Below are 144,179 nucleotides of genomic sequence, written 5' to 3'. Positions count from 1 at the left end.
GACATAAACGCAAAAAAATAAATACCGACATGTGACCCCATTTTGAAAACTACATCCCTCACAGAACATAACAAGGGGTATAGTGAGCCTGAACACCCCACAGGTGTTTGACGAATTTTCGTTAAAGTTGGATGGGAAAATGAAAAAAATCTTTTTTTTTGCTAAAATGCTGGTGTTACCCTAAATTTTTCATTTTCACAAGGGAAAATAGGAAAAAAAAAAAAAATTTGTAACCCAATTTATTCTGAGTAAGAACATACCCCATATGTAGATGTAAAGTACTCTGCGGGCGAACTACAATGCTCAGAAAAGAAGGAGCGCCATTGGGATTTTGAAGAGAAAATTTGTCCGGAATTGAAGGCCACGTGTGTTTACAAAGCCCCCCATAGTGCCAGAACAATGGACCCCCCACGTGTGACCACATTTTGGAAACTACACCCCTCACGGAATGTAATAAGGGGTGCAGTGAGCATTTACGCCCCACAGGTGTCTGACAGATTTTTGGAACAGTGATCCGTGAAAATGCACAGCCCACTGTTCCAAAGATCTGTCAAACACCAGTGGGGTGTAAATGCACACTGAGCATTGTAGTTTGCCAGCAGAGCACTTGACGTCCACACGTGCGGCATTTACATACTCATAAGAGATGGTGTTGCAAATTTTGGGGACATTTTCTCCTTTAAAATGTAAAATCTGGGGGGAAAAAACAGCATTTTAGTGAAAAAAAAATCATTTACACATCCAACTTTAAGGAAAAGTCGTCTTTTCGTACCCCTTGTTACGTTCCCTGAGGGGTGTAGTTTCCAAAATAGTTTGCCATGTGGGGGTTTTCTTGCTGTTCTGGCACCATAGGGGCTTCTTAAATGTGACATGCCCCCCAAAAACCATTTACAAAAAACTCACTCTCAAAAATCCCATTGTCACCCCTTCCCTTCACAGCCCTCTAGTGCACCCACAGAACACTTCACATCCACATATGAGGTATTTCCTTACTCGAGAGAAATTGGGTTACACATTTTAGAAAGATTTTTCTCCTTTTACCCCTTGTAAAAATTCAAAAACTGGGTCTACAAGAACATGCAAGTGTAAAAAATGAAGATTTTGAATTTTCTCCTTCACTTTGCTGCTATTCCTGTGAAACACCAAAAGGGTTAACACACTTATTGAATGTCATTTTGAATACTTTGAGTTTTTATAATGGGGTCATTTGTGGGGTATTTCTAATATGATGGCCCCTCAAATCCACTTCAAAACTGAACTGGTCCCTGAAAAATTCTGATTTTGAAAATGTTGTGAAACATTGGAAAATTGCTGCTATACTTTGAAGCCCTCTGATGTCTTCCAAAAGAAAAAACATGTCAACTTTATGATGCAAACATAAAGTAGACATATTGTATATGTGAATAAATATATAATTTATTTAGAATATCCATTTTCCTTATAAGCAGAGAGTTTCACAGTTAAAAAAAAATGCTACATTTTCAAATTTTTCATCAAATTTGGGAATTTCTCACCAAGAAATTATGCCACCATCATAAAGTAGAATATGTCATGAAAAACAATCTTTGAATCAGAAAAGTTAAAGTATCCCAGAGTTATTAATGTTACAGTTTTCAGATTTGCAAAAAAAGGGCAGCGTCCTTAACCCCTTAAGGACCAAGGACGTACCGGTACGTCCTTGGTCCTGCTCTCCTGATATAACGCGGGGTTACACAGTAACTCCGCGTCATATCACGGTGGGCCCGGCGTCATAGTGAAGCCGGGACCCGCCTCTAATAGCGTGCTATTAACCCTTTAGCCGCGCGCTCAGAGCTGAGCCGCGCGGCTAAAAGCGAAAGCGAAAGTTGCCGGCTAGCTCAGTCGGGCTGTTCGGGATAGCTGCGGCGAAATCGCGGCATCCCGAACAGCTTACAGGACAGCGGGAGGGCCCCTACCTGCCTCCTTGCTGTCCGATCGCCGAATGACTGCTCAGTGCCTGAGATCCAGGCATGAGCAGTCATGCGGCAGAATCGTCGATCACTGGTTTCCTATGAGAAACCAGTGATCAATGATGAGGATCAGTGTATGCAGTGTTATAGGTTCCTATGGGACCTATAACACTGCAAAAAAAAGTGAATAAAGATCATTTAACTCCTCCCCTATTAGAAGTTTGAATCACCCCCCTTTTCCAATAAAAAAAAAAAACACTGTGTAAATAAAAATAAACATATATGGTATCCCCGAGTGCGGAAATGTCCGAATTATAAAAATATATAATTAATTAAACCGCTCGGTCAATGGCGTGCGCGCAAAAAAATCCCAAAGTCCAAAATAGTGGATTTTTGGTCACTTTTTATATCATTTAAAAATGAATAAAAAGCTATCAATAAGTCCTATCAATGCAAAAATGGTACCGTTAAAAACTTCAGATCACTGCGCAAAAAATGAGCCCTCATACCGCCCCATATACGGAAAAATAAAAAGTTATAGGGGTCAGAAGATGACAATTTTAAACGTATAAATTTTCCTGCATGTAGTTATGATTTTTTCCAGAAGTCCAACAAAATCAAACCTATATAAGTAGGGTAGAATTTTAATCGTATGGACCTACAGAATAAAGATAAGGTGTCATTTTTACCGAAAAATGTACTACGTAGAAACGGAAGCCCCCAAAAGTTACAAAGCGGCGTTTTTTTTTTCAATTTTGTCGCACAATGATTTTTTTTTCCGCTTCACCGTAGATTTTTGGGCAAAATGACTGATGTCATTACAAAGTAGAATTGGTGGCGCAAACAATAAGCCATCATATGGATTTTTAGGTGCAAAGTTGAAAGAGTTATGATTTTTTAAAGGCAAGGAGCAAAAAACGAAAATGCAAAAACAGAAAAAACCCCGGTCCTTAACCCCTTAAGGACTCAGCCCATTTTGGCCTTAAGGACTCAGACAATTTAATTTTTACGTTTTTATTTTTTCCTCCTCGCCTTCTAAAAATCATAACTCTTTTATATTTTCATCCACAGACTAGTATGAGGGCTTGTTTTTTGTGCGACCAGTTGTCCTTTGTAATTACATCACTCATTATATCATAAAATGTATGGCGCAACCAAAAAACACTATTTTTGTGGGGAAATTAAAACGAAAAACGCAATTTTGCTAATTTTGGAAGGTTTTGTTTTCACGCCGTACAATTTCTGGTAAAAATGACATGTGTTCTTTATTCTGAGGGTCAATACGATTAAAATGATACCCATTATTATATATTTTATATTATTGTTGCGCTTAAAAAAAATCACAAACTTTTTAACCAAATTAGTACGTTTATAATCCCTTTATTTTGATGACCTATAACTTTTTTATTTTTCCGTATAAGCGGCGGTATGGGGGCTCATTTTTTGCGACATGATCTGTACTTTTTTTTGATACCACATTTGCATATAAAAAACTTTTAATACATTTTTTATAATTTTTTTTTAATAAAATGTATTAAAAAAGTAGGAATTTTGGACTTTTTAAATTTTTTTTCGTTCACGCCGTTCACCGTACGGGATCATTAACATTTTATTTTAATAGTTCGGACATTTACGCACGCGGCGATACCAAATATGTCTATAAAAAATGTTTTTTACGCTTTTTGGGGGTAAAATAGGAAAAAACGGACGTTTTACTTTTTTATTGGGGGAGGGGATTTTTCACTTTTTTTTTACTTTTAAATTTTTTTACATTTTTTTTTACACTTGAATAGTCCCCATAGGGGACTATTCATAGCAATACCATGATTGCTAATACTAATCTGTTCTATGTATAGGACATAGAACAGATCAGTATTATCGGTCATCTCCTGCTCTGGTCTGCTCGATCACAGACCAGAGCAGGAGACGCCGGGAGCCGCACGGAGGAAGGAGAGGGGACCTCCGTGCGGCGTTATGAATGATCGGATCCCCGCAGCAGCGCTGCGGGCGATCCGATCGTTCATTTAAATCGCGAACTGCCGCAGATGCCGGGATCTGTATTGATCCCGGCACCTGAGGGGTTAATGGCGGACGCCCGCGAGATCGCGGGCGTCGGCCATTGCCGGCGGGTCCCTGGCTGCGATCAGCAGCCGGGATCAGCCGCGCATGACACGGGCATCGCTCCGATGCCCGCGGTTATGCTTAGGACGTAAATGTACGTCCTGGTGCGTTAAGTACCACCTCACCAGGACGTACATTTACGTCCTGCGTCCTTAAGAGGTTAAGGGGTTAAAGGGGTACTCCGGTGAAAACCTTTTTTCTTTTAAATCAACTGGTGGCAGAAAGTTAAACATATTTGTATATTACTTCTATTAAAAAATCTTCATCCTTCCTGTACTTATTAGCTGCTGAATACTACAGAGGAAATTATTTTCTTTTTAGAATGCTCTCTGATAACATCACGACCACAGTTCTCTCTGCTGACATTATTATAATAATAATAACACTTTATTTATTGTTGTCCTTAGTGGGATTTGAACCAAAGTCCCCAGCACTTTGAACATTTTAAAATTAAGTTTGTATGTTTTGAAAAAAAAAAATCGTAAAATTCTGGGTTCATGGAGATGCTGAAAAGCTTGAAATTTAAGACACTGTATACGGTCATGATGAAGTCAATGTATTTAATTTTGAAAAATTGAAACTATCTAAAAAAAACTCCCTTTCTGGGAGTAGCAACAGTTTTCTAGTATGCCAAGTGAAGAAGGTCAAGGATTTTGTCAAGGGTTGAGGGTAAAGGTTCTAGTGTTTGGTGAGCCGCGCTAATTTGTGTTGAATCCAGGTTTGCCGGGCTTGGCTTATTCAACACTTATGCCTAACTTTGCTGACTAGAGTGCTCTACACAGAACCTGAGCATCACTACTTAACCCCCTGGGGCTAAAAAGTACATGTACATAGATCGTTGGTTACTGTATTCAGTGTGGAGCGATCTCTTATAGCTCCTGTCTGTTTTTTCCTCCGTACTGGAAGCTGCAATGTAGCTGAAAATACAGACTGGTATGTAATGTGTAAACACTGCCCGGCATTATTTTGTGGGTGCTCTCCCCTGCTAGGAGAACTATTTCGTATCCCAGCCATTGTAGCAGAATACTGGGTCCATATAACCAGGGCCGGCCTTAGGTGTTCAGGTGCCCTGTGCAAGCTAACCTTGTGGCACCCCCCCCCCCCCCATTACCCCATAAACATACACAAAGAGGAAAAAAATCTTTGTAACAAATATTTTTTTTTATATTTAATCATTCCCCTGCCCCCTTCACCAGTCCCCTGCCCCCCTTAATCAGATGCAGTATAGTTCTCCCACATTAGGTGCAGTAAAGCTCCCCACATTAGGTGAAGTGTAGTTCCACCACATTAGGTGCCATATAGTTCCCCACATTAGGTGCAGTATAGCTCCCCACATTAGGTGCAGTATAGCTCCCCACATTAGGTGCCATATAGTTCCCCACATTAGGTGCAATATAGTTTCCCACATTAGGTGCCATATAGTTCTCCACATTAGGTGCAGTATAGTTCTGCACATTAGGTGCAGTATAGTTCTCCCACATTAGGTGCAGTATAGTTCCCTACATTAGGTGCCAGGGCCGGCCTTAGGAGTGTGCGAGCTGTGCGGCCGCACAGGGCGCCATAGCAACAGGGGCGCCGGGCGGCTGACACAGCTCTCACCAAGTATATATAATTTTTATTGCTCAACGCCCGGGATTTAGCCCTGCTTCGAGCAAGCAGCGCTAAATGCCGGTGTAATGAAGAAAACTGTGCCCTGTAGCGTAATGTGACCCTCCGCACAGGGACACTTCACTTACCCCTCCCTCCTCCGCGTCTCCGGTTGGCTGGCGGCCAGAGTCTGAAGAGGGACGTCGCGCACGTGACGCCCCTCCGCTGACCCGCACAGGATGTCAGTGACGTCACTCGTGATGCCGGAGAGAAGCGCAGCACAGGTCAGGTAAAGTTGTCTATGTGTATGTGTGGGTGTCTGTCTGTGTGTGTGTGTGAGTCGGGGGGGGGGGGGAGGGACCTGCTACGACTTAATGTGGGGAACCTTCTACTACCTAATGTGGGGAACCTGCTTCTTCCGAATGTGGGGAGCTATACTGCACCTAATGTGGGGAACTATACTGCATCTAATGTGGGGGAACTATACTGCATCTAATGTGGGGGAACTATACTGCACCTAATGTGTGGGAACTATGCTGCACCTAATGTGGGGGAACTATGCTGCACCTAATGTGGGGGAACTATGCTGCACCTAATGTGGGGGAACTATGCTGCACCTAATGTGGGGGAACTATACTGCACCTAATGTGGGGGAACTATACTGCACCCAATGTGGAGAACTATATGGCACCTAATGTGGGGGAACTATACTGCCCCTATTGACTCTACTGCATCTAATGTGGGGAGCTATACTGCACCTAATGTGGGGGAACTATACTGCATCTGATTAAGGGGGGCAGGGGACTGGTGAAGGGGGCAGGGGTATGATTAAATATAAAAAAATATTTGTTACAAAGATTTTTTTCCTCTTTGTGTATGTTTATGGGGTAATAGGGGGGGGGGGCACCACAAGGTTAGCTCGCACAGGGTGCCTGAACACCTAAGGCCGGCCCTGATAGGTGCAGTATAGTTCCACACATTAGGTGCAGTATAGTTCCCCACATTAGGTGCAGTATAGTTCCCCACATTAGGTGCCATATAGTTCTCCACATTAGGTGCAGTATAGCTCTCCACATTAGGTGCAGTATAGCTCTCCACATTAGGTTGGCAGTATAGTTCCCCATATTAGGTGCAGCATAGTTCCCCACATTAGGTGCAGCATAGTTCCCCACATTAGGTGCAGTACAGTTTCCCACATTAGGTGAAGTACAGTTTCCCACATTAGGTGCAGTATAGCTCCCCACATTAGGTGCAGTATAGTTCCCCACATTAGGTGCAGTATAGCTCCCCACATTAGGTGCAGTATAGTTCCCCCACATTGGGTGTAGTATAGTTCCCCCACATTAGGTGCAGTATAGTTCCCCCACATTAGGTGCAGTATAGTTCCCCACATTAGGTGCAGTATAGTTCCCCCACATTAGGTGCAGTATAGTTCCCCCACATTAGGTGCAGTATAGTTCCCCCACATTAGGTGCAGTATAGTTCCCCCACATTAGGTGCAGTATAGTTCCGCACATTAGGTACAGTATAGCGCCCCCACATTAGGTGCATTATAGCTCCCCACATTAGGAAGAAGCAGGTTCCCCACATTAGGGGGTAGCAGGTTCCCCACATTAGGTAGTAGCAGGTCCCCCCCCCCCCGACTCACACACACAGACAGACACCCACCCACACATACACATAGACAACCTTACCTGACCTGCGCTGCGCTGCGCTTCTCTTCTCTCCGGCCTCACGGGTGACGTCACTGACGTCCTGTGCAGGTCTGCAGAGGGGCGTCACATGCGCGACGTCCCTCTTCAGACTCCGTCCGCCAACCAACCGGAGACGCGGAGGAGGGAGGGGTAAGTGAAGTGTCCCTGTGCGGAGGGTCACATTCCGCTACAGGGCGCAGTTTTCTTCATTACACCGGCATTTAGCGCTGCTTGCCCGAAGCAGGGCTAAATCCCGCATGTCGGGCAATACAAATTATATATACTCGGTGCGAGCTGTATCGGCCGCCCGGTGTCCTTGTTGCTATGGCGCCCTGTGCGGCCGCACAGCTCGCACACCCCTAAGGCCGGCCCTGCATATAACCACAAGATTCCACTGCATGTAACATGGACTTTACTCTGTAAATGTACAGCAGCTAACATTAATATGGTACAGGGTGTTAAAAGGTGAAAGGTATACTAATAAATAAATGTTAGAATTTTTATGATGAAAAAATATACAGTTTTTGAGTGCACTATTTATATAATTTTGTTATATTTAATATCAGTTCCTATTGTTTATCAATAGGGAAAAAAAATTCCACTTACGCATCGGTACAGTTATCCAAGTCGAATTGGAAAATTATGTAACTCTTCATTATACAAAGACTAACGTTCAACTGTGGGATAGGTAGGGTGTGTAACTAATGTATTTGCCCATATAGCATATTAAAAAAAAAACATTTTTCAATGTTTAATTTTCAAGAAGACGTTTCTAATACTACTATAAAGTGTTCTAATAAACTTTGGCGCAGCTAATAGCTTTTAGTCAATTTCTTGTAATTTATCATTTTTGTATTGCATACATATGTGACATACATTGATACATAGGTGGTATTAAAGTTAGTGATGCTTTGCCAAATCATTGAAGTGCTTAAGGAGGAGATGTAGACTATCATTGCTGTGAAAGACATGCTCGGCGGCACTATTCCTGTGCAGGGTTGTGATTGAGTGGAGAATAATGCTGCAGACAGGAATCACCTTTTAATTTAATAAAAAGCCAGATTGGGCAAAGCTACTTTGTAACTGCTCTAGTAGTTTTAAAATGACCAATTAAAATTAATTCTTACTAAGCTGAAAATATGGTTATGGTCATATAGGCAAATACTTAAAAAAAAAAATTATGTAGAAGTAGACAAGTTCAGCAGCTCTGTGAATATATCATAATGACATTACAATTGACAATATAAAACTATTCTAAGAATTACAATCTTTATCTATGTATATATTACATGTTTGAGAAATGCGGCGGAAAATCTTTGTTTCCCCTGTGCCCGGGCGGCAAAAACAACAACAAAAAAACTTTTACTCGCCTTCCTACGTTCCCCTGTTGCAGCCATCACCCCCCCTCCCATAGACTTGCATTGAGAGGGCGGGGCGTGATGTCACACGGGGGTGGAGTCGTGATGTCACTATACTCCTGCCCCGTGGTCGTCATGCTCGGAGCCTCACACTCTGCACACTCGGAGCCTCAAGCACTCCGGAGAGCTTGCAAAGGTGGGTGCAGAATGACAGACATCTTATCCCCTATCCTTTGGATAGGGGAAAAGATCTTTTAGGACTGGAGTACCCAGGGGTCAAGTCCTGGAAAAAAAAAGTGTGGGAACTCACCCAGGATTTCTAATACACCCCCCTAAAACAAATGAAAATGTCCAAGCTAAAACTTGACATCCTGCACAGTTCCAGGATTCTTATAGGCCACAGGCATACAGCTGCCTACGGAGTATAAGAGTGACACACTGTAACAAACCTCCTCCTCATGTCATCTCCTTACTACTGGGGTGACACACTGTAACAAACCTCTTCCTCATGTAATCTCCTTACTACTGGGGTGACACACTGTAACAAACCTCCTCCTCATGTCATCTCCTTACTACTGGGGTGACACACAGTAACAAACCTCCTCCTCATGTAATCTCATTACAATTGGGGTGACACACTGTAACAAACCCCCTTCTCATGTAATCTCTTTACTACTGTGGTGACACACTGTAACAAACCCCCTCCTCATGTTATCTCTTTACTACTGTGGTGACACACTGTAACAAATCTCCTTCCATGTAATTACCTTATTGAGGTGACATGTGACATGTCTCCTCCAGCTCAGCCCCACCTCCTCCAAGCATCACACAGGTCCTTCAACCATGATCTTTCCTCTCCTCCCCAGTAAGCTCCGCCCCCAACATGTGATGGTGACATCATCTCAGGTCCTACATCTCCAGCATCTGCCAGTCCGGGCCGGGGGAGGAAACGGAGGGAGGGTAAGAATAATTCAGAGGTCGGTCCTGCAGGACTAGTGTAACAGGGACTCTGGAAAAATCAAAGGAATGCTGTTCCTGTGCGTTCCTGCAGGACTCGAGTCCTGGGAGTACCCCTTTAAAGGGGCACTTTACAGGGTATTTCATGAGTATCTCCTAGATGAGGATCCCACTTCTAGGACCCATACCAATTGACTCTAATGGGAGTTTGCGTAAACAGTACCGCACCACAAGCTACGCTCTTTATATACTGTAAAGCCAGGGGGTATACAAATTAAAATCCTTATAATTCAACATTATATCTTTATATCCTACTGGTCACATGTTTTTCATCCACCTTCACCATCTACTCTCATTGATTTTTGTTTCTGATAATCATTTATATCAATCACTTATAGTAACATGGATTTCCTTAAAAATAATAGATAATTGAAATATGAAAAAATGAAATATTTTTTCTGTATGAGGTTCAGTTTTGTTACCAGTACTCCTACACATCAAACTATAAATGATCAGAAAAAATGTTTAGCTCATAAATTTTTTAAGGGCAAAGTCTTCAATTGGGGTTTTAAGAGGGGAGAAAATACTTATACTTTGTCCTAATCAATTTTCCTTGTTTATCTTATGGCTTTATTTTACAATTCATATATGTAAAGTTTATGCACATAAAGTTGAATAACTGATGAAACCTGTGGAAGCAGATCTACCATGGCAAGCACATAGGGGGTTATTTATGAATAATGGTCTTGGCTAGATCATTTTTGCGGTTTGTCTAGATGCGTTTTTTTGGGGCGGTGCTGCTCAAATATTATCATATTGTCGCAGTGACCATGATAAATTTCGCGCAGATCTGCACCAAGATCATTTTCTACCCGGCTTTCAGATCATGTCTTTCCTGCTTCTAAGGCTAGGATTCACCTTGGTTTTTCCCTGCGTTTTTTTCACAGAAAAAAACTACAGAAAAGACACCAAAAAAAATGCAATGCAATGTCCTGCGCCTGACGTTTTTGCATTTGAGTGGAAATTGCATTTCTGGCCCCTTGGCCTTTTTTTCAAAATGTTTTGAGTACCAAAATATATATATAAGGATGCAGTAGGGATGGGAGAAATGTATTTCACACTTTTTTTTTTCATAACAAAATTTTAATTAATTGTTAATAAAGTGTGTTTTTCACTTTTTTTTTCTTTTTTCTTTTACGTAGTACTACTTCTCCCAGCATGGAACAGACTGTTCCATGATGGGAGTAGTAGTACCTGTACTAATAGACATATAGCCCCGTGTGTGACACTCCTGACACCCGATGCGATCGTCCTATCTATTGCAGAGATGCAGAGCGGCTCTATACAGCACTCGCATCTCTGCTCTGTACTCCGGCCAATGATGTGAATAGAACATCACTCATTCATATTTTCCGCCAAGAGTGGGGATTGACCGGATGGTTGCAGTTAATCACAGCTCTCAGCAGGAAATATGAATGAGTGATGTTCTATTCATATCACTGCCGGAGTATAGTGCAGAAATGCGAGCGCTGTATAGAGCCGCTCCATCTTTGCAATAGATAGGACGATTGCATTGGGTGTCAGGAGTGACACCCACTGTGATCTGTCATTAACTGCAGGTACTACAGCTCCCAACAATGAGCACACTCTGCTCCATGCTGGGAGTTGTAGTACCTGCATTAATAGACAAATTGCAGCGAGTGTAACTTCTGACACATGTTGCGAACTTGCGATCTGTCTATTAATGCAGGTACTATAGCTCCCAGCATTGAGCAGAGTGTAGTACCTGCAGTTAAGGAAAGATCACAGCGGGTGTCACTCCTGACACCCGCTGTGATCCTCCTGTATAATATATAGATGTGGCCAGCTGCTCTTCTATTGTCCCCTGCACTGTGGTATATATACACCTATTCGTATTTCCCACAGAGTTGTGATTGGCTGGAACCATCTGGCCAATCACAGCTCTCTGCAGGAAATATGAATAGGTGTATATATACGTCAGTGCAGGGGACCATAGAAGAGCGGCCAGCTGCATATAAACATTATACAGGAGGGTCGCAACGGACCCCAGCGATCTGTCAATTAGTACAGGTACTACTACTCCCATCACGGAACAGTGTGTTCCATGCTGGGAGTAGTAGTACTACCTAAAAAATTAAAAAATAAAGAAAACATTTGAAAAACACACACACACTACATTTTTTTATTGATGGCTACATTTTTTTGTGCCCTGCCCGCCCATATAAATTGATCCCTGTTTAAAAATGAATAAGAATTTTGTTATAAAAAAAGATACATTTCGTTAAATACAATTTTTTCCATCATCACTGTATGTTTTTTTTTCTCCCTTTTTTATGGTACCCTACAAAATTTTATTAAAAAAAAGTATCTCCATTACTTTTTTGGATCGCTTAAGTTCAAAAAAGAATTAAAACCGCCTGCAAAACCGCCAAAGGAGTAGTAATTTTTTTTTATACCTGGTCAGGAGGTGGTCTTGATTTGTTTTTTTTTTTTTTTGCACCATTTGCGGAAAAATTTAAAACATGCAGATAATAAATTTGTGACCACTGCATCCACCATTTAAAAAAATGGTCTAGCAACACCAAAAGGTCAAAATGACGGAATTTAGAACTTGTAAAAAAAATGCAAAAAATAAAATAAAATGCAATTAGCGTGAAATTAAATAAAATTTTGACCAAAAAAAAGGAATAGAACACAATGATAAATCCCCCCCATAGGTCTTAATAAGGTCTCTGGCTGTCATGATAAGTCATTAGCACCAGGCGCTTGCATTGTAGCTCCAGAGCTCGCATTATTGCCACCTAGTCTGCGTCCACTATACATGTACAACGGAAGGGCACAAGAGGTTAATACATGTTTATATGGGATAATCCTTTTCATCTGTCACATAAAATCGGAAGTGTATTAGTTATGTGCAGATAAAGGCCTCTCCACCTATATGTGCATATTTAGCATTGTAAGCAAACTTGAAAAAGCACCTTGAATAAATATGGTACTACTAACAACTTAATTATTTTAGGCATATAGACATGGTCAAAACAACTTTCTAAGGTTCAAACTGAGCATCAGAATGGGGAAGATTTTTCAAGTGACTTTGAATGTGGCAAGGTTTTTGGTGCCAGACAAGCTGGTCTTAGTATTTCAGAAACTGCTAATTTACTGGATTTTTTATGTACGACCATCTCCAGGGATTACAAAGAATTTTCTGAAAAGCAGAAAATATCCAGTAAGTGGCAGTTGTGTAAAAGGAAAATGCCTTGTTGATGTCAGAGAAGAATGGGCAAACTGATTCCAGGTGAAAGTGCAACAGTAACTCAAATAATAGCCACAGTATGCAAAATACCATTACTGAATGTACAAGTTATGTATTATTGCACCCATTTTCCATTTCTCACCCTTTTTTGTTTTTGTTTGCATGGTATCTGACTGGGCGGGTGTCATCCTGGTACAATTTATTTAGGGCAATTGTTTTTCTCTATACTTTCTAATCTTACACATGGCCAGGATGTAGATGGAAACTTAAAGGGGTACTCCGTTTGAAATATCTATCCTTTGGATAGGGGATAAGATGTTAGATCGCAGGGTCCTGACACTTGCAGCTTCCGCGTTCATGAAGTCACGCTATGCCCCTCAATTCATTTCTATGGTAGGCGGTGTGACGGCTAGTACATAGCTGTCACGCCTCCTCCCATAGATGTGAATAGTGGGGGTGTGGCGGCTTGCATCGCCAGTCATCGGGCACGGAGCAAAGTTCGCTCTGTGCACTGAATGACAGGCGTGCAGCAGCATAGATCGCGGGGGTCCTGCCGCTGGTAATAAGACTTTTTTAGTGGAGTACCCCTTTAATGCCTATAAGTCTTCCAGGTGGGACAGTTTGACCATTTATAACTATTAACTTTATGAAGCATTGTTTAACATTTGTGTTTTCTGCATATTTTCCATTAAAGGGGTACTCCGGTGGGAAAATGTTTTCAAATCAACTGGTGGCAGAAATTTAACCCCTTAAGGACCAGGCCATTTTACACCTCAGGACCAGAGCGTTTTTTGCACATCTGACCACTGTCACTTTAAACATTAATAACTCTGGAATGCTTTTACTTATCATTCTGATTCCGAGATTGTTTTTTCGTGACATATTCTACTTTAACATAGTGGTAAAATTTTATGGTAACTTGCATCCTTTCTTGGTGAAAAATCCCAAAATTTGATGAAAAATTTGAAAAATTTGAATTTTTCTAACTTTGAAGCTCTCTGCTAAAAAAAATTTTTTATTCACATATACAATATGTCTACTTGATGTTTGCATCATAAAATTTATGAGTTTTTACTTTTGGAAGACACCAAAGGGCTTCAAAGTTCAGCAGCAATTTTCCAATTTTTCACAAAATTTTCAAACTCATTATTTTTCAGGGACCAGTTCAGGTTTGAAGTGGATTTGAAGGGTCTTCATATTAGAAATACCCCACAAATGACCCCATTATAAAAACTGCACCCCCCAAAGTATTCAAAATGACATTCAGTCACCGTTTTAACCCTTTAGGTGTTTCACAGGAATATCAGCAAAGTGAAGGAGAAAATTCACAATCTTCATTTTTTACACTCGCATGTTCTTGCAGACCCAATTTTTTTATTTTTACAAGGGGTAAAAGGAGAAAATGTATACTTATATTTGTAGCCCAATTTCTCTCGAGTAAGGACATACCTTATATGTCTATGTAAATTGTTCGGCGGGCGCAGTAGAGGGCTCAGAAGCGAAGGAGCGACAAGGGGATTTTGGAGAGTACGTTTTTCTGAAATGGTTTTTGGGGGGCATGTTGCATTTAGGAAGCCCCTATGGTGCCAGAACAGCAAAAAAAAAAAAACACATGGTGTAGTAGATGGGGGTCTTGTGATATGAAATATACCTTAAAACATTAATCATATATGTCTATAATAATGTAATGTCTATGTCTCTTTAATTCACACTGCTATATTCAATCTTGCATCTCTGCTTCTAGAAAATATCAGCTTAAAAGTAACAGATGGCAAAAACCTTCCTTCCAACGTGGCCGTATCAGGGTATTAAGATTGAACTTTGTTCGATTACTAATATTCCTGTTGAAAGGAGATAATGATGGCCATATCAGGATGTGTGTCCTGGACACACACTGATATGGGGATATTGCCTGCTTGTTAATACCCGATCGATAGAATGTCAGGGTGACCACCTGGAAGAAAAGTCAAACTCAGCGCTTAGGCAGCATAAAATAGGACTATAAACTTATCGCCTGACAGATTGCACACACATACACACACGTCATGGAAAATATGATCAGTAATATGGGTGTTGATTTTATGATGATCTTGAGTCCTTATAAACCCATGTAAGACGTTTGAATAAACAGAAGAGATTTGGTTATCTGAACCGTGTGTCAGTTGTCTCATTTCTCTCCTCCGATGCATGCATCTTCTCATACCTTCCAGTCTGCCCGACAATAGATAAACCAGTAGCCTGACCAAAGGCTTTCTATTACAAGTGGCGCCCGAACAGGGACTCGAGTTTGGTCTGATGCCAATTGCGACCAGAGCCATTGGGTTAACCAATCGTTGGATGGAAACAGACGAGAGTTGATCGCCTCCTGTACGGTAGGACAGAATTTTTCTTGTAACCTAACCAGTACACTGTCTCCCCCGCTTGGTTGCCTTATGGTTTAGTCAATTGTCTTACAGGCCACAAAAAGACAGGTATAGTTTTTGCTCGAGTTCTATTTACTGGACCTGTCAAAAAGTGTGTTTATCTATTGTTCGGATCTATGTGTTGATACGAATGTGTGTGCTTGCTCATTACTTGTTCCCGGGAATGTATGGTGTATAGGTCTCTGGGGAATTGAATAGACCGAGGGCACTAATAACTGTTGCTGCAGAGACTTTTTGTTCTGTCAGTTATCAGGGTATAAGTGGATTAAATTGGGTGTTGGACACCTGGAAATTCAAGGAGTCTCTTGGGAGGCGGAATCTTGAACATACGTGTTGTGCTGCAAAGTATAATACGTGAGTCCCTCGGGTTATAAGATATTCCAGTAAGCCTTCTTTTACACAGAGTGTGTGTGTGGACAGATTCACAGTTTCACCGAGGAGTTGTATTACAGGGAATGCTAATAACCCTTCTTCCAGGAATCTGTGAGAGAAGGTATTAGTGATTATTGACGTCTGGCCAACAGCCAGGAGATAAGTGCGTGAGCACGGGAGGAAATTCCCTGGTAATAAGACACCTCTGATCTGCCCAGAGCAGTGTGTTAGTGTATTGTACTTTGTCTGTATATGTCATGTAATGTCCTGATTGTGTTTGTGGGTTAGGCAGCATAAAATAGGGCTATAAACTTATCGCCTGACAGATTGCACACACATACACACACGTCATGGAAAATATGATCAGTAATATGGGTGTTGATTTTATGATGATCTTGAGTCCTTATAAACCCATGTAAGACTTTGAATAAACAGAAGAGATTTGGTTATCTGAACCGTGTGTCAGTTGTCTCATTTCTCTCCTCCGATGCATGCATCTTCTCATACCTTCCAGTCTGCCCGACAATAGATAAACCAGTAGCCTGACCAAAGGCTTTCTATTACAATGGCATACCATTTTGGAAACTAGACCCCTTGAGGAACGTAACAAGGAATAAAGTGAGCCTTAATACCCCACAGGGGTTTCACGACTTTTGCATATGTAAAAAAAAAAAAAAAAATATTTTCACAAAAATGTGTGTTTCCCCCCAAATTTCACACTTTTGCAAGGGTTAATAGCAAAAAAGACCCCCCAAAATTTGTAACCCCATCTCTTCTGAGTATGGAAATACCCCATGTGTGGACGTCAAGTGCTCTGCTGGCGCACTACAATGCTCAGAAGAGAAGGAGCGCCATTGAGCTTTTGGGAAAAAAATTGTTTGGAATGGAAGTCAGGGACCATGTGCGTTTACAAAGCCCCCAGTGGTGCCAGAACAGTGGAACCCCCCACATGTGACCCTATTTTGGAAACTACACCCCTCACAGAATTTAATAAGGGGTGCAGTGAGTATTTACACCCCACTGGCGTTTGACAGATCTTTGGAACAGTGGGCTGTGCAAATGAAAAATAAAATTTTTCATTTTCACGGACCACTGTTCCAAAAATCTGTCAGACACCTGTGGGGCGTAAATGCTCACTGTACCCCTTATTACATTCCGTGAGGGGTGTTGTTTCCAAAATGGGGTCACATGTGGGTATTTATTTTTTTGGGTTTATGTCAGAACCGCTGTAAAATCTGCCACCCCTGTGCAAATCACCAATTTAGACCTCAAATGTACATGGTGCGCTCTCACTCCTGAGCCTTGTTGTGCGCCCACAGAGCATTTTATGCCCACATCTGGGGTATTTCTGTACTCAGGAGAAATTGCGTTACAAATTTTGGGGGTCTTTTTTTCCTTTTAACGCTTGTGAAAATAAAAAGTAAAGGGCAACACCGGCATATTAGTGTAATTTTTTTTATTTTTTTACACTAACAAGCTGGTGTAGCCCCAACTTTTCCTTTTCATAAGGGGTAAAAGGAGAAAAAGCCCCGCAAAATTTGTAGTGCAATTTCTCCCGAGTATGGAGATACCCCATATGTGGCCCTAAACTGTTTCCTTGAAATACGACAGGGCTCCGAAGTGAGAGAGCACCATGCTCATTTGAGGATTAAATTAGGAATTGCACAGGGGTGGACATAGGGGTATTCTATGCCAGTGATTCCCAAACAGGGTGCCTCCAGCTGTTGCTAAATTCCCAGCATGCCTGGACAGTCAATGGCTGTCCGGAAATACTGGGAGTTGTTGTTTTGCAACAGCTGGAGGCTCAGTTTTGGAAACACTGCCATACAATACGTTTTTCCTTTTTATTGGGGGGACAGTGTAAGGGGGTGTATATGTAGTGTTTTACCCTTTATTATGTGTTAGTGTAATGTAGTGTTTTTAGGGTGCATTCGCACTGGCGGGTTACGGTGAGTTTCTTGCTAGAAGTTTGAGCTGCGCGAAAAATTTGCCGCAGCCCAAACTTGAAGCAGGAAACTTACTGTAAGCCTGCCCGTGTGAATGTACCCTGTACGTTCACATGGGGGGGGGGCAAACCTCCAGCTGTTTCAAAACTACAACTCCCAGCATGTACTGACAGACCGTGCATGCTGGGAGTTGTACTTTTGCAACAGCTGGAGGCACACTGGTTGGAAAACCTTCAGTTAGGTTCTGTTACCTAACAGTATTTTCCAACCAGTCGGCCAAACTACAACTCCCAGCATATACTGATCGCCGAAGGGCATGCTGGGAGATGTAGTTATGCAATAGCTGGAGGTACGCAACTACAATTCCCAGCATGCCCAGACAGCTGATTGCTGTTTGGACATGCTGGGATTTGCAGTTTTGCATCTGGAGGGCTACAGTTTTAGAGAACACTGCAAAGTAATCTCCAAACTGTGGACCTCCAGCTGTTGCAAAACTACAATTCCCAGCATGCCCTGACAGCAAACAGTTGTTTGAGCATGCTAGGAGTTGTAGTTTTGCAAGATCTGGAGGGCTACAGTTTAGTGACCACTATATAGTGGTCTCAAACTGTAGCCCTCCAGCTGTTGCAAAACTACATATTCCAGCATGCCCAAACAGCTGTCTGGGCATGCTGGGAGTTGTAGTTTTGCAACATCTGGAGGGCTACAGTTAGAGACCACTGTATAATGGTCTCAAACTGTACCCTCCAGATGTTGCTAGGCAACTCACCGGCTTCCGTCGGATCCAGCCGCACGTCATAGCCGCCCGCCGATCTCCGTCGCCTGCAGCCTCCGACGCCCGCCCGGATCGGTAAGTGGATCTTCGGCGCCGGTCCCCGTCATTTCCCCGTCCTGCCCCGCCTATTGTGGGAGGGCAGGACGGGGAAAATGAAACTAAACCCCCCGCCCCCGATCTGCTATTGGTGGTCGTGTCTAGACCACCAATAGCAGGGATAGAAGGGGGTGGCAACCCTGCCACCTCACTCCTATCGCTTCAGGGGGATCCTGGGTGTCTTAGACACCCGCGATCCCCCTTACATTCCGGGTCACCGGGTCACTATAGACCCGTAATGACCCGGAATCGCGCAAATCGCAAGTGTGAATTCACTTGCGATTTGCCGCGATCGCCGACATGGGGGGGGTCTGATGACCCCCCTGGGCATTTGCACGGGATGCCTGCTGAATGATTTCAGCAGGCATCCCGCTCCGATCCACGCCCGGCACACGGCAGGGACTAAAACTGCCCATGACGTAAATGTACGTCCCTGGTCCTTAAGACCCAGGGTGTCGGGACGTACCGTTACGTCATGGGTCCTGTAGGGGTTAAACAGATTTGTAAATTACTTATATTTAAAAATCCTAATCCTTCCAGTAATTATCAGCTGCTGTCTACTACAGAAAAGGTTGTGTAGTTCTTTCCAGACTGACCACAGTGCTCTCTGCTGAAACCTGTCTGTGTCAGGAACTGTCTAGAGCAGGATTGGTTTGCCATGGGGATTTGCTCTTTTTACTGGGGATTTGCTCTTTTTCCGGACAGTTCATGACACAGACAGAGGTGTCAGCAGAGAGCACTGTGGTCAGACTGGAAAGAACCACACAACTTTCTCTGTAGCATACAACAGCTGATAAGTACTGGAAGGATTCATATTTTTATGTAGAAGTAATTTACAGATCTGTTTAACTTCCTGGCACCAGTGAATTTGAAAAACATTTGTTTTCAATCAGAGTGCCCCATTAAGCTGAAAATAAAATTTTTAAAGAAACTAATCACTTAATGAACCCAGTTAAACAAATGTGAACAACAAAAATATGTAAATACATTGTTTTAGGCAGCACAATGTTCTACCTAATGAGCAATTTTAGTCATCACCAGACTAGAGTTCAAAGTGACTTAAAGGGGTACTCCGCCTCTGGCATCTTATCCCCTATCCAAAGCATAAGATGTCAGATCGCCACGGTCCCGCTGCTGGGGACCCCAGGGATCCCCGCTGCGGCACTGCGCTATCATTACAGCACAGAGCGAGTTCACTCTGTGCGTAATGACGGGTGATACAGGGGCCGGAGCAGCGTGACGTCAAATCTCCGCCCCTCATGACATCACGGCCCATCCCCTTAATGCAAGTCTATGGCAGGGAGCGTGGTGACCGCCACGCCCCCTCCCATAGACTTGTATTGAAAGGGGCGGACCGTGACATCACGAGGGGCGGAGCCGTAACGTAACGATGCTCTGGCCCCTGTATTGCCCGTCATTACGTGCAGAGCGATCTCGCTCTGCGCAGTAATGATGGCGGGGTGCTGCAGCAGCAATCCCCGAGGTCCCCAGCAGCGGGACCCCGGCGATCTGACATCTTATCCCCTATCATTTGGATAGGGGATAAGATGTCTAGGGGCGGAGTACCCCTTTAAGCGCAAAGAGAATTTGAGAATGTAATGAGTTGTATCTCTCTTAATCTAATACCAGAGTAAAATAAAAAAAAATGAAATGAAGTAAAACAGGATTTAAGGATTATGGTCTGGTCAGCTTTTTCAATTTTACACCTAAAGCAAGTGAAGGAAAGTAATAAATGGAAGGGGAATAACATGTTTTAACTTGTCAGATAACAGAATGACTGAAGGTTGCAGATAAACAGTGAAAAACATATTTGTAAAAACCTTATTTTCACCTAAAAGGAACTAATGGATTTAGGATGACTTACACTAGTCTTTTTCATGCTGAGACTTCAGTTTAACATGATTGTTGAAATAAGGATCGCTGGATGTAATACAAGTTTGGAGAGATGCCGGACATGGGCCAATATATTGTTGATTGTCGGATAAAATTAACTAAGTGGCTGATATATGTTTTCTCGAGATTATCCTTATCTAAAAAATACAGGCACTTAACTTATAAAAGCAGGGAAGGAAATAGATGCCTTGAAGCCTACACAGGCCAAAAATGACAGTATAATTGGTTTGTTGTAGTATGTGGGGCATTGTATGTGGGGCTCTATTTATTCTGCTTGTCCTGTGACTATATTTGTTTCCTCTGCAGGTTAATTGTCAGAATTAGCACAGACTATTTTGCTGCAACATGGCCAGTATCCTTCTCTAATTTAAATATCGGAGAGAAGAACAAATACATGCCAGTCTTCAGTGTTATTAATTCTAGAGCAAAATACTGTCCAAAACACTCCTATGTAGCATATCAGACACCGAAACATATCATTTATTGTTTCTGGCTGTGCAGGAGAACTGTGTGTTAAAGGATTATTTTCTCTTACGTGAATTCATATCAGAGCAGAAACTTAAAGGGGTGTTCAACTGGCTCCAGAAAGTTAAACAGATTTGTAAACGACTTCTATTAAAAAATCTTAATCCTTCCAATAATTATCAGCTGCTGAAGTTGAGTTGCTCTTTTCTGTCTGGCAACAGTGCTCTCTGCTAACACCTCTGCTTGTCTCAGGAACTGCACAGAGTAGAAGTGGTTTGCTATGGGGATTTGCTTCGAGACAGTTCCTGAGACAGGTGTCATCAGACACTTAGACAGAAAAGAATAACTCAACTTCAGCAGCTCATAAGTTCTGAAAGGATTAAGATTTTTTTAATAGAAGTAATTTAAAAATCTGTTTAACTTTCTAGAGCCGGTATATATATATATATATATATATATATATATATATATATATATTCATATATATGCATATATAAACGTTTTTTCCTGGATAACCCCTTTAAACCATCTCACCTGGTGCAAGGACTTTGAATTGTACAATTATTCTACAACTATACAATCAAAAAAGTAGCATATATTAGCAAAAATCCATAGGTATGTTTTTAAATTCCATAATTCTGGCATTATGACACCATATTCAGATATGGAAGAAATGCATGATTGAGCACTATTTGCGTTCTTCCATCCCTTACAGATTAATAATTTCTTCTGCAGTAAGACATTTCTCCTCAAAAGAGACTGTGGCTATTCCTTAGAGGATGTTTACAAGACACCTATTTCTGATGAGTTTCCAAAGTTTCCCCTGTTTATAAATGTCATATTATACTGAATTTATGGTAACTAGAACCATTCCCCCTACCTTTGCTGAAAAAGGATTTAAAGGGGCACATTTTGTTCCGAACGCTTGGAGTGGGCGGAGGGGTTGTGACATCATAGCCACGCCCCCTTGTGCAATCACACCACGCTCCCTCAATGCAATTCTATGGGAGGGGGCGCTGCATAGACTTGCATTGAGGGGGAATGGCGTGACGTAACGAGGGGCACGGCCGTGACGTCATGACCGTGCCGCACGCACCTAGCGTTCTAAACAAATGCTGGGTGCTGCACCAACATCGCAGGGGTCCTAGCAGGGGGAACGCCGTGATCATACATCTTAACCCCTATGCTTTGGATAGAGGATAAGATGTCTAGGGGAAGAGTACACCTTTAACACTCCCTACCTCTTACTGACCCATTGCTTTTATGAACCAGGATTACAAACTACTTGCTAGAGTCTTGTCCAACCACCTTAAGTCCTAAAAATGCTAAAAGGGCTTTCTGTCTAACAAGCACTAGACTAAACATGTCCTTACTGCCATATGTATAAGGCCCTAGAGTAGAGCATTAAAGCTGTGTTCACATGGCAGAATTTCCTAACAGCATCTGCTGGATAAATTCACCTAGCAAATTCTGCAAAATTTACTGAACATTGGGCCTCATTTACTAAGAGTGTCGGGTTGTTACTAGTGGGAAAAGTTGTGTCAGACTTGCAGGATTCCTCTCTATTTACTATTGGGAAAAGTCGGGAACATTTTCTGACCAGCTTTTTCTAGGTGGATAATTCCAGCCATTTACCCACAGGATTTCCTGTGAATTCCATAGTAGATCGGTCGGGTAGTGAAACCACGCCCCTTTTTGGGCCAACCACGCCCCCTTTGGGACAGATCAAGCCCCTTTTTCGGCTTTGCACAGTGCAATGTCGGATTTTCCAGGCGCACACTGTCGCACACTGGCGCAGACATGTCTCAGACACTCTGCGCCAAAATAACCAGATAAAAACTGGTTGGCTTCAGCTTAGTGAATGAGGCCCATTGTGTTGAATGTCCAATTCACACGGCGGAATTTCCGCTACAGAAATTATGCAGAGGAAATTCTGCTTTCCGGATTCTGCAAAACGATTGGACATGTCTTTACATTTTGCAAAATTTTGTGGGGAATCCCATTGAAGTCACTGGGGCTTTGAATTTTGGCAGAATTCTGTGTTTTGAGCACACAAAAATTCTGCTCAAATTCTGCTCCCAATCCCAGAATTTCCGCCGTGTTAAAATAGTCTTAGGCCCTTTACACATTTCTTATCCATCTCACAAAGCCAGGGACATAACTTCAGATTTCTGACATGGATTTTAACCCTGTATGCCATTGGATTTGCCATGGTTTTGGACACAAATCCACACCAGGTAACCTACTATGCAACTCCTAAATAAAGATAATGGGACATTGTTTCATTTCAGCATGCAATGCATATAAATTATGCGCTGAAAATCACCAAGAATTCCTTTGTGTGAAAATTCCCTATGGATGTCAGTTAGCCATTTCTTCACGTACAGCTACAGAGGTAAACTTTCTTTTCAGAACATTTCCAATATACAGCATTGTTTTCTGCCCATGCAAAATAGTTACAGTACATAAAAAAAGAAAGTGCATTTATTTAAAGCCAACTTTAAATTCCCTTTCTTAATTTTATCACTTGTCCACTAAGCCCCAGGCTGCACGGAATAGGAGCCGGTATGCTCATCACTTTCTATCTCTTGGGTCACAAAGGTGTCACTGGCAATTTAGGAGTAAACAGCCATTAATGCAACCAGACTGAATTGTTTTGTTGGATTTCTCTGGAAGCAGCAATGAGGATTAGTGTGCGGTGGAAGCTGTAAGGTGATACGATGCATGGGGACAGCTCGATGTTATTTTCTCTCCATTTGGATTAGAACAAAAAAAAATTATGGAGAAATTCTAAACAAAATCAATTAATTTTAAACAAATGAATTTGCTCGTCTCTTAACTGACCTAAAAAAGGGAAAGTATACTACGATTAAAGGGGTTATCCAGCAGGAGAGGGTGAATTTACAATAAGGCCCATTCTACAGTATTTAAACCAGTGGTTCTTAACCTTGTTGGAGGTACTGAACCCCACCAGTTTCATATGCGCATTCACCGAACCCCTCTTAATTGGAAAAATAAAATATGATTTTTTCAAATTCAAAACATAGGAGGTATAGATTTAAGTATATATTTATACATAGGTGCACAAAATGAACAAAACCATTAAGAACAAAGAACAAAACCAGGAAAACAGGATTTTCACACAAAAACAAAACATAATGATTATTTACTGCAAATCAGTGTGACTTCTGCTGTTGTCTTTCCCCCACATTAGGCAGGCAGTGTTCCCCCACATTAGGCAGGCAGTGTTCCCCCACATTAGGCAGGCAGTGTTCCCTCACACTAGGCAGGCAGTGTTCCCTCACACTAGGCAGGCAGTGTTCCCTCACATTAGGCAGGCAGTGTTCCCTCACATTAGGTAGGCCGTGTTCCCCCACATTAGGCAGGCAGTGTTCCCCCACATTAGGCAGGCAGTGTTCCCCCACATTAGGCAGGCAGTGTTCCCCCACATTAGGCAGGCAGTGTTCCCCCACATTAGGCAGGCAGTGTTCCCCCACATTAGGCAGGCAGTGTTCCCCCACATCCGGCAGGCAGTGTTCCCCCACATTAGGCAGGCAGCGTTCCCCCACATTATGTAGGCCAGTGGTCTTCAACCCGCGGACCTCCAGATGTTGCAAAACTACAACTCCCAGCATGCCCGGACAGCCGTTGGCTGTCCGGGCATGCTGGGAGTTGTAGTTTTGCAACACCTGGGAGGTCCACAGGTTGAAGACCACTGATGTAGGCAGTGTTCCCCCACAGACATACAGCCTCCAGCCGCCATATACAGTGTATATACATTTCAGTGCTCCGACCACCGCTCCGGCTATAGCAGTAGGTCTCTGGACCGGTGGTCGGAGCACCGAAGATGACGTGCCACTGGTCACTTACCAAGCTGGCCAGCCTGTGTCTTCCTCCTTCTCTATCCTCCGGTCCTCGGCGCCTTCATTTCTATGGGCGCACACACGGGATGTCAGTGACATCCCAGCATGCGCTATGTCCTGGCGGCCCCTGCGTTTTTAAACTTGCCGCAGGGAGTTAATAGTGATGGGGGGAATTGCCCCGTCGCTACAGGACGGGCAAACACCGACTCTGCTCGGGGCCCTGGGCCAGCTCGGGGCCCCAAGCAATTGCTTGGCTTGCTTGTCCTGTTGCAACCTCCCCCGCCCAACCCCCGAGACTGACTCACCGAACCCCTGGGGTTTGATCAAACCCAGGTTAAGAACCACTGATTTAAAAGAAATGAGTGGCAATATGACACACTGGGCCCCGATGTCCCTACAGGCCCAAGCGTTATGCTGCAGCTCATGAAGGGAATCACAGCCAGGGACCAGAGCAGGGCACTGGATGAACCACGGAAGAGTTGGAAGTAAGTACAGGTTAATTTTTTTTTAAACTGTAGAATGGAAAAAATAAAAAATAAACTTCCACCAGATAACCCCTTTAAATGTCAGGAATGGTGAGTTTTAATGAATTTAGTTAATGTGTATGCAAACGTCTGACCTCATTTGTGTCTGCAGATGTATATTTCAGCTTGCAATTGCTGGAAGCAGTTAACTGCCTATTCATTTTCAGCCGCAAGATATTCAACTCATAAATTTCAGATTTATCATTTTAAAGCCAATAGAACTTTACATTACTCTTTGTACAACATGTTGAAAGCATTAAATTTGGGAAAGTAATATTTACTACATTAATTAAAGTCTAGAACACAGCGTTAGTCAGCATTAAATAAGATTAATTCTAGCAAATGTGGATATTCTGAACATATGTCTTACAGTCAAGATCATTGTGCAACTAAGAAATAAAATCGCATTTAATACTTTAAAGGAAGCTAGATGTATGCTACCGTGTCTGAGACTCTGACTTGGTTGGCTAATTTTTCCAAAATCGACTTCTATGAGCTGGGACTAGAACACCAGTGTGCACTCTAGAGTCCTCAGTAGTCAGGATGCGGTGCGATTTCCCTCATCTATCCGTGACTGATAGATAGCTGTCAATCAGTGTCCGGTAAAGTGGAAGAATATGAATAAATGGGGACTACAGATTTTACCCTCTGTAGTCCCAGCTAATAAACGCTGATGGGTATGTAGGACAGTCCCTGCAAACGCTATTTAAAATTATTCTTGCACTAAAAATCAGCTAAAATAATTGCCTAGTAAGGTTAAGATTAGGACAAACTTCTGCTCTTAGTATGACTTGATTTATGCTAGGAGCGGTCACAAACTACACTGCTCAATATAAATAAGGGAACACTTAAATGTCAGATCGAAAAATTCTCTATATGTTGTTACTGATGAAAATGAAAGATTTTAAATATTTCATAAAGAAAACGGCTCCTGAAAATCCCACCACTGGGGGTTTGCATACCTACTGGGACACTATCCAGTCATGCAGCAGAATAAGCTTGTCCATGAGTCATGGACAAGAGAGGTGACTCATGAACGGGGGGGGGGGGGGGGGGGGGGGATGGACAAGAATACATTTTTGTACCTCTCCTCTTAATAGGCCTCCCAAGGTGGCTTTTTAGTGTTTTCTTTGTGTTGTCCTTAGGGGTCCTTAAGCCCTAAATGCACAATAGAAGGCTAGGGACTCGATGAGCTTTGCTCCATTACACCATAGGATAAATGTGACATACTGTACCTCTTGGGTGATGCACATTGATTTTTCTTTTTTTTTTTTTTTTTTGTTTTTTTCCTGTGTGCTCTGCCTAGCACTGTGTTGTTTTTGTTATTTCTTGTGATACATTTTGTGAAAATCTTATAAACCTTTCTTCAAGTTTAACATCTTAAGGACTGCATAACATTGCTAGGGTCACCTTGGAATTCATCCAAGTAGTTTTAAAGTCATTCAAAGGCACTTCCGGTTCCGGCGCGGCCTGATGTAGACGGCGCGCGCTTGTGCTCCTCCACCCCCGACTCCTACCAGCTAAGTACCGCTGCACTAACGGGCTTCAGAAGTCCCCGAACACCACCCGGACACCTCTGCCAGACCGAGGGGATGGACAGGTACCTCCAACGTGGCGGCTCCTCCGGTCCATCGCTGCCCGCGCCTCCCCAGCACACGCCACAAAGCGCACCTGTCATGGCGGCGGCAACGGGACAGAAGCTGCGACCCGCTTCGGGAGTCCCCACACTGCCACCAATGAATGATACCCGCGTGGGGACGCCGGGGACTGAAGGGGAGACACCGCATGGCGGCTCCCAACAACCGGCACCACCTGCAGTCCCAGAAATGGCGCAGCCCGACTCTGCAGTAATGGCGGCGGCCGCATCGGGGGAGACATCACGGCCACCACAAACGGAGGGGCAATTAAACTCTGAGGTAACCGCAATGGAAGTCAGCCTGCCAGCTGACCCACACTTGGGACCACACACTGCCACCGTGGGCCCCTCACTCCCCGGGATTACTATTGCAACCCCTCAACTTTCCTCAGGGCCGGCCTTTTCCATAGACTACCAGCACCTGGCGAATGAAATGGCGTTGCGTATTACCCCAACTGTACGAACTATAGTGGAGGAGGTCCTAAAAGCAACTCTCCAAAACCTAAAACTAGAAGTACAGGAACATACTGGCCGCCTGTCAGAATTGGAGCACAGAACCTCCCAATTGGAGGATACCGACACGGCTGCAGCTAAACGCCTACATGACATGGAATTAGAGATGACCCGCATTGGCGAGAAAATGGAAGACCTAGAAAATCGCTCTAGGCGCAATAATTTACGTATAGTGGGGGTTAAGGAGACAGTAGCACCTCTTGACCTGCAACGCTTTTGTGAGCGAGATCTTCCTAAGTCGCTTGGCCTGTCTCATCCCTGCAGGGTGGAACGAGCCCACAGAATTGGCCCATCTTCACACCCCCAGCCTAACCGACCATCTTCCACTCCGGAGGCCCGCCCCCGTCAAGTCATTCTGCGACTACTAGACTACAACGACAAAGTTGATATTCTGAGGGCGTACCGCCGTCTGACACAACCCCTGGAAATTCATGGAATGCGCCTGTTGATTTTTGAGGACTTCTCGGTAGAAGTGGCGAAACGAAGGAGGGCCTTCAGCACTGTTTGCACTAAGCTATTTCAGGCGAAATATAGATTCCAACTGCAGTATCCAGCCACCCTGAGGGTGTTCCATCCTGACGGCTCTACTACCACTTTCAAGACTCCAGAGGAAGCATCTTCATCAATAGACCAGCTGCTGTCCTCTTCCTCCACGTCATCTTCCCGTCCACCGGCTCGGACACCCACTCGTCGCTCAAGGTCACCAAGGAGGAATCATCGTTCCCGCTCAGCACCTAGAGAATCGCAATTCTCCGCAAGCCAAAGACATCGACGTAGACGTCATCGCTCTCCAGGTCGTGGCTATGACAGCGGCAGGCGATCTTCACCTGACTGACCACAGCTGTTCCTTGTTCCTAGTTCCTGATGACTTCACCTTCTTGCCTTTGAGCCTTCTGCTGGGACTACGGGACTGATGAACCGGACGTCCAGGTTTTCTCTTTATTTTTATCTTCCTCGCCTGTATGGCGCTGTTATACAGAAGGTTTCCAGTGTTGCCATATTCCAACCCGGCTTTGGTGCTGTAATGTTACACGGCCGCACAGCAGGGTTGGCCTATCACCTGCCTGACTGAGGGACTTGACCATCTTAGAGGAGGTCGGGGGGAGGGGGGGAGCATGGGCGTCCTGAAATGTGTGATATTACTTTGATGCCTATGTCGGCCGAAAAAAGGAAGTCCATCATCCAAAAGGAAAGTGTCGCTAAATTAGCAACACTTTCTAGGATATTCTACAGGATGGTTAACTGTTATTTGCTTGTATAATGTTTTTGTTTTGTTTGTTCTTTCCCACAGCTCGGAACCTCTAGTGAAAACTACTGCCCAGTTTATTATCGGGCACCTATCCTGCCTTACAGATACTTTACACGGTATTACTTATTCAGGGTCATGTTTGGTATGCCCCCATCGCTGCTGTGCCCTTTCATATCTACTTACACATATAATATCTGCACAGCCCTCCATGAGGGATTGTCTAGATTGTCTTGATTTACCATGCCTAACATAATATCGTGGAATGTCAAGGGTCTTCGCTCCCCCCAAAAACGAAGACTTTTTATACGATACTTGAAACGATTCCACCCGGACATTGTCCTCCTCCAAGAAACCCACCTAGCTGGCTCAGATTTCTTTAGGTTACAGCAGCAATGGGTGGGGCAGGTGTTTGGTTCTCAGGCCCAGGATGGGAAAGCAGGAGTGGTCACCTTGATCCACAAATCTTTTGCATTTGGTCTTATATCACACGACACTGATGATGAAGGCAGGGTCTCACATTTACGACTTGACCACAATGGAGAGATCTTTAGCATTTATAACATATACGGTCCCAATGGGGAAAATAAGTCCTTTTTTCACGCTCTAGCGGACAGAATTCACGACGATAACACGATCAACAAAATAGTGGGGGGGCGACTTTAACACAGTCCTCGACCCCCTAGTGGACAGAAAGGGCCCGACATCTCAAGCAATCCCCATACGTAGCAGGGACTGTGTATTGCCCCCTTTCTTAGACCAATTGGGACTGCTAGATGTGTGGAGAGTGTCCCACCCAGACGATAGGGAATTCACCCATTTCTCCAATGCCCACTCTTCCTGGTCTCGTATAGACTATCTACTGACATCTCCGGAACTTTACCATAAAGTTAGCTCAGTAGACATTGGAGAACTGGCGTTGTCAGACCATGCCCCTCTCTGTCTACGGCTCTTGCCCTCCTACCCCAAAGGGACAGATATTCTTTGGCGTTACCCCTCACTGCTGGCCAAGGATGATACCTTCCTCGAATTACTTAGGGGTTGGTGGTTAGAATATACCGTATATAATGGGGAACACCGCTCAGACCCAACTCTGTTCTGGGAATCGGGGAAGGCTGTATTAAGGGGAAAATTGATGGCACACGTGGCCCACCTAAAACGCACCTCTCTGAAAAATCTGAATGAAGCTAGTGCTCGACTAAGGGATGTCTATGCCACCTTCGTAGCCCACCCTACTATTCAGAACCGGGAGGACTGGAAATCGGCTAGAGCCAATTTTGAATTATGGTGGGATAGAAGGGAACGCCTAGGGAGGTCCCACTTTGAGGTAGATCTCTTTAGACACGGCAACAAATCGGGACGTCTACTGGCCCGTATAGCTAGGGGAAAGATACCCACCCCTCACATAACAGCACTTAAAGACTCCTCGGGAGTCACGCACAAAAACCCTCACTCCATTAACAAATTGCTGTCCTCCTATTATAGCTCGCTTTATGAAAACTCTCCCTCTGACCTTTCGGCGGGTGAGGCCTTCTTGAAACGGGTCCAACTTCCCACACTGACGGAAGAACAGAGGGAGATTCTTAATGCACCGTTGTCGATGGAGGAAATACAGGGAGTTATCGGTCATCTCCATAACGGGAAGGCCCTGGGCCCTGACGGGTATTCAGGCGAATTTTATAAAGCCCTATCAGAGCAGATTGCCCCAGTCTTAAGGGATATGTTTCAGGTATTCATGTCTACGGGATCGTTACCCACAGAAGCCTCTCTTGCACAGATAAAGGTTTTTCCTAAACCGGGTAAGGACCTAACTGACCCAGGCTCCTATCGTCCGATATCTCTAATTAACCAAGACATCAAGATTCTATCAAAAATTTTAGCTGACCGTCTTTCTCGATTCATGCCAACTTTAATCGGTTCCCATCAAGTGGGCTTTATTAGGAACAGATCAGCTACCATGAATTTGAGAACGGTCATGGCGGTTCTAGATCGCCTACAGCATCAGCCCCAGAGGGGTGAAGCTCCTGCCTTGCTCACTTTGGATGCTGAAAAAGCATTCGATAATGTAAAATGGGATTGGCTGGGACTGGTGCTGGATGCGATTGGTATTCAAGGGTCATTTAGGAATTACATTTCTGGGATTTATGCAACCCCCATGGCTAGAATACACACACCTGGTATCCTATCCACACCCTTCCCTCTCTTTAAGGGCACCAGACAGGGTTGCCCACTCTCTCCCCTACTCTTTAATTTAGCGTTAGAACCCCTGGCGCTCTCCCTACTGTCTGAAAATATTTATCCTGGCATTAAGGTGGGGAAGAATGAAGTTAAATTGACAATGTTCGCAGATGATATTTTATTGTTCCTTGATGGCCCGACTGCTTCCCTAGGACGCATTCTTGAACATCTGAGAACATTTGGGGCGTTCTCGGGTTACAAAATAAATGTGTCTAAATCGGATCTTTTACCCCTAGGTCCTTTCCGTCACCAGTGGCTTCCAGAAATATCAGGTATGGGAGTCCGCATTGCTGACTCCTCCATCACCTACCTAGGTATCAAAATAGGGAGAACGCCCGACACCATATATAGTTTAAACTATACTCCCCTCTTCTCCAAGATTAAAGCTGAATTACGTAAATGGGAAAAACTCCCCCTGAACTTTATGGGGAGATGTGCACTCATTAAAATGGTTAGCTTTGCGCGTCTCCTATACCCCCTGCAAACCCTACCACTTCTGTTAAAACATACTGACGTGAAAGGCTTAAACTCAGCATTCACCAAATTTATCTGGGCAGGGAAGAGGCCCAGAATCGCACTAAACAAACTGATGCTCAATAGGTCTGATGGGGGACTGAATTTTCCCAATGTAAGAGGATACAATCTATCATGTCTTTTTCGATTTGTTAATGACTGGATACACGGATCCTCTTACCATGCTCTTTACGATCTAGAGAGTGAATTGGCGGCCCCATGGAACCTAGCAGTCCTCTTACATACTACATACTCTAAACTCCCCTCCATAGTGAAGCGCTCTGTACTGCTGAGGGATACGGTGGCATCTTGGAAGGAGGTCAGGGAGTTATATGGACTGCCTTACCTCTTATCCAAACATCTACCACTGGCGAAACATCCAGAGTTTCCCCCAAGACTTCCTCCTGGGGTGCTTGACCTTTGGTCGGACAAAGGCCTCACGAGGGCCAAGCACTTTATGGACGTTACTCAGAAACGATGGCTCCGACCAACCACACTGCTCTCCCTACACAACCTTCCCCCGTCTCATGCATTAGCTATACAACAGATATGCTCCTTCTTCTTTAGTCGATTGCGTAACCTGTCCAAAGAGGCCACAAAGAGCGAACTAGACTATCTTATTGGTTCAGAACCCCATAAATTGTCCATCTCCATGATATACACATCCCTTAGGAAAGTACTACTGAAATTTACACCCTCTTCTATTTTTTCAGCGTGGACCTCATGGGTACCAGGAGATGATATTTCGGAATGTATCTTGAATGGGTGGAATATCATCCGTTAATGTATTATCAATGAGAGATGGCGTGAAACCTACTACAAAATGGCCCACAAAGCCTTATATGGGTTTAACATACTGCCTTCCCCGGATTTCCCCGATCGTATCACGGCCTGCCCTAAATGTGCTACCCCTTTGACGAATATGTGGCATGGAGTTTGGACGTGCCCCCATACGGAAAGATATTGGCAAATGATTATATCATATATCAGAGAGAAATGGGAAATGTCACTACCACATACACCAAGAGCCCTATTGTTTCATCAGTTTAGACCACCTGACTTGACCGACCAAGGCCCCACCAAAACACCCCAACTAGTTCACATTGTCCTCTTAGTGGCACTTAGGTGTATCTTCGCAGCCTGGCTCTCCCCTTCTGTTCCCACCATCTCCATGGTCATATCGCAACTTAAACTGTTATGTGGGATAGATAGGCTTGATACTGAACGACACATGAACACAAACACAGCAAAATATTTCGCCAAATGGCAAGATTTTATTGTTGCACACTACACATCAGCTGAAATCGAGGACATAGTTAAGCCCTTTAGCTCGACAGACTGGTACTGTCTTGGGGTTTTGAGTGATTCACTGGGGCCATTACGACTTACCTCTTGACCTTGACTTCTAGCATACTACGAGCATGGCACGCCTAATTTGAGCGAGGCGAATGAATATTGTGATACTGCCGCGCATTTCCACTTGGGTCCTCCATTAGCTGTGTGGAGTTTACAGTTTCTGGTTTGTAATTTATTGAATGTTCTTATGGCTCTTATTCGACGATATTCCGCACTTAACCATCAATGTGTGATGTCTGTTTATAACAATGAAAATTCAATAAAATTTGTTTAAAAAAAAAAAAAGTCATTCAAAGGCTACGTTAATATCAGCGTAACGGCGATGTGTGGTAACACATAACTAACAGCTTGTTTAAAAACACTCTACGCTTGTGTTCTTTTAAGCTTTTTAACACTAAAATAAAGGTATATAAAGTTTCGCTGTTTGTTGGTAGATGCCTGTTGGTATTAACCCCTTAAGAACTGAGCGTTTTTCTGTTTTTGCACTTTCATTTTTTTCCCTCCTTACCTTTTAAAAATCATAACCCTTTCAATTTTGCCACCAAATACTACCTTGTAATGACATCAGTCATTTTACCCAAAAATCTATGGCGAAACAGAAACAAAAATCATAGTGTGACAAATGAAAAGAAAAATGAAATTTTGAAAATTTTTGGGGCTTCCATTTTTACGCAGTGCATTTTTTGGTAAAAATGACACCTTATCTTTATTCTGTAGGTCCATACGGTAAAAATGATACTCAACATATATAGGTTTGATTTTGTCGTACTTCTGGAAAAAATCATAACTACATGCAGGAAAATTTATATGTTTAAAATTGTCATCTTCTGACCCCTATAACTTTTTTATTTTTCTGCGAACAGGGCGGTTTGAGGGCTCATTTTAAGTTTTTAGCGGTATAATTTTTGTATTGATCAGACTTTTTGATCGCTTTTTATTCCTTTTTTCATGATATAAAATGTGACCAAAAATATGCTATTTTGGACTTTAGAATTTTTCTGCGCGTACGGCATTGACCACGCGGTTTTAATTAACAAAATATTTTTTTTATTTTGGATATTTCCTCATGCGGCGATACCACATATGTTTATTTTTACTTACACAGTTTTTTTTTTTAAATGGGAAAAGGGGAGGGGGGTGATTCAAACTTTTATTAGGTAAGGGGTTAAATGATCTTTTTTAAACTTTTTTTTTTTTTTTTTGCAATGTTACAGCCCCCATAGGGGGCTATAACACTGTACACACTGATCTTTTACATTGATCTTTTTTATCCTATAGGATAATATAGATCAATGATTCTGCCGCTTGACTGCTCATGCCTGGATTTCAGGCACTGAGCAGTCATTTGGCGATCGGACACCAGGAGGCAGGTAAGGGGACCCTCCTCCTGTCCTACAGCTGTTCGGGACACCGCAATTTTGCTGCAGCGATCCCGAACAGCCCCCTGAGCTAACCGACAGCAGTTTAGTTTAACTTTAGATGCGGCGATCAACTTTGAACTCTAAAGGGTTAATAGCGTGCGGCACCACGATCAGTGCACATGCTATTAGCTATGGGTCCCTGTCAAGCCCTGGAGTACATTCCTTTGGTGACAATTCATGTCAGTGGGAAATATGGGATGTAAAAACTTCATCATCAAGTACTCCAACACTAAGGAACTGCTGCTGTTCCTGATAGTGCTGGTTGATAGAATGGATAATTATTTTAGCGGGGAGCAGTAGGTGTTTGTTGCTGGAAAGCCATGGTAAGTAGCTTCTCCCTATAAAAATCAAATTTATCCTTTTTCTCAGAAGGTGAAAAATATTCCTTTGTTCTGGCTTCATACTGAGGGACTAAGAGTCATACAGTACCTGTCAGTGCACAAGCAGGAAAACATACAGCTCCCCATCCTGACAAGCTTTTCTGAGGGCCCGGCTTGTTCCACCTCAGTCCCAAAGGTGGTAATAATGGTCCGCCTTGTAATAATTATAATCACTTTCACCTTGTGTAGGCTTCTCATCCTCAATCCCTTTGACAGAGTCCATCTTCAAATCCTCCTCCTCAGGTCCTACTTCCTCCTCCTCTTCATCCAACTCCTCCTCAAGAAGAACATCTATACTGCTGCCAGACAAATTTGAACCTTTCTCTATTTCTTCTTGCTCAATCATCATCAAGCATTTGCTCTAGAAGGAACATAAGCCGCATAACATCACTATTTCCACTGCTGTCCTTGCTGACAAATGTTGTTGATCCTTTGAAAGGTCTGGCCACAAGACAGGTGTCTCGGATTAGCGGCCAATGCCTCAGCTGAAAGTCACAATGGCTTGAAAAGTTGTCTGCTGCATTAGGAAGTCTGTCATCTCTTTATGCTGCTAATACAGGTGGTCCAACATGTGTAATGATGAGTTCCATTGTATTGGAATGTCGCAAATGAGATGGTGTTGAGAATGCCCATTTTGGCGCTCTAGGTTAAGGAGGGCATGTGTAAAAGAATAGAAACAGCTAAACCAAAAGCAAACTTTCCTGCACATAGAAAGCATATCTCTAAAATCACCACATTTTTTCAAGAAAAGCTTGACGACAAGATTTAGCACATGTGCCATACAGAGAAAGTGGGTCATTCCATCTAGACGAAGAGCAGCCATGATGTTTATTTTTTAATTTTTTTTTATCACGTTTACCAATCTCAGATTATGACCGGAGAGCTGGTGTGAAACCTCCTGCTGCAAACAGGATAGCAAGTCTTCCACTGTGTGGATTTTCTTGCACAAGTGCATGATTTTGCATCGATAAAAAGACAGAGAAGGAAATGGGTAAGCTATGTTCTTCCCTGTAGGAGGATTCAAGATGTCCGTTAAGAAGGACCTGGATTAGGAGGATAGTTAGTATGATTAAAAAAAGATACATGTCCTTAAAGTGACTGGGTGAATTCTGTTCTCTATAAACTCCTCCTGATTGTACCTTCTACTCCTTTCAGCATAAACATCTGATTTCTGATAATGGGCTCCTTGCTCCCCCACAACATATCCACCGAACCAAGCCTGGAAAAAGTTTGAAAACTCAAAGAGCTGTTGATACCCTATTCTTCTGAGTAAGGTCAGGTTTGCCGGGCTCAGCTTGAGCTTGCTTACCTCTAAATAAAATATACTCTGACCATTGAAATAAATTATATTGTTCACTGTAGCCACAGTGCCCCAGAAATCCATTATTTTAAGAACTGTACCCCTGACAATACTTACCTCTTCAATTCATCTAGCTATGCAGGTCCAGCCTCTCTTGAGCCAGCCTGGCTACCTCATAACATTCCTGCATCAAATAGAAAGCTACAAATACCGGTGCAAGACGCTAATAAGTCATTTGTATCCACATACTAAGAAGATTTACATGTCCATGGATACAATTTTTTTTTTATATCTCTAGTGAAAGTACAGTGCAAGAAGCAGATTAAAGGGGTTATCCAGGAAAAAACTTTTTTTTTTTTTAATATATCAACTGGCTGCAGAAAGTTACACAGATTAGTAAATTACTTCTATTAAAAAAAATCTTAATCCTTTCAGTACTTATGAGCTGCTGAAGTTGATTTTTTCTTTTCTGTCTAAGTGCTGTCTGATGACACCTGTCTTGAGGACTGTCCAGAGTAGAAGCAAATCCCCATAGCATACCTCTTCTACTCTGTGCAGTTCCTGAGACAGTCAGAGGTGTCAGCAGAGAGCACTGTTGCAAGACAGAAAAGAACAACTCAACTTCAGCAGCTCATAATTATTGGAAGGATTAAGTTTTTTTAATAGAAGTAATTTACAAAGGTTTGGCGAAACGCCGCGTTGGGGTGGTGTTGCTCTGATGTCCTTCAACAATATTGGTATGATGAAGTATTGTGCTTATATATATTTATTATTAGTTATCATCCATTGGTGTTCATACCTCCTCACATTATAACAGTTTTTGGGATATGTATGTAAGTCATTTTTTGGCAGTATTTATATAACATGAGCAGGGAATGGGAAACCAGAGAAACACCCTTTTTGTTTTATCCCCCCTTGGGTGGAATCCCTCCATTTTTTATGTGATACATACTAATAAATATTTATATATTTTGTAATAATCATGGTTTAAATGACTCCAGTTTTTTTTCTGTTGTGAGTTTATTTGTATTCAGGAGGTCATATAGCAATAATTATTTGAGGGGGGGTTAAACTTTTGCACATTATGCATAGATAATTGAGGAGTACCCATCTAGATACCTCATATCTGAAATATAATTTTTCGGTATGATTTAGAAAAAAAAACAGGAATCTGACTTGAATCAAATACCAATGTCAACCTTGTATGGGTCTGCAAGGGTCCGTGCTCATGAGGTTTTAGAATCAGTGCCTACTTTCAGTTATTACTTCTATTACTTTAATTGTTCCGAATTCCCAACGTATTTCAAAATATGTTGAGATTATACTGGGCTGCAATGTATGAACACACTTGATAATGTGGGAACATAAAACAAAGAAATGCGCTCTATAACATTGCAGACTGAGCCTATCATCCCTTTTAATATCCTTTTTGAGAAATCTTTTTCAGAATAAGTTGTGATTAATTACAGTACTTTTATCTATGGCATTCCCTGACAGATAAATGAGCGTTTAAAGGCTTTCTAAATTGGGTTCCATCTTCTTATTGTAGTGCTCTCTATTCTTTTCTATGCCTGTGTTATTTGAAATAAATAATTATGGCTGCAAGTGTTTAAAGTCACTTATCTTTTGTAGAATCCAAATTCTTTATGAACAGCTAGCACTGATTTAGGAAAACAAATGTCAATATAAAATATGGAACTAGCTTGATATCACAGTCCCCAGGGAACATAATAAATTAGTGTTCTCATTCATCCCTCTAATATCAAGCCTTTAAGGCTCTAATTTATCTGTTCTACCTCATATGCATCTTCTGAATATCTAATGGTATATGGCCTTAAAATACATAATGTCTCTTTTTTTTCATTAGGTGCAATTTTTAACAAGTAACAACTCCGCCGGATCGCATTACTATGAACTTCTAAGTGTACACAGGTGTGGTGCAAGGACAGTTCAGGGACACAATTGGCTTGGACATACTTGAAGGACCAGCACTACATAACTTTTTTAAAACCATATCTCAATGAAATATATCTTAGGACAGAGAAGCTTACATGTTTAGAACTTTGAAGCTTTTAGTCATAGAAGGTACAGCATATCTTTTCAGACGTTATGAACTATGGAGAAGCAAAGCCGCTAATTCCCACCACCTTTTCAGACAGCTTTCTTTAACTGTCAGGCCGTGTTCACACAATGGAATTTTTGCGGAATGTCTGCTCGGAAAACACATGCAGACATTCCACACATTTGCCCAATCCAGCGGGCGCTTGGACCACTTAGAAATGTGACATCTCATAGACGGTAACCCATTTCCTTGTGGTACCCGTAGAAAGAATAGACATGCCTATTCTTTCTGTGGATGCAGGAATCTGAATTTCTGCAGCAGAACATCTGGTGTGGAAATTCTGCCATGCAAACAGTGCAGCAGAATACCATTGAAATCAATGGGACTCTGCTGCAGTGGAATTCCACACAATTTCTGTTGTGTGAACATACCCTCAGTGTTTCAGTTCAATTGCAGAGTTTTAGAAACTGACAGAAGAAATGTATGCCAAGCCAGAAATCCTTCCTGTATGAGAGCATACCCATCTTCACACAGCTGTGTTGTGGCGATTGCCTTTCACCAGTACAGGGTAGGGGGTGCTGGCTTGGCTGGTGAGAGACTTGTTGATGTGGGTCAAAGTAAGATTTCAGGGAGTACAGGTATGCCACGATGCACTGGAACTTGAGGACCCAGGGCGTACCTGTATGCCCGTGGGAATTTTGGTCCCCGCCATGCGCTGGGCGGGGACCGGACTGGGATAACTGCTGATATCTATCAGCAGGCACCCCGAGCAAACCCCTGGGGGCGTCCTGAGACCAGACCGGCGGTCAATTCAGACTGGTGATCCGCGAAGTATCCGGGTCATACTGTTCGACGGGGACCCAGAAAATAAGGGGGATCAGGGTTGTCCAAGACCTTCTATCCCTACTATTGGTTGGTCAGAAGCAGATTGGTGGGCGGTTGGGTTAAAATCTGGTTCCCCCGTTCTGCCCACCCATGGTAATCTGGGCAGAACGGGGGACTGTCCTGTGAGCGGCGGCGGTAGGGGAGGTCACTTACTGGCAGCGGGTGGCGATCCTCTCCCTGGTGCAGCGATCCTGCTACTACGGAAGCCGGTGAGTTGCCTAGCAACATCTGGAGGGCCATCCATATGTTTTCAATACTACAACTCCCAGCATGTTTGCTGTTTGGACATGCTGGGATTTGTAGTTTTGAAGCAGCTGGAGGGCTACAGTTTGGAGATCAAGAAAAAGCCCCTTAAAATTTGTAACCCCATTTCTTCTAAGTAAGAACATATCCCATATGTGGATCTAAATTGTTCTAAGGGTGCACTACAGTGCTCAATAGAGAAGGAGCACCATTGGACTTTTGGAGAGAAAATTTGTCCGGAATTGAAGGCTACGTGTGTTTACAAAGCCCCCATGGTGCCAGAACAGTGGCCCCACATGTGACCCCATTTTGGAAATTACACCCCTCACATAATGTAATAAGGGGTACAGTGACCATTTATGCCCCACAGGTGACAGATTTTTGGAACAGTGGTCCGTGAAAATGAAAAATTTTATTTTCAATTTGCTCAGCCCACTGTTCCAAAGATCTGTCAAATGCCGGTGGGGCGTAAATGCTCACTGCACCCCTTATTAAATTCTGTGAATGGTGTAGTTTCCAAAATGGAGTCATATGTGTGGGGGTCCACTGTTCTGGCACCACGGGGGGGCTTTGTAAACACACAAGGCCCCCGACTTCTATTCCAACCAAATTCTCTCTCCAAAAGCTCAATGGTGCTCCTTCTCTTCTGAGCATTGTAATGCTCCAGCAGAGTACTTGATATCCAAACATTACAAATTTTGAGGGGCATTTTTTCTTATTACCCCTTGTAAAAATGTAAAATTTGCATTTTAGTGAAAAAAAAATACAATCATTAATTTACACATCCAACTTTAACTGTGGGGTGTTAAGGCTCACTGGACCCCTTGTTACGTTCCTTGAGGGGTGTAGTTTCCTAAATGGTATGCCATGTGGGTTTTTTTCTTCTTCTTTTTTATTTATTTATTTATTTATTTTTTTGCTGTTCTGGCACCATAGGGGCTTCCTAAATGTGACATGCCCTCCAAAAACCATTTCAGAAAAACTCACTCTACAAAATCCCATTGTTGCTCCTTCCCTTCTGAGACCTCTAGTGCACCCACAGAGCACTTGACACACACACACACACATATTAGATATTTCCTTACTCAAGAGAAATTGGGTTACACATTTCTTGCGAGTGTAAAAAAGGAAGATTTTGAATTTTCTCCTTCACTTTGCTGCTATTTCTGTAAAACACCTAAAGGGTTAACACACTTACTGAATGTCATTTTGAATACTTTGAGGGATGCAGTTTTTATAATGGGGTCATTTATGGGGTATTTCTAATATGAAAGCCCCTCAAATCCACTTCAGAACTGAACTGGTCCCTGGAATAATTCTGATTTTGAAAATTCTGTGAAAAATTGGAAAATTGCTGCTGAACTTTGAAGCCCTCTGATGTCTTCCAAAAGTAAAAACATGTCAACTTTATGATACAATCATAAAGTAAATATATTGTATATGTGAATCCATTTTTCATCAAATTTTGGAATTTTTCACCAAGAAATGATGCAAGTATCGACAAAATATTACCACTAACTTAAAGTAGAATATGTCATGAAAAAACTATCTTGGAATCAGAATGAAAAGTAAAAGTATTCCAGAGTTATTAATGCTTAAAGTGACAGTGGTCAGATGTGCAAAAAATGGCTGCGTCCTTAAGGTAGAAAATGGGCTGGTCCTTAAGGGGTTAAAGAGAGCACTAGAACAATGTTTAAAAAGTCATAGGTCAATAGTAGTGGTGAGCGAACATTTGATAAGTTCTGCTCGAGGTCTCACTAAACTTTTCAAAATAGTTTGGTTCGCAGCAAACAGATTCTTCAGAAACTGGCAATGAAATAAGCCTCAAAACACATGAATAACACTGCCTAAGAGCTCCAAATCCCTTTATAAAACTTCTATGGTTACCTGGGAATGCATTTAAATAGTTTTAAAGAGGCTTTAAGGCTATGTTAATATCAACGTTACGGCAACATGTGGTAACCCATGGTAACTAACAGCTTGTTAAAAAACGCACATAGAGGTATTGGTAAAATGCACATGAAGGTATTGGAAGACGCAATAGTGTTTTCCAAGCGTCCCGAAAAGTATCTTGTTTTGAAAATTGCAACAGGATTGGTAAGGTTGTCTAAAAATAGTAAAGAACCTGTCGACAGTGAAGAAATTGCTTTTATGAGGTTGATTTGTCACTTACCTACTAGTCAACTTTCACTCTCAAAACTTTCAGTGCATATTTCTCTTAAACACAGGTAAATATGCTATAGGTTTAATTAAACCCAGAAAATATTATTAACTTGGCCCTAGAAGGCTATTCCGTGTTCACTCTCAATAGACTTGTGCACTAGAAAATTTTTCGTTTAATTTCGTTTCGTTTTTTCGTTTTGGAAAAATTTTTCGGTTCGGCAATATTTTCGGTTTAGATTTTTCGGATACATTCGGTATTCGGGTATTCGTGTTGGTTTTTTTCGGATACATTCGGTATTCGGGTACATTCGGTAAATCTTTTTAGTCTTTTTTTGGACTTTAGCGATCCTAATAAATAGTGGAGATACCTTTTTTTATTAAAATTTCGCAGGGTATCATAAAAAAATCATAATAAAAAAGATACAGTGGTGATGGAAAAAATTGTATCTAACGAAATGTATCTTTTTTATTATGAAATGTTTATTCATTTTTAAACAGGGATCAATTTATGTGAGCGGGTAAAGCACAAAAAATGTAGCCGAAAATAATGAAAATGTAGTGTGTGCGTGTTTTTCACTTTTTTTAAAAACATTTTTTAGGTAGTATTACTACTCCCAGCATGGAACACACTCTTCCATGATGGGAGTAGTAGTTACCTGTACTAATTGACAGATCGCAGGGGTCCCTTGCGATCCTCTTGTATAATGTATAGATGCGGCAGCTGCTCTTCTATGGTCCCCTGCACTCACGTATATACACATATTCATATTTCCCGCAGAGCTGTGATTGGCCAGATGGTTCCAGCCAATCACAGCTCTCTGTGAGAAATAGGAATATGTGTATATATACGGCCGTGCAGGGGTCCATAGGAGAGCGGCCGCCGCATTCATACATTATACTGGAGGATCGCAGCGGGCGTCAGGAGTGATACCCGCAGTGATCTTTCCTTTACTACAAGTACTACCACTCCCAACATGGAGTACACTCTGCTCCATGCTGGGAGCTGTAGTACCTGCATTAATAGACAGATCGCAGCGGGTGTCAGAAGTTACACTCGCTGCGATCTGTCTCTATTAATGCAGGTACTACAGCTCCCAGCATGGAGCAGAGTGTGCTCCATGTTGGGAGTATTAGTTCCTGCAGTAAGGGACAGATCCCAGGGATGTCACTTCTCCTGACACCCGCTGCGATCCTCCTGATGTGAATGTCGGGATCAGCTGTTCTCAGGGCTACAGAGCCGGGAGAACAGCTGACGCTGAGCCGTAGGTATACATCGTATATCTACTGCCCAGCAAGAACTTACAGTGAGCCTGCAATGTGTATATACAGTATACACATTGCTGGCTCACTTAACCCCTTGCTGAGCTGTGCGCTATGCGCAAGCCCAGCAAGGGAAGAGTTAACTTACACTGCTGGACAGTGTAGGATAACCCTTTGGGCGGTATACACTTTATACAGCTATCTATAGATAGCTGTATACAGTGTATACAGAAGACTAAGTCCAGCTTACTTCCCTCGAGTCCCGGGCTGGGTTCGTGTGGCTCCGCCCCTAGTGATGACGTCATCAGGGGGCGGAGCTACAGAAGGGAACAAGGCTAGTTAATCTGAAGCTCTGTTCACATTGTACGTTTTGTATAATGTGAACAGATCCTTCTGGCAGTGTCTACCCAGACAGGGAGACTCCAGCTGTTGTTAAACTACAACTCCCAGCATGCCCAGACAGCCAAAGGCTGTCTGGGCATGCTGGGAGTTGTAGTTTTGCACCAATTGGTTGCTCCCTGTTTGGGTAGACATTGCATCATGGGTGCTCTCCCCAGCGGACAGCGCCAAAAATGTCATAACCAATTTTTTGTGTTTTTTTTCTTCTCTTTTCAGATCCGTGTATGCAGAGGATTACTGCGGATTCGATGGATTACGGCGGATTATTTATTTTTTCCTTTAATAAAATGGTTAACGAGGGCTGTGGGGGAGTGTTTTTTTAAATAAAATAATTTTTCCAATGTGTTGTGTTTTTTTTTTTATTTTTATAGAATTTTCAGGGTTAGTAGCGGAAGCTGTCTTATTGACGGAATCCATTACTAGGCCAGGGCTTAGTGCTAGCCCCAAAAACAGCTAGCGCTAACCCTCAATTATTACCCCGGTACCCACCGCCACAGGGGTGCCGGGAAGAGCCGGTACCAACAGGCCCGGAGCGTCAAAAATGGCGCTCCTGGACCTAGGCGGTAACAGGCTGGCGTTATTTAGGCTGGGGAGGGCCAGTAACAATGGTCCTCGCCCACCCTGGTAACGTCAGGCTGTTGCTGTTTGGTTGGTATTGTGCTGAGAATGAAAATACGGGGAACCCTATGCGTTTTTTTTTTTTATTTAAATAAAAAAATAAAAAATAAAACGCATAGGGTTCCCCGTATTTTCATTCTCAGCACAATACCAACCAAACAGCAACAGCCTGACGTTACCAGGGTGGGCGGGGACCATTGTTACTGGCCCTCCCCAGCCTAAATAACGCCAGCCTGTTACCGCCTAGGCCCAGGAGAGCCATTTTGACGCTCCGGGCCTGTTGGTACCGGCTCTTCCCGGCACCCCTGTGGCGGTGGGTACCGGGGTAATAATTGGGGGTTAGCGCTAGCTGTTTTGGGGGCTAGCACTAAGCCCTGGCCTAGTAATGGATTCCGTCAATAAGACAGCTTCCACTACTAACCCTGAAAATTCAATAAAAAAAAAAAAAACACAACACATTGGAAAAATTATTTTATTTAAAAAAACACTCCCCCACAGCCCTCGTTAACCATTTTATTAAAGGAAAAAATAAATAATCCGCCGTAATCCATCGAATCTGCAGTAATCCTCTGCATACACGGATCTGAAACGAGAAGAAAAAAACACAAAAAATTGGTTATGACATTTTTGGCGCAGTCCACTGGGGAGAGCACCCATGATGCAATGTCTACCCAAACAGGGAGCCACCAATTGGTGCAAAACTACAACTCCCAGCATGCCCAGACAGCCTTTGGCTGTCTGGGCATGCTGGGAGTTGTAGTTTAGCAACAGCTGGAGTCTCCCTGTCTGGGTAGACACTGCCAGAAGGGTCTGTTCACATTATACAAAACGTACAATGTGAACAGAGCTTCAGATTAACTAGCCTTGTTCCCTTCTGTAGCTTCGCCCCCTAATGACGTCATCACTAGGGGGGCGGAGCTACACGAACCCGGCCCGGGACTCAGGGAAGTAAGCTGGACTTCATCTTCTGTATACACTGTATACAGCTATCTATAGATAGCTGTATATTGTGTATACTGCCCAAAGGGTTAACTTACACTGTCCAGCAGTGTAAGTTAACTCTTCCCTTGCTGGGCTTGCGCATAGCGCACAGCTCAGCAAGGGGTTAAGTGAGCCAGCAATGTGTATACTGTATATACACATTGCAGGCTCACTGTAAGTTCTTGCTGGGCAGTAGATATACGATGTATACCTACGGCTCAGCGTCAGCTGTTCTCCCGGCTCTGTAGCCCTGAGAACAGCTGATCCCGACATTCATATCAGGAGGATCGCAGGGGGTGTCAGGAGGAGTGACATCCCTGGGATCTGTCCCTTACTGCAGGAACTAATACTCCCAACATGGAGCACACTCTGCTCCATGCTGGGAGCTGTAGTACCTGCATTAAAAGACATATGGCAGCGAGTGTAACTTCTGACACCCGCTGTGATCTGTCTATTAATACAGGTACTACAGTTCCCAGCATGGAGCAGAGTGTACTCCATGTTGGGAGTGGTAGTACTTGTAGTAAAGGGAAGATCACTGCGGGTATCACTCCTGACGCCCGCTGCGATCCTCCAGTATAATGTATGAATGCGGCGGCCGCTCTTCTATGGTCCCCTGCACGGCTATATATATACACATATTCCTATTTCTCAAAGAGAGCTGTGATTGGCTGGAACCATCTGGCCAATCACAGCTCTGCGGGAAATATGAATATGTGTATATATACGTGAGTGCAGGGGACCATAGAAGAACAGCCGCCGCATCTGTACATTATACAAGAGGATCGCAAGGGACCCCTGCGATCTGTCAATTAGTACAGGTAACTACTACTCCCATCATGGAAGAGTGTGTTCCATGCTGGGAGTAGTAGTACTACCTAAAAAATGTTTTAAAAAAAAAGTGAAAAACACGCACACACTACATTTTTACTATTGTCGGCTACATTTTTAGTGTTTTACCCGCTTACATAAATTGATCCCTGTTTAAAAATGAATAAACATTTCATAATAAAAATCATACATTTCATTAGATACAATTTTTTCCATCACCACTGTATCTTTTTTATTATGATTTTTTTATGATACCCTACGAAATTTTAATAAAAAAGGTATCTCCATAACTTTTTAGGATCGTCCAAAAAAAGAATAAAAAGATTTACCAAATGTACCCGAATACCGAATGTATCCGAAAAATCAAACTATCTGTATCCTTTTTATTAACTTTGTTATCAGAATTAATTCTTCACGTCGTTTACGGATAACGAATGCATTCGTTATTTACAGGTCGGGAAATAACGAATGTATTCGTTACTTTGCTATTTGTATTATCGTGGCTATTCGGGAATGTTCAAAATATGTTTTCGTGCATTCGGATGGGTCCGAATGCACGAAAACGGTAAAATTCGTTAATTTAGACATTCGTGCCGAACCGAATTGCACATGTCTAACTCTCAATGCCTTTAAGGGTAGGGTCACACGTAGCGTATACACTGCATATTCCACACTGGAGGAAATAAGATTGGCAGCGGGAAACATGCAGCATATTTTACTACTGACAGCTGTAGCCGACAATAGTAAAAATGTAGTGTGTGTGTGTGTTTTTTTCCCTTTTTACATTTATTTTTTATTTTTGAGGAAGTACTACTACTCCCAGCATGGAACACACTGTTCCATGATGGGAGTAGTATAGCAGGCAAGGAGAAGAAAATGGAACTATTCAAAGTGCCAGACCCCGTCAGGTAGTCAGTCTGACAATGGTAGGCAAAATAGATACAAATAGCGTTTTTTCGGAGCACATATCAACATTTTTCCGGTCCGGAACGGACCCTTTGTCAGGACAAGGTGCTGATACAGAGGTAGTGGGTCCCACTACCTCTGTATCAGCACCTTGTCCTGACGAAGGGTTTGTTCCGGACTAGAAACGCGTTTATATGTGCTCCGAATTAACGCTATTTTTATCTATTTTGCCTACGATTGTTGGACTGACTTTCTGACGGGGTCTGGCACTTTGAATAGTTCCATTTTCTTCTCCTTGCCTGCTACTACTGGACCAGAAGATTCCTGGGATCGGGGGATCCAAGCTGCAGGACCCCACTGCATTTTATATACGCTTCCAGATGTTGTGCTCTGAGCACAACACTACAGGGTGAGTGTTTCTATACCGTAATACCATACCTGTGTCTGACATACTTCACCAGGGGTGCTTTTTATGTCTCTTTTTTTCTCTTCTTTCTCTATGATGGGAGTATTAGCAACTGTACTTCTGACACCCGTTGCGATCCCCCTGTTTAAGGACCATGTATAGCTTGGAAGAAAGAAGAGACAGAGGGGATATGATAGAGATTTTAAATACATAAAGCGAATCAACACGGTAAAGGAGGAGAGCATATTTAAAAGAAGAAAAACTTCCACAAGAGGACATAGTTTTAAATTAGAGGGGCAAAGGTTTAAAAGTAATATCAGGAAGTATTACTTTACTGAGAGAGTAGTGGATGCATGAAATAGCCTTCCTGCAGAAGTGGTCGCTGCAAATACAGTGAAGGAGTTTAAACATGCATGGGATAAGCATAAGGCTATCCTTCATATAAGATAGGGCCAGGGACTATTCATAGTATTCAGATTATTGGGCAGACTAGATGGGCCAAATGGTTCTTATCTGCCGATACATTCTATGTTTCTATGTTAATGTATAGATGTGGCCGTCCGCTCTCCTATGGTCCCTTGCACTGCCTTATATATCCACCTGTTCATATTTCCCGCAGAGAGTTCTGTGATTGGCCGGATGGTTCCAGCCAATCACAACTCTCTGTGGGAAATATTAATAGGTGTATATATACATCAGTGCAGGGGACCATAGAAGAGTGGCCGGCCGCATCCATAAATTATACAGGAGGATCTCAACGGGTGTCAGGAGTGACATCCGCTGTGATCTGTCCTTAATTGCAGGTACTACTGCTCCCAACATGGAGCACACTCTGCTCCATGTTGGGAGCAGTAGTACCTGCAGTTAAGGACAGATCACAGTGGCTGTCACTCCTGACACCCGCTGCAATCGTCCTTCATCTGCTCGCATCTCTGCTCTGTACTCCGACCGGCCACTAACTCATTCATATTTCCTGCTGACAGCAGTGATTGACTGCCACCGTTAGACCAATCCCCACTCTGGGCGGAAAATATGAATGAGTGAGGTGAATTTCTATTCACATCACTGGCCAGCCAGAGTATAGTGCAGAGATGCGAGCGCTGTAGAGAGCCGCTCCGCATCTCTGCTATATTATGGACGATCGCATCGGGTATCAGGAGTGACACCTGGGATAATCTGTCTATTAGTACAGGAACTACTACTCCCATCATGGAACAGTGTGCACTACCTTTAAAAATATAAAAAAATTAGAAAAAAAGTGAAAAACACACACACACTACATTTTTATTATTGACAGCTACATTTTAGTGCCCTGCCCACCCACATAAATTGATCCCTGTTTAAAAATGAATAAAAATGTTGTTATAAAAAAAAAATGAATTTCTCTAAATAATTTTTGTCCCATCGCCACTACATCCTTTTTTTTTTTTTTTTTTTTTTTTGGTACCCAACAAATTTTGAAGAAGTATCAAAGGGGCCAAAAATGCAATTTCCACACAAATGAAAAAACGCCAGAAAAAATGCCAGACAAGGGAAATTGAACTGGCATTTTTTCAGGCCTTTTTTTCTTGCGGACAAAAAAAAAGTTGAAACTTAGCCTTAGCATTAATAACTCTGAGATGCTTTTACTTTTCATTCTGATTCCAAAATAGTTTTTTCGTGACATATTCTACTTTATGATAGTGGTAAATTTTCGGCAATACTTGCATTATTTCTTGGTAAAAAATTCCAAAATATGATCAAAATTTAGAAATATTTGCATTTCTTTAACTTTTAAACTCTCTGCTTACAAGGAAATTGGACATCCCAAATAAATTATACTTTGATTCACATAAAAATATGTCTACTTTATGTTGCATCATAAAATTGACATGTTTTTACTTTTTGAAGACATTAGAGGGCTTCAAAGGATTGCAGTAATTTTCCAATTTTTCACAAACATTTCAAAAACTGAATTTTTCAAGGACCAGTTCAGTTTGTGGATTTGAGGGGCCTTCATGTTAGAAATACCCAATAAATGACCTCATTATAAAAACTTCACCCCTAAAGGTATTCAAAATGACATTCAGAAAGTTTGTTAACCCTTTAGCTGTTTCACAGGAATAGCAGCAAATTGAAGGCGAAAATACAAGATCTTCATTTTTTACATTCACATGTTCTTGGAGAGCCATTTTTTAAATTTTAACAAAGGGTAAATGGAGAGAAATCCCCCTGAAATTTATAACCTAATTTCTCTGAAAATACCTCATAAGTGGTTAAAAAGTGTTCTGCGGGCACAGTAGAGGGCTCATAAGGGAAGGAGCGAAAATGCTGAAATGGTTTATGGGGGCATGTCACATTTAGGAAGCCCCTATGGTGCCGTAACATACAAAATAGCCACATGGCATACTGTTTTGGAACCTACACCCCTGAATGATTGTAACAAGGGGTACAGTGAGCCTTAACACCCCACGGGTGTTTGACAACTTTTCCTTAAAGTCGGATGTGTAAATGACATTTTTTTTTCACTAAAATGCTGTTTTTCTCCAAATTTTACATTTTTACAAGGGGTAATTGGAGAAAATGCCCCCCCCCCCCAAAAAAAAAACAAAAAAAAAATAATAATTGTAACCTCAGTTCTTCTGAGTATGGACATACCCCATGTGTAGACGTCAACTGCTCTGCTGGCGCATTACAAAGAGGAGTCACATTTGGCTTTTGGAAAGCACATTTTGTTGAAATGGTTTTTGGGGGGCATGTCACATTTAGGAAGCCCCCCATGGTGCCAGAACAGCGCAAAAAAAAAAAAAACACATGGCATACTATTTTGGAAAATATGCCCCTCAAGAAACGTAACAAGGGGTACAGTGAGCCTTAAAACCCCACAGGTGTTTGACGAATTTTCACTAAAGTTTGACGAGAAAATGAAAAATTAGATTTTTTTCACTACCAAATATTTCATTTTCACAAGGGGTAATAGAAGAAATTGTGTTACACATTTTGGGGGGCTTTTTCTCCTGAGTATGAAAATACCCCATATGTGGATGTAAAGTGCTCTGCGGGCGAACTACAATGCTCAGAAGAGAAGGAGAGCCATTGAGCTTTTGGAGAGAGAATTTGTTTGGAATGGAAGTCAGGGGCCATGTGCGTTTACAAAGCCCCCAAAGTGCCAGAACAGAGGACCCCCCACATGTGACCCCATTTTGGAAACTACACCCCTCACAGAATTTAATAAGGGGTGCAGTGAGCATTTACACCCCACTGGCATTTGACAGATCTTTGAAACAGTGGGCTGAGCAAATGAAAATTGCAAAAATTAGGGATGCAGAAAATAGAAAAAAGTAGTCCAGCACTACAGTTGTGATCCCAAAACAGCTGTATTCTGGTTGTAGGCAGCATGATCAAGCAGTTGTTACTGTGAAACAGCCTGTTGCACTCAATCGGCTCCTCTGGAGCTGATGTCTGTCTTCCTCTCTTCTCTTCTGCACTAATGTAATGTGCAATTCTTCAATAAAGACAGATTAACCCATTTGCAACTAACGTGGTGAGTGCAATGTATATTTTTTCCTCCTTTAGACTTATTTTTTTGCGTTTGTTAGAACTGCTGTAAAATCAGCCACCCCTGTGCAAATCACCAATTTAGGCCTCAAATGTAGATAGTATAGTGCGCTCTCACTCCTGTGCAATGTTAGTGTAGTGTTTTTAGGGTACAGTCACACGGGCAGGGGTATGCAGTGAGTTTCCCTTTAGGAGTTTGAGCTGTGGTGGAAAATTTGCCACAGCTCAAACTTGAAGCAGGAAACTCACTGTGAACATCCGCCTATGTGAATGTACCCTGTACATTTACATTGGGGGGCAAACCTCCAGCTGACTGTGCATGCTGGGAGTTGTACTCTTGCAACAGCTGTAGGCACACTTTTTGGAAAACCTTGAGACCGGTTCTGTTACCTAACTCAATATTTTCCAACTAGTGTGCCACCAGCTGTGGCAAAACTACTACTCCCAGCATGTACTGATCGCCGAAGGGCATGTTATGCTGGGAGAAGTAGTTATGCAACAGATGGAGGCATGCAACTACAACTCCCAGCATGCTGAGACAGCTGTTTGATGTTTGTGCATTCTGGGAGTTGTAGTTATGCAAGATTTGGAGGGGTACAATAAAGAGACCACCGCACAGGGATCACCAAACTGTGGCCATCCAGATGTTGCCTAACTACAAATCCCAGCATGCCCAGACAGCAAACTTCTGTTTGGGCTTGCTGGGAGCAGTAGTTTTGCAAGATCTAGATGGCCACAGTTTAGAGACCACTGCACAGGGATCTCCAAACTGTACCCCTCCAAATCTTGTAAAACTACAAATCCCAGCATGCCCAAACAGCAAACAGCTGTCTGGGCATGCTGGTAGTTGTAGTTTTGCAACATCTGGAGAGCTGCAGTTTAGACACCACTTCCATCGTCAGCAGGATCGCTGCCTCCGCACCAGGGAGAGGATTGTCACCCGCCACCTGTATGGGACCTCCACCGCCACTGAAAGGACAGTTCCCCCACTCTGCCCGGACTACCATGGGTGGGCAGAGCAGAGGAACTGAACTTAACCCCCCCCCCCACCCGCTCCCGATCTGCTATTGGTCCGTCTCCTCTGACTGATCAATAGCAGGGATAGGAGGGGTGGCACCCCACCACCTCACTCCTATCCCTTCATGGAGATGGAGGTTGTCTTGGACAACCCTGATCCCCCTATTTTCCGGTTCACCAGAGACCCTTATGACCTGGAATTGTCTGTATTGATCGGCGATTTGCAGTGCTCGCCGACATGAGAGAGTGCAAGTCATTGGCATGGGATTCCTGCTGAACGATTTCAGCAGGCATCCCATTACGTTCAACGCCCGGTTACCGGCAGTGTACGGAAACGCCTAGGGCATACGGGCATGCCCTTGGTCCTTAAGTCCCAGGTGCAAGGGTGTACCTGTACGCCCTTGGTCCTGGTGGGGTTAAACTCAGAAGAAGTTATGTGTCAGACATAGCCTAGTAGATAGGATTTTTTGATGTGCTGACAGGCACATACAACTCCCACTGTTTCCTTGTCCATCATTGAGACACGCACATATGTTTTTGCCCAGACCATTGTGGAATGAAATTAGGTGTCACTTTACAGATTACTTGTCCTGCAATTGACAGCCAGCTACTCTTGCATATGTTTGCAGTGGTGTTGTGTACAAGAAGCATGGACTGCTTTCTTTAGCAGTAGGTGAGTCATGATGAGCACTTAAATTCTGTCTTTGCTGTGGAGCAAAATACTGCCCCAACTGTGATTTTCTGCTTTTGGGATTGTCTGGGGTGCCATCGCATACGACAGTCAGTGAACCCTAGAAGTGATAAGGGGACACTAACAATTCAGCGATATATACAGGAAATCCAGTTGACACATGTGTTGCCTCTTATGACAGAGCTTACGATTAGCATTTGTCAGATTGCAACAATTATTTGGCCTACCTGTTCACCCGACTGTTCACCAACTGGAACTAGATGTGACGCCAGCTTAGGAAACCTTTGAGCGTGCAGGATCTACAAGCCCAGCTGCAACATCTGTTGACAAATGTGGGGACCTATATGTCTCTGTCCCTGACTATCTCATCTTGTATCCAGGCTTGAGGTGGTCCAACTTGGTACTAGAGTCTTCTTTTAACACACTTTTACCACAATAGAAATATCCCTTCACTCTTATATTGTAATCACTAACCTATATCATTCCATTCACACGTGTTATTTGATATCAACAATGTCTTCTTGGAGCATTATTTATATATATATATATATATATATATATATATATATATATATATATATATTTTTTTTTTTTTTTTTTTTTTTGCATTAGTTAAACCATGGCTCCATACGACAGCAAACTGGTGAAAGCATAGAAATAAAAAAATTTACACGTAGATAGGTTTGAAATCTGTAACTGATGGGAGTCTATACTGTACTGAATGTTAGAACAAAGCACTTGAGGGACTTATGACTGACTTGACATCTCACAAGTGAAGCTTACAGTAGACAACAGAACTATTCTTAGCAATGTACTGCTTTACCTCGAGTGGTGCTCTCAGGCTAACTTTTGGGCCCATTGAAGTGATTTTCTCGCAATCCTTCATGACATAATAGGTAAGTAGATGTGAAGACAAGTATGCATATACTTTAATTCATAATACACTAAAAAGAAATGTTATATATCCGAAAGCCAAAATTATATAATGGACATACAGTATATCGTTCATGTAGTCAGTAATAACTTAACCTGTTCAGGACGCAGGGCATATGGATATGCCCTTGCATCCTGGTACTTAAGGATGCAGGGCATGCCTGTATGCCCTGGTCCTGTTACTGGAGTTTGAAGCGTACTCACGGGCTGAGCACGCTTCAAACCCGGTGGGTCCTGACTGCCATTAGCAGGGTTAATGCCGGGCACCACCGTTCAGGCCAATGCCCAGCAATAAACCTTTAGACGGCGCCATCAAAGTTGATTGCAATATCTAAATCGAAAGTAAAATTATCCTGGCAGCTCAGCAGAGGTAAATGGGACCATTGCGGTAAGACCACAATGTCCCGATCAACTGAGAGGATGGCGGGAGGGCCCTCACCTGCCTCCTAGCCATCTGATTAGTCCTCTGATGCTCCAGCCAGGCTCTGCAGGCTGGAACAGCAGAACACTAATAACACTGATCAATGCTATGCTATGGCATAGCATTGAACAGTATATGCAATTAAAAGATTGCATGGTATAGCCCCCATGAGGACAAAAAATAAATAGTTTTAAAAAAGTTAATAAAAGTAAATTAACCGCTTCCTAATAAAAGTTTGAATCCACCCCTATTTTCCCATTTTTTTTAAATAAAATAATGTAATAAAAAATAAAAATAATCATATGTGGTATTGTCACATATGTAAATGTCCAACCTATAAAAATGTAAGGTTAGCTAAACTGTATGTGTTACGCTGAGCGCTCCGGGTCCCTGCTCCTCCCCGGAGCGCTCCCCTTTAAATCTCAGAGAGCTGGCGCGCGCGCCCTAGAGAGCGGAGCCGCGCGCACCAGAACGTGACAGCCGGGGACCGGGACAGGTAAGTGGATTGGGATGCGATCTGCGAGCGGGCGCGTCCCGCTATGCGAATAGCATCCCCGTCGGCAGTGTCAGTGCAGCGCTCCCGGTCAGCAGGTCTGACCGGGGCGCTGCAGAGAGGAGAACTCTCTGCAGCGCCCCGGTCAGACCCACTGACCGGGAGCGCTGCACTGACACTGATGACGGGGATGCGATTCGCATAGCGGGACGCGCCCGCTCACAGATCGCATCCCAATCCACTTACCTGTCCCGGTCCCAGGCTGTCACGTTCTGGTGCGCGCGGCTCCGCTCTCTAGGGCGCGCGCGCGTGCCAGCTCTCTAAGATTTGAAGGGCCAGTGCACCACTAATTGGTGCCTGGCCCACTAAGTGTAATTAGCTTCCACCTGCTCCACGCCTTTATAACCTCACTTCCCCTTCCCTGCATTGCCGGATCTTGTTGCCATTGTGCCAGTGAAAGCGTTCCTTGTATGTCCCAAGCCAGTGTTCCAGACCTCCTGCCGTTGCCCCTGAAAACGATCCTTGCTGCCTGCCCTGACCTTCTGCTACGTCAAACCTTGCTCTTGCCTAATCCCTTGTACCGCGCCTATCTCAGCCGTCAGTCGGGGTTGAGTCACTATCGGGTGGAACGACCTGGGGGTTACCTGCCGCAGCAAGTCCATCCCGCTTTGCGGCGGGCTCTGGTGAATACCAGTAACCCCTTAGACTCTGTTCCCCTGGTACGGCCCACGTCATCACCCCACTGACACAGAGGATCCACCACCAGTATCCTCACAGTACCCGAATCCTAACAGTATGGTCGATGGCGTACCCATAACAAAATGCCAAAGTCCAAAATTGTGCATTTTTGGTCACTTCATATACAAGAAAAAAAAAATTATAAAAAGTGATCAAAAAATCCCATCAAAACAAAAATGGTACCAATAGACTACGGCACAAAAAAAAATGAGCCCACCCATATAGCCCCATATGCAGAAAAATAAAAAAGTTGGAGGGGGCAGAAGATGACAACTTTAAACATACTAATTTTGGCGCCTGTAGTTATAATAAAATAAAACCTACATAAATGTAGTATCCTTGTAGCTGTATAGACCTACAGAATAAAGATAATGGGGTTTATTTACTAACTTGATCCCGACTCTTTTTTGTCAGGTTTTGCACCCAAATTGTGTCGCACGTCCCTTGCGACACAATTTGCGACCCAAAAAACCAAAACCCTCCATTTTACAAGAAAAACTGAAAAGGGGCGTGACCACTGGATAAAGTGGGTGTGTTTCCGACAAAAGGGGCGTGGTCACTACAGTTTTTAAAAATCCCAACATATTTTCTATGGTTTCCACAGAAAATGTGGTGGATTTGAGCTAAGGAAAACCCGACAGATTAGAACAGTTGTAAAAAAAACTAAATGTAGGGAAACCTCAGTAAATACCTTGGGAAAATACCAGTTGGAAATCAAAACCCAAAAAGAAACCTACACTCCACTCTTAGTAAATAAACCCCAATGTGTCATTTTTACCGAGTAGAAACAAAAGCACCCAAAATATACAGAAAGGCATTTTTTTTTATTTCTATTTTTTTATTTCACCCCACAAATATTTTTTTAGTTGTTATTCTTTAATGGTCTATTCTTTTTTTTTTTTATTACTGTAGGAGATTTGTTTTTGCTATATCTATATTGCTGTGTTGACTACGAAGACATTTTCTTACAGTATATATATTCTTATGTTGGAACCATTGTTTGTGGTTGTATTGCACCTTCCCCTCCCCATTTCTCCCTTCTTTTTGGTTTTCCCTACTTATAGTTTTTTGAAAACTTTAATAAAAGTTTGAATGAAAAAAATAGATAATGTAAAATGACAAATACTCTGTCAGCCTGTAAAACACACTAGTATAATAATAATAATAATAATAATTAGAGATGGGCGAATCAAAGCTGACAAAGTCGAATTCGTTCTGAATTTCATGAAAAATTTGATTCTGAATTAATCTGAATTTCCTTGTGCCTTGTTGTAATGAATCGCTTCATTCATACATCTTGTGTGGCCCGGGGAACTAAAATGGCAGCTACATGTTTGAGGACATGGGGCAAGGAAGTCTGGGAAGACGGGAAAGCGAGTAGACGGGATCACCCTGAATCACATGGCGGCATGTAGCCTATTCAGCAGCCAGCCTGCCATATGATGTCACAGCCCTATATATTTGGCAGCCATTGCCGAAGACGGGCATTTCCGAGAGCAGAGACTGTATGTGCACACTAATCACCATTACTGACAATACAGATCTTTACAGGGGTGAATCCATTCACTCCAAGCCCGCATTCGTTCTGGCTAGAGAGAGCAGACACTGTGTGGTCACTAATCAGCGTTACTGACAATACAGAGCAGCACAGGGGAAATCCATTGACCTCAAGCCCTCATCACTGCAGACAGGCAGGCAGGCAGGGAGAGTTTAGAAGTCATTTCCCATCATTGTCTGCCACCTCCAGGCTCTGTCATTGTGCAGCTCTGTGACAGTGATTATAATAGTTAAGCCTGTAATCTGCATGTCATACTGAATAACAGTATTATTTTACTACCCCAGCACACTCCCTATGCGTGTTAAGGCAAGGCAAAGTGCTCTACACCCCTATTGAGGCTCTCTGTAGCCCAGAAATAGCCATTTTAATAGCGATTCAACACGAATATATTCAGATCGAAACACATTTTTTTTGAAAAAATAAATTAAATTGGCCGAATCGGTCGAATCGAATTTTTGAAAAATTCACCCATCTCTAATAATAATGTATAATTAGTGATTTGAAGTGTACTTTGAAGTTGCTGCATTTTCATTTGTGAATTGTATAGTTAAGAGTGCATTATTTCATGGACTTGCCTACATATCTATTAAATGCTAGATTTTACATTTGAATTTTCAGCTGAGAAACAGAGTTCGAGGTAAAGAGTTAGAAGCCTTTGATGTTAAGCCAAAAGCTGTGTCTTCTATGCTAAATCAATCCTATTTTAAATCCATCAGATGTCTCCAGGAAAGCATTTTCTCACTACATTTCGATTCACTTAAAAAGAACAGAACCATAATGAAGGTTTATTTTTTATTTTTAAATCTGATTTTTTAATTAATTTTCTTATTCCTTGTATATTGCATTAAACCTATATATTGCAGATAGATTTTATTATTTCTTCCCATTTGTAACATCTACAATAAAGTTACAACTATTTTTGTCACAGTCTTTTTGTAAAACTTTTTTATAAAAAATAGCAAACAACCACAAAATAGTATAATAATACAAACTATGAAGCCTACGTGAAGCCTCGACTGGACGTTTGTTTGATGTAAACTGTAATTTTCTTTTCAATGACAAAACTAAAATGTAAGGCTACAAAAGTGATTTGTGAACTTAACCTTTCTACCTGCTAAAACTATCAATTCGGTAAAAGATGTATAAATATCTAAGTTACTGTTTTTGCACAAGGAAACAATTCTAATGATGAAATTGAATCTATTGAATGTGAATTTCTAACAATGCAAATTATTTCACATAGCAGAATTTCTGTAGAAATGTTTTGCCCATTCACTTCAATATAATTCCTGCAGCGGAAATTCAGCAGCAGAAGTCCAGCTGTGTGAATGGGACAACGCAATCCAATTGAAGTGTATTGGCTATAAATTCATGCAGAATTCTCATGCAGAACTAAGGCCATGTTCACACGGCAGAAATTGCGCACTGAACAGAGAGTTTTTGTATTTTTGCACTTCCGTTTTTTCCTCCTTACCTTATAAAAATCATAGCCCTTTCAATTTTGCACCTAAAAATCCATATGATGGCTTATTTTTTGCACCACCAATTCTACTTTGTGATGACATCAGTCATTTAACCTAATTGATTTTGTTGTACTTCTGGAAAAAATCATAACTACATGCAGGAAAATGTATATGTTTAAAATTGTTTCTTCTGACCCCTACAACTTTTTTTTATTTTTCCGCATATGGGGCAGTATGAGGGCTATTTTTTTGCACCATGATCTGAATGTCAGGAACCGGACTGGTATGCGGGGAGAACACTGGCAGTGGATCCTCTGTACCAGAGAGGTGATGGCGTGGGCTGTACCAGGGGAACGGAATCTAAGGGGTTACTGGTTTTCACCAGAGCCCGCCGCAAAGCAGGATGGCCTTGCTGCGGCAGGTAACCCCCAGGTCGTTCCACCCGGTAGCAACTCAAACCCTCTGGCGGCTGAGACTGGCGCGGGACACAAGGACAAGGCAAAGGCATGGTCAGACGTAGCAGAAGGTCAGGGCAGGTGGCAACGGTTCGTAGTCAGGGGCCACAGCAAGGATCTGGATACACAGTCAAAGGGCTCACAAAAACGCTTTCACTGGCACAAAGGCAACAAGATCCGGCAAGGACAGGAAGGGGAAGAAGGTTTTTATAGGAATGGGAGTGATTACACTAGATTGGGCCAGGCACCAATTAGTGGTGCACTGGCCCTTTAATCTTCAGAGAGCCGGCTTGCGTGCGCCCTAGAGAGCGGGGCCACGCGCACCGGGATGGAACAGGAGGAGGACGGGGCAGGTGAGAGGATCGGGATGCGACCCGCGGGCGGGCGTATCCCGCCACGCGGATCGCATCCCCGCCGGGGATACTAGAGCAGCGCTCCCGGTCAGCGGGAGGAAGAGGAACCTGGAGCGCTCGGCGTAACAGTACCCCCCCCTTTGGTCTCCCCCTCCTTTTGGAGCCCAGGAATCTGCGGACGAGCTCTTTGTCAAGAATGTTGACCTCAGGTTCCCAGGACCTCTCTTCTGGACCACAATTCTCCCAATCAATTAAAAAAAATCTTTTCCCTTGGATGAGCTTGGAGGCGAGGATCTCTTTGACAGAGAAGACATCAGAGGAGCCAGAAACAGGAGCAGGAACAGTGACCTTGGGAGAATAACGGTTAAGTATGAGAGGTTTAAGAAGAGAAACATGGAAAGAGTTGGGAATACAAAGAGAAGGGGGAAGATGAAGTTGGTAGAAGACAGGATTGATTTGTTTTTTGATTTTAAAAGGTCCAAGAAAACGAGGACCTAGCATGTAGCTAGGCACACGGAAACGAATGTACCTAGCTGAAAGCCACACTTTGTCACCAGGGGCAAAAACAGGAGGAGGTCTTCTCTTTTTTCGGCATGTTTCTTCATGCGAGATGAGGCCAGCAAAAGAGAATTACGAGTCTCACTCCAGATGGAGGAAAAATCTTGAGTCAATTCATCCACAGCAGGAACTCCGTGGGAAGAGGGAATAGGGAGGGGGGGAATCGGGTGACGGCCATACACCACAAAAAATGGGGACTTGGAAGAAGACTCAGAATCTTTAAAATTGTATGAAAATTCTGCCCAGGGCAAAAGGTCCACCCAGTCATCTTGACGGGAGGAGACAAAATGACGCAAGTAGTCACCGAGTATTTGATTCACTCTTTCCACTTGACTGTTGGATTGAGGGTGGTAAGCAGAAGAGAAATGTATTTGATTTTTAATTGACTACATAGTGCTCTCCAAAATTTGGAAACAAATTGCACGCCTCTGTCAGAGACGATATGCGTGGGAAGCCCATGGAGGCGAAAAATATGAAGAACATTTTTTTTGCCAATTGAGGCGCAGTAGGCAGTCCAGGCAGAGGGACAAAATGAGCCATTTTAGAAAAACTATCAACGACCACCCAAATGACTGTATTGCCGTGAGACGATGGAAGGTCAGTAAGGAAGTCCATGGCTACCGTATATACTCGAGTATAAGCCGAGTTTTTCAGCACGATTTTTCGTGCTGAAAACACCCCCCTCGGCTTATACTCGAGTGAACTCTCCACCCGCAGTGGTCTTCAACCTGCGGACCTCCAGAGGTTTCAAAACTACAACTCCCAGCAAGCCCGGGCAACCATCGGCTGTCCGGGCTTGCTGGGAGTTGTAGTTTTGAAACCTCCGGAGGTCCGCAGGTTGAAGACCACTGCGGCCTTCGACATTATCCAGCCCCCTCTCACCCGCTTTAGTTCTGTACAGTACTCGCCTCCGCTCGGCGCTGGTCCGGTGCTGCAGGACTGTCCGGTGAGGAGGTCGTCCGGTGGGATAGTGGTTCCGGGCTGCTATCTTCACCGGGGAGGCCTCTTCTAAGCACTTTGGGCCCGGCCCCAGAATAGTCACGTTGCCTTGACAACGACGCAGAGGTACGTTCATTGCCAACGTACTTCTGCGTCATCGTCCAGGCAACGCCTCTATTCTGGGCCCGCAGCGCAGAGAAGAGGCGCCCCCAGTGAAGATAGCAGCCCGGAACCACTATCCCACCGGAAGATCTCCTCACCGGACAGCCCTGCAGCACCGGACCAGCGCAGAGCGGAGGTTAGTACTGTATAGAACTAAAGTGGGGCGAGAGGGGGCTGGATGATGTCGAAGGCCGCAGTGGTCTTCAACCTGCGGACCTCCGGAGGTTTCAAAACTACAACTCCCAGCAAGCCCGAACAGCCGATGGCTGCCCGGGCTTGCTGGGAGTTGTAGTTTTGAAACCTCTGGAGGTCCACAGGTTGAAGACCACTGCGGGCGGATGATGACAAGAGGATGATGAAGGGGGGGGGGGGTGTGGGATGATGAAGGGGGGGGGGTGTGGGATGATGAAGGGGGGGTGTGGGATGATGAAGGGGGGTGTGTGGGATGATGACAAGGGGATGATGAAGGGGGGGTGTGGGATGATTACAAGGGGATGATGAAGGGGGTGGGGATGATGACAAGGGGATGATGGAGGGTGGGGATGATGAAGGGGGGTGTGTGGGATGATGATGAAGGGGGGTGGGGATGATGACAAGGGGATGATGAAGGGGGGTGGGGATGATGACAAGGGGATGATGAAGGGGGGGTGTGGGATGATGACAAGGGGATAATGACAGGTGATGATGATGAGGGTCTGGATGATGACAGGCGGTGATGATGATGAGGATGTTAATGACGGGGGTCTGGATGATGACAGGGGGGGATGATGTATTTCCCACCCTAGGCTTATACTCGAGTCAATAACTTTTCCTGGGATTTTGGGTTGAAATTAGGGGTCTCGGCTTATACTCGAATCGGCTTATACTCGAGTATATACGGTATATGGGACCATGGCTGTTCAGGCACAGGCAGAGGAAGAAGAAGACCTGCAGGTTTCTGGCATGGGGTTTTGTCATGGGCACAAACAGTACAAGCCCAAACGAAATCAGTCTTCTCCAGGGAAGACCACCAGTAGTGTCTGGAAATTAACTGCACAGACCGGCCAGATGAGATGAGTGACCCCATTTAAGGATTTTGAGCCAAAGGCGTGGAGGTACGAAGGTCTTTCCAGCAGAAATTTGCACAAGGGTGGTAGGAGCAGAAGAGATAAGGCACTCAGGAGGAATAATGTGCTGAGGAAGAGTTTCAGATTCGGAGACATCGGTGGAACGTGATAGAGCATCAGCCCTGACATTTTTGTCAGCAGGACGTAAATGTATTACAAAATTGAAGCGGGCAAAAAACAACGACCATCTAGCTTGGCATGGATTCAATCGCTGTGCAGATTGAAGATAGGACAAGTTTTTATGGTCCGTATAGATGATTATGGGGTGAACGGATCCTTCCAAGAGATGTCTCCACTCCTCAAGTGCCAACTTGATGGCCAAGAGTTATTGGTCGAGTAATTTTTCTCTGCAGGAGAAAAGGTTTTGGAGAAAAAAACCTCAGGTGAGGGTCTTTCCCGATGTTTTTTTTTTTTTTTAATTAAGATTGCACCAGCTCCGACAGATGAGACATCAACTTCAAAGATAAAGGGCTTCAAAGGATCAGGCCTGAACAGTACAGGAGCAGAGGCAAAGGCAGCTTTGAGGTGGTTAAAGGCTTCCTCCGCCTGCGGAGGCCAGGATTTCGGATTAGCATTTTTCCTGGTTAATGCTACAACAGGAGCAACGATGGTGGAGAAGTGGGGAATAAATTGACGGTAATAATTTGCAAATCCGAGAAAACGTTGGATAGCTCGTAGACCAGTGGGGCGTGGCCAATCTAAAACCGCAGATAGCTTGTTAGGGTCCATTTGAAGGCCCTGACCGGACACTATTTATCCCAGGAAGGGTAGACTGCTGCGCTCAAAGAGACATTTTTCAATTTAGGCAAAAAGATGGTTTTTGCGTAGACGCTGGAGCACTTGATGGACATGGAGTCGGTGTTCCTCTAGGTTAGAGGAAAAAATGAGGATATCATCAAGATAGACTGCCACAAAGGATTACAGCATGTCCCGAAAAATCTCATGGACAAAGTCCTGAAAGACTGCAGGGGCGTTGCAAAGTCCAAAGGGCATGACAAATACTCAGTGTCCATCTCTAGTATTGAACGCGGTTTTCCATTTGTCACCTTCTCTAATACGGATGAGATTATAGGCACCCCTAAGATCGAGTTTGGTAAAGATTTTTGCTCCCCGCAGGCGATCAAATAGTTCTGAGATGAGAGGCAAAGGATAACGGTTCTTTACAGTAATTTTGTTAAGACTGCGGTAATCAATGCAAAGCCGTAGGGATCCATCTTTTTTAGCAACGAAAAAGAAGCCTGCTCCTGCAGGAGATGAAGATTTTCTGATAAAACCCTTTTTAAGGTTTTCTTTTATATATTCAGACATGGCCTGCTTTTCTGGAGCGGATAGAGGGAAAGTCCTGCCACGGGGTGGAGTAGTGCCAGGAAGCAAGTCAATAGGACAGTCAAAGGGTCTGTGTGGTGATAGGACACCTGCTTGCTTTTTACAGAACACATCACAAAAGTCCTGGTAGGCCTTAGGTAAGCCTGGCAGAGGTGTAGTGATGGAAACTTGACAAATGGGTAGAGACTTCAGGCATTGCTTGTGATAGGAAGGACCCCAACTTTTAATGTCCCCAGAGGACCAATCTAGGGTAGGTGTGTGGCGCCAAGTAAGACTTCCGAGGTACAGTTAGGAAGTACAAAAAATGTCCTCGTGATGGAGGGTTGAGTGTGATAGTGCACGGTACAGTCGATATTTTGACCATTCACGGAGGAAATGTAGAATGGTGAGACGGGTCATAGGGATGTTGAATTTATTGATCAATGAAGCTTCAATGAAATTTCCCGTTGAACCAGAGTCCAGAAAGGCCTCAGCAGAGAAGGAAGACTTAGTGGGCAAGGAAATCCGTACTGACTGGGAGAGGAAGAATTCAAACCTAGTAACGCCTCTCCCACGTTCACTAGGTGCGTGCGTTTCCCTGACACTGAGGACTAAGAGGACAGTCCTTTAAGAAATGTTCAGAGCTCGCACAGTACAGGCACATGTTCTCGTTCCTACGGCGAGTCCTCTCTTGTTGGGTCAGGCGAGACCGGTCCACTTGCATGGCCTCCTCAGCGGAAGGCATAGAAACAGGTTGCAATGGATGCTGAAAGAGAGGAGCCAGGTGCGGATTACGCCTGGTGCGAACAAGATCCTTTTCCTGGCAAAGCTCCTGGCGTCTTTCATTGTAGCGCATATCAATGCGGGTAGCCAAGTGGATGAGTTCAGTCAGGGAGGAGGGTATCTCTCGTGCGGCCAGACAATCCTTGATGTGGCTGGATACACCTTTCTTGAAGGTCGCGCAGAGAGCCTCATTATTCCAGGCCAACTCAGAGGCCAGTGTGCGGAACTTTACGGCATATTCGCCCACTGTAGAGTCTCCTTGGACGAGATTTAGCAAGGCTGTTTCAGCGGAAGATGCACTGGCAGGTTCCTCAAAGACACTGCGTACTTCGGTGAAGAAGGACTGAATGGTAGCAGTGGCAGGATCGTTGCGGTCCCAAAGCGGTGTGGCCCAGGACAAGGCCTTTCCAGATAGCAGACTGACTACGTATGCCACCTTATACCGTTCTGTGGGAAACTTGTCCAACATGATCTACAGGTGCAGCGAACACTGGGTCAGGAACCCTCAGCACAGCTTAGAATCCCCATCAAACTTGTCAGGTAGAGACAGGCGGACTCTGGACGTGGAAGCGGCAGCTCGCTGTGGAGGAGATGCTGGAGCTGGCGGAGGAGATGGTTGTTGCTGTGGAGACAGAAGCTGCTGAAACATGGCAGTCAACTGAGACAGCTGTTGTCCTTGTTGGGCGATCTGCTGGGATTGCTGGGTGATCACAGTGGTGAGGTCAGCGAGACTTGGCAGCGGCACCTCAGAGGGATCCATGGCCGGAACTACTGTCAGGATCCGGACTGGTATGTGGGGAGGACCATGGTAGTGGATCCTCTGTGCCAGAGAGGCAATGGCGTGGGCCATACCAGGGGAACGGAATCTAAGGGATTACTGGTTTTCACCAGAGCCCACCGCAAAGCGGGATGGACTTGCTGCGGCAGGTAACCCCCAGGTCGTTCCACCCGGTAGCGACTCAACCCCTCTGGCGGCTGAGACTGGTGCGGGACACAAGGACAAGGCAAAGGCGAGGTCAGACGTAGCAGAAGGTCAGGGGAGGTGGCAACAGTTCGTAGTCAGGGGCAACAGCAAGGGTCTGGATACACAGGCAAAGGGCTCACAAAAACGCTTTCACTGGCACAAAGGCAACAAGATCCGGCAAGGACAGGAAGGGCAAGTAGGTTTTTATAGGAATGGGGGTGATTAACTAGATTGGGCCAGGCACCAATTAGTGGTGCACTGGCCCTTTAAATTTCAGAGAGCCGGCGCGCGCGCCCTAGAGAGCGGGGCCGCGCGCTGGGACGGAACAGAAGGAGGACTGGGCAGGTGAGAGGATTGGGATGCGACCGGCGGGCACGTCCCGCCACGCGAATCGTATCCCCGCCAGGGATACTAGAGCAGCGCTCCCGGTCAGCGGGTCTGACCGGGGCGCTGCACACAGAAAAACGCCGCGAGCGCTCCGGGGAGGAACAGGGACCCGAAGCGCTCGGCGTAACACTGAAGTTTTTAGCAGCACCATTTTTGTATTGATCAGACTTTTTGATCGCTTTTTATTAATTTTTTCATTATTTAAAGAGTGTACGCCATTAACCATGCGGTTTAATTAATGATATATTTTTATAATTCTGACATTTCTGCATGCGGCAATATCACATATGTTTATTTTTATTTACATTGTTTTTTTTATGGGAGGAGGGGGGTGATTCAAACTTTTATTAGGGAAGGTTTTTTTTTTCACTTTTTGTTTGCAATGTTAAATCTCCCATAGGGGGCTATAACACTGCACACACTGATATTTTACATAGATCAATGGTTTCTAATAGGAATGATTCTGCCGCTTGACTGCTCATGCCTGGATCTCAGGCACTGAGCAGTCATTTGGTGATTGGACAGTATGGCGGAAGGTAGGGGACCCTCCTGCTGCCCTATCAGCTGTTCGGGATGCCGCAATTTTGCAGTGGCGATCCCGTACAGCCCCCCGAGCTAATTGGCATTAGTCTATTTTCACTTTAGACGCAGCGTTTAACTTGGAACGCCACGTCTAGAGGGTTAATAGCGCGTGGCACCACGATCAGTGCCGCGCGCTATTAGCCACGGGTCCCGGTGGTTGTTAGAGGCTGGGCCTGACCCGCTATGATGCGGGGCCACGGCGTGGCCCTGAGTTATAAAAAGGGAGTGGGCTAAGGGCGTACAGGTACGCCCTCTGTACCCAACAGGTTAAAGGGGTACTCCGGTGTAAAACATTATTATTTTTTTTTTTATTAACTGGTGCCAGAAAGTTAAACAAATTTGTAAATGCATTCTGTTAAAAAAAAATATTTACCCTTCCAGTAGTGTTTAGTAGCTGTATGTTACAGAAGAAATTCTTTTCTTTTTAAATTTCTTTTTTGTCATTTTGTCCACAATGCTCTCTGCTGACACCTGTTCGTGTCAGGAACTGTCCAGAGCAGTATAGGTTTGCAATGGGGATTTTCTCCTGCTCTGGAAAGTTCCTGATATGGCCATTAGGTGTCAGCAGAGAGCACTGTAGACAAGACAAAAAAGAAATTCAAAAAGAAAAGAATTTCCTCTGTAGCATACGGCTGCTAAAAAGTACATGAAGGGTAAATTTTTTTTTAACAGAAGTCATTTACAAATCTGCTTAACTTTCAGGCACCAGTTGATTAAAAAAAATAAAAATGTTCCACCGGAGAACCAATGTATTGCTCATTCACTTTAACCCTTTAACCCCTTAAGGACTGAGCCCTTTTTCACCTTAAGGACTCGGCCATTTTTTGCAATTCTGACCACTGTCACTTTAAACATTAATAACTCTGGAATGCTTTTAGTTATCATTCTGATTCCGAGATAGTTTTTTCGTGACATATTCTACTTTAACTTAGTGGTAAAATTTTGTGGTAACTTGCATCCTTTCTTGGTGAAAAATCCCAAAATTTGATGAAAAATTTGAAAATTTTGCATTTTTCTAACTTTGAAGCTCTCTGCTTGTAAGGAAAATGGATATTCAAAATATTTTTTTTTTTTTCACATATACAATATGTCTACTTTATATTTGCATCATAAAATTGATGAGTTTTTACTTTTGGAAGACATCAGAGGGCTTCAAAGTTCCGCAGCAATTTTCCAATTTTTCACAAAATTTTGAAACTCGCTTTTTTTCAGGGACCAGTTCAGGTTTGAAGTGGATTTGAAGGGTCTTCATATTAGAAATACCCCATAAATGACCCCATTATAAAAACTGCACCCCCGAAAGTATTCAAAACGACATTCAGTAAGCGTTTTAACCCTTTACGGGTTTCACAGGAATAGCAGCAAAGTGAAGGAGAAAATACACAATCTTCATTTTTTACACTCGCTTGTTCTTGTAGACCCAATTTTTGAATTTTTGCAAGGGGTAAAAAGGAGAAAATTTTTACTTGTATTTGAAACCCAATTTCTCTCGAGTAAGGACATACTTCATATGTCTATGTAAAGTGTTCGGCGGGCTCAGTAGAGGGCTCAGAAGGGAAGGAGCGTCAAATGGTTTTTGGGGGGCATGTCACCTTTAGGAAGCCCCTATGGTGCCAGAACTGCAAAAAACCCCACATGGCATACCATTTTGGAAACTAGACCCCTCGGGGAACGTAACAAGGGGTAATGTGAACCTTAATACCCCACAGGTGATTCACGACTTTTGCATATGTAAAAAAAAAAAAAAATTTTTACCTAAAATGCTTGGTTTCCCTAAAGTTTTACATTTTTAAAAAGGGTAATAGCAGAAAATACACCCCAGAATTTGAAGCCCAATTTCTCCCGATTCAGAAAACACCCCATATGGGGGTGAAAAGTGCTCTGCTGGCGCACTACAGGTCTCAGAAGAGAAGGAGTCACATTTGGCTTTTTTGAAGGAAATTTTGCTCTGGGGGCATGCCGCATTTAGGAAGCCCCTATGGTGCCAGGACAGCAAAAAAAAAACACATGGCATACCATTTAGGAAACTAGACCCCTCGGGGAACGTAACAAGGGGTAAAGTGAACCTTAATACCCTACAGGTGTTTCACGACTTTTGCATATGTAAAAAAAAATAAAAAAAATTTACCTAAAATGCTTGGTTTACCAAAAAATTTACATTTATACAAAGGGTTAAAGCAGAAAATACCCCCCAAAATTTGAAGCCCAATTTCTCCCGATTCAGAAAACACCCCATATGGGGGTGAAAAGTCTTCTGTTGGCGCACTACAGGTCTCAGAAGAGAAGGAGTCACATTTGGCTTTTTGAAAGCAAATTTTGCTCTGGGGGCATGCCGCATTTAGGAAGCCCCTATGGTGCCAGGACCGCAAAAAATACCCACATGGCATACCATTTTGGAAACTAGACCCCTCGGGGAACGTAACAAGGGGTTAAGTGAACCTTAATACCCCACAGGCGTTTCACGACTATTGCATATGTAAAAAAAATAAAAAAAATTTTACCTAAAATGCTTCTTTTCCCCAAAACTTTACATTTTTAAAAAGGGTAAAAGCAGAAAATACCCCCCAAAATTTGAAGCCCAATTTCTCCCGAGTACGGCGATACCCCATATGTGACCCTTAACTGTTGCCTTGAAATACGACAGGGCTCCAAAGTGAGAGCGCCATGCGCATTTGAGGCCTAAATTAGGGATTGCATTGGGGTGGACATAGGGGTATTCTACGCCAGTGATTCCCAAACAGGGGGCCTCCAGCTGTTGCAAAACTCCCAGCATGGATGGACAGTCAACGGCTGTCCGACAATACTGGGAGTTGTTGTTTTGCAACAGCTGGAGGCTCCGTTTTGGAAACCATGGCGTACCAGATGTTTTTCATTTTTATTGGGGAGGGGAGGGGGGCTGTGTAGGGGTATGTGTGTATGTATTGTTTTTTACTTTTTATTTTATTTTTTGTGTTAGTGTAGTGTAGTGTTTTTAGGGTACAGTCGCACGGGCGGGGGTTCACAGTAGTTTCTCGCTGGCAGTTTGAGCTGTTGCAGAAAATTTGCTGCAGCTCAAACTTGCAGCCAGATACTTACTGTAATCCTCCGCCCATGTGAGTGTACCCTGTACATTCACATTGGGGGGGACCTCCAGCTGTTGCAAAACTAAAACTCCCAGCATGCGCTGACAGACTGTACATGCTGAGAGTTTTAGTTTTGCAACAGCTGTAGGCACACTGGTTATGTATCACGGAGTTTGTGACCTTACTCAGTGTTTCAAAACCAGTGTGCCTCCAGCTGTTGCAAAACTACAACTCCCAGCATGTACGGTGCATGGTGTAAGGTGACTGCTGGGAGTTGTAGTTTGCAACTGCTGGAGGCACACCGGTCGTGAAACACTGAGTTAGGTAAAAAAAAAACTCTAAGTTTCACAACCAGTGTGCCTTCAGCTGTTGCAAAACTACAACTCTCAGCAGTCACCGACAGCAAACGGGCATGCTGGGAGTTGTAGTTATGCAACCAGCAGATGCATCACTACAACTCCCAGCATGCACTTTAGCTGTTTGTGCAAGCTGGGAGTTGTAGTTATACAACAGCTGAAGGTACACTTTTCCATAGAAATAATATGCCTCCAGCTGTTGCAAAACCATAAGTCCCAGCATGCCCATAAGGGAATGCTGGGAGTTGTGGTGGTCTGCCTCCTGCTGTTGCATAACTACAGCTCCCAGCATGCCCTTTTTGCATGCTGGGAGCTGTTGCTAAGCAACAGCAGGAGGCTGTAACTCACCTCCTGCTGTTGCTTCATCGCTGGACTGTCCCTCGCCGCCGCCGTCGCTCCTGGGGCCCCGATCCCAACATGGACGCCGGGGATCGGGGTCCCCAGCACCCGGGGTCGTCTTCCCGCACCCGCTCACGCCCTCTGGAAGAGGGGCGGAGCGTGTGCGGGAGTGATGCCCGCAGCAGGCGCCCTGATTGGTCGGCCGGTAATCCGGCCGACGAATCAGGGCGATCGTGAGGTGGCATCAGTGCCACCTCACCCCTGCAGGCTCTGGCTGTTCGGGGCCGTGAGACAGGCCCCGAACAGCCAGTAATTCTGGGTCACCGGGTCACTGGAGACCCGAATGACCCGGAATCGCCGCAGATCGCTGGACTGAATTGTCCCCCCTGTGTGCGTCTGTGCTGCCACCGGTCAGTACTACAGTAGTACCAGAATCTACTTGGGCACTGTAAGTGGACCTGAGGAAGGCATGAGTTCATGCCGAAATGCGTTGTCCCCGTTATACCAATAAAACATTTTATTGTCCTGTGCTGCCCGAATCCTCTCTTCGTGTTCTTGTTGTGCAGCGCCTTCGCAAAACCGTTTTTTATGTCTCAACTGTCTACCATTACCATTGGCCCCCATTATTGGGGCCCGATACCGGTAGGAGTGCAGCAGCCAACTAAAAACCATTGACCCAGCCCGTGCTTACCACTGTGCCATTAAGTTCACAGCTATACAAGGTAGGTATATCACTCTGGTGTGGTTAAGGGCACAAATCAGCAGATACCTCTTATCAAGGAGCGCCCCCTGTGTGTTTTTTTATCCTTCTCCAAGATTGATAAATTTAGTGCTTCTGTGCATAATTTAGAATTCGGCAAAAGAGGTAAACTGCTTCTACCATACACAAATAATGATACATGTCCCCCATTGAGTTCATATTTAGGTCTGTTCGTGTTAGGAACTGTCCAAAGCATGAGTAAATCCTCATAGCACACCTCTCTGGACAGTTCCTGACATGGACAGAGGTGTCATCAGAGAGCACTGTGGTCAGAAGGGAACCACATAAATTTCTTTGGAGCATACAGGTTGTTAGGATTCGGTAGGCTGGATGTGGATCCTCTGTGTCAGCGAGGGATTGACGTGGACCTTACCGGTGGAACGGTTCTAAGCTGTTACTGGTATTCACCAGAGCCCGCAGCAAAGCGGGATGGTCTTGCTGCGGCGGTAGCAACCAGGTCGTATCCACCGGTAGCGGCTCAACCTCACTGACTGCTGAGAAGGCGTGGGACAGAAGGACTAGACAGAGGCGCAGGTCAGACGTAGCAGAAGGTCAGGGCAGGCGGCAAGGCTCGTAGTCAATGGTAACGGCAGAAGGTCTGGAAACACTGGTATGGCAATCACAGGAAACGCTTTCACTAGGCACAAGGGCAACAAGATCCAGCAAAGCAGGGAAGGGGAAGGGAGGTTATAAAGGCGTGGAGCAGGTGGAAACTAATTACACTGATTGGGCCAGGCACCAATTAGTGGTGCACTGGCCCTTTAAATCTTAGAGAGCTGGCGCGCGCGCACCCTAGAGAGCAGAGCCGCACGCGCCAGGACATGACAGCCGGGGACCGGGACAGGTAAGTTAATTGGGATGCGATCCGCGAGCGAGCGCGTCCCGCTATGCGAATTGCATCCCCGTCGGCAGTGTCAGTGCAGCGCTGCAGAGAGGAGGACGCCGCGAGCGCTCCGGGGAGGAGCAGTGACCGGGGCGCTGCAGAGAGGAGGACGCCGCAAGCGCTCCGGGGAGGAGCAGGGACCCGGAGAACTCGGCATAACACAGGTGCTGATAAGTACTAGAAGGGCTAAGATTTTTAAGTAGAAGTATTTTAAAAAAAATTGTATAACTATGTGCTACAAGTTGATTTAAAAAAAAAAATTATGTTTTCCTCTGAAGTACCCCGTTAAATTAATCTGCACAGAATTTGGAATTTTAAAATGTTATCAATTTTGAAAATGCACCTTACATGTTTTTTCTTAATTTGCATGGTTCTGTTATCTTTTGTTTTGTAGCAGGTGCACAAATAGAGCATTTATGTGACTGTGGTGCAAAAATGTCTAGCCCTCATGCGAATGATTGATATATATATATATATATCAACAAAAGAAGAAGGTCCGGCACGTCAGGTGGAGGATAAAATAAGCTTTCCTTTATTCACAAATCTTGACACGATTCACATACAGAAAAAGGTCTGACGCGTTTCACCTACGTTGAGGCTTAATCATACACTCTACGATTAAGCCTCTACATAGGTGAAACGCATCAGACCTTTTTCTGTATGTGAATCGTGTCAAGATTTGTGAATAAAGGAAAGCTTATTTTATCCTCCACCTCACGTGCCGGACCTTCTTCTTTTGTTGATTGGACTTTTGGCCGAGGGCGTTACCGGCCGGTCCCGGGCACAGGTGAGCTACTTGGATGTTCAGTGAGAGCGGACTCCATAGCCTTCATTGCATATATATATATTTTTTTTTTTTCGAAATTCCTGAAACCATGCTTTGACACACACAGACTATATAACTGTATTAGTGGATGTGTATGATCTCAGACACCCCATCAGTTTCCATTATATGCATAACCCCAATATAAAGTTTGTAGCAGAATTGCTACCTTTACAAGTGAGATTGATTTTGATAATATTCCTGTAGAACTTTGGGGAAATAAAATCCTGTGCAACCACCTGCAGCCATTGCAAAAGCAACGGAAACACCGTTTTATAATAGATGAAGTGACTCCAAACTAGAGGTTCAAATTGATGTCCATAGAAAACTGATTAGAATAGCAAACTATAGGGAAGCTTGTGAAGAAATGAAAACAACAAAAGCTAAATAATAAAATGAATTAAAATATATTTTACGTCTCTAGTGTGAATTCTACGTGTTATACAATGTGATATTACATCGGACACCATTGACCATTGGTTCTTCTCACAGACTTGGATTGTTATATTCTATACTGTTATGTCTCTACACATGACAATTCATGTTCTATACATTGTAATGATGATACATGTTATACTTTGGTTACTTTGCTTACTTCTACACTGGGGATGACTTTATACTTTCTTGCTTTACCTTTTACATGGTATTTGATGTGTATAAAATGTCTTGGAAAATATTTCTACATAAACAAACAGTTATTTAAAAAAAAAAAAAAAAAAAAATAATATATATATATATATATATATATATATATATATTACATTCAATTACAATGCAATAAATTCCTCCAGATAGTCTAATGTTAATACATCTTTAATGTAGAATTGGACTGTTTTGTGAGTTATGGTCTTTATATTATTGAGTGTTACTGTACACCAGGTACACTTATTTTTTTCTATGAAGAATAATGCCTCACCTTTGCAATGCAGGGCAAGCAGTGCCCTAAAGCACAGAATGACAGCTGCATATTTGGCTTGACAACTGGATAGTTTGCCCTACTACCATTCAATTTCTTCATAAAAAGAAATTATCCTTCAGGTAAAAAGATAAATTGAAGTGCAGATATCCTCACTGTTACGCCTAGCGCTCCGGGTCCCCGCTCCTCCCCGGAGCGCTCACGGCGTCTTTCTCCCTGCAGCTCCCCGGTCAGTCCCGCTGACCGGGAGCGCTGCACTGTCATGGCCGTCGGGGATGCGATTCGCACAGCGGGACGCGCCCGCTCGCGAATCGCATCCCAGGTCACTTACCCGTCCCGGTCCCCTGCTGTCATGTGCTGGCGCGCGCGGCTCCGCTCTCTAGGGCGCGCGCGCGCCAGCTCTCTGAGACTTAAAGGGCCAGTGCACCAATGATTGGTGCCTGGCCCAATTAGCTTAATTGGCTTCCACCTGCTCCCTGGCTATATCTGATCTCCTCCCATGCACTCCCTTGCCGGATCTTGTTGCCTTGTGCCAGTGAAAGCGTTTAGTGTGTCCAAAGCCTGTGTACCTGAACTTCTGCTATCCATCCTGACTACGAACCTTGCCGCCTGCCCCCGACCTTCTGCTACGTCTGACCTTGCCTCTGCCTGCCTTCTGTCCCACGCCTTCTCAGCAGTCAGTGAGGTTGAGCCGTTGCTAGTGGATACGACCTGGTTGCTACTGCCGCAGCAAGACCATCCCGCTTTGCTGCGGGCTCTGGTGAAAACCAGTAGCCTCTTAGAACCGGTCCACTAGCACAGTCCACGCCAATCCTTCGCTGACACAGCGGATCCACAACCCGTAAGCCGAATCGTGACACTCACAATATTAAGTAATGACTTGCTGGAAAGTTTTCTCCATTTCCATACTTACATAGAATTTGTAATCCCTGTTAAAAGTGATTAACAGCTTCATTACTACAACTAAATTAGAACTTTTGTTCTCACATATAACGAAAGAGCAATAATTAAAATTTTCTTGTGATTAAGGAGCTTGATTGGAGTACAACTTCCTGGCCTGGCAGCCAGGCATATTCTCATTGTAATGAACAAGTCACTTAGAAAGTCATGGCCATCAACTTCTCTGATTATTTCACCAGCTTTTAACCTTTTTTCTTGTCCTGTATTGCACACCGTGCACTATACCTGATAGCATGGCTTCTGAAACTCAAAGATAAGAAAATATAGTAATAAACAAGTAATCATAGCTACCTAATCTTAAAGTCACTAACATGGTGTAAAATGTAGACAGTGCATTAAAAAAAAAAAAAAAAAAAAAGGTTTGTATCGAGCAGAGAGTTGTATTCAATTTGGCTAAATAAGAAATGGAAGAGTTGCTGACTTGTCATTTTGTATGGGATTTGAAAAGATAAAATCTGATAGGACCATGTAAAAATGTAAGGTTGCCAGTTCTTAAGAAATTGGCCATGTAAATTGAAACAAGAAAATTTAAAGGGCTACCCCATCATGGTACATTTTATAGCCATGGAAGTATAATCAGTGAATGCGAAGAGGTGCCTATAGATTAACTATCTACATCTACCCACCTGACATGACATGAGGAGCCGAGATTTGTTGGTCATAATGGATTTACCACAATAATAACAACTTAGTTATGTTTTATGGTTGGCAGACTATAAAGATGAAAGTGACAACCTCTTTAAGAGGTCACCAATTCAACCGGTTCAACTGGTTTTCACCTGCATATTTTTATTTTTTTTGCACATGACCGCTTTCTGGTAATCCGGAAGTGGTCATCAAAATTGTCCATATAAATGTATGCTCTTCCATGCAAACTGTATGCTTGATGAAGATCCCTGTCCAGGATCAAAACGCATCACAAATAAAATCTTATACAATAGTGCCTTTATTCAGATGAACAATATTTCACATTTCCATATCGAACCTCTTTAAGAGGACACAGTCATTTTTCAGTTTTGTTTTTTTTTCTCACCTTTTAAAGGTATCTTGCCATCACTTTTTTACCCTATGTAATCACTTGCAACTCCTTTTACATCTTAAGATTGGTTCTCTACCATAACTTTATATTCAGGCGGGATGCTGGCAAAGTTGAGAAAATGTGTTTTACTGTAATTCTCCCGAATTATAAGAAAATGATGAGTAAGTAGTCGACTGGGCGGTGTGATATTCAAAGCTAATCCCTGTGCCTCAGGCCATTATCCCACCTCTGTTTTCTCCTACTGAGATGTGATTATCTGTGAGTGACAGCCTGATCACGGATGCAGAAGGTCCCTCAGCCATCTGTGATGTCCAGCTGAATTGATGTCACTGATGAGACTTGAAGAGATGAGAAATTGCCTGTGACCGGGCTGTCACTCACACATCATCATGCCTCATGATTAGAGTTTTAAGAGGTGTGAGTACAGCCTGGGTTGTAAGGACTAGTTCCATGCAACTCAGTAGTATGAAAACAGGGGGTTACAGGGGTAAAAAATGCTGACAGTTTCCCTTTAGTGGCCATAAGTCTTTAGATTTATTACCCACAAGGCCATTAGAGGGCTTGTTTTATGTGTGACCAATTGTACTTTGTAATAATGTTGTCACGGATGGGCTCGCCCACTCCCCGGTCCCTGCCTACTTATGTACCTGCCCTAAACAGCTAGTCCGTAACCACGGTGACAGTCCCTCCTTAGACAATTGAGGGAAGTAAAATGTCAAAATAATAAAATACAATTGTGGTGTCCCGGTACAGTATTGCATACCGTACCTTGTATGATGGTCCCCATAGTCAGATTTACTGCGTTCAGGTAGGGTCCCCCAGGTGGGACAGCCCCTAGTCGCCTCTTTTGTAATGTTTAAATGTATATATTTACTATAATGTATATTTGTATACTTACCTTGATAGCATCACAGGACCTTCGGTCATGTGACTGTGTTAATTCCTCTATGGTATGTTGGAGGACCTTCTGGAGGTCCTTGGGTCACATGGTTACCCATAACTCCTTGTACAGAAGATTGACAGTTGTTATGGGCCAGTGAGCTTAAGTCCAGCCCCTGCCCATATAAGGGAGCTGTAGCCAATGATCGCTCTCTTGGGTTGCTGCTCTCGGGGATGATGGACTATCAGGACGGATCTGCGCAACTTACAAAGACATGCTAGGCCAGAAGCCTGCCGGCCTCAGCCTGAAACGAAACCGTGAGTAAAAATCCCAGCTAAAGCTAGCATGGTTACTGGACCGAATCTAAACCGCTAAATCCAATGGATCACAGCAACAATTACCTTCCTAAGCTCAACAGACTCATGAGGTCTCAACTACTTGTCAAGCTCTAATAGACTTTGTTATATGGACTGTTCCTGTTCATAATTGCATAAAATCATCAGCAAAAGTTCCGACAAGTTTCTGCAAATCTCCGGTTGTGGACAATCAATTATTTCCTATCTCCCTATCGCTCTTGGGACGGGTGGCGGTAGGACAAGCATACAGAGAATAGCCCCTACCCTGGCGTCATGAATAGAAAGGGTTAAGCAAGCACCCTTTAGTAACCGCACAGCTACACCCCCATATACCCTACACCCCCAAGCTACCACACAATAATTCAGACTCAGGTCAAGGGACAGTAGGGAACAGACAGACTAACAAAACTAACACACTCGCACAATGAGTCAATGTCCACGATCCGCATCAAAAGCCAGGAAATGTCAAAGTACAAAATCGCTAATATCAGAGCGAAGTCAAGAAGATAAGCCAAAAGTCAAATATGCAGAGTTAACAAGAATAAACAGGGATAAATCGCTAGCTACTGGAGTAGAGACTCTTTCACAGGCTCTGAATGAGAGCAAACTGACAGGTTAAATAGGCAATCCCACTGGTGCTCTCATCAAAAGGTCAGCTGACCAGCCAGACAGCTAAGCATAACCCGTCAACAAAAAACAAACAAAGAACCTGTCAGATCCTTTTAACCCTATAGGTTCTGACAAATGTCACATTATCCAGGATGAAGCCAAAAACATATTATTAAAGGCAAATTTAAATAAGAAAATACAATTTTTCTACTTTGGTTATTAAGTAGTGCTACTATATGGAAAAATTATGTTAACTTTAGTCTTTTGGTCAACATGATATAAAGGTTTTGTTCTATTTTTTTAATTTTTTTACTTTTTGTAGAAAAAAAAATTGTATGCTGTCAAAGATTAAGTGAACATCCTCCTGTAGTTTAGTCTGAAATGTCTAAAAGGGGGGAGGGGGGGGGGGCTATAAATATATCAATCCTAAGAAATTTATTAAAAAAAAATATGAAAGTTGTACTGAGAATGTCCCACAGGGCCCTTTTGGTAGTTTCAGTATATATGATATTTTTTTATAAAATATTGAACATTTATAAAATACTAAATATGTGTAGGAGAATACAATAAAATCCACCTGTAAAAATATAATTAAATAGTGCTGTACTTTATTTGGACAGAGAAAGTCTGTATCGCGTATATTACTTCATAGATGCGTAGGCATACAAAGTTCATCTCCCGCTTATAGATTCATAAGTACAAATGAGTTTATAGATGTAAATGCGTATTCATACAAGTAAATGAAAAAGTTGCATATGATAGGATGTTGTTCCCAATGTATCTCTGGTTGCCCATACATAGATGATAATGATATTAATGCTGCACCATCTATAAAACAGTTTTTACATTGATATACAGAAAGTGAAAATTGTATTCAATTCTATGTATCTGTACATTCCATCTTACAGCTCCTATGGAGAATGAGTGCTATGCACTCTAATTGACATATCTCCTATGGGGAAAAAAGAATGTTGGTGCTTTGCACAGCTCACCATTTCATTGACAAGAAGAAAGTCTGTGCTGTTTCTTGATGGGATCAAGCTGGTTGCTCTGTTGAAGTGGTCCTGCACAATGTTTCTCTGTTTTCTTCTTCCTGTTTTACCTCCTGCTCGGACAACTATGCATGGTCTCTGCCTGTTGGGAGGCCGATCGCACTTAAAAGCTGGAGGGAGATGTGTAAGTCCTGCAGGACTCCACTGGTGTCTTTGTGTGGGGGACGATGCTGGAGCATGCACTCGTTGAATTTGTGATTGAGAAGTAGGTGGTGCAGACAAGTTATTTTCCAGGAAATAAGAGTACTAGTTAGTAAAGTCGTTTGTGGACTGGTTTGTAAACTCTTTTGTGGATAATAAGAGTGGTTAGTACATACCCCATACCCTCCGGCATCTTTTAGCAGCTGAGGGATGTTGCTTACAGTCTTCATGGTGTAGTCTTCGCTAATAGCTATTTATCTGTTTAGTTGCTGCTGTCAAATCTTAGAGGGAAATTTAAACAGTATGGCTACATGTCATTGGTGATATAGTGGTTGGATTAGCCTCACCCAACTAGAAGCAACCTAATTAATTGCGTAAACAATAAAAAAAAAATACCAAGTGATTGTATTTGTTTTTAAGTTTTGAAAAGTAGGAACAATTTTCCATCACAAACAATTCTTTATTTTTTGCAATGCATTTTATGGTTAAATTAAGAGTCATTATGAAGTACAATTGGTCCCACAAGAAACAAGCCCTCATATGGATTGGTTGATGGGAAAGTAAAGAGTTATGGCTTATAGACAATGTCACTGGTAGAGGGGTGCAATGGGTGACACCCTCTGGTGGGGTTACACCCTGAGCCAAGTATGTCTGACTGTCCGTGTCACTCACTGTTTCTATGAGGTCAATATACAGTGAAGATCGAGCTCACAGAAACAGTTCGTGAAGCGAAAAGTCATATACACCCATCCCAACCCCGAGATTTGTAATCAATAATTATCATACTACCCGTCTGTCGTCACAGTGCCCCACCATGGACTGCAGGACTCCCCACCATGGACTGCAGGTCCAAGGGATTCATTCATTTAATGTCAGTTACTGGTATATGATATGACGTTGGTGGGTGTAAGCGGAGTGTGTTGGAGCTGCCCTTATGTCCCTTGTGGGAAGACTAGCCCAAGCATGACCAGTGCAGCTAGAAGCATATGGTCTGAAGTATGGGCAGGAATTTCAGGCACAGCAGCAGTGAGGGGTGCATCCCGCTTGGTGAGCTACGAGTATTAGGATTTTGGATGCTATGGATGAGGGTGACATGAGACACAATAATGTAGGGGTTGGGGGGGGGGTGGTAAAGGATCCTTGGGACGCTGACATTAGGCACATTGAATAAAATGGGAGAAGGTGGGGGAACATGAGACATAGCCTGAGGTGCTAGTGCATAATTAATTTATGGGGCACAGTTTGTTTTGCATTTCAGAGGTAAAGTGTATATTAGAGGGAATTGCTGGGGTGGTAAGGTTTTTATGGGCTACAGTATGCTGTAGTATTATATTCAGGGGTATAGTGTCTGGCAGTGTTATATTAGTTATTGTTTTCATATAGAGGTTCAGAAACCACTGACAAAGTGAGAAGCAAAGCCGTCAAGTTCTACACAGAGAAGATTTAGCTGGAGGAAGTCACAGCGGTATGTACCAGCTGAATTAAATAAGAAAAGACAACAGAGAAGACATAATGTGCGAGTCACTTTTATAATTGTGTATTATACCTGACTGTCCCATCAGAGCTGTAGTCTCTAGTAAGTTCTGCAGTGACGATGAGTAAAACAACAAATCCCAGCATACCCATACCACTGCTTAGGTTATACACTATTTTTTTCCGACATGCTATACCATCAGCGTTCGTCACAACAGGCAATTATTATTTTTTTTATTTTTTTTTGGGGGGGGGGGGGGGGGAGGCTGGGTTGGTATTGGGTGACACCATTTTCTATGGCGTGAGGTGACACCAACCCTATCAATGACACTTTTATAAGAGGAGTGAAAAAAATGTAATGCAAACATTTTCGGGGGTGTTAAGGAGTTAAAAAGTACCTGCTCTGGGAGTATGCTTACTCCCTTTACAGGCCTTCAGTAAAGGACAATTCTTAGAAATTGTAATGAGACATGCCTCTGTGTTTATTACATGGCCAGGACAGAGTTTTATCCTCTACATCAGAGGTCCCCCAATCCATTCCTCAAGGCCCACTAACAGTCCAGGATTTGATTTGTTCCCTGCTGTATTTCAATGGAGTAAATGAAAAAAAAAACTGGAATGTTGGTGGGCTCTAAAAACTGTGTTAGAGTCCATTGGTCTAGTTCAGTGGTTCTTAACCTTGTTGGAGGTACTGAACCCCAAAAATAAAATATGATTTTTTCAAATTCAAAACATAGGAGGTATATATTTAAGTATATATTTATACATAGGTGCACAAAATTAACAAAACCATTAAGAACAAAGAACAAAACCATGAAAACAACATGATTTTCACACAAAAACAATGAATATTTACTGCAAATCAGTGTGACTTCTGCTGTTGTCTTTCAGAGACCAGTTCAGAAATGTGCAGCTTTACCTTGGCAAGTGCCACCCTCATGTCATTTTCACAACAATGGCAGTGTTCCCCCACATTAGGCAGGCAGTGTTCCCCCACATTAGGCAGGCAGTGTTCCCCCACATTAGGCAGGCAGTGTTCCCCCACATTAGGCAGGCAGTGTTCCCCCACATTAGATAGGCAGTGTTTCCCCACATTAGATAGGCAGTGTTTCCCCACATTAGGCAGACAGTGTTCCCCCCACATTAGGCAGACAGTGTTCCCCTACATTAGACAGAGTTCCCCCACATTAGGCAGGCAGTGTTCCCCCACATTAGGCAGGCAGTGCTCCCCCACATTAGGCAGGCAGTGTTCCCCCACATTAGGCAGACAGAGTTCCCTCACATTAGGCAGGCAGTGTTTCCACACATTAGGCAGGCAGTGTTTCCACACATTAGGCAGGCAGTGTTTCCACACATTAGGCAGGCAGTGTTCCCACCACATTAGGCAGGCAGTGTTCCCACCACATTAGGCAGGCAGTGTTCCCCCCACATTAGGCAGACAGTGTTCCCCCACATTAGGCAGGCAGCGTTCCCCACATTAGGCAGGCAGCGTTCCCCCACATTAGGCAGGCAGTGTTCCCCCACATTATGTAGGCCAGTGGTCTTCAACCTGCGGACCTGGCTGTCCGGGCATACTGGGAGTTGTAGTTTTGCAACATCTGGAGGTCCACAAGTTTAAGACCACTGATGTAAGCAGTGTTCCCCACAGACATACAGCCTCCAGCCATATGTATGGCTGGAGGCTGTATGCCTGTGTACTGCCCACTTCAGTGCTCCGACCACCGCTCCGGCTATAGCAGTAGGTCTCGGGACCGGTGGTCGGAGCACCGAAGATGATGTGCCGCTGGTCACTTACCAAGCTGGCCAGCGCGCGTCTTCCTCCTTCTCTATTCTCGGGTCCTCGGCGCCTTCGTTTCCATGGGCGCACGCACGGGACATCAGTGCTGTCCCAACGTGCGCTATGTCCCGGTTGCCCTGTGTTTTTAAACTTAACGCGGGTCCGCAGGGAGTTAATAGTGATGGGGGGAATTGCCCCGTCGCTACAGGACGGGCAAACACTGGCTCTGCTCGGGGCCCTGGGCCAGCTCGGGGCACCAAGCAATTGCTTGGTTTGCCTGTCCTGTTGCGACCTCCCTTGCCGAACCCCCGGAACTGACTCACCGAACCCCTGGGGTTAAGAACCCAGGTTAAGATCCACTGGTCAAGTTATTCAAATGTTACACTCTGAATTTACACACATTAAAGTTTAATGGCTATTTATGCCATTTAGAACATATTCGTTTCATTAGTCAAAGGGGACAATTAGGTGTGACTTGTATCCAACAAAGTTGCCATGGACCTGTTATAAAACAAACCCATAAAAGAACAAAGGCTAAATTAGATAAATTTGCCTAATAACAGTGAAAAAAATAAAAAAATAAATTTTCTTAATTGTATTGTTTGTACTTTCATGTCACGCACTAGTTACACTTCAGGTACAACCTTGTGGTAATGACATGCAAATGTGCATGCAGAACACTACTTTGTATTTTTGTACATAAGCACCGAGAAACCTCTGGAGGTCTCAGCCACAGCATCATGTAGCAAAGTTTGGGAAGGAGCCACTGCTAGAATTCCTAATGATAAGTCAACACTGTTAAACGCATTTTTAAAATTAGACTTTGTATGAGAAGTACGATGTGACAAGATTATTGTGAAGAGCCTAACTAAACAATGTTATGGGGGATTTAAAAACAGCAAATAAATGACAGTGGAACAAACTCCATTCATTTACATATGTCAAGCAGCACATTAACTGTGTCTGCACCTACTGAATACAATAATTAGCCAGAAATTATTATACTGTATGTTTAAAATGGGACTATTTCACAGCTCTGGGTTTGACAAGAAAATCGAGAAAATAAAATGGATAGCATTTAATAACAAAAATCCATTCAGCCTTTATAGTTAATCTGATTAAGGACTTACACACAAATAAAAGTAAAAGTAATTAAACAATATTGCATTATCTATCAAACGCTATCATTCTTATTGGTATTCCTGGCACTAGTTCCTTATGATATGAATGGCTTTACTTTTCTGCTTCAGTAATATCTTTATGAAGACTTAATTATGTTCGCCAAAAGCTTAAAAGAAACATACTAAGATGTACATACATACATTTCCAAGTCTGGTCAAAAAAAAAAAGGATCACAATGGGCCTGTTCGGCCAGCAGTTCCCAACCTTTTTCCGGCTCAGCGCACCCCTTGCAAAAAATAAAAATTCACACACACACACACATACACACACATAGTGCCCCCAGCAGCCTCACATATGCACACAGTGCATCCAGCAGCCTCACACACACACACAGTGCCTCCAGCAGCCTCACACACACACACACAGTGCCTCCAGCAGCCTCACACGCACACACACACAGTGCCTCCAGCAGCCTCACACACACACACACACACACACAGTGCCTCCAGCAGCCTCACACACACACACACACACACACAGTGCCTCCAGCAGCCTCACACACACACACAGCGCCTCCAGCAGACTCACACACACACACACACAGTGCCTCCAGCAGCCTCACACACACACACATAGCGCCTCCAGCAAACTCACACACACACACACACACAGCGCCTCCAGCAAACTCACACACACACACACACACACACACAGTGCCTCCAGCAGCCTGACACACACACACAGTGCCTCCAGCAGCCTCACTCACACACACACACACACACAGTGCCTCCAGAAGCCCCCCCCCCACACACACACACACACACACACACACAGTGCCTCCAGCAGCCTCACACACACACACTGCCTCCAGCAGCATCCCACACACACACACACACACACACACACACAGTGCCTCCAGCAGCCTCTCACACACACACACACACACACACACAGTGCCTCCAGCAGCCTCACACACACACACACACAGTGCCTCCAGCAGCCTCACACACACACACACACACAGTGCCTCCAGCAGCCTCACACACACACACACACACACACACAGTGCCTCCAGCAGCCTCACACACACACACACACACACAGTGCCTCCAGCAGCCTCACACACACACACAGTGCCTCCAGCAGCCTCACACACACACACACACACAGTGCCTCCAGTAGCCTCACTCACACACACAGTGCCTCTGGCAGCCTCACAGATGCACACAGTGCCTCCAGCAGTCTCACTCACTCACACACACACACACAGTGCCTCTGGCAGCCTCACAGATGCACACAGTGCCTCCAGCAGACTGTACGGACACACCTTTTAAACAGATCTTAAATCTAAATTCTCCCACTCTGAAATAAAACACTGACACTCATGAACCTTTTAAGTGGGCTGGGTGGTGGTCACAGCTCATTTATTTAAATATATGTAACTCTGTTAAATAAATATAACACTGCATAGCAGTAACCATGAAATACACAACTCTTATTGCCGAAGTACTGCTTCAGCCGAAGCAGTATGCCCCACTGTCTCCACAGCGTGCATGTGCTGCCTTCGGCACCTCAAAACTCCCCAAAATAATCTTCCTTTACGCCAGCTGTGACTTACAAAATCAAACAAAGTGTATTTAAATTAATTATCCCAAAAAATTTTTTATTTTTTTTATTATAATTTTTTTTTTTTTTTTATAATATATATAAGATTTTTTTTTTTTTTTTTTATATAAGGGGGTAACAAAAAACCGAACGTCCCACAACAGGACGCCCAGTTGAATAAACAAAACAAACAGGAAAGCAAAAAACCAGGGAGGGAGGGTGGGACCTTGGATGCTGGAACACAAGAGGGAGAGCTGCTTGCAGGACACCCAGTAAATACCCCTGGGCGTACACCCCTTGGAAACCCCTCCCCAAGGTGCTGGAGTGGGAGGGTTGCTGTTTACTTCCTGCTTCTTAACCCTTTCGTCCCCACAGTCAGGGCTACCTATGCCTATTCGGCTAGGTAACCTACAGACTGTACGGACACACCTTTTAAACAGATCTTAAATCTAAATTCTCCCACTCTGAAATAAAACACTGACACTCATGAACCTTTTAAGTGGGCTGGGTGGTGGTCACAGCTCATTTATTTAAATATATGTAACTCTGTTAAATAAATATAACACTGCATAGCAGTAACCATGAAATATACAACTCTTATTGCCGAAGTACTGCTTCAGCCGAAGCAGTATGCCCCACTGTCTCCACAGCGTGCATGTGCTGCCTTCGGCACCTCAAAACTCCCCAAAATAATCTTCCTTTACGCCACAGAAGGAGCCCGTGTACTCCTACACGGAGCTCCGACCCCCACTCAATACAAAAAGGGCCTGTTCAACGCCATCTTGAAGACCAGAAAGGAAGATGTCCAGCCCAATATTGTTGAGGTGGACACCATCGCTGATCATAAACCTCCTATTATCCCCTTCAAGCTCCCTGTGCCTAACCACCACACCGCCCTTAGACCGAACAAACCTCGCCATCCTGGAATTAACTAAACGGCGGGACCGCTCAATCGCCTCTGCATCCCTGGCACCCTGCCATTTGACCCGCGGAACAATCTCCGACCACACCAGAACCATTTCGGAGAAAAAAACCCCGAGCCGTTCCACATCTGCTTTCATAATGGTTATCAACTCGGGGACCCTAGTGAAACATAGGTCGTTGCCACCCGCGTGGACAACCAAAACAACTCCCGATCTCAGCCTACCGGACAGGTCCACCGTCTCCGAGAGCACTTGAGGCCATCTCATACCTGGAATCCCCCTCCATTGGGCATCGACTTGATGGAAACCCAACGATCTCCCTCCAGGACGGCAGGCCGCTCGCTGTGCCGCCCGATGAACATAGGAGTGGCCCAAGAACACAACCGTAGCAACCGGAGGATCTAAAAGGAAAAACAGGTTAAAGCAACAATTCAGGGCGCACAAAACCAGCATAGCAATCCGAGCGCCAACGCCCAATACGCTGAATATCAGACACGGACAATCCTGCCCTGGACGCCTCCGTAGCCGCCCCAATCCGAAAGGAATGCGTTCCGAATTCGGAAGGGGGAGCCCCCGCGTATTGCAGACACCGCTTGAACAGCGACTGAAATTGAAAACGGGATAAAGCCGAACCATCAGCATGAGAGAAAAATTGTCTGCCAGAAACACGAATCAACAAATAGGCGGAGACAGCCCGCACCGGGCAGGCCGGGCCATCAACCGACTGAAGGCGAATCCAAGCTCCCGTTCCCGCCTGATCGGTTTTTGACCGTCGAATACGTAGCTGCAAAACACCGTTGGAGCAAACCACATCCTCAAAACGCAAACCACCAGAACCCTGCTTAGAGGAAGGAACCAGCTCCCCAACCCGTAGAGCACCAAAAAACGCAACACAAAAAGCAGCGGAGTATAAGGCAGATTCAAAAGGGGAACAACAGCAACTGACCGAGGCCTGTACTAGCGAGACAAGCAAAGGATAAGAAACCGGGCGCCGCTGTTCCTTGCGGACATGAGTACACTGCCATCCCTTCAGTGATTGCTGAATCAAAAAACGTTTTGTAACATCTTCCCATCCCAGCAAGTGAAAATAAAAACTAACCCCCGCCAGCCTGCGCCGCGCCACTAAAGCAGAAAATTGTAAAGCGCGCAATGACAATAAGTAGTCCACAGTTACCTCCAATCTCGAATCAGAACACCCAGACACATTTCGCCCATACACCAAAAGACACCACTCCTTCCACGCCTTACCATGTCCTGACCACGTAGAGGCCGCCATCGACGATTCCAGCAGTGGCATCAATCTCCTGTCACTAGGCCCCAGACCAAAGGCGGGCACGGTCGACCCTCCAGCTCTGCCGTCGGGCACAACCTCCTGAAGTCCTGGAACTGAAATCGAGACAAAGAATCAGCAATAACATTATCAACACCCGGGACATGCCAAGCCCGGAACCAAATATTAAATTCCAAACAACGAAGAACCAAGTGACGTAAAAGCGACAAGACAGGAAGAGAAGAGGAAGACAAGCCATTAATGCAATGCACCACACTCGCGTTGTCCGTCCAAAAACAAACCCTTTGATTACTAAAACGACCACCCCACAGCTCAACAGCCACAATGATAGGAAAAAGTTCCAATAACGCCAAGTTCCGGCACCAACCCCTCTCTTCCCAATCCGGCGGCCACGCCTCCGCGCACCACTCACCAGCAAAAAAGGCTCCAAAACCAACCGACCCTGCAGCATCCGTGAAAAGCTGCAGACCTCCTCCGCCTGCCAACAGGTATGGCCATTGTAACACCGCAGGAACTCCCGCCACACCAACAAATCAGACCTCAGGCACCGAGAGATACGGATCCGGTGACCAGGGAGGGCAACTCCCCTGGTCGCCAAAGATAAACGTCTAGAAAAAACTCTGCCCATCGGCATTACCCGACAGGCAAAAACCAAGTGCCCCAAGAGCACCTGCATCTGCCGAAGAGTAACTTTCTTCGCCTCACAAAAACATTCAACCCATTGTAACATAATCTCCAACTTAGCAGAAGGCAAACGAAAAACCATAGCCACCGAATCAATCTCAATACCCAAAAAGGACATTACCGTGGCCGGACCTTCCGTCTTGTCCGCAGACAGCGGAACACCAAAACGCTGCATCAAAAAACGAAAAGTACTTAACAGGAAACCACATCTGGGGGAACCCGCAGGGGCAACAAACAAAAAGTCCTCCAAATAGTGAATCACCGATGAACAGCCCGTCTCAAAACGTACTACCCACTCCAAAAACGTACTAAACATTTCGAAATAGTGACATGAGATAGAACAACCCATGGGCAAACAAACATCATAATAGAAATCACCATCCATACGACAACCCAACAAATGAAAACATTCCGGATGTACAGAGAGCAAGCGAAAAGCCGATTCAATATCGGACTTCGCCATTAAGGCCGCAGGCCCCGCTCCCCGCACTAGTGCCACTGCCCTGTCAAAAGACACGTAGGAAACCGAGGAATCCTCCTTCGGAATCTCGTCATTTACAGATGTACCCTTCGGGTAGGACAAATGATGGATAAGTCGGAATTTTCCAGCCTCCTTCTTAGGCACCACACCCAACGGGGAAACTCTAAACATAGCCAGCGGAGGGTGGCGGTACGGGCCCATAAAGCGCCCCAGGGCCACCTCCTTTCCAATTTTTTCCCTCAACACATCCGGGCGTTCCCTGGCTGATTTTAGATTGTCAGGGTACTCCCCAACATCAGAACCCAAAACAAAGGGGATAAAAAACCCCTTAGAAAAACCATCCCTCAAAACTCGGGCGCACTCCCTATTGGGGTACTGCTCACCGGCTGTACACGTTCACCGGCGTCCTTCCCCTCACCAGCAGCTGCGGGACGCCCCGGGAGCTTCGGGGCCCGTGGACAACGCGTTGCAGCGTGGCCACCTCCGCAAGCGGAGCATTCGTGCTTGTATTTGCACAGGTTAAGGAACTTGCAGTGTCCTTCATTAAATAGCCAGCATGCGCCGGGACGCCGCACGGCCACTGACCCTGGTGTCCCCGCTGGGCCAGCGGCCCCAGACTGAAAGGGGGTTCCCTTCTGGGCCATCATCAAGCGCAACCAAACATCAGTTGCCTTAACTCCCCAACCAACCTCAGGCGCCAAAGCCAGGCGACGACGAAATTCTTCGTCATAACGCCACCAGGCCGAACCCCCATGAGACTTGTAGGCATTATATACCGAGTCCATATAAATAAAAAGCTCCGAACAACGTTCAGGATGCTTTTCACCCATTATACAACCCAAAACAGCAAAAGCCTGAACCCAATTACCCATAGTCTTAGCTACTTTTGGCCTAGCTGGAAAAGACTTTTCAGGCTGAGGCCTACGCTCCTTATCTATGGTGTGCTGATCCACCGACACCAACGACCAGACATCAACATACTGGTTCCCCCAAATCTTCTCTTTCACAGCCAACTCAACATGTGATCCTAGGGGACTGACACCACAAAAGAATGACTCCTTATGTACCCCAGCCCGTACCGGGGAAACCTTCCTAACCACGGGAGCCGGACTAGCCTGTGAACCCTCCAACCTGGCCAAAACAGCTTTAAGAGTAGGCAAAAGATCAGAACCCGCATCACCCCAAACCCCAGCAAAGTTGAACTCACCCGTCTGCGCAGGAACAACAGTCGGAGAAGATGAAGGTCCACACTGAGGAACCGGAGCAGGGTCCACACGCTCCACGGGTGCAGGTGTATCTACAGCCCCAGGTCGGTCAGCTCCATGCGAAGACCTCCGAGCAGGCTTGGACTTGTGTCGCCTGCCCGAACGCCTACGAGACCTCCTGTCCGGGCTAACGGAACTCCAAGAACTCTCCCCCGAGGAGGAGGGCGAACGCCAGCGGGATGAACTGGACCTGCGGGACCTGTCCCTGTTCCTGGACTCCCGGCGACAATGTCTCCTACACCCATGATGCGACACAGCAGTTCTGCTACTGTGCGATCGGCCAGAACCCCGGGAGGACAATCGGGACCGACGCCCACGGGATCGACTCACAGACCCACAACCATCACGGTCACGCGGTGGCTGGCTGACTATAGGCGCCGGCAATTGTGCAGCAGCAACCACAGGGGGAGGGGGGGAGGAGAGGGGGGTTATGCAAGGAGCTGGGGGCACTATGTGGCTGCAGTGCTGGGGTTAAAAATGTAGCCTGAGAGATAGGAGGAAGCAAACCCTGCCCCACCCCCACCACCTCTACAGCATCTTCAAATAAAGGCTCACTACCCACATCCATGGAATCTATTGCAGCAGGCAGCAAAGGGGCATTTGCAGGGAGACTAGTAGAGCTGCTGCCTGCTATTGGAATCACACTGGGACCCTGGAAAACAGGGGGGGTACCAGGCACCTCATCAGCTGATGAGGATGCCTGCGAGTTATGAGAGGCCTGTGCGCCCATTACCTGATCTAACACTGAGGAGCTACGTTCAGCCCTAGCTGCAGCCGAGACAGCACGCCGGGAAGTGCCGGGAGCCGAAACCGGAAGGGGCGGAGCTACCGCCCGACACCTCGCCGGACCAATGCTGGCAGCGAAGGCCCGGGATCCCGGTGCCGTGCGCGCGGTCTCCCCAGCACGCCGGGCGCCGCCAGGAAGGTGAGGGGGACTGGGGCTAAGCCTGGAGGGGGGACGCCTCTGTCTAGAAGTACGTCGGCCCCGCGGGGCCGCCGCCGGAGCCGACAGTAAATTAACAGGGGCTGCAATAGGGGAGCTAACAGGAGCCGGGGCACGCATCGCAGCAGCGTCCCCGAGCTCCGCTAAAATGCAGGGGATAAGTGAAGCATCAGCCAGCACCCGCTCCCGGAACCCACACCAAAACTGCTCATCAGCCATCACAGGGGATGCTCTCACCTTGGATGCTGGAACACAAGAGGGAGAGCTGCTTGCAGGACACCCAGTAAATACCCCTGGGCGTACACCCCTTGGAAACCCCTCCCCAAGGTGCTGGAGTGGGAGGGTTGCTGTTTACTTCCTGCTTCTTAACCCTTTCGTCCCCACAGTCAGGGCTACCTATGCCTATTCGGCTAGGTAACCTACAGCCTCACACACACACACACACACACACACAGTGCTTCCAGCAGCCTCACACATGCAAACAGTGCCCCCAGCAGCTTCACACATGCACACAGTGCCGCCAGCAGCTTCACACATGCACACAGTGCCTCCAGCAGCCTCACACACACACAGTGCCCCCAGCAGCCTCACACACATGCATACACAATGCCCTCAGCAGCCTCACTCACACACACAATGCCCCCAGCAGTCTCTCTCCCACACACACAGTGCCTCCAGCAGTCTCTCTCTCACACACACACACACACACACACACAAGTTGCCCAGTTGCCCATAGCAACCAATCAGATCACTTCTTTCATTTTGCAGAGGCCTTGTTAAAAATGAAAGAAGCGATCTGATTGGTTGCTATGGGCAACTTTTCCTCAGGACAGGTCTTGATAAATCTCCCCCAGTGTCTCCAGCAGCCTCACCCACGCACACAGTGCCTCCAGCAGCCCCACACACATGCACATAATACCCCCAGCAGCCTCACACATGCACACAATGCCCCCAGCAGCCTCACACATGCACACAGTGCCCCAGTAGTGTTGAGCAAGAATATTTGGAATGTGAATTTTTATCACTAGTATCGTCACTTTGCAATTTTGCTAATATTTAGAATATAGTGCTATATATTGGTAATGACAATTATTCTTTTTTTTTTTCTTTTTTTTTTCCAAATGCAAATTTTTATGTGAATAGGGGTCTATCACATGGGTTTATCACATGCAAATGTTTATGCTAATTTTCCATGCGATTTCGCAAATTCGAATATGGCCCCTGCTGCTCATCACTAGCCCCCAGCAGCCTCACACACACATGCACACACACACACAATGCCCCCCTGCAGCCTCAGACATGCACACAGTGCCTCCAGCAGCCTCACACACACACACACACACAGTTCCTCCAGCAGCCTCACACATGCACACAGGGCCTCCAGCAGTCCTATACACATGTACACAATGCCCCCAGAAGCCTCACACATGCACACAATACCCCCAGCTGCCTCACACAATGCCCCCAGCAGCCTAACACACAATGCATCCCGCAGCCACACACACACACACACACACAAGCCTCCAGCAGCCTCACACACAATACCTCCAGCCTCCCCCAAATGCCGCCAGCCTTTCCTACACACAAATACCTCCAACCCCTAAAATGCCTCCAGCCTTTCACCCACCCCATTGCCTACAGCCTCTCACCTACCCCTATTGACTCCAAACACCCATCCACTCACCACTTTTGCCTCCAGACTCTTAGCCACCCAACACTATTGCCTTTATACTCCCCTATTGCCTCCAGACTCCCAGCCACCCACCCACTCACACCTTTTGCCTTCAGCCTCCCACTCAGTTGCCTCCAGCCACCCACAAAAGTAGCTTCCAGACCCATGCCTCCCAGCGCCATTGCCTTCATCCCCCCCCATTTGCTTCCATTCACCCCCCACCCCTGCTTCCATTCACCACCCCATCCACCCTGCCACTGCTTTCATTCACGCACCCTTGCCACTGCTTCCATTCACCCCGCAGCCACCCATCCACCCCTGCTACTGATTCCATTCACAGGCAGCCACCCAACCACCCACCCCTGCTTCCATTCAAACCTCCCTTGCACCTGCTTCCATTCAAACCCCCCACTAACATTCAACCCCCCCGACCCACTTCTGCCCCTGCTTACATTCAACCCCCCTGCTTCAGCCTCTGCTTACATTCAAACCCCTCCCCCCTTTCCTTGCAGCCCATTTTAATTAAAAATCCTGCTTCCATGTATCCCCCTTACCCCTGTTTCCATCCCCCCCTGCTTCCATTCACCCCCCCTGCTCCTGCCCCTGCTTCCATTCACCCCACCGCTACTGCCCCTGCTTCCGTTTACCCCACTGCTCCTGCTTTTATTCAACCCACCGCTCCTGCTTCCATTCACTCCCCTGCTCCTGCTCTTGCTTCCATTCACCCCACTGTCCTGCCCCTGCTTCCATTCACGGCAGAAATTCTTCATCAGAAATTTCAACTGTGCATCAGTTACATGTAAACGTATCTTATTATGATTTCTCTATAAAATAACTTAAAGGGGTACTCCAGTGGAAAACTTTTTTTTAATCAACTGGTGCAAGAAAGTTAAACGGATTTGTAAATTACTTCTATTAAAAAATCTTAATCCTTCCAGTACTTATTAGCTGCTGAATACTACAGAGGAAATTCTTTTATTTTTGGAACGTAGAGCTCTCTGTTGACATCATGACCACAGTGCTCTCTGCTGACACCTCTGTCCATTATAGGAACTGTCCAGAGTAGGAGAAAATCCCCATAGAAAACATATGCTGCTCTGGTCAGTTCCTAAAATGGACAGAGAGGTCAGCAGAGAGCACTGTAGTCATGATGTCAGCAGAGAGCACTGTGTCCTAAAAATAAAATAATGTCCTCTGTAGTATTCAGCAGCTAATAAATACTGGAAGGATTAAGATTTTTTAATAGAAGTAAGTTACAAATCTGTTTAACTTTCTGGCACCAGTTGATTTAAAAGAAAAGTTTTCCACCGGAGTACCCCTTTAAGGGTTCTTACCCTAGGCATCTATGACATACCTACAGGATATGTCAATTATACCTGATGACTTGGGCTCTTATCCCAATATCTAAAAAATACATATTATATATATATATATATATATATATATATATATATATATATATCATTAATAAGTATTACAAATCTTTTATCACTACATTTTGCACCTCTTTCAATTATTTTATGACTAGATCCCTTCAAAAAAGTTATGGGCTGCCAAACCCATTAAAGTGTCTAATCTTCTGCGAAACTTCCAACTCATTTCTCTTTTAAATAAGGACAATAATAATAATAATTATAAACAATTCTTTATTTCTTTAGCGCACACAGATTACAGAGTTCAGTACACTCAAACTAAACTCTGTCCCCATTGGGGCTGACAATCTAAATTCTTCCTACTGTATCAGTATAATTTGGAGTGTGGGAGCAAAGAAGTGAGATATATCACCCTGCTTGGTTCCAAACACCAGACAGGATTTGTTTAAAGCAGACAAATCACTGATGGTACTGGGCAATTTATTAATCGCACCTATGCCACTGGGCACTACTGTGTTCTTTTTCGTTGATCTCCCTGGATGCAGAGTAGGCATTTGATAGAGTACATTGAGAGTACTTGGCTATTATTTTGAGGGGGACACAACATTAACCCCTTAAAGGGTTACTCTGCCCCTAGCATCTTATTCCCTATCCAAAGGATAGGGGATAAGATGTTAGATTGTGGGGGTCCCGCCGCTGGGGACCCCCGGGATCTCCGCTGCAGCAACTCGTTATCATTACTGTACAGAGCAAACCCGCTCTGTGTGTAATGACCGGCGATACAGGGGCCGTAGTATCGTGATGTCACGGCTCCGCCCCCTTAATGCAAGTGATGGCCGCCACACCACCTCCCATAGACTTGTATTGAGGGGGGCCGTGATGTCAAGAGGGGGTGGAGCCATGACATCACAATGCTCTGGCACCTGTATCGCCGGTAATTACGCACAGAGCAAGTTTGCTCTGTGTAGTAATGAAAGCGGGGTGCTGCAGAGGAGATCACAGGGGTCCCCAGCGGCGGGACCCCCGCGATCTGACATCTTATCCCCTATTATTTGGATAGGGGATAAGATGCTAGGGGCGGAGTAACCCTTTAAGGAAAGAAGCCCATTTTGGCCTTAAGGACCAGGCCAATTTTATTTTTGCATTTTCGTTTTTTACATATAATGTGTGGGCTGTACTCACTTATGTGAAATACTGTACATATTTTGTGAGGGCTGTACTCCCTTATGTGAAATACTGTACATATAATGTGAGGGCTGTACTCCCTTATGTCAAATACTGTACATATAATGTGAGGGCTGTACTCCCTTATGTGAAATAATGTACATATAATGTGAGGGCTGTACTCACTTATGTGAAATACTGTACATATAATGTGAGGGCTGTACTCACTTATGTGAAATACTGTACAGATAATGTGACGGCTGTACTCACATATGTGAAATACTGTACATATAATGTGAGGGCTGTACTCCCTTATGTGAAATACTGTACATATAATGTGAGGGCTGTACTCCCTTATGTGAAATACTGTACATATAATGTGAGGGCTGTACTCCCTTATGTGAAATACTGTACATATAATGTGAGGGCTGTACTCACTTATGTGAAATACTGTACATATAATGTGAGGGCTGTACTCCCTTATGTATACTACTGTACATATAATGTGAGGGCTGTACTCCCTTATGTGAAATACTGTACATATAATGTGAGGGCTGTACTCCCTTATGTCAAATACTGTACATATAATGTGTGGGCTGTACTAACTTATGTTTGATATTGTACATCTTTAAACCAAATGTTGTTATGGAAAGCAGATAATCTCAGGATATGTTGAGTTTGAAGATAAGCTAAGAAAGACACTAGAGATGAGAGAACTTACAGTAAATTCGATTTGTCACGAACTTCTCGGCTCGGCTGTTGATGTCTTATCCTGCATAAATTAGTTCAGCTTTCAGGTGCTCCGGTGGGCTGGAAAAGGTGGATACAGTCCTAGGAAAGAGTCTCCTAGGACTGTATCCACCTTTTCCAGCCCACGGGAGCACCTGAAAGCTGAACTCATTTATGCAGGATAAGTCATCAACTGCCGAGCCGAGAAGTTCGTGACGAATCGAATTTACTGTAAGTTCGCTCATCTCTAAAAGACACATCTGCATACTAATATTTGTTCAGTATGATATCATTTGTTCCTTAAACATAAGCATTACAACTATGCTATATATATATATATATATATATATATATATATATATATATATATATATGAAAAAGCATAATTGGAGGTACTCAATCTGCTTAGTATGTATTGTCCGAGATCTCTATCCTGGTGGAATCCTCAGACCACCTTAAAAATTTAAGGAAAAGTAGTGATAGTAGTGGATGAGATCTCAAGGACTGGGGAATAAAGGGTGTGAAGCGGCTGGAATGAAAGAAGATGCATTGAGTTGAATGGATGAATAGATACAAAATAATGGATGCGAATATAGATAGTAACTCAGAGGATGTGTGGTGCTTATTGAATGCAAGGCTGGTGATGAAGTATGGAAAGATAGAGAGGTATATGTATAGTGTATATGCAAATGAATGGGGACTGTTGTGTGTATGTCTACTATGTTGCAAAATGTATCAGGTGTTGCTGAACTAACTACTGCAATAGATGTGTGAATAAAATTGATGTACTAAATGTCCAGGGTACAACACATTTATTAATCAAATAAAAACCAAATAATTGTTAAGTCAATTTAAACAGTTATGTAGAAGTGTGGAGTAAGAGTGCAGGGCCCTTGCACTCCTTCCCACCTGTTATAATTAAAAGGTACAGATGAATATATAAAAAGATGTGAAATAAAACACACAGTATATGTGATTAGATGACAACACACTCTCAGTTTGAAGGTTCAGTGGTGGTTAGAGGCAGATCCACTTATGTGTACTTGCAACCTCTGGAGACCCCCAGTCTGGGGCCCACCGTTGCAGGAAAAACAGAGGTACGGCTCGGCCGTTTTTAAATAAAGTACAGTGGTGGGGATAAATAACAAGTCACTTAATCCGTAGGTTCAGGGGTATAGATAACAATGTCTCTACTGAAGGTATAGTTAGATGGTTCCTGCATACACAGCGCGGCGGCTGTGCAATAGTGCAAATTAATTGGCGGCTCGGCGGCCGTAAAAATAAAGTCTCCGGTACTATGTACCGCTTACCCGTCCTGTGGGTAGGTGGAGCAAGGCTCTGCGAGATGAGGTCCCGATGTCCATGGCACTGGGATGTCCTGGCGGAGCGGTCTGTCTGCCGATAGGCCGGTTGCCTAGTCCGTGCACTGGATTTGTCGTTCTCTGTCTCTGAAGGGGTCTCGGTCTTTGTGGTAATGCTGGTAATGCTCCGTGCTCCTTGGTGATAGCCGTGGAGCGCTCTGCGATAGCTGTAGGTGGTGACTTGAGATTGTGAATGTGGGGTATCTGGTGGTGGTCTCTAGAGAGGTGTGTCAGACAGTGTGAGAGTGAGCAGACGCGTTTCGGACTATCGTAGCCCTTCCTCAGTGTGTGTATGTGTATATATATATATATATATATATATATATATATAATTATTATTATTTTTTTTAAATATGTATGTACTCAAGCATTGCTGTCATGGGGAAGAGGCCAGTGCCAAAAGTTTACCTGGTGCCCAAAGGACTCTTTACGCCTTTGGGTTTAATATGCATATGTTCTAGAATATACATAAAGGTGTAGTCTATCATTTTTCTAAAGGCAAATAGCATATTTGGCAAGTCACAGTATATTGATTATATCTCGTCTAATGTAAAAATGATTTATCGTTTAAAGGACATGAATGAGTACTTGGTTTGCTGCCACCTATCCATTGACAGCACTGGTTCTGTATATCACTGCTTAAAGTAGAAGCTATCTACATTGATCAATAGAATGTTTCATAATTATTCTTGGAATGTATAAATAATTTGATCTCAGTTAACAAGAGGTGATCTATTTGGGGAGTAAGATCTTATCATCAATCTTTTTTTTTTTTTTCTTACTTCATCAGTTCTTCTTTTTTTGTTCAGGTTTTTTGGAATATGCAGTATTTCAGAAGCACATAGCACATGTAGTTGGTAATTGTATAGGCTATGTTCACACGTTCAGAGGATGTGTGAAATGTCCACACAGAAAAGAAGTGCAGACATTCCACACATTTGCCTGATCTGGCAGGTATAATGACAGATCGGACATGTGCCGTCTTATGGATGGCAATGCATTTCCTTGCAGACTCTACAGAAAGAAATGACTTGTCTTTTCTTTCTGCCGACTCCAGAATCAGAATTTCCATGGCAGAAACATCTGGGACGGAAATTCTGCTGTGTGAACAGTGCAACAGAATCCCACTGAAATCAATGGGGCCCTGCTGTAGCTGAATATCTGTGTGGAATATTCCATGCTGACATTTCATACAAGCATGTGAACCCGGCCTAAATGGATTAACCAGTCTTAATTAAATAAAAAATTAAAAAAAACAAGACCAAAATGATTAAAAAAACAAGTAATAGTTACCTTCCCATTCAATTCAGTGGCAATCCCTCAAACTAGCTCCGAATGGTGACACGGTTTCTCTTGACAAGTAGATCAAACAAAACCACTGCAGCCAATCCTTGGCTCCAGCAGTCACATTCTGTACTCCAGGCATCATCGCTCAGTGGTAGGAGCCCTAATGCCAGAATTACGGAACATGACCATGACACTGATTGATCACATGTTGCACGTGAACAGAAAGTGGGGCAACAACCAGAGCTTGTATTGGGGAATGCCACTGCATCTGGCAGGTGGGTAACCTTTTTTCTCGGTGTTTCAATGTTAAAAATGTAATAACCTCTTTAACCATTACAACTGGTATGTGTAAATACTGGCACATAACTTTTGCAATTAGGAAAGAAAGTGCAGCTGCCAATCATAGGAAATTGTGCCTGTCATTATGAACACTAGGGATTGGTGAAAAAGTGGGGAGACAAAGAATAATTAAAGTTTACCTGTAATTTAATATGGAAAGTGATTATTGTGCAAAATAATTATCTTTCTAAACTACTTTTCCTTTGGATTTTGCTTTTAAAGTGCTATATGGATCGGCCATATTCCTTACTTCCAGCTTCTCATAACTAATATTAGGAGACAGAGTGCTCTGCTCTGTCTCTTAGGCAGTCAGTGCTGGGTTCATTCTACTGCACTGAGTTTCATGCTAGATTACAAATGCCTAGGAGTCAGATCAGTCTTTAAAGGGGTTTTCTAACCTCCCCTCTCATTTGCTGTCTTCAGTGGATTGGGCTCTTGCTCTGTGATGACACTTAAGGCCCACAGGTTCTGCTGGTTGTGTGCGGGCTGCTAGCTCTTTGCATGGCTCACTAATGGTTGCAGGCATAGTACAGCTTGAACGCATACAGCAGTGGCTGTGTGCCTAAAGCATCAGTGATAATGTTTACATAAAGGTAATGTGACAGGAGAGCCAGTGTAGATGTGTTGGATCCTGGTCCTCCCCTTTTATATGCAGAGAGAGAGAGGGTGTGAAGTCAGCAGAACCAGATCGACAGCAATATTACTCATGGTAAGAGGAGGGGAGGTACTAGGCACTGAAAGTATTAGAATTTTAACTTATAATGATTAATTTTGACTCTTTACCAGTCCAAATCCTCAGGGAGGAGTTACCAGTCTGATACTCCTGTTAACAGGTTAAACTTACCAAAACTAGACCTATATCTTTGTAGAAAGTGTAGAAAACCCCAGACATATTGGAGCCATAGTTTAAAAAAGAGAAATTATACAGCGATAAAAACCATGGTGTGAAATTCATTGTGATAATGAATGTTAAATATTGCTGGTTTTCTTTTATCCTTTCTTTGTTTAGTAAAATTGCCTCTTTGTTGGGAGAAAAATGATCATGCTCAGCAGTCGTTTTACCCTCCATACAACAGTAAGAATGCACAACACAGAGGGTCACTTGAAAGAGATGCATATTGCATAGATATCATTAAATGCCAACTGTGGTAATGAATCATTCATGTTTAAAATGATATATACTGTGTTACATGGATGAATGATTCCCTCGCGGTGTATTTTGCATCCTAGGAGGAATTTCCGCTAAGCCATTCCCTTCTCTTCATCATCTCAATACTTAATATTATGTGTAATGGATTGAATAATATATTCAAATAGACGTTTTTATAAAACATTTGTTAAGGGAAGATTATCTTGTCATTGTCTTACATAGCCTTTAGTTTCTCCTCTGGCAAGCATTTCTTCTCTTACTCGTGTGATAAATAATAATGTGAAATTAATACCCAAAAGAACTGTTGTGGAAATTTAAGTTAATAAAACCCCACAAAATTGGAAAAAATGTGTTCAGTAAGGATACGTTTGGAAAAGCCCTAAATTTATACATTGTTCAAAACATCATTTTTGGTACCATGATTTATAGGGGTCATGATACTGCAAACACTAGGCGATTTCTATCATACAACTCATCGAACAGTAGGAAGGTAGACCGTTCAGTTACTGTTTTATTGTTTTCTATTGTTTTGTCTGCAATAGTATATTTTCTACAGTATATTACAACATTGCATGCACTGCCTGAAAGAAATATAATTGTAAACATAAATAGATAAATATTAATATATAAACTGTAAAGATTATATGAAGTAAGACCATGTTCACACTTATATGATGGTTTCTGTTTGTAACAATAAAGCATAATAGATTACTAGAGTTATTGTACAAAATATACCACCTAAGGCTAACAAAATTCATTGACATATTTTGGGACCTTTATATTTCACCTTTGAGGCCTTTATTTTGATGGTAAAACGAGTGCTGTATTCAGCCTAATTAGAAGCTTAGCTGGTTATCCTGCACCCAGGGGCGGACTGACAACACTCATGGCCAATGGACCAAAAAAAAGCAAGGGCCCTCTGCGGGGCTCCACCACCTGTCACATTTTTGCCATGCCCCTATTCCACCCAAATCCCTACACCACCCCTACACACAAATTAAACTAAAATTTATATATAAAGAAACACTTAAAATAAATTTCCATGACCAATAATACTGGTATACAAGGAGTAAATATATACCACCACACAATAACTGTATTACACCGCCATACTGTACTGAATAAAACCACTATACACAGACCAGTATATAATACGGGATCTGTATACTATATAAGTGATTATATACATGACCATATGGCAGTAGATATCAGCTGTACACAGGATCTGGATACCATATAAGTGATTACAGTTACATCTAGAGACTCACAATTACATATTTTCTGATCGGCGGCTTCCTCTTTACTTTTCTTTTCTGTCCGGATCAGACCGCCATGTCAATCTCTTAACATCTGCAGGACATACATGTTAGACTCCAGTGCAGTTTTACAGTGCCCTCCCCTCCTCTACACAATCTTCCCATCTATAGGCCCACAAACTATAATAATGCCCTTCTTTGTCCTGCACAGTAAAGGTCAAGTTGGTAGGTAGGTAGATCAGGAAGCCAGATATGTAGGTAGGTGACTAGCCAGGTAGGTAGGTAGGTAGCCAGGCATGTAGGTAGGTGACTAGTTAGGTAGTTAGGCAGCCATGTATGAAGGCCAGATATGTTCACAGTTAAGTAGATAGGTAGCTAGGTATGTAGGTAGGTAGCAAGATATGTAGGTAGTTAGTTAGACAGCCAGGTATGTAGATAGCTAGATAGCCAGGTATGTAGGTAAGTAGTTAGGCATCCAGGTGTAAAGTTAGGCAGTCAGTCAAGTAGGTAGCCAGTGACCACCCCTTCATCCAGTGGCGGATCCAGAGTCTAGTTTCGGGAGAGTATTTAGTGTTAGCAGACAGAAAAAAAAGGTGTTGCCGAAGTTATAGATAGGTCATGCCCCCAGGTAGGTAGTGTCCCCAGGAGATAGTGGCCCCTAGTAGGTCTATCTAGGTATATTGCACTGATATGTGTATTACACAGTTGATAGTATCTCGTGGTATCTCACTTCTTATATATATTGCACTGATAAATATGAGAGATATTAAAAAATAACTTTTATTCACATCACTTAAAATTGTAGTGAAAAAAATAATAATAATGCAAAGTTATATCAAAATATGAATAAAAAAACTTTACACACTTGGCAGCCATCCTGTGTGCTTTGTAGTTATAAAGTGCATAAAGGGGCAAAGACCATTTAATAGTGTCCTTCTAAGGGCTGTGCCTGTCGCAGTCCATAAAGGTTCCAAAAACAGCCGATAGCTCCGTTGTACATACGTTTAGCATATATTGTATTTCACTTTGACACTTACTGCAACAGATATATATGGTACTGTTCCCAAACATTCAAGACATGGATAATCTGTCGAAGAAAATCTCTATGTAAAGATGCACACATGTATCTTTTGCATCTTTATGTCACTTCACTTTATAGCGCAAAAGTTAGGTAACGTGTAACACATTAGGTTGCAATTTCCATATGATTCCCATTCAATGCGCATATTAATTAATACCAGCAAGGATACCAGCAAGAACCTGATATCCCGAACTTGCTTCAGCACCTTAGGATCAGTCCATCAAAAAATAGATGTTCACGGATACGTGTCAGTTAACATTCTGCGTCTTTGGCTCAGTCCCTCCGCAGTACTTCTGCTCCAAAAGGGATGATTATTACGATAGAACTCGTTTCTCGCTGTAAAGATCATCAGGAATGACACTCCTACCACCATGCTTGACTTGGTAAGACACACTTGTCTTTGTACTCCTCAGCTGGTTGCCTCCACACAAGTTTATCTCGGTCTCATCAGACTACAGGACGTGGTTCCAGTACTCCACGCCCTTATTCTGCTTGTCGGCCTTTTTTGCTTTCTTCTACTTTAATTTTAGAAGAGGCTTTCCTCTGTGAGGACAGCCATGCAGACCAATTTGATTCATTGTTCGGCAAATTGTATGAGCTATGACAGAATGACCCCCCCCCCCTTCAACCTCTGTAGAAATGCTGGCTTCACTCATATGTTCATTTGCCCTCCCCAAAAAGCTCTGGACATGACACTGAGCACATGCACTCAACTTCTTTAGTTGACTGTGCCAACCTGTCCTTTCAAACTGCTATATGGTCTTACCTACCATGCTGCATGTCGTTTCAGAGTCTTGGAAATCTTCCTATAGCCTATCTTTATGTAGAGCAGCAATTCTTTTTTTCAGATGCTCAGAAAGTTCTTTGCCATATGAGGTGTTATGTTGAACTTCCAGTGACCAGTTTTTAAGAAACCTGCTCCCCATTCACACCCGCCACTTTGTAACACTAACATGTCACATGACAACAGGGAGGTAAATGGCTAGCTGGGACCAAGTTAGACAATTCCACTTAGGAGTGTACTTACTTTTGTTGCCAAGGTTTAGACAATAATAGCTGTGTGTTGAGTTATTTTTAGGGGACACAACATTAAATACTGTTATACAGGCTGTGCACTCACTACTTTACATTGTAACAGAGTGTCATTTCTTCAGTGTAGTCACATGAAAAGATATACTAAAAAATTTACAAATATGTGAAGGGAGTACTCACTTTTGTGACATACTGTACCTATTGATGGGAGAGTTGAGAATAAAATTCCAGACTTTATTTCAGAATTGTGTGCCATTTTTTTAAGGAGGCCTCCTATGTTCTACTCCCACACTGAGACTATAATTGTGCTATTGGCCTGTTACCAGGTGCAAGGTATCCAAAAGTTGAGAATATACAACTTGTCAAGGCCCGAAAGGCAAGATAGCGAGAAATCTAGGAAAGTTTTTAAAAGGGACATATTCAGCCTTCTGTGTCTTCGATGGGTATAGGTTTTTACTTTGTTGCTTAAAAAAACAGTGGCCTTAGGCCTTATATTAACTACTAGGAATTCAACAAAATAACATTCAAAAATAAATGTTGTTACCATTAATCCCTCATGTGTTCTACCAAGTACAAAGTCCTCACTGGTTCACTAAGTTAAACCTATCAGGGGATTATAATTCTATTCATATCAGTGTAAGTCATAATTGAAAAACTGCCTTACCACCTTGAAGGGGCATTTTGGATACTTAGTGATGCTCCAGTAGTGTTACAAAATCTTATCAATTATCTTTTTCCCCAAAATCATTGGGGTATAAGCCGACCCGAATATAAGTCGAGGCCCCTAATTTCACCCCAAAATCCCAGGAAAAGTTATTGACTGGAGTATAAGCCTAGGGTGGGAAATACATCATCCCCCCTGTCATCATCCAGACCCCCGTCATTAACACCCTCATCATCACCCTGTCATCACCCCTTCGTCATCACCGCCTGTCATCATCCCCCCTTCATCATCCCCTTGTCATCATCCCACACCCCCCCTTCATCATCCCCTTGTCATCATCACCACATGTCATCATCATCATCACCGCTTGTCAATGTTTGATACAGTGGTCTTCAACCTGCGGACCTCCAGATGTTTCAAAACTACAACTCCCAGCAAGCCTGGGCAGCCATCGGCTGTCCAGGTTTGCTGGGAGTTGTAGTTTTGAAACCTCTGGAGGTCCGCAGGTTGAAGACCACTGAGGGCGGAGAGTTCACTCGAGTATAAGCCGATAGGGTGTTTTCAGCATGAAAAATCGTGCTGAAAAACTTGGCTTATACTCGAGTATATACGGTAGATAATGATAAACTATAAAATATTTTCTAAAACATAAACCAAATACTCTTTCAAGTATATGCAACCTATAGCAACATTTTCCATATTCCCCTCTCTGCCAAGTGGAAACAATTTTCAGGTTACCTTCTGTTGTCTCACTACCAGGTTACCTCCTGTTGCCCCACCCCCTTCCTTTTTGCTGTTTTTCAAATTCTAATATTTAACAGATAAACCTATTTTTTGTAATGCATTTTATTTTATATCCTATTCTTTTTATAGGAACATTTGCGGGAAAAACTGCCTTACCACCTTGAAGGGGCATTTTGGATACTTAGTGATGCTCCAGTAGTGTTACAAAATCTTATCAATTATCTTTTTCCCCAAAATCATTGATACATTTATGGTAGTCTACCTAGATAACGTTTTGATCTATTCTTCTGAATGGCTTTCCCATGTGGAGCATTACGCTTTGTAAAAATCACCCACTACTTGTCCTTACTTTATCTCTGTTTTTGTACTATACTGCCTTGCCAGGTTCTGACTATTTTTGGCTTGTTCACATTTACCTTCTATGTACTGAGGTCTTGTGTATCTGACCATGTGTTACTGACCTGGACTGTCTGATGACTCTGCACTTAGCCAATGTAGGGACCATCGCCTATTTAGAGGTTGCTATTTAGGGAAGATCATCCAGAAAGGTAGGGGCAATGATTAGAGCTAGATCCAGGTCTGTACTGATCTCTACCCTGGACATGACACACCTGTCACATTCCCACTCTGTTTTAAGCAGATGCCACTCTCTCCTCCCTAATATTCTTAGACAGATTATGGTATTTTTTCTTCTCAAAGCAAAAAGTTATCACCAAAGCTTTCTGGCAGTGGCCTACCCCTCCTCTCTACATTAAGAACATGTGAACATTCAGCCATGCTGAGCATTCATGTGCATGGGAAGATTGGAAGAGATAGCTGTTGTTGAAAGCTATTAAATTGTACCTGTTGTTAACAATAAAAAATGTAAATAATGTAGATAATGCCATTATATATATTTGTAATATAAATTGGTGAAAAAATTTGTACATTTTTGTCATTGCAACTATTTCCTGTAGGTCTCTGTGAGGAGACAAAATACAGGAAGTATAGGTGGACAAACAGGGCTCTGTGTACTGAGGGCAAGCAGGGCTCTGTGCACTGAGGACAAGCAGGGCTCTGTGCACTGAGGACAAGCAGGGCTCTGTGCACTGAGGGCAAGCAGGGCTCTGTGCACTGAGGACAAGCAGGGCTCTGTGCACTGAGGACAAGCAGGGCTCTGTGCACTGAGGACAAGCGGGGCTCTGTGCACTGAGGACAAGTGGGGCTCTGTACACTGAGGACAAGCAGGGCTCTGTGCACTGAGGACAAGCAGGGCTCTGTAGAGTGAGCACAAGCAGTGCTCTGTGCACTGAGGACAAGCAGTGCTCTGTGCACTGAGGACAAGCGGGGCTCTGTGCACTGAGGACAAGTGGGGCTCTGTACACTGAGGACAAGCGGGGCTCTGTGCACTGAGGACAAGCGGGGCTCTGTGCACTGAGGACAAGCGGGGCTCTGTACACTGAGGACAAGCAGGGCTCTGTACACTGAGGACAACCAGGGCTCTGTGTACTGAGGACAACCAGGGTTCTGTACAGTGAGCACAAGCAGGGCTCTGTACACTGAGGACAAGCAGGGCTCTGTACCCTGAGGACAAGCGGGGCTGTGTGCACTGAGCACAAGCGGGGCTCTGTACACTGAGGACAAATGGGACTCTGTACTTCATTTCGCTTTGATGTCCATCATTTATACAGATCACAGCATTTAAACATTAAATGTGGCTAGGGGTCCCATAGCCCGCCCATGATGTAATCGCTAGGGAAGCCCGAGGCAATAGCATTAAATTGATCTTTGTTAGTCATCCAATGATATCTTATGATAAGCCTCTAGAGGGCCCAAAAAGTGAATAAAGGTAAAGTAAAAAAATGTTTTTAAAAAAAGAAAAAAAAGGTCCCTAATAAAAATTATATCCTCCCTTTTCTAATTTTTTTTAATAAAACACTGTACAAACAAGAAAAAATACACATATTTGTTATCACCGCATTGGTAATTGTCTGAACTGTTAAACATTAAATTATTATGTTTATGATCCTGCACGGTGAATGGCGTAAACACAAAAAAAAAAGCCTAAATTGCTGTTTTTTGGTTACATTAACCCCCCCCAAAAAGAAAAAAAAAAAAAAAAAAAACATGAAAAATGATCAAAAAGCCTGAACTACACAAAGGTTATACTGTTAAAAAACTACAGCACATGGTGCAAAAACTAACACAGCTCCATAGTGGAACAATTAAAAAGTTATAAGGGTGAGAACATTTTTTCTTTTTCAAGTTTTCAAAATGTTTTTTAACCATAAAACGAAACAAAAATTATTCAAGTTTGGTATCATTGGAATTGTACTGACCCGCAAAATAAAGTTAGCATGTCAGATTTAATGTATTTTGAACTCCTAAATATTGCCCTATAAAGTTGTGCAATTACATATTTTTTTTCAATTTTGTCTTACATATAATTTTTTTATGGCTTCATAAAAAATTGTATGTTAAAAAAAGTGGAAAGTACAACTCTTCACACAGAAAGTAAACCTTAATACAAATTTGTCAGTCGAAAAATAAGAAAGTTATGGGTCTTAGAAGATAAGGAGGAAAAAAACATGAGCCAGAAAAAAAAAATAGCTGGGTCATGAAGAGGGTAAAGTATGCCCCCTTTCTACACAAAATTATCCAAAACATGGCAATTACACAGTATGTAAGAATGTATGTATGTAAGAATGTAAGTAAGTATGTAAGTATGTAAGTATGTAAGTAAGTATGTAAGTATGTATGTAAGAATGTAAGTATGTATGTAGTTATGTTATATTCTAAAAAACATATGATCACCTTGGCAAAGATACAGTATAAGAAAGTTTTTCCTGTACAAACCAGACCAGTCCTATACACATACCGTATATACTCGAGTATAAGCCGACCCGAATATAAGTCGAGGCCCCTAATTTCACCCCAAAATCCCAGGAAAAGTTATTGACTGGAGTATAAGCCTAGGGTGGGAAATACATCATCCCCCCTGTCATCATCCAGACCCCCGTCATTAACACCCTCATCATCACCCTGTCATCACCCCTTCGTCATCACCGCCTGTCATCATCCCCCCTTCATCATCCCCTTGTCATCATCCCACACCCCCCCTTCATCATCCCCTTGTCATCATCACCACATGTCATCATCATCATCACCGCTTGTCAATGTTTGATACAGTGGTCTTCAACCTGCGGACCTCCAGATGTTTCAAAACTACAACTCCCAGCAAGCCTGGGCAGCCATCGGCTGTCCAGGTTTGCTGGGAGTTGTAGTTTTGAAACCTCTGGAGGTCCGCAGGTTGAAGACCACTGAGGGCGGAGAGTTCACTCGAGTATAAGCCGATAGGGTGTTTTCAGCATGAAAAATCGTGCTGAAAACTTGGCTTATACTCGAGTATATACGGTAGATAATGATAAACTATAAAATATTTTCTAAAACATAAACCAAATACTCTTTCAAGTATATGCAACCTATAGCAACATTTTCCATATTCCCCTCTCTGCCAAGTGGAAACAATTTTCAGGTTACCTTCTGTTGTCTCACTACCAGGTTACCTCCTGTTGCCCCACCCCCTTCCTTTTTGCTGTTTTTCAAATTCTAATATTTAACAGATAAACCTATTTTTTGTAATGCATTTTATTTTATATCCTATTCTTTTTATAGGAACATTTGCTTATATCTCATTATGAGCTATGGTTCTACTTCCGGTCCCATGGTGACAACATTTGGAAGTTCAGGTACAGTTCAGCCACTGTCATCCCGTATATTTTTCAGGATTAATCACAAGTTATTGGCGTCGTAACCTTTCCTATAGCCAGTCTAGTAAAAATATTTCAGCTCCAATTGTAATTCACTTTGGTGTGTCAGCCTGAAATCACATATAGTTTTTAAAGCTAGCCAAGAGTTTGATAAAATGGAACTATAAAGCAGCAAGCATTCAGCACATATTTTCTTAATCTTCCAGTTATTACTAAATGTCATGTTGCAATATGCACACGTACTTAAAAATCAGCACAGTCGCCAGTACATCGAATGGACAGCTAGTACAATTTTATGCTTGACTATACAGTACATCATTTCTGAAACTTTCCATTTGCATTGTACATTGAACTTGATTTGATCATTTGAAATAGCAGTCTTTTATCGTAAAGGTCTAGTATCTGGGGTTTTATTGCATGTGTTCTTTGTCTACAGATTCTAGTATATTTTCAACAACCATCTTTGTTTAATGTGAAATAAGTGCTCATTAACTCATCCAGCTATGCTTACTTTGGAATGACAATTGTGCATTAAAGAGGTGAGCTCATATTATGTTTTATTAGCTGATACAATTACCGAAGCCTGTAATGTACATAAACACGATGAAGGTATATTTACACAAATGAGACATAAAATGAACCACTTACAGGTGAAGGGAATAGCATTAGTTATCTCAGAACAATGACACTAGTCAAGTGGTGGGAAATATAATTCAGCAAATTAACCGTCCATCATTGAAGATGAAGAAGCCAGTAAATAAACAAACATAAGAACCCGAGCGATTTTAACCGGGGACAATTTTTGATGGTTAGATGTTTGGTTCGGAGCAGCTCCAAAATGGCAGATCATGTGGTCCGTTCCCTGTGTGCAGTCATTAGAACCTACCAAAAGTGATCCGAGAAAGGATAAATAGTTAACACATTTCTCAACAATTGGATGCATGTGAGCAGCTTAACAGGAATACGGAAGCTGGAATGACATTTTCTTTTACACGATGTGCACACTTTCTCTTACATCATGTAAAGAAGACATGACACAGGTTGCACTGTTGGAAGAAGGAAAGGGATAGAGAAATGTAATGCTCTGGACAATGTTCCACCTAACCAAAGATTGTTGCAGATCAAGTGTCACAGCGCAAAAGGAATGCATCGGGGGAAAAAAAGAAAGCGTATGTAGATCCAATTGTTCAAAAGTATAACATTTTATTAGTACATAAATGCACAGAAAAAACTGACATATAAAATCATTTAATGCATATAATAGGAATATAACAGAGATGCAACCCCATAATCACAGAGGCAGGAAGGGGGTCTGGGGTGGGCTCAAAGTGCTGTAGTACCAGAAGGCTCTACACTCAGGTAAGTATAAGGAATCCCCAAAAGGGGTTTATGCCCATAATAGATATAAATATGAAATAAACTTGGGAGGGATCAAAAAAACATCCCAAGCTACATGCTCCAGTAATGTGCTATAAAGGGGTACTCAGCCCCTAGACATCTTATCCCCTATCCGAAGGATAGGGGATAAGATGTCAGATCGCCGGGGTCCCGCTGCTGGGGAGCCCTGGGATACCCGCTGCGGCACTCGGCTCTCATTACAGCACAGAGCGAGTTCGCTCTGCACGTAATGACGGGCAGTACAGGGGCCTGAGCATCGTTACGTCACGGCCCGCCCCTTTCAATACAAGTCTATGGGAGGGGGCGCGACGGTCATCACGCCCCCTCCCATAGACTTGTATTAAGGGGACGGGCCGTGATGTCACGAGGGGCCATGACGTCACGCTGCTCCATCCCCCGTATCGCCCCTCATTACGCATAGAGCAAACTCGCTCTGTGCTGTAATGAGAGCGGGTTGCCGCAATGGGGATCCCAGGGCTCCCAAGCAATGGGACCGCGGCGATCTGACATCTTATCCCCTATCCTTTGGATAGGGGTTAAGATGTCTAGGGACGGAGTACCCCTATAAGGATTCCCCAGTAACTAGCAATAAAAAGCCACAAGCTGAGAGCCAGACCATCAATATAGCGCATACAAGTATTTACCACTTGGACTGGGTGAGAGTGTACACCAGACCTCCGTGACCCAACGTTTCCCCTAAGAAGGCTTCTTCCGAACCCTGTGCATTTATGTACTAATAAAATGTGATACTTTTGAGCTATTGAATCTACATACGCTTTCTTTTTTTCGATGCATTAACTCGTTAATGGCATAGGATCACGTGTATATTTAAGGGGACCTTAGTGTATTATATAGCCCAAGAGGAATGACAACTAGGGGGAATAGTACCTGCAGGTAGCCTGGGTCTTGAATTATCAAGCCAATCAGAGGTTCGAGGGGCCTAGGGCAAGGTGCCCAGGGGGCTGAACAGGCAGTGTATATTTTTCCTTGTTTACTCCCCAATAAGAGTGTTAGGCATGGTTGTAGCTTGTGGTGTCCTGATGGTGATGTGCTAAAAAAAAATCCTGATCAGCAAACAGAGACTGTGTAGAGTCCCTTTCATTACTTGATTATGCTACATAGAAAGAATTGAAGTCATTCCAAAAATGCAATACAATTAATAATATTTATTTGTCATTAAAAAAGAGGAGGAGCTCTTTCCCAAAGGGAGAAAAGACACAAACAAGTGTCACTCCACATATATAAATGTGATAGCCTGGGGGTGTAGGGTATATGGGGTGTAGCTGTGCGGTAATTAAAGGGTGTCTGATTAACCTATTCGTGATGCCAGGGTGAGGGCTCCCCTGCAATGCTTGTCCTACCGCCACCCTTCCCAAGAGCGATAGGGAGGTATGGAATAATTGAATGTCTACAACCGGAGAGTTGGCTGAAAACAGTCGGAACTTTTACTGAATATTTTATGCAAGCTTCATAACCGTAATAGTCTCTTAGAGATTGACAGTGGTTGGGACCTTAAGCGTTTTAGAGTCCGTAGATTGATATGCGCTGTTCCGCTGGGTTTAGGGGATTTAGTTGAGGTCCAGCAGTCACACTAGCTTTAGCAGTAATTTAGTTTAGGACTCAGGGTTTGATTGAGGCTGAGGCTTGCAGGCTTCAGGCCTAGAGTGTCTTTGTAAGTTGCGCAGATCCATCCTGATAGTCTGACATCCACGAGAGCAGCAACCCAGGAGAGCGATCATTGGCTACAGCTCCCTTATATGGGCAGGGGCTGGACCTAAGCTGACTAGTCCAGTACTTCTGTCAATCATCTTTACAAAGGGTTATGGGTAATCATGTGACCCAAGAACCTCCAAAGGTCCTCCAACATACCATAGAGGAATTAACATGGTCACATGACCGAACGTCCTGGGACGCTACAAAGGTAAGTATACTAATATGCATTATATTAAATATACCTGTGGTGCCCTGGTACCCTATTTCATACGTTACCTTTGTAGAGGTCCCCATAGTCAGAGTCCCTAGGAACGTCGGGTCCCTCTCCTATAGTTATCCCCTTGTCACCCCTCAGTTAGTCTATGAGTGTATATATGTAATTACCTACCTATTCAAGCGTAGGAGGACCTGCGGGTCATGTGATTAGGTTAGAACTCTATGGTTTTGCTACAGGACCTTTGGAGGTTCCCATGGCGTGTTCACCCACAATGCAATGTAACGGTGAGTGACAGTTGTTATGGACCAATCCAAAACGGCCGGCCCCTGCCCATATAAGGGAGCTGCGCCATCTTGATCGCTCTCTTGGGTTGCTGACTCTGGAAGAGCTTACAAGACGATTTACTAGACCAAAGCCTTGCGGCCTCGGCCTCTAACATAGCGGATAGACTAAGCAATTACCCGCTACTCAACGCAAGATCACTGGACCTAAACGCACCCTTAAATCCAGCGAATCTATGCTACAAAATCCCTAAGAAGCTAAATTGAGTTTATCTGATCCCAACCAACTGTCAATCGCTGCTCAGCTATGTCTATAGAGACTCTGTAATCTGGACTGTTACTATTGCTGCATGTACAGAAATTCTTCAGAAAAAGTTCCTGCAAGTTTTCAGTTAACAGTGGTTGTGGACAATCCTTTATTTCTGCATCACCTATTGCTCTTGGGAAGGGTGGCAATAGGCCTGTCAAGAATTACAGTGTTTAACCCGCACCCTGGCATCACGAGTGACAAGGGTTAACAGCGCCCTTTATCATCCCGAACAGCAACACCCTAACTACCCTGCACCCCACAAGGCTTGCCACACAATCCACCACCACATACCCATTATTAAATATATACACATAAACATTATAAAATTAGAGAAGGAGGAGGCGACTAGGGGCTGTCCCCCCTGGGGGACCCTAACTGAACGTAGTAACTCTGACTTTGGGGACCACCATACAAGGTACGGTATGCAATACGGTACCGGGACACCATATATATATATATATATATATATATATATATATATATATATATATAAAATAAAACTGTATGAGTGGCACTGTGCGGGATATAATCCCAGGATCCAGGCGGGTGTTCAGTCCTGTGTAATACCAGACCAACACGTCCCAAGTAATTTAATTCCAAAAATAAACAGGGCGGCACTCCAGCGATCCAATATAAAACGTATTTATTCACCCAAAATGTGAAGCGATGTCTCGACCTGTTCAATGAGGTCTTTCTCAAGCATGCATGAGAAAGACCTCATTGAGCAGGTCAAAACGTTGCTTCACATTTTGGGTGAATAAATACGTTTTATATTGAATCGCTGGAGTGCCGCCCTGTTTATTTTTGGAATTATAAATAGGCACCTGGAGTTGCTCTACACATGTCAGACACTGGTAACAACTGTAGCAAACATAGAAACAGGGCTGGTGCAAGGATTTTTGCCGCCCTAGGCGAAAGTAAATTTTGCCGCCCCCCATTGACCCCGCCCACTGGCTCCGCCCTTTGACGTGCTTAACCTTACTACTGGGATGACACACTGTAGCAAACCTCCTCCCCATGTAATCTTCTTACTACTGGGTTGACACACTATAACAAACCTCCTCCTAATGTAATCTCCTTACGACTGGGGTGACACACTGTAACAAACTTCCTCCTCATGACCTTACTACTGGGATGACACACTGTAACAAACCTCCTCCCCATGTAATCTTCTTACTACTGGGTTGACACACTATAACAAACCTCCTCCTAATGTAATCTCCTTACGACTGGGGTGACACACTGTAACAAACTTCCTCCTCATGACCTTACTACTGGGGTGACACACTGTAACAAACCCCTCCTCATGTAATCTCCTTACTACTGGGGTGACACACTGTAACAAACACCCTCCTCATGTAATCTCCTTACTACTGGGGTGACACACTGTAAAAAACCTCCTCTTCATGCAATCACCTTACTACTGGGGTGACACACTGTAACAAACCTCCCCCTCATGTAATCTCCTTAATACTGGGGTGACACACTGTCACAAACCTTCTCCTCATGTAATCTCTTTACTACTGGGGTGACACACTATAACAAACCTCCTCCTCATGTAATCTCCTTACTACTGGGGTGACACACTGTAACAAACCTCCTCATGTAATCTCCTTACTACTGGGGTGACACACTGTAACAAGCCTCCTCCTCATGCAATCACCTTACTACTGGGATGACACACTGTAACAAACCCCCTCCTCATGTAATCTCCTTACGACTGGGGTGACACACTGTAACAAACCTCCTCCTCATGTAATCTCCTTACTACTGGGTTTACACACTGTAACAAACCCCCTCCTCATGTAATCTCCTTACTACTGGGGTGACACACTGTAACAAACCCCCTCCTCATGTAATCACCTTACTACTGGGGTGACACACTGTAACAAACCTCCTCCTCATGTAATCTCCTTACTACTGGGTTTACACACTGTAACAAACCCCCTCCTCATGTAATCTCCTTACTACTGGGGTGACACACTGTAACAAACCCCCTCCTCATGTAATCACCTTACTACTGGAGTGACACACTGTTAAAAACCTCCTCTTCATGCAATCACCTTACTACTGGGGTGACACACTATAACAAACCTCCTCCTCATGTAATCTCCTTACTACTGGGGTGACACACTGTAACAAACCTCCTCCTCATGCAATCACCTTACTACTGGGATGACACACTGTAACAAACCCCCTCCTCATGTAATCTCCTTACAACCAGGGTGCCTCCAGCTGTTGCAAAACTACAACTCCCAGCATGCTCGGACAGCCAAAGGCTGTCTGGGCATGCTGGGAATTATAGTTTTACAACATCTGGAGGCACCCTGATTGGGAAAAACTAATATAGAGGTATATACCAGCTGTATACAGATCTGTATACCATATAAGCGATTAAAATTATATTTAGGGACTCACAATCTTTTCTGATCAGTGTTGTCCTCTTTCCTTTTCTTCTCCATCCGGCTCAGACCGCCATGATGTCTTCTTCCAGCCAAAATTTCCTTTCTTCAGCATCTGTGGGACAAACATGTTAGACCCTGCATTTTTTCCCCTCCTCCCCCAGAGGCATTGCATTAACCCCCACCCCCTCCTCCCCCTGTACCATTTCATTACCCCTCCATCCCCCTCCCCTTGCAGTTTCATTAACCTCCCCCCACCCCCCCTTCTTTTCCCCCCCCATGCAATTTCCAGCTGTTGCAAAAGTACAATTCCCAGCATGCCCAGACAGTCATGGATGCTGGGTGTGTAGTTCTGCAATATCTGGCCCTTCAGATGTTGCAAAACTACAACTCCCTGCATGTACGGTCTGTCAGTGCATTCTGGGAGTTGTAGTTTTGCAACAGCTGGAGGCACACGGGTTGGAATCACTGAGTTAGGAAAATGACTCTAGCTCAGTGTTTCCAAACCAGTGTGCCTACAGATGTTCCAAAAGTACAATTCCCAGCATGCCCAGACAGTCAGGGTTGCTGGATGTGTAGTTCTGCAATATCTGGCCTTTCAGATGTTGCAGAACTACAACTCCCAGCTTGCCTGAACAGTCTGGGCATGATAGGAGTTGTAGTTATGCAACAACTGGGGAAGAACAGTTTGGAGACCGCTAAGTAGTGGTCTCCAAACTGTAGCCCTCCAGATGTTGCAAAACTACAACTCCAAGTATGCCCAGACTCAAGGATGCCGCCTCCTCTGGTCCGGTAAGCCGGCCATGCTTCCCACCTCGCCACCCGTGTTCCCTCCCGCTCTGCCCGGACATCGATCGGTGGGTAGAGCGGGGGAAATTAACTCTAACCCCCCACCCCCAACTGCCACTGATCGTCAGCCTGATCGACCAATGGCAGGGGATAGGAGGAGGTGGCAACACTGTCACCTCGCTCCTATCCTTTAGGCTGGTCGGAGCTGTCTCTGACAGCTCCAATCATTCTTATTTTCCGGGCAATCGGGTCACCAGTGATCCGATTGGCCCGGATCGCTGCAAATCGCAGGTCTGAATTGACCGCCGACATGGGGGGGGGTCTCAGGACATTGCCACAGTATGCCTGCTGATAGATATCAGCAGTTATCCCAGTCCGATCACCGCCCGGCCAGCGGTGGTGATCGGAAATGTGGAGGGCGTACAGGTACGCCCTCTGTCCTTAAGTACCCATATGCCTTCAGTCCCCAACAGGTTAAGTGTACTGGAACGCATTGTCCTCAGAGTTCCCGTCACTCAGGTTTATGGCACGGACTGTTGCAGAAATTTCTACAACTTAAACTGTCCCCCTTTTAAATCCACCCTTGATGACCTTGTCACATATAATTCTTCCTCTTTTTGATGGCACTTTTATCACAGATTTTAGTGTTTTTTGATGTTTGTGTTTTTTGCACTTGAATGATCTGTAATCAGGACTGTAGCTCTGGTGAGGTGAGTGAGGCGTTCGCTTCAAGTGCACTGTTGCAAGGGGGGGCAAGGGGGGTCCAGCACACATTACACCGAGGCATTGATTTCCAACCAGGGTGCAAGGACACTCTGGTGGGAGATATGGCGCTAACATTTTTTTATTTTTCTGCACAGGCTGGTGCACCTGTGAGGCACAGGCGTGCAGGCCAGGCAGGAGGGAAGTCTGTGTGCAGTACTGGGACGGGTGATGCTGAAGCTTCAATCTTCATGTATCCTCCCTCTCCTATGGAGCAGCTCTGGACTCTGGATTCTCCCTGGTCCCTTAGCAGAGTGATGTGGATGGAGGGATGGAGCAGGGGCAGCGCTGATAGAGGCCTATTCAGCTTCAGGTAGTGCACCCCCACTCTTCTTTAACTCCTCTACACCTCTCTGTCACCCTCGTAACCTCTCTGTAACCCCTGGAACCCCTCTGTTATCCTGAACACCCTTCTGTCACCCCTGTATGCCCCTCTGTCTCCCATGTACACCCCTCTGTCACTGTGTGGGGTAATGCAGGAGGCATTGTGTGTGCTTGTGGGGGGGGGGGGGGGGGCTTGGAGGCATTTGAGAGAGGCTGGAAACATTGGGGGAGATTTATCAAAACCTGTGCAAAGGAAAAGTTGCCCTGTTGCCCATAACAACCAATCAGATTTCTTTTTTAATTTTACAAAGGCCTTGTTAAAAATGAAAGAAGCAAGCTGATTGGTTGCTATGAGCAAGTGGGCAACTTTTCCTCTGCACAGGTTTTGATAAATCTCCCCTCTGGTGTTGTGGGAAGGCTGGTGGCATTGTGTTCGGAGGAGGCTGGAGTCATTTGTAGGGAAAAGGGGATGATAATGCTGGAAAAGTGCAGAGCCTAATACTAATTTGTTTGAATTGCAGGTTTTCTGTTCTTGCCTCAAGAGCAAAAAGAGATAGCTACAGCACTGTCTGTAATGCATATCATGTAACAATGTTTAACACTTATAAGATCGCTGTTATTTTCTGTTCTCGCCTCAAGAGCAAAAAGAGCTAGCTACACCTCTGTCTGTAATGCACATCATGTAACAATGTTTAACACTTATAAGATCGCTGTTATAAGAGCCTTGTAGTTTGCAGACTTTGTTTAAAGACATTTTATAATTTATGAAAAGTGACTTGTGCATTTTTAAATAATATTTAATATAATTTAAATAAATAATTGCTGTACATAAAAGCCAGGTAAGATGTCCAGAATGGAAGGTAACTTTTGTCACTACATTCTCATGGCATGAAGGACATTTCCAAAATAATATGCATGTCATACTGAATCACAGTGTTATTTTACTAATCCAGCACACACTCTATGCATGTTACAGCAAGGCAAAGTGTTCTACACCCCTATTGAGGCTCTCTCAAATCAAATTTTTCAAAAATTCGCTCATCTCCAGTGGACAAGATATATTTACCATTTATACAATATTTTCTTTTGTACTATTTGGGGTGATAATTATGAACATACTTTAATATCAGTGAAAATTCTTTACTGTGAGCTAAATAATGGTTGCCCAATAATACACAAGGGACAATTCCTTTTGCATTAAGACCATTGCTTTAGGTTCTCAATTTTCTGCTCTCGAAAGCTTATTATCATAATATTGTAATACAGTTCAAAGTGCATCTTGATTGTTTTCTAAACAGATGGCGTTGTGTGAGATCTCTTAGAATTCATCTCTTACACAAGTTGTGAGATGCATCAAGAAATTGCAGTAATTCATCGTTGACAGCTCTGAAAAGTAATAGTGCCAGGTGGTAGTTTTACAGAGATTACAAAAGATGGAGCCTTTTATTCTAGATTCGTTATTTTTCTCCTGAGCTAATATGCTGTGCTGGTAAACAAAAATACAGTAAAATAGAAATTGATTTTAAGTAGACCTTTTGTTGTCCACACATTTAGTTGATTTTAGTACTTGATTTTTACTACTTTGATTACTGTTTTTATATTGTACTTGTATTATTGTGTGGGGTCCTAGCGTTATTAGCATTAGATGCAAAGCAGGCAAAATTTCCATTGGAGTCAGATATGAATTACTATCTTGTAGCTTTACCTTTTAAAGGGGTACTCCTAGAAAACCTTTTTATTTTATTTTTTTCAAATCAACTGGTAACAGAAAGTTAAACAGATTTGTAAATTACTTCTATTTAAAAATCTTAATCCTTCCAGTACTTATCAACTGCTGTATGTTCCAGAAGAAGTTATTTTCTTTTTGAATATCCTTTCTGTCTGACCACAGTGCTCTCTGTTGACACCTCTGTTCTTTTTAAGAACTGTCCAGAGTTCAAGCAAATGCCCATAGCAAACCTCTCCTGCTCCGGACAGTTCCTAAAATGGACAGATGTGTCAACAGAGAGCACTGTGGTCAGACAGAAAGGAAATTCAAAAAGAAAAGAACTTCCTCTGGAGCATACAACAGCTGTTACGTACAGGAAGGATTAAGATTTTTTTAATAGAAGCAATTTACAAATCTGTTTAAAGGAGATCTGTAGTGCTATGAACTTATCCCCTATTCGAAGGATATGGGATAAGTTGTAGATGGCTGGGGGGTCTCCTGTACGGGGCTGCGGCAATGTACCGGAAAGGGTGCATTCCGTCCCCACATGACGCGGCAGCTGGCATGTCCCTCCATACATCTCTATGGGATTCATGGAGGGGCATGCCAGCTGCCGGGTCATGCAGGGACGGAATGCCCCCTTTCCTGTACGTGGCCCCAGCGCTCTGACCCCCCATGATCTATAACTTCGGATAGGGGATAAGTTCACAAAACTACAGATCTCCTTTAACTTTCTTGCACCAGTTGATTTAAAAATATTTTTTCCTATGAGTCTTGTATTTTTACTAAACAGTTCCCAATTATTCAATGTGTATTTTCTGTAAAAATTTGGTGAACTTATCCATTGGTTCAAGTAAGAATGTGTCTGCAAAAGGTATTTTTGTAGTAGTTTTTACTTAATACAATAGGTTATGTCGTGAGAATAAATAATCCTCAAGTTATCATTCACTGGCAGCTCCTGTTGTGGGCACACCACTTGTTACATCCAAGGTCACCTGAGTTTCAGGAATGCAGACACTTTTTAGCATATCATAGGGACCAAGCATATCAATTGTGCCCAATAAGTACCAAACAATTTATTTATACTTCCTGCTACGTCCCCAGTTTGTTCCCTGTGTGTCTCCCAGTACAGGTGTAAATTCTAGTCCTAGCTAGGAAACTTTCCAGATCTCACTCCCATTGAGAACATGTGTCCAGTCCTTAAAAAGTAGTTGGACAAACAAACACATAGCACTGATTTAAAAAAATAAAAAAAATCTAAAAAGTTGAACATTTTTTTAAGTAGTAAACCATTATGGAAATTATACCAATAGGGTATTTATGTAATCATAATGCTTTAGTTCAGGCACACGCTTAGCAGCATAAATAAGAACCCCTTCCCACGCTCCCCAAATATGCAAAATTAAAATATCAAGGAAATACTTACTTACAAAGTAGAATTGGTCTCGCAAAAAGCAAGCCTTCATGTGGGTATGCAGATGAAAAAATAAAAGAATTATAGCTATTAAAAGGCAAGTGGGAAAAACAAAAATTGGCATGGTCCTTAAGGTACATATTTGGACTAGCTCTTAATTTGCCCTATAAGACTTTTTATGAGATAGCCTTGGCAACGTTTAATAGGTCCATTGCAGTCCACAGTACATGCCATTATAGAAAGGGGATTCCTCTTTGGGATATAAAGCAGTGATTTATTTTTACTGTTTACACATCCTGATAATGCAGTTATTATTACCAGACAACTCTATCAATTTTGACAGTTTTAATTACGTAACAGTTTACTTATGTGTATTGTAGTCTTACTATAAATATAGTATCTATTTCTTTTCTTAATAGCAATCTTTTTTTTTACTCTGTAAATTATCCCTCCTTTTGCCCTAACTATAAAGATGTTATAAAACTGACCACATAAGAACTTTAGTACAATAAAACAGTAGAACATGATTGGTTTTCTCAGAGTCCCAGTAGGAGAATGTTTATTATTTTTATAGTCTGCGCATTATACCAATAAATCTACTTTGAGAATGATAACACAGTTTAAAAAGCTATTGTCTTCACTTTGGAAACTTCTGTTCTTCATGTTTTGCCTTAGCCTCTGTTTGCACTAATATATAACTATGTTACACAGTGCAAGAGAGAAATATGTCAATCAACAGCGGGTGGGAGAGGGCAGCGGCATCTAATGAATAATAGTGACTCTTTTCAGGCAGTGCTGGCCATGCACACTTCGGCAACACATGCATTTAAGTAATTTTTTTTACAAGTGTTTTTTGAAGATGATGCATATTTTAGTGTTTTTTGTGGGGTTTTTTCTTTTAAAGAATGCAGCCCAATACAATACAAACAAAATACACATAAAATAAGTTGAATGCCACTAGTTTTTACACCTAGAAAAATTTTATTTGTAAAATAGAATTTCACTGTGAAGCAGTGAAATTATGAACGTAAAATAAGCATACTTTGAAGCATAATAAAAGTGTTTTAAATTGGAAAATATGCCTACAAATACACAGTGTGAACATAGCTTAAATGATAACATAGCACATGGTAAGAGGTAAAAATGACTAATGTATATTTAAAAGATGTCCATTCAGAAGGGTGAAATAACATTATATTTATATTTGTAATATACATTGGTTAAAGTGCGTATTTTTTATGCTCTTATCCCTACAGCTATTGCCTGTGTGTCTGTGTGCAGAGACAAAATACAGGAAGTGTGGGAGGGACAAGCAGGGCTCTGTGCACTGTGGTTCTGTGACACGTCCGTGGCTCACACAGCAGGCTGATTGACAAGCCAGGAGCTTGAGTCCAGCTTGTCCCACCCACACTTCCTATATTTTTTCTCTGCACCGAGAGACATTGGCAATAACTGCAGGGACAAGATAGCATTATTTCTCCAAAAAATATACACATTTTTTAACCAATGTATATAACAAATATAAATATAATGTTATTATCTAAATTATATAAAAAAAATTGCAAATGACAGGTACATTTTAAAAGTATTCCAAAGAAGAAAAAAATTCTAATCAACTGGAGCCAGAACATTATACAAGTTTGCAGATTACTTCTATTTAAAAAAATAAATAAATCATGTATGCTCCAGAGTAAGTCATGTCATTCTTTCCAATCAACATGTTGCTCAATACTTACACCTCTGTCCATATTAGGAACTGTGCAGAACAAAAACACTATTGGGTTATAGTGTGGGGGGACACTATTAAAATAAATGGTCACTTACTTTAATCTGTGTAGATTTACTTTAAAGGGTTACTCCGGCGCTTAGACATCTTATCCCCTTTCCTTTGGATAGGGGATAAGATGCCTGATCGCGGGGGTCCCGCCTGCAGCACCCACCTCAATGGCTTCCGGCAACGCTGGAGGCTTCGGATCCCGACCACGCGAGCGAAAGAGTGTGACATCACGACTCCGCCCCCATGGGCCGTCACGCCCCCTCCCATATGCCCTGTGATCGACAGTAATCGTCCAAGATCACGGGGGTCCCCAGTGGCGGGACCCCCGCGATCAGGCATCTTATCCCCTATCCTTTGGATAGGGGATAAGATGTCTAAGCGCCAGAGTACCCCTTTAAGCTGTGTAGAGTAATGCCCTTTTTTCTTGTATTCCTATTGTGCTGCTGTGTGCAATGGAGGCGGGGAGCGGGCTCACTTAGCTCCCCTGCTTCTTCAATATTCAACGCTCAGCCTTCCCCCATGATGAATATGCAAATGTCTTCAATAGCCTTCCTCTCTACACCCGGAAGGCAGCAGTGCCTTGGCAGGCTCTCACGGGACGTGAGACAATTGACAAGATTGAGGAAGAGGAATACAAGCTGTGGCGAGAGGTATACAAGTGCCCCATAGCTTCACTCAAGGACCTTACTGGGCTTCATGCTAGGCCTAAGACCAAGTGACTTCCAATGTACAGAACCTCAAGAAACCTGCACCCCAGAATTTGGCACTGCAGCTAGAAATATGTATGTGACAAATTGGAAGGTAACCAGTTACACTTCATTACAGCAAAAGTGAAGTGAGGGACTAGCGACACATCACAGACTGCCGTAAAGATAACCATTTCCAAGAACCCTGTTAAATTTCAGTCTGTGGGTTACAATAGCTCCAACCTATGGCTACTTTCACACTGCCGTTCGTCTCCAGTGTGAAGCCCGTTATTTTTGGATCGTGAATGAGAGGAGAAAAATGTGTGGTCACAAAATTTTTTCGACTGCTACTCGCCGCTAAAAAATAACGGATCCGTCGGGACCCCATCATAGGGATTGGGGTCCATACCGACCCGTTGGGACCCGTCAAGTAATGGGCCCGTTTTCCGCTGAAAAAATTTATAAAATAGAGCCAGACGGACCCGATAGTGACAGGTCCCAACGGCAGTGTGAAAGGAGCCTAAGCCTGTTCTTCAGCTTGTTAAAAAGACAATGCCTTCTTTAGGTACCCAAGTGTTAGTCCTCTTTTCTTCACCACGCAATCTGAGGGACCCTAAATACCATCAGACCAGATATGTTACAGGGTGTTCCCTTGTAGGACAACTACCACCAACACCTACTGTACATCCCCATCATAACTGTGCGTGAGACAACCCTGTGGAAGCCCTAATGCCAGTGTGACTAGAGCTGCATCAATCACATCTTGTGTAGGACTTCAGGTCCTGACTATTCCACTCATTTTTAAATCTTGAATCTGATTTCTAACAGCAACATTCACTCATTTTGTAAGATTTTTATTTGTTTTTATAAATGGCTGCTATTGTATCATAAGCATAGTATACATCTATGTTATTTACTTAGTGTACAAAAAATCATTTGACTTAAAATTAATATTTTAATTTCTTTATCTGTTACAATTATCTGAGATAAAAAGTAATATTGATGTTACAATTTAACACTTTGGTCAATTAGTGGAAACAATTTTCTGGCAAATGAAATATTCTTCTGCTATCTTCCCCCAGTTAGAATGCATTTATTTATCTATATTCCAGGAATATTGCTTCTTATGATTGCTTCAGCTAAAATCATTTAATTTGTGCTCTTGTTTCTAGAACAAAGTAAGAACATGAATCAGTAACTTATTGAAAGTCATTAGCCTTAATAGAACTGGGATTGCATTATTGATCTGGCATCTAATCAAGGTATTCTTGTAGGATAGGAGCTAAACAAGACAAGATGAAGCAAAATTATAACATGCCAAGTTTAATACATTCAAAACCTTACAAGCGGCCAGCCAAACCAGATCACTATTTTTTACACAACAGACAATTAACATTAAAGGGGTATTCCAGGCAAAAACTTTTTTATATATATCAACTGGCTCCAGAAAGTTAAACAGATTTGTAAATTACTTATTTTAAAAAATCTTAATCCTTTCAGTACTTATGAGCTTCTGAAGTTAAGGTTGTTCTTTTCTGTCTAAGTCCTGTCTGATGACACCTGTCTCTGGAAACGCCCAGTTTAGAAGCAAATCCCCATAGCAAACCTCTTCTAAACTGGGAGTTTCCCGAGACAGGTGTCATCAGAGAGCACTTAGACAGAAAAGAACAACCTTAACTTCAGAAGCTCATAAGTACTGAAAGGATTAAGATTTTTTAATAGAAGTAATCTACAAATATGTTTAACTTTCAGGAGATATTTATAAAAAGTTTTAAAGTTTGCCTTTAAAGTACTGGGACAAAAAAAAAAAGGATGTGTGTTATTAAACATTATTATATTATTAGGGACAGTATAAATATACAATTTCTCGCAATTATTTTTATGGAGTGGTGTAGTAATTTTGTTTGCAGGGGTGACACCGAGAACAGCTGTTTGGGGCCATATGCTTCTATAGCAGACCATAGACTTTTTAACATATGTCAGTGCGCTTTTCTGTCCATTAAGTACTGTAATGTGATTCTTTATAAGGCTCACACTGTTGTTATGCTTCGTCCAAATCTGGGTCCATTCAGCTTACAGACCCATTCTCAGCCAAAGTTATAACCAAGATTTCATAGACATACAGAATCTACATAGCAGGGTTTAAGGGATACTCTGGTGGGAAAAAAAAATAAGATCCACTGGTGCCATAAAGTTTGACAGATTTTGTAAGTTACTTCTATTTAAAAATCTTCATCCTTCCAGTACTTATCAGCGGCTGTATGCTCCACAGGAAGTTCTTTTCTTTTTGAATTTCTTTTCTGTCTGACCACAGTGTTCTCTGCTGACACATTTGTCCATGTCAGGAACTGTCCGGAGCAAAACCTCTTCTGCTCTGGACAGTTCCTGACATGGACAGAGGTGTCAGCAGAGAGCACATTGGTCAGACAGAAAACATATTCAAAAAGTAAAGAACTTGATCTGTAGTATACAGCAGCTGATAAGTACTGAAATGATTAAAGGGGTTATCCACCATAAGGGGATTTTAGTACATACCTGCCAGGCTATCTTTTTGTGAACTGTGTATTTCCTGTTGGAGTTCGGTTTCTTAAACTACACATCCCAAAGTTCCCTGTTTGTGAGTTACATTCCTCCTTCCCACGCATCAGCCACCCCTCCCATTGCAGCACAACTGAGCTGCATCCATTCAAGAGACCCAGGGGGAGATTTATCCAAACCTGTGAAGAGGAAAAGTTGCCCATTTGCCTATAGGAACTGTAACGGGTCATTGCCGGTGGTGGAACCTCTGGACCTGTGTGGATGATGGCGTGAGCCGTGCCAGGGATGCTGGGATGTGGCGTGGCTCAAAAGGAAACTGGCTTGGTCAAGGTAGCAGTAGGTCAGGGCAGGCGGCACAGGTGCAGGGTCAGGTAATGGAACAAGGATTCGATACACAGATATCAGTAACACAGAAACACAGTATGCTTTCTCAAAAAGGCAACAAAGATCCGGCAGGGATACAAGGGAGGAGCAAGTACTTATAACAAGAGCACAGGGGAATACACTTAATTAAGTGAGTACTGGCCCTTTAAATGTAAGAGCTCCGGCACAAGCGCCCTAGAAGGCAGGGGCTCACATGCCGGGGCTGCGGGAGCGGAAAGGCCAGGGAGGTGAGTGACGGGCTGGGATTAGCATGCAGGCGCATCCCGCGATGCGAATCCCAGCCCTGCCGGCAGCGGGGACATGACAAGAGAGCGTTTAGGGCCAGTGTGTCTGGCCGGAGCGCAAATGTCACAGTACCCCCCTTTGATCTCCCCCTCTTCTTTGGAACTCAGAAAGTTCCCCACTACATGAGACCAAGGGGTTTCTGGAATGGGCAAAGGCTGTAAGGGACTTGCAGGTTTCTGTCATGGAGTCTTCCGTCTTCTAAGGTGACCAACTGTCAAAGAAGTATGTCCCCAATTCAAAACTTTATGTCTGAGTTTAACAGGCACAGAAGATATCACAGGAGAAACATTATGCCTTGGCGTGGAGTTCAATCCTGCGACATCCGAGGATCTGGAAAGAGTATCGGCTCTGAAGCTTTTATTAGCAGGCCTAAGAGGAGGCACGAGACAATGATCTTGGCAGAATTGTCCCCAACAAGTGATTTTGCCAGATTTCCAGTCAAGTTGAGGAGAATGATGTTGAAGCCAAGGAAGATCAAGAAGAAGCTCTGAAGTAAAATATGGTAGCACATAAAACAAAATGTTTTCCTTATGCAAATCCCCCACTTGCATGATGAGGGGTTCAGTGTGGAATTGCACCTTACAGTTCAAATTTTGTCCATTAACAGAAGAAATGTAGAAGGGTTGACAAGATGTGTCACTGGAAGATGGTGTTTATGGACCTGGGAGGCACCAATGAAGTTGCAAGCTGAACCAGAGTCCAAAAAAGCAGAAGCGATGAAAGAAGTCTTGGCAGAGGTAAACACTTGAACTGGGGTGGTCAAGCGAGGAGAGGTAATATTCACATCCAGAGATGCCACTCCTATTTGTCCAAGATGAGAGCCGGACATGGAGGACGTATAGAACAGTCTTTGACAAAGTGCTCTGGACTGGCACAATATAGGCACAAATTCTCATTGCGTCGACGGGATCTTTCCTGCTGGTTTAGCGAAAACGGTCCACTTCCATAGCCTCTTGGGCAGAAGGCAAAGAAGACAGTAAAGGTGGATGTTGGAACACGGGTGCCAGACAAGGTAATCACCATTTTCGGGCAGGTTCTTTTTCCAAAGAAAATTCTACCTGCCTCTCGGCAAAACATCAGTTCGAGTGGCTAAAAGGATAACTTTGCTCAGATTAGTCGGAAAATCTCGTGCAGCGAGAGCATCCTTGATTCAAGAGGAAAGTCCTTTTTTAAAGGTCGCACACAAGGCCTAGTCATTCCAGAAAAGTTCAGAGGCAAGAGTGCTGAACTGAACCGCGTAGTCGTCAACGGAAGAGTTCCCTTGGCAGAGGTTCAGAAAAGCCGTCTCAGCAGAGGAGGCTCACGCGGGTTCTTCAAATGCATTTCAGAATTCTCCAAGGAAGGCTGACAGGTTCAAGGAGACCAGAATGCTATGATCCTAGAGAGGAGTAGCCCAGGCTAAAGCTTTTCCAGACAGTAAACTGACCACAAACGCCACTTTAGCACGCTCGGTCGGGAACAGATCCGCCATGAGTTCTAGATGGGTAGAACACTGTGTCACAAAGCCTCTACACAGCTTTGGATCTCTGTCATACTTTGAAGGCAAGCACAAAGCTTGGTCCCGGAAGAAGCTGCAGACATAGGAGGAGGCTAAGGAACAGGTGTCTGCTGCTGTTGCTGTTGTTGTTGCTGAGCGGCAAGAAGCTGTTGCACCATGGCTGATTCAGTTGTTGCGCCTGACAGGCTAACTGTTGCGACTGCTGAGTCACGACGGTAGAAAGATCCGAAACATCTGGCAGAGGCACCCCATCGGGATCCATGGCCGGATCTTACTGTAACGGGTCAAGGCAGGTGGTGGATCCTCTGGGCTTGTGTGGATGAGCTGTGCCAGGGAGCGGAGTCTAAGATGCTGCTGGTTTCACCAGAGCCCGCCGCAAAGCAGGATGGTCTTGCTGAAGCAGGCGGCACCCAGGTCGCTACCCCTGGCACGACTCTTCCACACAGGTTGCTGGGATGTGGCATGGCACAAAAGGAAACTGGCAAGAAGTGGTCAAGGTAGCAGTAAGTCAGGGCAGGCGGCACAATGAGTACTGGCCCTTTAAATGTAAGAGCTCCGGCATGCGTGCCCTAGGAGGCAGGGGCACATGTGCCGGGGCTGCAGGAAAGACCTGGGAGGAGAGTGATGGGCTGGGATTCGCATGTGGGCGCATCCCGTGCTGCGAATCCCAGCCCCGCTGGCAGCATGGACATGACAAGAGAGCGCTCACGGCCAGCGTGTCTGACCGGAGCGCAGATGTTACAGCAACCAATCAGATCGCTTCTTTCATTTTTATCAAGGCCTCTTCAAAATGAAAGAAGCAATCTGATTGGTTGCTATGGGCAACTGGGCAACTTTTCCTCTGCACAGGTATTGATAAATCTCCCCCAGTGTTTTCTAACCAGGGTGGCTACAGCTGTTGCAAAATGATCTCTCCTACCCAGTGGTCGCCCCACTCATTGAAGCAGACAGGCTCCCTCTGCACAACTGACTTGTGTGGTCAGGTCTCGACGCACTGCAACCTGGGAAATCCTGAGACCAAAGTAATTTTGTATGCTGTTAATTATAAAAATTGGGGTGAAAATCGCATAAAAATTGCGAGACCATTGTCACATACTCCAGACACTATATTATGAAGTACACTAACTTTACAACCACTCTAGCATAGTCAAATAAAACAAAATTCCTGGAATACCCCTTTAAGATTTGGCACCAGTTGAATAAAAAAAATGTTTTCTACCGGAGTACCCCTTTAAGTGATCTTGTCATTGTTTCATGCAGTCTCTTGTCTGGGCTACAAGAAGTAATTTTACTTTTATTATTTCATTTCAACTTCAGGGAAGTTGAAGTACATATAGTAATTTACAATTCTGCGAGCATTCTCAATAATAAATTAATAAGCATGACATTTAATTCAATTAAGTAAATTAATTAAGTAAAAATCATTTTCTAAAAATAGACTTTTTCTTAAATATTTTGTAAGCTAGGTATTTGGCAAAAAATGTACTTTTAATCCGGTGTTGTCTAAGGCACATTAACCTGTGGCTTTATAATATATACAGCACCCTCCGATTATATCACTTGTTTCCACTGTAATCAAATTAGTTCCATATCCAAAGAGATGCATACAAAAGGCACACAATAATTCACACATCTGCTATCTGTTCCAGCCAGATTGGGCTTCTTGATTCTAAATGCTTTATAGAGCCTTTTGAAAAGTTGATTCTTCACAGGAACCAAATCAGATGACTTATAACATCTCACACGCTGCAATTTATAGGTAGTAAAATAAAGAAATAAAATAAAAAAGAGAAATAATATAAAAGTAAAACTTTGGCATTAGAGATGAGCGAATTTTTGAAAAATTAGATTCAGCCGATTCACCGAATTTAAAAATAATAATCGGTTCGATCCGAATAAATTCTCAGCATATTTTTATTAGTAATGTATTTTAATAATATGTTTAACCTCTTAAGGATGCAGGGCATACGCCCTGTGCCTGGTCCCGGTATATAACGCGCGATGACGCCGTCACCCCGCGTCATACCGGATCAGTCCCAGAGGTCAGTCCCGGACCCTGGGCTAATAGCGTGCGGCACTGATCATTGTTGATCGCCGCATCTAAAATGAAAGTAAAAGCTTCCCGGCAGCTCAGTCGGGCTGATCAGGACCATTCTGGTGAAATCGTGATGTCCCGATCAGCTAAAATGCGAGCGGAGGTCTCCTTACCTGCCTCCGTCGTGTCCGATCGACGATTGATTTCTCCAAGCCTGAAATCCAGGCTTGAGCAATCGACCGCCAATAACACTGATGTTACGCCGAGCGCTCCGGGTCCCTGCTCCTCCCCGGAGCGCTCACGGCGTCTCTCTCTCTGCAGCGCCCCGGTCAGACCCGCTGACCGGGAGCGCTGCACTGACATTGCCGGCGGGGATGCGATTCGCATAGCGGGACCCCCCCGCTCGCGAATCACATCCCAAGTCACTTACCGGTCCCGTTCCCCGGCTGTCATGTGCTGGCGCGCGCGGCTCCGCTCTCTAGGGCGCGCGCGCCAGCTCTCTGAGACTTAAAGGGCCAATGCACCAATGATTGGTGCCTGGCCCAATTAGCCTAATTGGCTTCCACCTACTCCCTGGCTATATCACCTCACTTACCCTGCACTCCCTTGCCGGATCTTGTTGCCTTGTGCCAGAGAAAGCGTTTAGTGTTGTCCAAAGCCTGTGTTACCTGATCTCCTGCTATCCATATTGACTACGAACCTTGCCGCCTGCCCCGACCTTCTGCTACGTCTGACCTTGCTTCTGCCTAGTCCTTCTGTCCCACGCCTTCTCAGCAGTCAGCGAGGTTGAGCCATTGCTAGTGGATACGACCTGGTTGCTACCGCCGCAGCAAGACCATCCCGCTTGCGGCGGGCTCTGGTGAACACCAGTAGCCTCTTAGAACCGGTCCACCGGCACGGTCCACGTCAATCCTTTGCTGACACAGTGGATCCACAACCTGTAAGCCGAATCGTGACAGTAGATCCGGCCATGGATCCCGCTGAGGTGCCGCTGCCAAGTCTCGCTGACCTACCCACGGTGGTCGCCCAGCAATCGCAGCAAATTGCCCAACAAGGACAGCAGCTGTCGCAGCTGACCGCCACGTTACAGCAACTTCTGCCACTGCTACAGCAGCAACCATCTCCTCCGCCAGCTCCTGCACCTCCTCCGCAGCGAGTGGCCTCTCCTAGCCTCCGCTTGTCCCTGCCGGACAAATTTGATGGGGACTCTAGACTCTGCCGTGGCTTCTTGTCTCAATGTTCCCTGCATATGGAGATGTTGTCGGACCAATTTCCTTCAGAACGGTCTAAGCTGGCGTTTGTAGTGAGTCTTCTATCTGGAAAGGCCTTGTCTTGGGCCACACCGCTCTGGGACCGCAATGATCCTGCCACAGCCACAGTCCAGTCCTTCTTCGCTGAAGTCCGTAGTGTCTTCGAGGAACCAGCCCGAGCTTCTTCTGCCGAGACTGCCATGCTGAACCTGGTCCAGGGTAATTCTTCAGTAGGCAAGTACGCCATCCAATTTCGTACACTTGCTTCCGAATTATCTTGGAATAACGAGGCTCTCTGCACGACCTTTAAAAAAGGCCTATCCAGTAACATCAAGGATGTGCTGGCCGCACAAGAGATTCCTGCCAACATGCAAGAACTTATCCATTTGGCCACCCGCATTGACATGCGTTTTTCTGAGAGACACCAGGAGCTCCGCCAGGAAAAAGACCTAGATCTCTGGGCACCTCTCCCACAGTATCCTTTGCAATCTACCCCTGTGCCTCCCGCCGAGGAGGCCATGCAAGTGGATCGGTCTCGCCTGACCCAGGAAGAGAGGACTCGCTGTAGGGAAGAAAATCTTTGTCTGTACTGCGCCAGTACCGAACATTTCTTGGTGGATTGCCCTATTCGTCCTCCACGTCTAGGAAACGCACGCACGCACCCAGTTCACGTGGGTGTGGCGTCTCTTGGTACAAAGTCTGCTTCTCCACGTCTCACGGTGCCCGTGCGGATTTCTCCTTCTGCCAACTCCTCCCTCTCAGCTGTGGCCTGCTTGGACTCTGGTGCCTCTGGGAATTTTATTCTGGATTCTTTGGTGAATAAGTTCTGCATCCCGGTGACCTGTCTCATCAAGCCGCTCTACATTTCCGCGGTCAACGGAGTTAAATTGGATTGCACCGTGCGTTACCGCACAAAACCCCTCTTAATGTGCATTGGACCCCATCACGAAAAGATTGAATTTTTCGTCCTTCCCAACTGCACCTCTGAAGTCCTCCTCGGTCTGCCATGGCTCCAGCTTCATTCTCCCACCCTTGACTGGACCACCGGGGAGATCAAGAATTGTGGCTCTGCTTGCCACAAGAAATGCCTCTCCTCTGCTCCCAGTCCCGTCTGTCTGGCCTCAGTGTCTCCTCCTGTGCCTGGTCTCCCCAAGGCCTATCGGGACTGTGCCGTGCCTCCTCATAGCCCCTGTCCTGGTGACACCCTGCCCCGTGCCAAGCTTCACCCTCTGCCCTCCCTCCCCATTCCCACTCCTGCTGAACTGCCTGCCTTTGACGAAACCCTATATCACTCCCGGTGTCCTCGTCCCATGTGAAGCAGTTGCCGGACAAAAAAAGGGGGAGACATAAGGGGGGGGGGGGTACTGTTACGCCGAGCGCTCCGGGTCCCTGCTCCTCCCCGGAGCGCTCACGGCGTCTCTCTCTCTGCAGCGCCCCGGTCAGACCCGCTGACCGGGAGCGCTGCACTGACATTGCCGGCGGGGATGCGATTCGCATAGCGGGACGCGCCAGCTCGCGAATCGCATCCCAAGTCACTTACCCGTCCCGGTCCCCGGCTGTCATGTGCTGGCGCGCGCGGCTCCGCTCTCTAGGGCGCGCGCGCGCCAGCTCTCTGAGACTTAAAGGGCCAGTGCACCAATGATTGGTGCCTGGCCCAATTAGCCTAATTGGCTTCCACCTGCTCCCTGGCTATATCACCTCACTTACCCTGCACTCCCTTGCCGGATCTTGTTGCCTTGTGCCAGTGAAAGCGTTTAGTGTTGTCCAAAGCCTGTGTTACCTGATCTCCTGCTATCCATATTGACTACAAACCTTGCCGCCTGCCCCGACCTTCTGCTACGTCTGACCTTGCCTCTGCCTAGTCCTTCTGTCCCACGCCTTCTCAGCAGTCAGCGAGGTTGAGCCATTGCTAGTGGATACGACCTGGTTGCTACCGCCGCAGCAAGACCATCCCGCTTTGCGGCGGGCTCTGGTGAACACCAGTAGCCTCTTAGAACCGGTCCACCAGCACGGTCCACGCCAATCCCTCGCTGACACAGTGGATCCACAACCTGTAAGCCGAATCGTGACAACTGATCTTTGCCATGTCAATGCACGGCAATGATCTGTGTATGAGATCGATATGTGCAGTGGAATAGCCACTGGGGGGGGTTATAACACTGCAAAAACAAAAGTGTGAAAAAAGTTATTAAAGATAATTTAATACCTTCCCTAATAAAAGTTTGAATCACCCCCCTTTTCCCACGTAAAAAAAAAAGTGTAAAGAAAAATAAACATGTGTGGTATCGCCGTGTGCAGAAATGTCCAACTATAAAAATATTTCGTTAATTACACCACACGGTCAATGTCGTATGTGAAAAAAAAAATTCCAAAGTCCAAAATAACGTATTTTTGGTCACTTTTTATATCATGAAAAAATGAATAAAAAGCGATCAAAAAGTCTGATGAATATAAAAATGATACCAATAAAAACTTCACATCATGGCACAAAAAATTAGCCCTCATAATGGCCCATAAGCAGAAAAATAAAAAAGTTATAGGGTCAGAAGATGACAATTTTAAACGTATACATTTTCCTGCATGTAGTTATGATTTCTGTTTTTTAAGTAATACAAAACCAAACCTATAAAAGTAAGGTATCATTTTACCCATATGGACCTACAGAATAAAGATAAGATGTCATTTTTACCGAAAAATGCACTGCGCGGAAACGGAAGCCACCAAAAGTACAACATTTTTTCTTCAATTTTGTCACACGATGAATTTTTTTCTGCTTCACTGTGGATATTTTGGTGAAATCACTAATGTCAAGGAAAAGTAGAATTGGTGGCACTAAAAAATAAGCCATAATATGGAATTTTAGGTGCAAAATTGAAAGTGTTATGATTTTTAGAAGGTGATGAGGAAAAAATGAAAATGCAAAAACAGAAAAACCCTTTATCCTTAAGGGGTTAATGATGTGTGTGTGTTTCACTTTTTTTTCTTACATTTTTTAGGTAGTACTACTACCTACTACTCCCAGCATGGAATAGACTATTCCATGATTTGATTAGTAGTACCAGTGCTAATAGACAGATCGTCCCGGGTGTCGCTTCTGACACCTGTTGCGATCCTCCTGTGTAATGTATAGATGTGGGCGGCCTTCCGCTCTTCTCTGGTCCAACTGTAGTATGAGTATATGCTGTATGTATACCTGTTATTCATATTTCCCACAGAGAGATGTGATTGGCTTGAAACATCTAGTGATGTGAATTCTATTGGCTGGTCGCAGTATAGTGCAGTAATGCGAGCGCAGGAGAAAGCCGCTCTATCGCTGCAATAGAAAGGACAATCCCATCGGGTGTCAGGAGTGACACCTGCTGTGATCTGTCTATTAGTACTGGTACCACACCTCCCATCATGGAACAGTCTGTTCCATGCTGGGAGTATAAGTACTACCAAACAATGTAAAAAATAGAGAAAAAAGGGAAACACACATACACACACACTTTATTAAACACAATATTAAAATACATCACTAATAAAAATAAAAAATTAAAATATTATAAAAAATATATTATTTTTACACTTAAATGGCCCCTACGTTTTTATTATTTTCAGCTACATTTTCAGGTCCCTGCTCACCCACATAAATTGATCCCTGTTTAAAAATTAACATTAACTTTTTTTTTTGGTGGCGGCTTTATCATTTTTTAAACACCCAAGAATGGAGTCTACTTTTTACTCTTTTCTGCCGGAGCAGAGAAAATCATTAACTAGACCACAGTGGCTTCAATGGTCACAGGTTAAATATGTGGTTAACCACAATTAATTTACATAATAAGTAGGTCAATTGACTGTGCTCTTGTGGTTTACCTCATATTTAACCTTTGACCTTTGTAGCTATGGGTTATTGATAATAATTTGGGATGAGCGAATCGAATCTGACGTATCAAAATTCATAACGAATTTCATGAAAAATGTGATTCTCAACGAATGTGAATATGGCCACGATTCGATTGCGTGAATTACTTCATTAAACTCCATTTAGTGTGGTCCAGGCTCCAGGGCATCTAAAATGGCAGATCCACATGTGAGGACATGGGGCAAGGAATCCTGGGAAGGTGGGAGCAAGGGAAGGTGGGATGACCCTGAATCACATGCAGCATGCAGCATAATCTACAACCATATTGCGGCCAGTCACTTCAGCGTTTCATTGCAGAGAGATTGATAGGGACAGACAGCGCTGTGTGTTGGCCAGAAAAGCTTTTTTTCCAGCAATGATTCACCTCCTAGTCCTGTCAGCATTCTGTTGCACAAAGGGAAAGACAGAGAGCAGTGTGTTGCACAGAACATCAGCGATTCATCTCAAGCCCAAATCCTGCCTAGAAGCACTGATAGGAAAGGGAGTGAGATTGAGAGAGACCACATACTTACATCTAAGTGGTGTACTATTTTGTTCCTGTTAAAGTCTCAAGGGCCTAGATACTGTGAAATGCCAGGCAAAAGTACACACCAGCTGGTGTCGAACACAAATAGTTTTTTAAGCATACTGGAGTGCATTGTCCTCTCCTCATAAGTGCATACCACATACATACATACATCTAAGTGGTGTACTATTTTGTTCCTTTTAAAGTCTCAAGGGACTAGATGCTGTGAAAGGTCAGGCAAAAGTACACACCAGCTGGTGTTGTACACCAGCCCGTGTGTACTTTTGCCTGGCCTTTCACAGTAATGTATAGATGCCTAGTTGCTGTAAAAGGCCATCCAAAAGTACATACCTACCCAAAAGTACACACCTGCTGGTGTTCGGGACAAATACTGTTTAAAGCATACTGGAGTGCATTGAACTCTCCTCATAAGTGCATACCACATACATACATCTAAGTGTTGTACCATTTTGTTCATGTTAAAGTCTTAAGGGCCTAGATACTGTGAAATTCCAGCCAAAAGTATACACCTGCTGCTGTTCTAGGCAAATATTGTTTTAAGCATAGTGAAGCGTATTGTACTCCCCTCATATACGCACTAAGTATGTCAGGCAGAGAAGTGCCAGGACATGCTCAGAGGAGTGGCAGAGGCCTAAATTCATCAGGCACAAGCAGAGGTCACAACAGACTAGGCGTGAGTGGCAGCAGGAGTCGCAGCGAGAAGCCTGAGCTCCTGGTATCAGCTAGCGGTCATGTCTCGACCAGCAAACCATCTGCTGTCATTGACTGGTTATCTCGGTCATCCACTTCATCATAATTGACATCTGACACCCCCAATCAACAGTCGGTAGGTTCCTCAGACACAACTATCAGTTGGCATGGCCCGGGAGCAGTACCTGTCCTCCAATTGCCTCTGCCCTATGCTTTTCCCACCCCCATAGAAGTATCCTATGCTGTGAGTTCAGCTCCACTTTTTAGTCAGGACGATCTTCTAGAGGAGAGTCAGCTGCCCAGCCAAGAAGTCGACGAGACATCCCCCCCTTTATTCTCTAGGCGGGCAAGTAGTGATGAGGAGAGTGGCGTGGTAGGTGGTATTGGGAGTGTTCGGCTCCTGAAGCACACACTGTTGATGAACCTGAGGAGGACATCAGTGACATGCTGAAACAACTCAATAATGATGAAGCCGATCACACTTGGCAGCCAGGTGCAGAAGGGGCTTCATCATCAGGAAAAGAGGGTGGCAGGTTGCCTGTGAAGCAGAAGTTGAGCCAGCAAGGTGGTAGCATGGTTGCAGCAGTGGGAAGTTTGGAGCCAAGTGTGCCCGGGGTAGACCACCTGCTTTGTGGCAGCCTACCTGCCGGGAGGTAGTGGAACAGGGGTCCCTGGAGTCGGCGGCAGTAGTAGTCAGTCAGTGCGGACTGTTGGGGGAAAAATCAGCTACTCTGCGATGTGGCAGTTTTTCATCAAGTATCCGAAGGATGTTAACATGGCCACATGCAATTTAAAAAAAAAATATATTTAATCTTTTAAATTGTGAGGCCCTTTAGTCTGGTCAGACTGCCACCACCTCCAGACTGTGTCATACTGTCACCATATGGTCTACTCTTGCTGCTGCCACCTCCAGGCTTGGTCATTCTGCCAAATTTTGGTCTCCTCATGCTGGTGCCACATCCAGGCTGTGTCATCTTGCCGCCATGTGGTCTCCTCATGCTGCAGGTACATTACCTAAAAAAAATTATGGTAGATCTTTTAATCTTAGGAATTGTGAGGCCCTATGGTCTGATCATGTTGCTGGGACATTACCTAAACATATTTATGGTAGCACTAGCTATTCAAAATCTTCAATTTTAAATTTGAAAATGTATCTTTTAATTTTAGGAATAGTAGGGCCCTATTGTCTCATAATGCTGCTGGGACATTACATAAAAAATTTTATGGTAGGACTAGCTGCCATAAATCTTCAATTTAAATTTGAAAATGTATCTTTTAATCTTTGGAATTGTGAGGCCCTATGGTATCCTCATGCTGCTTCCACCATCAGGCTTGGTCATTCTGCCACTATATGGTCTCCTTATGCTCCTGCCACCTCCATGCTGTGTCATTGTGCCGCCATGTGGCCTGCTCATGCTGCTGGCACATTACATAAAAAAAAAAAAAAATGTGACTTAATTTTAATAAATTCATTTTAATACATTTTAATTAATAATTTTAATAAAAATGCCCCTCCAGCATACTATGTGTGCAGGGCACGGCAGTGTCACACTGTTCTTCACATGGTTTGCCTAGGCGAACGGAGTCACACAGGGGAGGAACTGCTATAAGTTATTCATCAAGAAATTGAATCAGGCTTACTCCAAGAAAACTGGAAATTGGTCTGTGCTGCTTCAAGGAAGCCTGGGCCATGCGCCCTTTATGACACACATGTTCAATCTGGTTGTCAAGCGATTCCTGAAGTGTTTCCCCCCATCTGCAAGAGATCCTAACAATAGGAAGAAAACTTTGCATGCACTTCAGCCACTCGTGCACAATAGAGATGAGCGAACTTACAGTAAATTTGATTCGTCATGAACTTCTCGGCTCGGCGGTTGCTTCCTTTTCCTGCATAAATTAGTTCAGCTTTCCGGTGCTCCCGTGGGCTGGAAAAGGTGGATACAGTCCTAGGAGACTCTTTCCTAGGACTGTATCCACCTTACCCAGCCCACCGGAGCACCAGAAAGCTGAACTAATTTATGCAGGAAAATTCATCAACTGCCAAGCTGAGTAGTTTGTGACGAATCAAATTTACTGTAAGTTCGTTCATCTCTAGTGCACAGCAAAGCACACCCTCCTTGAGCTGCAGCATCAGACCAGCATCCCCCAACATCATCTGATTTGCAACATTTTCACACATTGGAATTCCACCCTCCATATGTTGGACCAACTATACAAACAGAGAAAAGCCATCACTGATTTCCTGATGATCCACACGGATAGGGGGACTTCCCTGTGTAACTGCAATGTCAACCTGTGGCAGCTCATACGTGACACCTGGCATTTGCTCAGGCCCTTTGAGGAACCCACATTGTTACTGAGTAACCAGGATAACGGAATGAATGACATAATTCCACTGCTTCATATACTACAACACGTGTTGGAAAAGATGGCTGGTCATGGCACTGGAGACGTGGCACCTACCTCTTGAGGCAACATGAGCCCTGTGGGGGCTGAACTGAAGGAGGAGGGGAGGGGGACAGTGGAGTACAGGCAAGGTTTTGTGAAGTGGTGGTTTTTATATTCATCTGAAAGGAGAGGAGGAGAAGTAGCAAGCTGTGGAGCTACAGGGTGATGAGGAAGACGAGTCAGAGGACCCAGAGACACCATGGCCATGTGGTTTCCTCATGCTGCTGGCACATTAAATGAAACTTAATCATAATCTATTTTAAAGGGGTTATCCAGGAAAAAATTTTTTTTTATATATCAACTGGCTCCAGAAAGTTAAACAGATTTGTAAATTACTTCTATTAAAATTTTTTAATCCTTTCGGTACTTATGAGCTTCTGAAGTTAAGGTTGTTCTTTTCTGTCTAAGTGCTCTCTGATGACACGTGTCTCGGGAACCGCCCTGTTTAGAAGCAAATCCCCATAGCAAACTTCTTCTAAACTTGGCGGTTCCCGAGACACGTGTCATCAGAGAGTACTTAGACAGAAAAGAACAACCTTAACTTCAGAAGCTCATAAGTACTGAAAGGATTAAGATTTTTTAATAGAAGTTATTTACAAATCTGTTTAACTTTCTGGAGCCAGTAGATATATAAAAAAAATAGTTTTTTCCTGGATAACCCCTTCAATGAAAATTTTCAAAAATATCTTTAATACCTTTCAATTGTGAGATCATATGGTCTTGTCATGCTGTTGCCTCCTTCAGGCTGGGTCGGTCTGCCACTATATGGTCTCCTCTTGCTGCCGCCAATTCCTGGCTTTGTCATTCTGCCACATTGTGGTCTCCTCATGCTGCTGCCACCTCCAGGCTGTGTCATTGTACTACCATATGGTCTCCTTATGCTGTTGGCACCTTGGATTAAACTTAAAAAAATTTCATGTATGTAAAATCTTCAATTAAAATTTTACAAAATATCTTTAATATTTTCTAATGTGAGGCCCTATGGTCTCGTCGGGCTGCGGACCACCAGCTCAATGCTCACCAGAATGGGTACTCAAAAAATGAAAATAAATTCAAATTAAATAAAATAAAAATTACATTAAAATATCAATGTATTCTCTTCAATTTTGACACCATATGGTATCCCTGCTGCCAAATCCAGATGCTCTGCAGCAGTGATTCTAATGGAAATGCCTGTAATCTGCATGTCATACTGAATAACAGCATTATTTTACTAACACAGCACACTCCCTATGCGTGTTATGACAACACTGTAGCCCGGAACTAGCCGTTTTTAATAGCGATTCACCGCAAATAAATTCGGATCAAACCAAATTTTTCAGAAAATTTGGCAAATTTGCAGAATCAAATTTTTCAAAAATTCACTCATCTCTAATAATGATTATTTCAGATCTGCGCTGAAAAGAAAAAAAAGTCTGCTATATGGATTTCAATAATTTCCTTATGTATCACAAAAATTAAGAAATAAAAGATGTAAAACTGATACTGTGGCCATGTCTGCATTTGTAGGCAACAAAATTTAAATGTTTTAAAGTGAAATTATTTTTTATTAAAAAGCAGTGAACTATTTTTGTGAGCGGGGCAGGGAACTGAGAGCCCCGGCCAGTTGATATTAACATGAAAAGCAGCCTGTGAAAATGAATAGAATACTGTAATATAGTATTACACTAAAGGTTAGAATACACAAATAATATTCTTAGACTGGTGCTTTATATATATATATATATATATATAGCATTCAATATTTCTAGCTGTGATGTTCTGCAGAAATAGTTTACACTGCCATGTGCAAAAGATTGAATCAGTCTTTAAACACCATTCTTGGGTGTTTAAAATATTATAAAGCAACACAAAAAAAAGTTAATGTTAATTTTTAAACAAGGATCGATTTATGTGGGCGGGCAGGGACCTAAAAATGTAGCCGACAATAATAAAAATTTAGAAAGGGTCCATTTAAATGTAAAAATAATATATTTTTTATAATTAATTTTTTATTAGTGATGTATTTTAATATTGTTTTTAATAAAGTGTGTGTGTGTGTGTGTGTATGTTTATGTGTGTTTCACTTTTTTTTCTAAATTTTTTTAATTTTTTAGGTAGTACTACTCCTCCTAGCATGGAACAGACTGTTCCATGATGGGAGCTGTAGTAACTGTACTAATAGACAAATCACAGCAGGTATCACTCCTGACACCCGATGCATTCATCCTTTCTATTGCAGAGATAGAGCGGCTTTCTCCTGCGCTCGCATCTCTGCACTATACTCTGGCCGGCAAGTGATGTGAATAGAATTCACATCACTTATTCATATTTCCCGCAGAGAGCTGTGATTGGCCAGATGGTTCCAGCCAACCACAGCTCTCTGTGGGAAATATGAATAATAGGTATACATACGGCATATATTCATACTACAGTGGGACCAGAGAAGAGTTGCTGGCCGCCCGCATCTATACATTATACAGGATGATCACAGTGGGTGTCAGAAGTAGTGTTGCTCGCGAATATTCGCAATGCAAATTTTTTTCACGAATATAGCACTATATATTCGTAATTACGAATATTCGTTTTTTTGGTTTTTTTTTTTCACAGTACACATCACAGTGATCACCCCTCTCTGCTTCCAGCTTGTGTGGTGTAAATAAGGCTCTAATACTACTGTGTGAGACTGGCATGCGAATTTTCGCTTATGCTAATTTTAGCATTTGCTAATTTCCGTATATGCTAATTTGCATATGCGAAAATATAACGTGAATATTACAAATATGCAAATTTTGCCAATATATGACGAATATTCGTCCATATATTCGCGAAATATCTGTCACGATGCCGGCTGGCAGGTAGTGGACCCTCTGTGCCAGAGAGGGATTGGCGTGGACCGTGCTAGTGGACCGGTTCTAAGCCACTACTGGTATTCACCAGAGCCCGCCGCAAAGCGGGATGGTCTTGCTGCGGCGGTAGTGACCAGGTCGTATCCACTAGCAACGGCTCACCTCTCTGGCTGCTGAAGATAGGCGCGGTACAAGGGAGTAGGCAGAAGCAAGGTCGGACGTAGCAGAAGGTCGGGGCAGGCAGCAAGGATCGTAGTCAGGGGCAACGGCAGAAGGTCTGGAAACACTGGCAAGGGACACACAAGGAACGCTTTCACTGGCACTAAGGCAACAAGATCCGGCAAGGGAGTGCAAGGGAAGTGAGGTAATATAGGGAAGTGCACAGGTGATAACCCTAATTGGAACCACTGCGCCAATCAGCGGCGCAGTGGCCCTTTAAATCGCAGAGACCCGGCGCGCGCGCGCCCTAGGGAGCGGGGCCGCGCGCGCCGGGACAGAACAGACGGGGAGCGAGTCAGGTAGGGGAGCCGGGGTGCGCATCGCGAGCGGGCGCTACCCGCATCGCGAATCGCATCCCGGCTGGCAGCAGGATCGCAGCGCCCCGGGTCAGAGGACGTGACCGGAGCGCTGCAGCGGAGGGGGAGAAGCGAGCGCTCCGGGGAGGAGCGGGAACCCGGAGCGCTCGGCGTAACAGTACCCCCCCCCTTGGGTCTCCCCCTCTTCTTGGAGCCTGAGAACCTGAGGAGCAGACTTTTGTCAAGGATGTTGTCCTCAGGTTCCCAGGATCTCTCTTCAGGACCACAACCCTCCCAGTCTACTAAAAAAAAATTTTTCCCTCTGACCTTTTTGGCAGCCAAAATCTCCTTGACCGAGAAGACGTCCGAGGAGCCGGAAACAGGAGTGGGAGGAACAGATTTGGGAGAAAAACGGTTGAGGATGAGTGGTTTGAGAAGAGAGACGTGAAAGGCATTAGGGATACGAAGAGAAGGAGGAAGAAGAAGTTTATAAGAGACAGGATTAATTTGACACAAAATTTTGAAAGGACCAAGATAGCGTGGTCCCAACTTGTAGCTAGGGACACGGAAGCGGACATATTTAGCGGAGAGCCATACCTTGTCTCCAGGGGAAAAAACGGGGGGAGCTCTTCTTTTCTTATCCGCGAATCTCTTCATGCGTGAAGAAGTCTGTAAGAGAGAATTTTGGGTCTCTCTCCATATAATGGAAAGGTCACGAGAAATTTCATCCACAGCGGGCAGACCAGAGGGCAAGGGGGTAGGGAGGGGGGGGAGAGGGTGACGGCCGTACACCACGAAAAATGGAGATTTGGAGGAAGATTCAGAGACCCTGAAGTTATACGAGAATTCGGCCCATGGAAGGAGATCTGCCCAGTCATCCTGGCGGGAGGAGACAAAATGTCGCAAATAATCACCCAGGATCTGGTTAATTCTTTCTACTTGTCCATTGGACTGGGGATGGTATGCAGAGGAAAAATTTAATTTAATCTTGAGTTGTTTACAGAGAGCTCTCCAGAATTTAGACACGAATTGGACCCCTCTATCCGAGACAATCTGCGTAGGCAACCCGTGAAGACGAAAAATGTGTACAAAAAATTGTTTAGCCAACTGAGGCGCAGAAGGAAGACCAGGAAGAGGGATGAAATGTGCCATTTTGGAGAATCGATCAACGACCACCCAAATAACGGTGTTGCCACGGGAAGGGGGTAAATCAGTAATAAAATCCATACCAATCAGAGACCAAGGCTGTTCGGGGACAGGCAGAGGATGAAGAAAACCAGCGGGCTTCTGGCGAGGAGTCTTATCCCGGGCACAGATAGTGCAGGCTCGCACAAAGTCCCCGACATCCGTCTCCAGAGTCGGCCACCAATAGAAGCGGGAGATGAGTTGCACAGATTTCTTGATGCCCGCATGACCTGCGAGATGGGAGGAGTGACCCCATTTGAGGATTCCGAGGCGTTGGCGTGGAGAAACAAAGGTCTTTCCTGGAGGAGTCTGCCTGATGGAGGCAGGAGAAGTGGAGATCAGGCAGTCAGGTGGAATGATGTGTTGCGGAGGGAGATCAACTTCTGAGGCATCCGAGGAACGAGAGAGAGCATCGGCCCTAATGTTCTTATCGGCAGGACGAAAGTGAATCTCAAAATTAAATCGGGCAAAGAACAGAGACCACCGGGCCTGGCGAGGATTCAGCCGTTGGGCCGACTGGAGGTAGGAGAGGTTCTTGTGGTCGGTGTAGATAATGACAGGAAATCTTGATCCCTCCAGCAGATGCCTCCATTCCTCAAGTGCTAATTTAATGGCTAGAAGCTCTCGATCCCCGATGGAGTAGTTCCTCTCCGCTGGAGAGAAGGTCCTAGAGAAAAAACCACAAGTGACAGCATGCCCGGAAGAATTTTTTTGTAGAAGAACAGCTCCAGCTCCTACTGAGGAGGCATCAACCTCCAATAGGAAGGGTTTGGAAGAGTCAGGTCTGGAGAGCACGGGAGCCGAAGAAAAGGCAGACTTGAGTCGTTTAAAGGAGTCCTCTGCTTGAGGAGGCCAAGACTTGGGATCAGCATTTTTCTTGGTTAAAGCCACGATAGGAGCCACAATGGTAGAAAAATGTGGAATAAATTGCCTGTAATAATTGGCGAACCCCAAAAAGCGTTGGATAGCACGGAGTCCGGAGGGGCGTGGCCAATTTAAGACGGCAGAGAGTTTGTCTGGATCCATCTGTAGTCCCTGGCCAGAGACCAAATATCCTAGAAAAGGAAGAGATTGGCATTCAAACAGACATTTCTCAATTTTGGCATAGAGTTGGTTGTCACGAAGTCTCTGAAGAACCATACGGACATGCTGGCGGTGTTCTTCTAGATTGGCAGAAAAAATTAGGATATCGTCCAGATATACCACAACACAGGAGTATAACAGATCACGAAAAATTTCATTGACAAAGTCTTGGAAGACGGCAGGGGCATTGCACAGTCCAAAGGGCATGACCAGATACTCAAAGTGTCCATCTCTGGTGTTAAATGCCGTTTTCCACTCGTCCCCCTCTCTGATGCGGATGAGGTTATAGGCGCCTCTTAAGTCCAATTTAGTGAAGATGTGGGCACCTTGGAGGCGATCAAAGAGTTCAGAGATGAGGGGTAAGGGGTAGCGGTTCTTAACCGTGATTTTATTAAGACCGCGGTAGTCAATGCAAGGACGTAGGGAGCCATCTTTTTTGGACACAAAGAAAAATCCGGCTCCGGCAGGAGAGGAGGATTTACGGATAAAGCCCTTTTTTAGATTCTCCTGGACGTATTCGGACATGGCAAGAGTCTCTGGGGCAGAGAGAGGATAAATTCTGCCCCGGGGTGGAGTAGTACCCGGGAGGAGGTCGATAGGGCAATCATAAGGCCTGTGAGGAGGTAGAGTCTCAGCTTGTTTTTTGCAAAAAACATCCGCGAAGTCCATATAGGCCTTAGGGAGACCGGTTACTGGAGGAACCACAGAGTTACGGCAAGGGTTATTGGGAACCGGTTTTAGACAGTTCTTGGAACAAGAGGACCCCCAACTCTTGATCTCCCCAGTGGACCAATCCAGGGTTGGGGAATGAAGTTGAAGCCAGGGAAGTCCAAGGAGAATCTCCGAGGTGCAATTGGGGAGGACCAAAAGTTCAATCCTCTCATGATGAGATCCGATGCTCATAAGAAGGGGCTCCGTGCGGAAACGTATGGCACAGTCCAATCTTTCATTATTTACACAATTGATGTAGAGGGGTCTGGCGAGACTGGTCACTGGGATGTTGAACCTGTTGACGAGAGAGGCCAAAATAAAATTTCCTGCAGATCCAGAGTCCAAGAAGGCCACTGTAGAGAAGGAGAAGGCAGAGGCAGACATCCGCACAGGCACAGTAAGACGTGGAGAAGCAGAGTAGACATCAAGGACTGTCTCACCTTTGTGCGGAGTCAGCGTACGTTTTTCCAGGCGGGGAGGACGGATAGGACAATCCCTCAGGAAGTGTTCGGTACTAGCACAGTACAGGCAGAGGTTCTCCATACGGCGTCGTGTCCTCTCTTGAGGTGTCAGGCGAGACCGGTCGACCTGCATAGCCTCCACGGCGGGAGGCACAGGAACAGATTGCAGGGTACCAGAGGAGAGAGGAGCCGAGGAGACGAAACGCCTCGTGCGAACAGAGTCCATATCTTGACGGAGTTCCTGACGCCTTTCAGAAAAACGCATGTCAATGCGAGTGGCTAGGTGAATAAGTTCATGTAGATTAGCAGGAATTTCTCGTGCGGCCAGAACATCTTTAATGTTGCTGGATAGGCCTTTTTTGAAGGTCGCGCAGAGGGCCTCATTATTCCAGGACAATTCTGAAGCAAGTGTACGGAATTGTACGGCATACTCGCCAACGGAAGAATTACCCTGGACCAGGTTCAACAGGGCAGTCTCAGCAGAAGAGGCTCGGGCAGGTTCCTCAAAGACACTTCGGATTTCCGAGAAGAAGGAGTGTACAGAGGCAGTGACGGGGTCATTGCGGTCCCAGAGCGGTGTGGCCCATGACAGGGCTTTTCCGGACAGAAGACTGACTACGAAAGCCACCTTAGACCTTTCAGTGGGAAACAGGTCCGACATCATCTCCAGATGCAGGGAACATTGGGAAAGGAAGCCACGGCAAAACTTAGAGTCCCCATCAAATTTATCCGGCAAGGATAAGCGTATCCCAGGGGCGGCCACTCGCTGCGGAGGAGGTGCAGGAGCTGGCGGAGGAGATGACTGCTGAAGCTGTGGTAGCAACTGTTGTAGCATAACGGTCAGTTGAGACAGCTGTTGGCCTTGTTGCGCAATCTGTTGTGACTGCTGGGCGACCACCGTGGTGAGGTCAGCGACAACTGGCAGAGGAACTTCAGCGGGATCCATGGCCGGATCTACTGTCACGATGCCGGCTGGCAGGTAGTGGACCCTCTGTGCCAGAGAGGGATTGGCGTGGACCGTGCTAGTGGACCGGTTCTAAGCCACTACTGGTATTCACCAGAGCCCGCCGCAAAGCGGGATGGTCTTGCTGCGGCGGTAGTGACCAGGTCGTATCCACTAGCAACGGCTCACCTCTCTGGCTGCTGAAGATAGGCGCGGTACAAGGGAGTAGGCAGAAGCAAGGTCGGACGTAGCAGAAGGTCGGGGCAGGCAGCAAGGATCGTAGTCAGGGGCAACGGCAGAAGGTCTGGAAACACTGGCAAGGGACACACAAGGAACGCTTTCACTGGCACTAAGGCAACAAGATCCGGCAAGGGAGTGCAAGGGAAGTGAGGTAATATAGGGAAGTGCACAGGTGATAACCCTAATTGGAACCACTGCGCCAATCAGCGGCGCAGTGGCCCTTTAAATCGCAGAGACCCGGCGCGCGCGCGCCCTAGGGAGCGGGGCCGCGCGCGCCGGGACAGAACAGACGGGGAGCGAGTCAGGTAGGGGAGCCGGGGTGCGCATCGCGAGCGGGCGCTACCCGCATCGCGAATCGCATCCCGGCTGGCAGCAGGATCGCAGCGCCCCGGGTCAGAGGACGTGACCGGAGCGCTGCAGCGGAGGGGGAGAAGCGAGCGCTCCGGGGAGGAGCG

This window comes from Hyla sarda, chromosome 3 (assembly GCF_029499605.1).
Source record: "Hyla sarda isolate aHylSar1 chromosome 3, aHylSar1.hap1, whole genome shotgun sequence".
Classification (NCBI taxonomy): domain Eukaryota; kingdom Metazoa; phylum Chordata; class Amphibia; order Anura; family Hylidae; genus Hyla; species Hyla sarda.
The sequence above is the reverse complement of the archived record's forward strand: the minus strand, read 5'-3'. Positions refer to the sequence as shown.